The following is a 116,662-nucleotide window of genomic DNA, read 5'->3' on the forward strand; positions in this document are numbered from 1 at the left end:
CCTTTCCCTGACCCCTCTTCTGTACTCTCCCTGCCTCCGTACTATCGTTATGTGTTTTCCTTTCTGTTGCTCTGTAAGAAACCTGTCAGCTTGTGTGGGAGACTTACGGAAATGCGAAGAAGAGGCCACTGAAAACGACCAGCAGCACCACGTTGAAGGCGGCAAATAGGCTCGGGAGGATCCAGGGGAGTGGGGCCTGAGGCGGGCTATGGGGCTCCTTCAAGAGTGGCATGGCTGGACCTCCCATGGCCCCAGGGGAGATTAGGGCCCCCAGGCTCCCTCCCCACTGCTAGCTCCAGGAGCCCCATGGCCACAGCAGCCTCAGAAGCCACAGCCCAGGGTGGAAGGAAAGAACTCCCAGTGTGACATCACAGAGGCTGAGGAGAATGGGGGCTAGGGGCTCTTCAGCAGCACTGTCTGCCGCCTGTGACCGTCACTTCCAACAGCAAACCATACCCCTACTTGTGCTGAGGACTGAGAGGTCCTGCCCCTGCGAGGTTCGAGACTACATGAGATTAGAGCAACACGTGGGGAGAAGCTGATTGATGCTACTCACCCTTTCAGGCTCAGTGCTAATCAAAGCAAATGGTGTTCATCGTTCTATCTTCATTTTTTCCTTGTTGTTGTTACAAAATGGCACTTTCGGGGAGGAGGCAGCTAAATCTTCCCTTGTTTCCCGGGTTGGCTTCACAACACAATTCTGGTCAATGAGACATAAGTGGATGTCTGAGGGTTTCTAGAAAGGCTTTTGCTTTCCTGACAAAAGGGGGAAAAGACACAGTTGGTGCAGCTTTGCCCCTTTCTTCCTGTTTTGAACCTAGACGTGCTGGCTTGGTCCACCTCGACCCATTAGGCAATAAGTCAACATGGGACACGAACAGAATGACAATAATGACACTGAGTCACTGCCCCAGCCTTGAACTGCCTCCCTCTGAGCTGTTTATTATGTGAGAAAATAACTGGGTTTTCTGTTACATACAACTGATATTTGTCATTTATTTTAGTCACTGAGCATCTGAACCCCTCTGTGTTTGGAGGATCCCTGAACTTGTCTTGATGAAGGGCAAAGACTCTTTCTCCATCCCAACTGAACCTGAAAATGCCAGATACTTGCATTCGAAGCCTCTCTTGCAGCTAGCACACAGGCCTGTGACTTGGCCGCCACCAATTAGCCTCAGATCTGCTACCACCAACCAACTGAGGAGTCCACTGAGATGCAGCAACTGTCCTTTTAAAACTTAGATCATGGCCTCCGATTAGAACCTTCCAACTGCTTCCCTGCCCACTCAGAGTAAAGTTCAAAGTCCTTACCATGGCCTTCGAGGCCCTCCCTGATCTGGCCCCACTAACTTTCTGACCTCATTTCCCAACACTCAGCCCCGTACTCACTCCACACTCGCCAGGCACACTGGCCTCCATGCTGTTCCTCAGACACATGTGGTATAGTCCAGTCCTGGATTCTTCACACTGGCTCTTCTCTTTCCCTGGAATTCTCTGCCACATATATTCACAGAACTTGCTCCCTCATTTCATTGTATTCTTTGTTCCAGCGGTGCCTTCTGCCGTTATCCACATGCCTGCATCACCAACTGTTTCCTTATGATAGATTCCTAACAGTTGGATTTAGGGCCAATGAGTGAGAATATTGAAAACATATTTCAGAGTCGAGTCGTTGCCTTACCCGACTTGGACGTGTCTCTCACCTGCGTCCACTCTTCGCGTCCTGTCATTCCAGTCTTGCGCTGCCCAGTGCCCGCCCGCAGGATGGCCCGTGAGCAGATCTGCTACTCGGACAAGTACTTCGATGAGCACCACAACTACTGGCATGTCATGTTACCCAGAGAACTTTCCAAACAAGTACCCTAAACCCATCTGATGTCTACTGTATTCTTCACAGCAACAGAGCTCAGTTAAATGCAACTGCGGGTAGGTTAACTATAAGGTGGTTAAGATAAAATTTCTTCTAGCCAGTTTTTCTCTTAATATAAATGCCTGTTTGACTTTACTTGTTACTTTTGTTAAATAAAGTTTCTATGTCACATTTTAAAAAAATTTTAAATAAAACATATTTTACGTAATTTACAAATGCTTTCTAGAGAGTTTGTGCACGTTTATACTATTATGACCATACCCATATCATAATACTAACACTATAATTAGGTATTAATGTAAAATAATTTCTCCAATTTTATAGATGACAAATGATAACTTGATCTTTTAATTTATATCTCCTTAAATTACTTATAAAATTAAATATTTTTATATATCTATAGGTCATTTTATTGTAGTTGTTTTGTGAATTGCCTTTGTACATCGTTTGCTTGCTCACATTTCAAATGTAGAAGTATTTTTCTCTTTTTTTTATTGTGGTAAATATACATAACATAAAACTTATGTTATGTATAAACCATCACTCCTATCCATTCCAGAACTTTTTCATCATCCCAAGTGGAAGCTCTGTACCATTAAATGGTAACTCCTCATTCCCTCTCTCCCCAGTTCCTGGTAAACACTGTTTTACTTCCTATCTCTATGAATTTGACTATTCTAGGTACCTCGCAAAAGTGGAGTCATACCTCTGTCCTTTTGTATCTGCCTTATTCCACTTAGCATGATGTCCTCAAGATTCATCCTTGAGCTTCAGCAGTCTTGGAAGTTGGTATGTTGTAGCATGTATCAGAATATCCTGACTTTTTAAGACTGAACAATATTTAATTGTATGTATATGACACATTTTGTTTATTCATTCATCCTAAATGTTGATGGATGTTTAGGCTGTTTCCACCTTTTGGCCATTGTGAATAATGTTGCTATGAACATGGGTGCACAAATGTTTATTCAGGTTCCTGCTTTCTATCTTTGGGGTCATATGGTAATTCTGTGTTTAGTTTTTTGAGGGACTGCCATAGTATTTTCCGTAGCAGCTGCATTATTTTACATTCCTGCTAACAATGGACAAGGGCTCCAGTTTCTTTGCATCCTTGCTAACACTTTTTGTTTTCTTCTGTTTTTGTTTTTGTTTGTTTTTTACAATATCTATCCTAATGGGTATGAAATGGTATTTCATTGTGCTTTTGATGGGAGTGTTGGGTTTTTCTTTCTGATTTGCAAGAGCTCTCTTATATTAAAAATTTTGGTTGTGTTTATTGCAAATACGTTCCCAATTATTGTTTGCCTTTTAATTTTTCATGCAATATTTAGTGTATAAAGTTTTTGTTATTTTTATATAATCAAATCTATGGATCATTTCCTTAGCATCATCTTACCTTATTTCTATGTCTTTCCCCTCCTTCTATCTGATAAATATTTAACTATATTTCTTGTTTTCTTTTTCATTTAACTCTTTAACCTACCTGAAATTAATGTAAGGGTAAGATACAAGGTAAATTTCTATCTAATCGTGTATTTTCCCCATGTCATTATAATCAGTTGTTCCGGCATCATTTATCAAATAAGCTTTCCTTTCCCTCTTATGACAGATACTAAGTTCTTCATGTGCACTAAGATCTGCAGGTAGCACTATGAGGTGCCTCCCAGAACCCCCTTCAGGAATGAATCTTATCCCCCCAATGGCTAGAAAACAGCCTCAGCTTTGGGGATTGCCTCCCCTAAAGAAAATTGCCTCACCCAGGGTCCCACCTCCTTCCAGGTGCAGGTTGCATCCAAGGAGTGGTCCAACATGAGGTTATAAAGGCCCAGACACTTTGCCCCAGTGCAGAACAAATCCGAAGGGCCATCCTAGCCCCCATGTGACCTTGGAGTTGGCTGAGGCTTTTATTAGCCCCTTACCACGGATTGACTTCTCCCTTTGCTCAGCCCTGCTTCCTTCCCTTTCCTTTCTTCCCCTTGCCTTCCACAGGTGTTGGTCCCAAAATCATCCTCTAATAAACACCCTATGTGCTAATCTCTAGAGTTTGTTTGTGGACTTTTTCTTTCATTGATTTACTGAATTTATCACCCGGTATTTCAATGTTTGTAGTTTTAGAATCCAGGAGCCTTTTTGCGTTCTTAGTTGTCATCATCTGAATCCCTAAACTTATGATGTGTGTAGTAAGCAAAAACATCAGAACCCAAAAATATTCACTAATGAATGAGAAATGAGGCCCCACTCAAATATCACCTTTCCTTTAATACTAGCATCTTCCTTTTACATCTCAGCTGCAATGCAAAACAATGCCAAGTGCAGGCACGATGGCAACTTATTGCAAAGTGACATTTTAAATCTTGCAAAAGAAGCAGCATCTTATGATGTGATAGACATTATATTAGAATGCAATTTAAATTTTTTTAATTTAAAAAAAGTATTTTTATTGAGTTAACACTGGTTTTAACATTATATAGTTTTCATGTGTAGGACATTATATTTCCAATTCTGTATACACTTACAGCATGTTCACCACCAAAAGTTTCCATCCATCACCATGCAGTTGATTCCCTTTACGCATGTCATCTTCCCTCCCGCCCCTTACCCTCTGGTAACCTCTTGGTTACCAAACCAAAACTGTTTGGTTTTGGTTTGATTTGGTTTGTTTATTTATTCTGGGTTTTTTTTTTAAGAGAGAATATTATTTAAATGACCCCAAAAGTAATCAACCAATAAGGGGCTAGTCTAAAACAGCTTAGAATTGAAGAATGGGATATCAATAAGGTTGATAACATGGTAGACTCTTCAAAGAAGAATGCCTAAGGCTTCACTGGTAAATTATACCAAACGTTAAAGAATAATGAACACCAGCCCTTCTCAAACTCTTCCAAGAGACAGAAGAGAAAAGAAGAAAGAACACTTCCTAATTCATTATATGAAGTTAATATTACCATGATACCCAAGGCATATGAAGACATTACACACACACACTCACAAGATCCCACATGTCACAGGGCAAATAAGCCCAAGCGCCACAACTGCTGAGCTCGCACACCCCAACGAGAGCCTGAGTGCCACAAACTACAGAGCCCACGCTCTCTGGAGCCCATACGCCACAACCAGAGACAGAAAACCCGCACGCCACAACTAAGAGAGAAGCCCACATGCCTCAGTGAAGATCCCGTGTGCTGCAACTAAGACCGACACAGCCAAAGAAATAAAGAAAATAAATAAATTTTTTTAAAAAGAAGAAATACAGTATTTAAAAAAATAATAAATAAATATCAAATGATTGAGGAGCACTAGGGAAAACTGATGAAATTTTTGGTTGGTTGTTCTTTTATTTTTCAGAAATTACCCTTACACTGAGAAAGCCAAAACTGAAGTGATAGATGTCTTGTCATGTTACCATATGATTTTGTGGAGAAAATTAAACCAAAAAAAAGAAAAATGAAGTGAAGAATTCATTCTTTTTCTTTAATAGGTTATTACTTTTTAAATATTTATTTATTTATTTGGCTGTGCCGTGTCTTAGTTGCAACATGCAGGCTTTTTGTTGCTGCATGCGGGATCTAGTTCGAACCTGGGCCCCCTGCACTGGGAGCGTGGAGTCTTAACCACTGGACCACCAGGGAAGTCCAAAGAATTTGTTTTTCTTGATTCTAAAAATCAGCGTTTGACAGCTAGCAGTCCTAAATTAGCAAGAGAAGAACCTGATTGGCTGGTCCAGCTCATCTTCCTGATACGCCTTAGTTAAGGCCCGGCCTTAACTAATCCATGGGTCCCACTGTATAGAAGTCAGGGACTTTGGTTCGGGCAGAAGTACCACATCAGCACTAAAGCCCTCCCTCTCACCAACCCCTTGCCATTCTTCCTTCCATCATCATCCATCCTGAGGATTAGCCAGTCTCCCCTGGGCCTCCCAGCCCCTGCTGCCCGGCTGCGGAAACAAGAGTGTCAGCCCAGCAGCCTTCCCTTTCCAACTCCCTCCTGCTCTTCAAACCTGCTCTCCTGCCTCCACCACCCCCGACCCCCCATTTCTGTCCCAAAGAAGTTTCAGAGAACATCCTCAGCACCCTGTGTTCTCCTCTAGGGAAGTCTAAAGTTCAGGGCTCTGGGCGGTTAAGCTCAAGACCTCTCACCGGGCTAGAGGTGAATGACCCAGGGAGGATGGAGCACTCCTGTGGAAATGGTTGAGGAAGTTGAGTCAGCCTGTACCTTGCTGGGGCGGGGCCCAGGCGACTGACCCTCTGGAGGTTAGTGCCCTTGTCTTACGTGTTGTGCCCTTACCTCCACCTTAGGAGGTAATTGGCCCCTGAGACTCCTGGATCACTACATTGTCCTGTTCAGAGAACTGTACTTTAGGAGAAGGGTAAAAGAGGGAGAGGGCTCTTCTTGAACCTTAGGAGATATTTTGAGGTGCTGTGGGACAGGAGTAGGGAGTCTTCTTGGTGCCACATCAGTAACTTCTTCCTCTGATTGTATTTACTTACCAGCCCAGAGCAGGGGGATTTCTCTGCCTTCCCAGAACTGATTCTCTTGACCCTCTCATGGGCCTTTTTTCTTCTCTCTTGCTTTTTTTTTACTATCGAAAACTTCATCTGAGCCTCAACACAGCCCCTGACCCAGGTCCCTTCTGCCTCTTTCCACACCTCCGTGTCTTTCTATCCAACCTGGTGTCATAACCCCTCTGAGCCTCAGTTTCCTTATCTGTAACATGGGAGTAAAGATAGCATTTACCTCATAAGAGTAATTGTAAGGTTTAAATGAGATAAGGAACATGCAGCAATTCCTACAGCACCTGGTGCGTGAATGCTCGATATACATTAGCTACTGTTGCTATGATTTTATTATTTTATCAGTCACGCAACCAATTCTAAGGAGCACTTAGTATGTGTGAGGTCCTGTGCTGGGAACTTAGGGGTACTATGCTTGGCCTTAAATAGGTTTAAATCTACCTGGAGAGAGAAGAGAAATCACCAATCAATAAAATAGTTCAGAAGCATACGATTTGGCTGTTTTTCAGAATCTGTCAAAATGCCCAGAAATCTCACTCAGTAACTCTGCCTGTTAAATACACCCTCCCCCACTCCCCATTTGCTGCATCTTCCGGGGTGGCCTTTTGGCTGAATGAGCCTGACATCAGGATGCTGTGGGCTGGGCTTTGGGAAACCTACATGGGCCTTGTCTGGACTTCCCGGCTAGCCCTCCCTTCCACACTCCAGGCCAACAGCACCAACACAGTCAAGGCCTCAGGGGGACAGAGCCAGCGTTCCAGCCAGATTCTGAGGGAGAGGGGGTTGCTGACCAGGGTGTCTTGCCGGGAGGACCAAGGATTTTGTCTCTACCACAGCCCTAAAAGGCTCCTTAGGAGGGATGGAGGGTGAGGGCGGGCTGGGGGCAAGGGGCAGCCAAAGGCATTTGTGGGAGGGAGGAAGGAGGGGCCACACCTACCAACAGGGAGGAGTAGGAACCAGGGAACTCAGCCAGCCGAGGGGATCAAATTCCTCTGCGGTGAACTCTGAGATAGGAGCTTGTGGGCACGGAAGCCTGAGGAGGGAGAGAGCCAGAGGGGAAGACCCAGTCACTCCACCTACCCACAGCCCAGTCCCGCAGGCAGCAGAGCCGGCAGGAGCCACCTTCCCAGGGGCCCACACCTTCCTGTCCCTCCTGGGTCCTCAGTGCCTGCCGGGAAGGAAAGCCGGAGAGAAAAAGGAGACAATGGAGCCAGACGGGACTCAGATAAAGCTTGATCCCAGGTGAGTGAGGGACACAAGCCCCGAGCCAGGAGCCAGTTGCTAAGCAGCAGGGGCCCCTCTCACTCTGGCCTGTCCCTACCTCCCTCTCAGGGCTCTTTGGCTCCCAGCACACAGAATGACCCAGAACTAATAATGGTCTGGCCATCCCACAAGGTCCTCAGGGACACTGTGGGGTAGGGCGAGTGTATGACCCTTCAGAGCCTTGGCTTTGGCCCCCAACCAGGGAGAGAAAGATCCCAGAGGTGGGGGCAATGTGGGGCATGCACAGAGCCCTGACCAGCTGGAGATCCATTCCTGGTACTAAGGGTCCACTCTTTCTCTGGGACCCTGCTCTTTCTCCCTAGCCAACCTCTGGGCTTCTGCCCCAATGGAAGTGGAGAAAATGGACTATGGTTTTTTTGAGCACTGCAGCCAGACCTACCCATGGCCTAGGTGGCAGCCTGCCTTACACAGTGACCCAGGCCAATTCTCCATTCCCTCTAAGAGTCAGGGCCTTGAGGGGAGATGGACAAGCTCCCTGAGCCCAGGAGTATTTGAGGGAATGTCAGGTTGCTGGTGTCCCTTCTGCTACCCTCCCCGTTCCCAGGTCCCAATATTCTGAACACACGCTGGTGTCTCTCCAGGTACACGGCAGATCTTCTGGAGGTACTGAAAACCAATTACAGCATTCCCTCTGCCTGCTTCTCTCACCCTCCCACAGCAGCCCAACTTCTGAGAGGTGAGTCAGGGACCCTCTGTAGACGGAACTGAAAGGAGGGAAAAACTGAACATCCTGGGGGAAGTCAGAAGAGCTGAGAGGAGCTGAAGAGAGGTGGTCCTGAGCTAGCCAGCCTGGAGGGCCTGGGAGGATGACTGGCCCAGTGTCTGTCTGTCATGGTAAAAACCTGGGAGAAGAACAACTCCTGGAGGAAACAAAAGGCCAAAAGAGAGGCACAACAACATGGCCCACAGACAAAGCTGCATGTTGGGCCTCCCCAGCTCAAATTGGGGACAGTGGTCTGGAGCAGTTTTCAGACCCCAGGGCCACCCAGGGACTCAAGCTGGTACCCAAAGCCCCATAGAATGCCCTTGAGGTGTGCACAACATCCTCCCCAGAAGAGGGTCTGTACAATTCTAGTGGGGTGGTTATTATGAATAATGTTCTGAAAAGTTAGGTGAACCTGTAAAAGTATTCTGACAGTGTTGGCCAACTAGATCCCTTTGGACACGTAAAACAGGACAATCAAATGGCCCTAGCATCTTGAAAAGCAAATGTGGCTCCCATCCACATTTTATTTGGTTTCCCTACTGCATGACGAACTACCTCTTAGGCAGTGATGAATAGGAGTCTGTGTCTCTACGGTATCCTTAATGCCTTTCCCAGCCTCCTTCCTGATGTCTACCTCAAGGAGTAGACTCTTCCTGAACAGCAGGATGTGGTCAGTGTGAACTAGGAGGCAGACATGGGCATGTCCTCGGACAATGTTCAGCCTCATTTCAGATGCTTTGAACCAGAGTGAATACCAACTGCCAGAGGGTGTCCAGAGAGGCCTTGTAGCTGCTCTGTGGTTCGTGCCAGTAGGCAGATGCTAGATCCAGCTCCAGGGACCCCTTGTTCAGAGAGTGCAGCTGGTGGCACAAGTGACAACACACCAGTGTTGTCAACCAGAGGCAATTTTGTCCTACTGGAGACTTTTGACAATGTCTGGAGGCAGTTTCAGTTGCCACAGCTAGAGGGTGCTACCGGCATCTAGTGGGTAGAGGTCAGGGACGTTGCCCTGGAAACAAAGGAAAGTCCCCTGGGCTTCCCTGGTGGCGCAGTGGTTGAGAGTCCGCCTGCCGATGCAGGGGACATGGGTTTGTGCCCCGGTCCGGGAAGATCCCACGTGCCTTGGAGCGGCTGGGCCCGTGAGCCATGGCCGCTGAGCCTGTGCATCCGGAGCCTGTGCTCTGCAATGGGAGAGGCCACAACAGTGAGAGGCCTGCGTACAGCAAAAAAAAAAAAAAAGTGGAGGGAAAGTCCCCACAACAAGGAATTATCTGGGCCAATGTGTCAATAGTGCTGAGATTGGGAAATCCTTCCTTACACAATGCAAATGGATCTCACATTGCTTTGCTACAAAATGTGCAAATAGAAGCACCAAGGATGTTCAAAGCAGGGAGACCATTCTGAGTCTGGTAGTCTGGAGAGCTGCCTTGTCCCCAGGTGCAACTGTTGGAGTGGGTAGCAGTTGGAAAGTGGAGGTGATGGGCACCGCTGGGGTTGGGGTGGAGATAGAAGGTGCAGGCAGGTTCTCCAGACACTGAGGAGCTGGATCTGGCAAGATTCAAGGTTACTTGTGCAGAAGCAGGGGACAATTGAGAGGGCTGGGCAGGGTAAGGTGGGGCCTGAGGAGTGTCAGTCAGAGGATTTGTACTTTATCCCGCAGACAGAAGGAGCAGACAAGGGCTCTGAGATTGGGAGGGGCTGGATAGTGTTTCAGGGTCATTAATCGGCAATCAAGATAGACTTTGGGGAAGAAGAGCCTTGAGAATGAGGGGCATAAATTGGAGGTTATTGCCCCAGCCCAGCAGGAACCAGGTCAGTGTCAGGGAAAGGAAGGGAAGATTGGAAAATACAGGCAATCCAAAGAAAGAGCAGGCAATCTGGTAAATATTTAGACAAGGTAAGCGAAGGAAAAAGAAACTCTAATGATGACTCCGAGAATCTGGACAGTGGTGATGACACTGACAGAAATAGGAGAGTCAGGAAGAGGTGCCCATTGGAGGATGTGGTAAAACCCCTTCCTCCTTCATTTATAAACTCTGTTATTCCCTAAATTAAATGCCATTTAAGAAAGAACTATTATGGAAGAACTATTGAAACTTTCAATAATCTGTTTTTGAAATGCCTGTGATATGATTGCAATTATAATCCTTACACGATTATTTTTTTAATGAACTGATCCAAACATTTATTTGTGGGAGTGAAGGACCAAGGAAAGCCAAGACAATTTGGATAAAGAGTAAGGAAGGTATGTGCCCTACCAGATATTAAGGGTTATATATCAAGACTAGAGTAATTAAAGCAATAATGTAATAACTGCAACCACACAACTCAGATTGGGACTTGAACCCACTGTTTTGTTTTGTTTTTTCCTTTAAAAAAATATTTATTTTTGGCCGCACTGAGCGGCATGTCGCATCTTAGTTTCCTGACCAGAGGTCAAACCCGTGCACCCTGCAGTGGAAGCGAGGACTCTTAACCACTGGACCTCCAGGGAAGTTCCCCACTGTCTTTTCATTGAAATCACACACCTGGTCTCAGGACTTACTGAAGTCCAGGCTCTTTATGCTTCCGCACAGAAGAAATTCAGTGAAAGGCAAAGTGATAGGTAAGAAGTAGATTTATTTACAGAGCTACACACTCCATAGACAGAGTGTGACACATCTCAGAAGGCGAGAGGCCCTGAAATACGGGGTGATTAGTTTTTATGGGATGGGTAATTTCATAGGCTAACTAGTGGGAGGATTATTCCAACTATTTTGGGGAAGGGGCAGAGATTTCCAGGAATTGGGGCACCGCTCATTTTTTGTCCTTTTATGGTTGGCCTCCAAACTGTCATAGCACCTGTGGGTGTGTCATTTAGCATATGCTAATATATTACAATCTGTGTATAATGAGGCTCAAGGTCCACTGGAAGTTGAATCTTCCACCATCTTGGACCTAGTTGTTTCTAACCAGTTTATGTTGCATCCTCAAGAGCTATGGTTTTTAGAGGTTGTGCCCTGCCCCCTTCCCTCCTGTTTCACAAGGGGCCTGACAAGCAGAAAAATAAAATAAAATAGAGGGTCTAGAAATAGACCCATGACCACTTGGGGACTTGCTATATGAAAGGATGGTATACACATCAGTGGGACAGGATGGACTCTTTGAGGAGTGATGCTGGACAATTGCCTGTCCCTATGGCAAGTAAATAAACATGAAAATAACTCCAATATAGCTTTAAGCCAGATAGATTAAGTACCTAAATGTAAATGCAAACATTTTTACAAAAGAAAATATGGAAAGATATCCTTATGGTTGGAAGTAGAGAATAATTTCTAAAATAAAACACAAGAAAGCACAAATGATCTTGAAGATTGACTACATAAAGCAAATAAAATTCTGTACAGCTAAAAACACTATAAACAATGTTAAAAGCCAAACCAAAGACTGGGAGAAGGTATTTTCAAGCCTTATAACCAACAAAGGATGATTAGTCAGTTTAAGAAAAATTCCCCAATAAAAATTAGATAGAATAGATGATCATACAGTTCATACTAGAAGAGGAAACCCAAATGGCCAATAAAGGTACAAAAATATTATCTGTTTTGTTAGGAATTAGGGAAGCTCAAGTTAAACAATGAAATAACATTTCACTACTCTCTCAAAGATGAAAATTAAAAGTCCAATAATCCCAAGTCATGGTGAATTTAAGGTGAACTGTGAACTCTCATAGACTGCTGGTGGGAGTACAAATTGGTATAACCACTTTGAAGAGTAATTAGATATCTTTAACACTGAAGATTCTCATCTCCTACAACCCAGCAATTCTAATTCTAAGTGTTTGAATAGAGGAACTCTCCTGTACATGCCAAGGAGACACATTTAAGAATGCTTATGATAGCATTTGTTTGTCACAATGAAAATAATAACAACCATGAAAACAATGTTGAGTGGAAAAGCATTTCACAGGATAATACCATTTACATAGATTTTTTTAATGCAAAGCAATAATATGTTGAGTATGTACATATATTGTAAAAAATTAAAACATATAGGAAAAGATACACCTCAACTTCAGAATAGTAGTTAGCCCTGGGAGGTGAGGTAGGGAAGTGAAAAGGATCCAGGAGGTATATACAGGGGCCTTCAAGTACATCTGTAATGTTTTATTTTTCTAAGAATAACTTTTGAAGCAAAGTTGGCAATATCGTAACACTCTTTAAAATGGATTATGGATATACTAATATTTGCTCTATTACTATATTTATTTTTTAAATCTTTATAATTTAAAAAGTAATTATAAAAAATAATTTTTAACCGGCTGTGATGAAATGTTAGATGAAAAAAACAGAATGCAAAATTTTACAGTATGATTGCAGTAATACAATATGTATGAACTTTAACCAGGATGCTTTTTTTTTAAACATCTTTATTGGAGTATAATTACTTTACAATGGTGTGTTAGTTTCTGCTTTATAACAAAGTAAATCAGTTATACATATAACAGGATGCTTTTTTTTTTTTTTTTTTTTTTTTGCGGTACGCGGGCTTCTCACTGCTGTGGCCTCTCCCGTTGCGGAGCACAGGCTCCGGATGTGCAGGCTCAGCGGCCATGGCGCACGGACCCAGCCGCTCCGCGGCATGTGGGATCTTCCCAGAGTGGGGAACGAACCCGTGTCCCTTGCATGCGCAGGCGGACTCTCAACCACTGCGCCACCAGGGAAGCCCCAGGATGCTTTTTTAAAGCTAGTTTTTACTGAGCAAATACTACATTCCATGCTAAGAGGTTTAATTAGAGGATAAATAACCTGCCCAAGATTATAGAGCAAGGAGTAAATGGAATTTTACTTTGAATTCAGAGCCTATGCTCTTAACTTCCATGGAAATACATTATGCAAAAATGAAAATAATTTTTGGTTAGGAACTAGCTAGGATTATGGTGACACTCTTTTTTCAAAGTTTTAATGTTCTTATATTGTTTTCATTATTTAAAAAAGTAATCTTGGGCTTCCCTGGTGGCGCAGTGGTTGAGAGTCCACCTACCAATGCAGGGGACACGGGTTCGTGCCCCGGTCCGGGAGGATCCCACATGCTGCGGAACGGCTGGGCCCGTGAGCCATGGCCGCTGAGCCTGCGCTTCCGGAGCCTGTGCTCTGCAACGGGAAAGGCCACAACAGTGAGAGGCCCGCGTACCGCAAAAAAAAAAAAAAGTAATCTTCACTGTTACAGATACAGTGGGAAATTTGCTAGTTGCTAAAGGTATGATTGTATTCAAACAGGTGAGTTAGACAAGCATTTCCCAAAACGTGTTCCTTGGAATACTAATCCCAAGGAGTGCTCCATGAAAACAGAGCCTGTAGAAAAATAAGTTTTGCAAAAGCGATATTCTGTAAACTCCTTTTGGAAATTAACAATATAAATTAGATTTAAAACTTGGTATACTCCACAGGAAAGAAACATGTTTAACCTTGTTTAAAGTGTTTCCAAAGATCCTTGTGCCACTGGATACTTTTGTTCCATAATATCTATTAAGATGCAGGAAAAAAAAAGATAGAGGACAATCTTCCAAGAAGATAAATGAATTTGAAGTAGAATAGTGGTGTCGGGCTATGTATGCTAAGGAAGTTCTCTCTCTCATACTTTTGTGCTATGGAAGTGGATACAAGAGCCGGTAGATGCTGCAAGTATGAGAAAGAATAGAGCACCAAAGCCAGCAGATACAAGAAACTACAAAAGCACTTGCATATTGAACAGTTGGAATATGCCTCACCTCCACCTTCATCAACTTAAGCAACCTTTAGAGCTGCATTTGATTGTTTATATCACTCCACATTTCCTTCCATAGCTATGTGAACACACACCAAGAGTCAGCATGTGTAATGGTGAAGAGAATGGACTTAGGGTCAGGAGCCCCTGGCTTTAAATCCCAGCTCCGTCACTTCCAGGCTGTGTGACCATGGGTGAGGGGCTCAACTCCCTAAGCCTAGTTTCCTGAAAAAAAACTATAAAATGGAGATGACAATAAGAATTCTCATGGGGTCATTTCTTTCATTCAACAAATAGTCAGTTACTGTTCCATGCACTTGGAGATAGAACAGAAAACAAGCCTGACAAAATCCCTGCCTTCACAGAGTTTATACTACCATCACTCCGATGGGGATAGACAACAAACAAGTAAATAAATATGTAAATAACCTAACTGTTGCGGGCAGCTTGGGGAAGAGGAGGTAACACCACACTGGACGCTCAAGGGAGGCTGGCTGAGGAGGGGGATTTGAGCAGAGAGCTCAGTGATAGGAAGGAGCCCACCACAGGGAGCTCAGGGAGGAAAGACGAACAGACAGAAGCCAAGTACCATAAGGTTCTGGAGGTGGAAACAGCTCAGGTGGTTGTTGGGAGGCTGAGGAGTGGTAGGGAAATCCTAAACCTCAATAAACAGAAGAGGCGAGAGGCAGTGATTGAGTTTGGAGAACGCAGGGTGCGAGACAGGATGAGGAATCAGTAGAGGAGATCTAGGGTCAGAGACCAGGAGAGGAACCAGGAGAACTGTGGTTCTGGGGGTCAAGGGGAGGGAGATTTTCAAGGAGGGGGAACAGTCAAGGACAGTGAACGCTTGCTGGCTTCTGGAAGGGCTGTTTCCACTCTCAGCTCTCAGTGAGCTGATGAGGACAAGAGTCAAGTAGGGGATGGGGGAATACCACAAGGAGAGGCCTGCAGCGGTATGCCCCTTCCCAACAATGGATGTTGGTTTTTAGAAATCTACTGAATTAATTTTGGTTTCTGCCTATCTGAACTTTATATTTTGTCTGTATTTTTTTAACTAAACATTTCTACTGTAAAAATAATTCAATGAAGTCAGTTCGAAAATAGAGAAAAGTGAAAAGAGGAACAGTCATGTATGGTCCCACCACTCAAGACCAGCACTGCAAATATCGCAGCATAAGTTCTGTTTTCTAGGCTTTTATCTAACATTAGTGGAAATTATACCATACTACAATTTTATGTCCTGTTTTAATAAGTATGACATCACATGAATTTTTTCACGTCATTCTATGTTTGGCAAAGTATGTATTTAAAAAAAAACTTTTTTGTTATAAAATACGTATTCATTATAGAATAATTGGAAAAGAAAGAAGACAAAAACCACCCACAGTATCATCACTCAAAGACAGCACTGTTAATTAATTTCTAGGTTTTTTTCTAGGAAATGATTTTTTAATGTTTTTATTTTATCAAAGTAACACATGAACATGTGTTAAAAATTTAAATAGTACAAAAAGGCTGCTAAAGAAAATCAACTATCCCCTGCCCTATTTATTCTCATTTCTTTTTTCTTAAAAAAAATTTTTTTTTTGGCCATGCCATGCGGCCTGCAGGATCTTAGTTTCCTGACCAGGGATCAAACCCGCCCCCTCTGCAGTGGAAGCACAGAGTCTTAACCACTGGACCGCCAGGGAAGTCCTCTCGTTTCTAATCGTCATCCTCCTTTTTTAGCTGATGATTATTCTGATAGTTACCTTCAAATTACCATTATTTCCTGTGGTATCAATTTTGGACATTATCTGTAGCTGCCTCTATAATACATGAAAATTTAATTCACTTAGCACCAAACTTCTTCCACTCTTTCCACATAGTTATGTCAATATTTTTAGTTGGTTATCTGTATAGCTGTATATACTATACCTATATTTTATTTCTTATGCTGACAACTATGGACAGTACTTCTTCACTTTCCATTTTATATGATAAAGGTATTAGGGCCCCACTCTTTCCATCAACTCTTTTCTACCTTTCTCTCTCCAAATCCTTTAAACATGGTTATAATTTTACCACACTACTTATTTTTATTTTTTATTTTTATTTATTTATTTACTTATTGGCCACACCACGCAGCTTGCAGGATCTTAGTTCCCCTACCAGGGACTGAACCCAGGCCGCTGGCAGTGAAAGTACCAGGTCCTAACCACTGGACTGCCAGGGAAATTCCCTTTGCTAATTTTGCATTCTGCTTTGTTCACATAAAGATTTATTTGTTTTAGTCATAAATTACATACAGTAAAGGGCAATGATTTTTATTTTTATTATTTTTGGCTGCACTGGGGGGTCTTCTTTGCTGCGCGCGCGCTTTCTCTAGTTGCGGAGAGCGGGGGCTACTCTTCGTTGTGGTGCGCAGGCTTCTCATTGTGGTGGCTTGTCTTGTTGCGGAGCACGGGCTCTAGGCGCGCGGGCTTCAGTAGTTGTGGCTCGTGGGCTCTAGAGCGCAGGCTCAGTAGTTGTGGCGCACGGGCTTAGCTGCTCCGCGGCAATGCGGGATCTTCCTGGACCAGTGATCAAACTCATGTCCCCTGATTTGGCAGGCGGATTCTTAAACCACTGCACCACCAGAGAAGCCCATATCTGTATTCTTGTTGAAGAACATGTGGACTGTTTCCAGTTTTGGCCATTATGAACAATGCTGCTCTGAACATTCTTTTGGTGATTAAGGCACTCATTTCTATTAAATATGTTTCTGTGAGTGGAATTTTTGTGTCGCAGGGTAGGTGTATGTTAAGCTTTAATAGATACTACCAAACTGTTTTCCAAAGTGGTGGCACCACTCCCAATAGCAATGTGTGAGAGTTCCAATTGTTCCTCATCCTCACCAGCACTTAGAATCATCGGTCAAAGGACGATTAAAATTAAAAGCAATTCTAGCCCTTTTGGTGGGTATATAATGGCACCTCACATTTGTATTTCCCCAGTGACTATTAATATTTAGCACCTTTTTATGCTTCTTGAACATTCGGATATCTTCTTTCAAAAAGTCACTGTTTAGGTCTTTTTCACTTTTTCTTTCTGATAGGAATTCTTTATGTATTATGGATATGACTCTTTTTTTTTTTTTTTTTTTTTTTTTTTTTGCCGTATGCGGGCCTCTCACTGTTGTGGCCTCTCTTGTTGCGGAGCACAGGCTCCGAACGCGCAGGCTCAGCGGCCATGGCTCACGGGCCTAGCCACTCCGCGGCATGTGGGATCTTCCCGGACCGGGGCACGAACCTGTGTCCCCTACATCGGCAGGCAGACTCTCAACCACTGTGCCACCAGGGAAGCCCGGATGCAAGTCTTTTGTTGGGTATTTGTATTGCAAATATCTTCTCTCGGTCTGAGCATGCCCTTTCATTGTCTTAATGGTTTTCTTTGTCAAGTGGAAATTCTTAATTTTAAGGAAGTCCAGTTTATCAGTTTATTTTCTTTATGATTAGTGCTTTTGTGTCCTATTTTAAAAGGATCTTTGCCTATCTCAAAGTCATTAAGGTATACTTCTCTGTTTTCTTCTAGAAACTTTATTGTTTTAACTTTCACATTTAGGTATTTTTGTATGATGTGAGGGAGGGGTCAGTGTTCTTTTTTATCACTTTGCATATTAAATGAGATGCAATTAACCCAGCACTTTCTCAGAAAGAGTCCTTTCCCCCTGAATTGTAGTGAAGCCTTTGTCATGAATCAGATGACCATAAATGTGTGGATCTGTTAATAAGTTTTTCTGTTTTTTAAAACAGTGTTAACACGTTTTTTATAATATTAGTACATAGTCTTTGCAAAGTTTTTTTATGGTATGCACAAATTTTTCATGCCTGCATAATATTCTATTGTGTAGTTTACATAATAATTTCAGTATTGTTGGACAATTTAAGTTTTTTTAAATGTAGGGCTATTAATAATATTAGAAACATTATCTTTAAATAAAACAAAAAATAATATATTACTGTTATTTTGCAAAAAATAATATATTACTGTTATTTTGCTCTTTTCTGGCTGCTAGGCAGGTTGACTGTTTTCCCACTTCCTGAACTGTGTTAGTATCATTTTCCCATTTGCAAGAGCCTTCTGTTTTTGTTATTTTCTTTACATAATAAAAATTTTAAACTTGTGTACACATTTATTAAAAATGCTTTCCCCTAGTCTGTTTGCTGCCTATATATTTTTTTAACATTCAGAAGTTTAAACTCTTTATGTCAGATTTGACCATTGTTCTCTTTGTGATTTCTTGGATTACACCTAAGCTTAGGTAGGCCTTCCCTCTCCAAAGTCTTCATGCAGATACAATTCTCTCTTTTCTTTTCCTTCTCTCAATTTTCCCTGTTTGATTTTTAAAGGTTTATCTCTTTAATCTATCTGGAATTATTTTGATATATGGAAGGCTTTATGTGTATCTCATGATAAAACAATCATAATTGTTTTAAATCCACATTTTTATTGTATAAGGGTAAAATTGTGTCAGCCCCCAACCCCACCCCATGATGTTTATATTTTTAAAGTTTCAAGGAAGGAAGGTAAAGTCTCTTTTTAATAAAGGACTGCAACCAGGTGTTTTTTGGCTTTTGTTTATTTGTTTTGTTTTGTTTTCTTAATGTTTAAAATTTGCAGAGCCTACTGGAGCAATATCTGTAGAGGGAATTGAGAAAGAGGCAACAGAGTTAAACAGCAATGGCAATGCCAAGCCAGTAATTTGGTCACCCAGAGGGCTGTATCCTAATTAAGTGGAGGCGGGGTGGAGGCAGGAATGGGGAGGAGGGAAGAAAAATAGCACAGTCCTGTCTTTTGAGGCCTGTAATAGAAAGGAAAAGCTTACTACTGACTTCAGAAATACAACTTGGGATCTGGAATCCAAGGGTCACCTTCCCCATGGCAGGTCCTCTGGATTGATCACAGACCTAACTGTGGTCAGAGGTAAAGGGCCTATTGGATAAAGTAAACAGAAACAGAGAGAAAAACGTGTGCCCTGAAATAAGAACAACCAGGATCAACATATTTTTTGACAAATTCACCTTTGTCCTGGTTGCTCCTTGTGGTGCCGCCAGGTATGACTGACCCAGATGACAACTCAAGTCTTTCCTGTGGTATGGTCTCCTTCCTCCCTTCTCCTTTTGGTGTCAACAGTAATATCTCTGCCAGAGTTGCCCTCAGTCACCAAAACATAGGGCAGACCAGCCAATGCCTTCCTCATACCTTACTCCCAATGTAATAAGACAGTGGCCTGGACTCTGACAGTCTTCCCCCACTTCATCTGTCATCTAGCCAGTTAAGTGGCTGAAAGGAAAGAGTCTGCCAACTAGGGAAGAGACTTAGATAAATGAGGGTCCAGGCTTAGTCACTGAGGACACAGAACCCTTTGTTTAAAACTAATTGTTGCAGGGCTTCCCTGGTGGCACAGTGGTTGAGAGTCCGCCTGCCAATGCAGGGGACACGGCTTCGTGCCCCGGTCTGGGAAGATCCCACATGCCGCGGAGCGGCTGGGCCCGTGAGCCATGGCCGCTGAGCCTGCGCGTCCGGAGCCTGTGCTCCGCAACGGGAGAGGCCACAACAGTGAGAGGCCCGCGTACCGCAAAAAAAAAAAACAAAAACTAATTGTTGCAATGGTTAGAAAATGTTCAGAAACAAATATTGTGACTCTATTAATGTTTTCCTGTTAGCAATGGTGAGGCCAGAGGAGCTTCACTGGTGTTTGTTGAAAAATTGTTTGTTATCCTCTGACCATTATCAGGCGAGCTTGTTTAAAATGTGGATTACTGGGTCCATCCCAGATCTGTTCCAGATCTGTTGAAACAGCATCTATGCGGATAGGGCCTGGACAGCTACTTTTTAACAACTCCTCAAATGATTTCAATAAATACTAAAGAGAGCTACTGGGCCACATTTAATGTAAGATTAAGTGTGAGGCCAACGTGGGTCATATGTCCTTGGAGTCTTTACTCATACCCATTTCTTTTGTTAAAGTCCCTTCCTATGTCCCAGTTTTGTGACATAATTTTTGAAATCAAATTTAAACAGCTCTAAAGTAAATCAAGAGTTATATTCTGCTTTAATTATAATGTTAATTGCTCCCTGTTCTGCTAGCAAAACACCTGACACTGAAATAGAAAACTGAATAAGCCCTGCTGACCTCCTAATTTAGAATTTTTGCTAATTATGTACAAACTTGTTTGGTGTCTATATCCTGGTTCAGATAAGCCTTACCATACCTAGAATTATCTGGTCTAGTCTCTCATGAATGCAGAAGAATGACTATCTTAGTCACATGTTGGATACTCTAGATCTAAGAAAAAGCCCATCTTCTGCATGAGGGGGCCTAGACCAGGTAATTTTAGATATGGTAAAGCAATTTAGATCCACCTGAGGAAGCCCACATCTTCCGCTCCTCAGTCCTGATCTTCAGCTCACTGGGGTCTGCCCTCTCTTTCAACTCTAGCATTGGGCCCTGCGGAAATTTCTCTCATGGTCATCATGACCTTGCTTGCCCTGGGCTCAGTTGCCATCTTCCTGGAGGATGCTGTCTACCTATACAAGAACACTTACTGCCCCATCAAGAGGAAGACTCTGCTCTGGAGCAGCTCTGCACCCACGGTGAGGGCCCTGTAGCTGCCTTTTGGGAGGGACTGGAGGGGAGGCAGGGTCCATCTTGAGGATTCCTTTAAACTCAACAATTCAGGTTGCCTTCCTCTACCACCTTAGGGTGAGAGTTTTAGTCTGATATCTGCAGTCAGGACCCCATGCTTGGAAGGTCAACAGGCAGTGGGATGGAGCGTTTGAAATATCTTAGAGCCACAGAAACAGCTGAAGAACCCTCTCAGCCCACCGGCAGCCTCACTCGCTACTCCCCTGCTACAATATTGCAAGCCTCCTTCTTGGACACACCAACTTCCTGCTCCTCAGAGGGTAGGAGGAAAAGAACCTTTTCCCATGGGGTCATGCTCACTCTACCCTTACGTCACAGGTCTTTTTAACTCGCTCCCACAGCTATTAGATAGGTCTTTGGCATGTTCCCAGGTCATAAAATGGGACTTCTCTTTCCATGTGGTGAGCTCTGTGTCTGTTTGGGGGGAAGAACAAAGCCCTTGAGGTCCTTTCCTGCCAGATGACAACTGCCTGGGCCATCTCAAGACATCAGATGCGCTAATAACACCTTAAAGATGAACTGACCTACTCTTACCCCAGTGCTATAAGTTGAGATAGTCTTCAAAAGAGCCCCCTGACTCAAAGTCACTTTAACTAGTTATTTTTCCAGCTGGTCACTTTGAAGTAATGGTGCCTCGAATGTTTAGGTTTTGCTTCCTTGAGCCCTTGTTGTAAAAGGTGAGCACGAAGCCTCCTTCCTTGCCCTAACCAGCTCCTTGCTCTTCTCCAAGCAGATAGTGTCTGTGTTCTGCTGCTTTGGTCTCTGGATCCCTCGTGCCCTCATGCTCGTGGAAATGGCCATAACCTCGTAAGTGTCCTGCCCTGCCCGCAGCTGAACTGGATATCCTTCTGGAGTCCCCCACTCTGCTCCCCTCAACCCCAGGACTCCAGAGTCCGTGTCTTCTTTTATCCCCTATCCCTTCCTAAATCCGTGCAAACCAACTGATCACAAATAGAGCCCTTGAACTTCCAGTTCATCCTCAGGCACCATTTCATTCCCACAGCCTGAAATTGCCCTCTTCCCACCCTGTCCTCTCTGTCACTTCCTCTTGGGTCACGCACTCCAAACACCTAGCCCCCACCTGACCCCCTCAGGAAGCCCCACCTCTCCCTGCCCCCTTGGCAGTCTGTCTTTCCTTGGCAGGAAGGGCTGTCCTATCGGCTGCTGCCACCTCCCCTTCTGTGTACTCTCAGGCCCCCTCTCCCCCAACCCCAGGTTTTTTGCGATGTGCTTTTACCTGCTGATGCAGGCCATAGTGGAAGGCTTTGGTGGGAAGGAGGCCGTAGTAAGGACACTGAAGGACACCCCAGTGATGACCCACACAGGCCCCTGCTGCTGCTGCTGCCCCTGCTGCCCACAACTCATGCTCACCAGGTAAGGTGGGAGGGAGAGGCCGCCTGGAAGAACAGGGTAGCCTCTTCCTGCACTCGCCCAAGAGCCTCTGCTGGCTCTCTCGGCCCTGCTTCAAGCCTCATGGAATCAGGGTTTTATGGAACAAAGCCAGTGATGAACGGGTGGGCATCCCGCAGCCAGGGTCCACACACTGGGCAGCCACGCAGGGGTAAAGGGAGCAGAGGAAGGAGAACTCCAAAGTTCCCATCACTTAAGCTCACTGCCCCCTACAAACTACCACACAGAGAAAACTGGATTTTGGACTATTTACTTTCCCCTTCCGTCTATTTCGGTTAATGAGGTTGGGGTCAACACTCAGTTCTTGCTCAAAGGCTGCATTCTGGTCTGAGGGTGAGTGGGAGGCAAGAAGGAGGGTTCCCAACGCTCTCTCAACATTCTGGCTTCTTCCGAAGTCCCCATCCATTTGACCATGTTGATGTCTATGATGGCGGAGCCCAGTGAGGGAGCTGGAAGGTCTTCTTGGGGTGGGTGGTTTGTGGGTCCATGTTCCTAACCCTCTTCCCACTTCAGGAAAAATCTTCAGCTGCTGATGTTGGGCCCCTTCCAGTATGTCTTTTTCAAGATAACACTGAGCCTGGTGGGCCTGTTTCTCCTCCCTGATGGCATCTATGACCCAACAGATGTAAGTCAGGAGTAAGGGGCAGTGGAGGCCAAGATTCATTAAATACCTTTGAGCTCTAGAAGGAATAGCTGGAGCCAATATCCCCTAATTCAGGGCCCCAGGAATGGGGTAGCCCCAGGGACAGGGTGGCTGTGGAAAAGTAGTGGCTCAGGGACTCTGATGGGGAGAGAAGAAATGGGAAGGGGCCGAGGCTTTGGGGCTTTTTTACCTTTCCCACCATGGGAGAGGGGAAATAAAAGGAGAAAAGGGCTTGCTTCCTCACTGACTACTTTCTGGCCTGCCACCAGATGTCGGGGAAGAGCACAGCTCTATGGATCAACGTTTTCCTTGGTGTGTCCACCCTGGTAGCTCTGTGGACCCTGGGCATCCTTTATGGTCAAGCCAAGCTGCACCTGGGCGAGCAGAACATAGGAGCCAAATTTGTTCTGTTCCAGGTAACTATACCCTGGGAGAGAAAAGATGGTTAATAATAAGCCACAAGTAATAGGGGTTAGGAGCTGAGACTAACAAAGGATAAAAGTGGGTCTGGGAAACTTCTTAAGCCTTAGGTTTCCTGTGAGATTTGGAAAAGAATCCCTGCTCTTTCTCAGTTTTTGCTTTTCTGTGCTTTAATAGTTTCCAAGCGTTGCTGTAGCAAAATATCACAAACTGGGTGGTTTAAAGCAACAGAAATGTGTTGTCTCACAGTTCTGGAGGCCAGATGTCAGCGGCCCATGTTCCCTCTGAAAACCGTGGGGAGAACCCTTCCTTGACTATTCCTGGCTTCTGATGGTTTGCAACAATCCTTGGCATCCCTGGCATGTCACATGGCATTCTCCCCTCATGTGTCTGTGTCTTGTGTCTCTTTTCTTATAAGGACATCAGTCATATTGGAATAAGGAAGGACCCACCCTACTCCAGTATGACCACATCTTAACTAATTATGTCTCATTAGTTACCAAAACAATGATGCTTTTTCCAAATAAGGTCACATTCTGAGGTACTAAGGGTTAGGACTTCAATGTATCTTTTTGCGGGACACAATGCAACCCATAACACATGTATTATCAAACCTTAATTTCTTATACCTTTGCTTTTTTTTCTTTACTACCCATTACTTCTAAAAACCTGCAATTCATCACCACCAGAAACATCAGCATTATCACAGCTACAACTATGAAGTGTCTATACCACATACTAGGCACTTTTCATACATTAATCACATTTAAATTCACTATAATCCTCGGAGTCATTATTATTTGTTTTACAAATGAGGAAACTGGGATGTTATGGGGCTTGTTCAAAGGCTCATAAGCGATGGGACTGGAATTTAAACCTAGATCTGTCTACTCCGACCCACATCTCTTCTTATCACACTGCCTCTTCATCTTCACATCTTTTCTGACAGTTCTCTAAAACTCACGTTTGTTTACTTTTTACACTTTCCATTCTCTAAGCCCAGAGATAGCCCTTCCACTAAATGCAGTGACTTCTAGCCCAATATTGTTTCCCTTCTCATTTCATTCTTTCTGTCTCCTTGCTGGGCCCTTCTCCTATTCCCAAGGCACAATGACTCCTTTACAGTTAACAGAGTGATTTCACATAAATTCTCATTTGATCTAAGCAGGTGCCGCTTACAGGCACATAGTAGGTAGAATTGGAGGGTCCAGAGGAAGACAGAGGACAGAAGAACCTAAAATGGAGTAAGGGACTGAAGGGGCACAGAAAGGATCTGGGCCCCAGAAGCACTCAGGGTCAGGCTAGCGGGTAAAAGCCCTGTGATTGCCGAGCCTGCCCATGATTATTGTGGGGAAGCCTAGAAAAGCCAAGTCTGCCCTGAAGAGGCTGTGCTTCAGGAAGGTGTACTCAGAGAGGGCAAGTACAAGACACATCTCAAACACAGCAGTGGGCCAGCCGGCCTCAGTGCCGGGGATGCTGAGCCCCTGCCCTCACTTCTCTTTTCTCTTCTGCAGGTTCTCCTTATTCTGACTGCCCTGCAGCCATCCATCTTCTCGGTCTTGGCCAACGGTGGGCAGATTGCTTGTTCCCCTCCCTTTTCTTCTAAAATCAGGTCTCAAGGTGAGCACATAGGAGCTCCTATTCTATTCCAGGATGGGCAAGAGGGGGAGGTCAGGGAGGAGAGAAACTTAGAACGGAAGTTGAGCCAGCCAATCTCAGAATACTCAGAAAGTTCTGCTCCGAATACTGAGAAAGGAACCTGCAAGAAATCTAGCAGAAGCTCTAAGCAGACTATGACCTCTCTGATCACACAGAGGAGAGCTGCAATCCCACAGCTTGAGGCCAGCCCTGATGGCCAACCCAGGAAGCCATGGGTTCAACCCTCAGCTCCAGGAAGAGCAATTGGTGTAGTTAGGAAGCAGAAGTCATGCTGATGAAACATGCAAAAGAAATGTTTAGTGCTAGCCTCAAATTGCAGGAGGTAGAGGGCCAAGTTCTGGTTCTGGCGCTACTATTAACCTGCTATGTTACTTGTGACAACTTAATATCTCTAGGTCCTGGTTTGAGGACAAATTGGAGAAAGTGTTGTTCAACTCATATGCCAAGGCTGCTAGTGGTATACCACCTCTATAAGTTAGTATAACCTACATTATATTTTGCCCCATGCTGCAGTGATGAACTGCCACCTCCTCATCCTGGAGACTTTTCTGATGACTGTGCTGACACGAATATACTACCGAAGGAAAGACGACAAGGTTGGATATGAACCTTTCTCTTCTCCAAACCTGGATTTGAACCTCAAAGCTGGAGGTCGATTGCTTGGACAATGAAAGAGACACTGCACTCATTAGATGGGCATAAGATTTCTTTACCGTTCCTCAACCTTGGCCAAATGGGGATGGATTCCATTGTCAGAGCAAGCTGGCTGATGGTATACACTTGACTGTAGAGACGAATGTGAACTATGCAATAGGATGAAATTGTTTTGGATCTTGCCTGAGGAAGGCATTTTAAGTTTTATAATAAACAAACAGGATGGAGTTTGATGTTCTACAACTGGGCACATTGCCTCTGTGTGTGCCACTATTAGCCCATAAAGCTTGTATATTAAAAGGTTACTCTGAGGTTTCCCAAAGCAAATGAAAGGGAGAAGAGAATGTGATAGTTTTACTGGTATAATAACAGGAATAGAACTCAGCCAGGCAAAGTAGTATGAGCCCAAACTCTCGAAGAAACCAGGCTTCTGAAGAACAGATGAAAGGTGTTCTTTCCCTTACAGATGTGTCAGTAGGGCACTGATGACATTAGACCTGGGAGATCTGGATCAGCCTCCCTTTGTAGGACAATGGCTTTTTTAGTACCAAGCTGCAAAAGGAATCCCCATAATATGGTCATGGAGTTATTATGGAGAGACAAATTAAGATGCAAAAGCAAAGGAAATGATCATACAGGTAAAACCCCCAAATTAGGATGCAAAAGCAAAGGAATTGATAGTACAGGTAAAAGCCCCAAATACACAAAACATATCATACACATGTATACAAGGTCAAAAACACAGAAAATGGAACATTACATAAAATCACTTTTCCTTTATTTGGCTAATGACAAAAGCCAAAATAACTGAACAATTTAATAACACTCAGACAGGAAAACAATATACTGAACACCAATTGAGGAAAATGTCCTTGTGGACACCGGCACTGGTGATGGGGCCAACATTCATGCCAAGGCCAGAATTTTTTTCCAAGACTTTCTATTCAGGATCCTCAATATAAAACAACTCAACCAATCAAGTCTCTGTGTTCAAAACAGTCAGTGCCTCCCTAAGAAGGGTGGGAAAGCCCACTTGGAAGCTAAAAAAACCACAACTGGAGTCATCCTAATGTTAAACCAAGTACTTTTGTTCTCTACCCCAATCTGAATACTAACATTAAACTTTGGCAGAGTATCTTTCTCCTTTGTTTTAAAGAAAATTAACATTTAATAGTATAATCCCAAGAACATGTTCTACTTACTTGGAAAAATAATAGCTAGGGACCACTCTTTATCCCATGACAATCTATTCTGTGAGAGAAAACAAGAACAATCATTGCATGACCTTGAAAAATATAACTTTAAAAATACTTATATTGGTAAGGTTAAAAAAAAATACCATTAGTTAAAAACATTGTTAACGGAGCTCTTTTCCTACCTGTACTGATTCAACTTCTGGTGATAGTTGGTGCTGACAGAAAATGTAAAAGCTATGGCTTTTAGGGAATTCAACAAAAGCAGTGAAATATACTTGATTTGGAAAGATTTTAGATATAGGGTCTGGAACAGGATTAAAAAGGCAATGAGCTCCAGAAAAACAAAAGCTACCCATACATCAAGAAACAGAATAAAAATCACTGTGAAGAACCATTGTGGAGGGAATATTCAAAGACTGCCTGGACAGCTGTGTGGTCAAAAGTAAGAAAAATGTAACTCAGGTGCTGCCTAGGAAGTTATCAGTGATCAGAAAAGGTCAAAAGCTCTCTTGACCTCCCTCAAATTTTTTCTCTCATTCAAGATTTTCAACCTCCTCACATCCCCAACCTTCTTACCCAAGCCTCAGCAAGATAATGGTCTTTGGCTCTAGCTATCAGAAGCAGCTGCAGCAGTATAAATGATCCATTTTTATTCCTCTACAATTTCAACCTCTATCCTTCAGTGCTACTGAGTCTAGTGTATGAAAAAAGCAAACTTTTTGCCCAGCTCATCTCAGGGTAACTGCTGAAATGGCACCTCCTCAGCACCGGCTACAGGGCTTCTGTCTCCATTCTCTTTCTATCTTACAGCGAGAGGCTCTGAGGCCAACCAACTTTTTTTTTTTGGCTGCGTTGGGTCTTTGCTGCTGTGCGTGGGCTTTCAATAGTTGCGGCGAGCAGGGGCTACTCTTCGTTGTGGTGCGCGGGTTTCTCATTGAGGTGGCTTCTCTTGTTGCAGAGCACGGGCTCTAGGCGTGCGGGCTTCAGTAGCTGTGGCACGTGGGCTCAGTAGTTGCGGCACGCGGGCCCTAGAGCACGCGGGTTTCAGTAGTTGTGGCGCGTGGGCTCAGTAGTTGTGGTTCGCAGGCTCTAGAGCACAGGCTCAGTAGCTGTGGTGCATGGGCTTAGTTGCTCTGCAGCATGTGTGATCTTCCTGGACCAGGGATCGAACCTGTGTCCCCTGCATTGGCAGGTGGATTCTTAACCACTGGAGGCCAAGCAACTTTGAAGGCTCTCCCATTTCTGCCACATTTGATCTATTCAGGCTGACAGCTTTGTGTGTGGGATTCAGGGAAACAGCTAATTAAAATTAATGTTAGAAGTTAATATTAACAATAATATTTAAAGATTTACAGATCACATGCATGGTTATGGAATGCGAACCTCTAACCTCATTTGATTAGGCACAGATGATCAAACAATGCATCAGCCCAATAGCTTCTTCCACCCACCCACCCTTGTCTAGCATGTAGGATCACATTTATCCCAAAGTATCTAGCATGCCACGCCATAAAATTTTTTGCTTTCAGTCAAAATTATTTGAAGATGTACTAGTGTTAGGAGACTGAGGCCACAGAGGTTCACCAAAAGGGGTGAGAGTTTTCCAAGAACACGTGCACATGCTGGTGCTAGCAGTCTCATGGAGCTTGTCAGCCTAGAGGTCATATTCCAAGGGCAGGATATGCCAAAAGCAGCCCATTTACAGAGCGGAGGAGGAGGACCAAAAACTTGGGACCCAGACAATACACATGAGAAGAGTGACTGCAGGGAGGAAAATCATACTCTGGGCACCTCCTTTTCCAAATACACTTGGATAACATGTGTACTTTGAGAGAACACGTAAGTGGGCTTCAGTGGTGATTTCACTGCTTTTCTATTGACAGAAATGGGCAGAATTCCCAAAGAGGCAAGACTGAAGCAGCAAGTTAAAATATGTGACCATATCAGCTTGATCATATCAAGCTGAGTAATGTAGGAAAACATTAACTTCAACTGTTCCAAAAAAAGGATTCCAAGCCAAAGCTTGTGTAAACCAGATTTGATAGTAAAAATAGCACTTGATGAGAAGAGTTAGAAATGTAATTTTCATAGGCCATCAGGCCAAGAGGTTTCCCCCCCCTTTGTCCCTCTCCTCTGCTGTGCTCTGCCCCTCTGGATGATCTGAGGACCTAGGTAGTCCTGCTGTGCAGGCAGGCAGTGATTCTAGTCACCGACCCTCAGGCAGAAGAGCAAGTTTTAACAGAAGGTGTTTAGGGAGGGGACTATGAGATGCTCACAGCCCTAGCAGAGGGGCAAGGAAAGATAAGATGTGGTTTTCTTAGCTGAAAACACTAAAACTCCACCCCCACAAGGGGTATTTATGAGTGATGGGATGGTGCCTGGACATAAGCCATTTTTCACCCTAAACCCAGCTACAGGATTATGATAGATGATGATCTGCTAGGTCATGTACTGTAGGATGCTAGAGGTTTAAAAGGAGCTTATGCTCAACAGCAAGTGTTAAGCTTCAGCATTCTCTGACGTGAAATTTAAGCAGTGAATCCCCTGGGCAACATACCAGGGGAGGTGGAACCAGGCAGAGTGAGAGGGAGGGAACCTACAACACTCTTGTAAAGTGAGCCCTTGCTCGGTGACTTGCTGGAAGGGCAGCAGACGGGAGTCCCTGCCAGCTGCCAACTCTCAGGGGAAAATAAACACCTCATGGAGCACTGGTTCCAGTCAAGGACACTCTTAAGAGGGGAAGAGGTCAAGAAAAGGCTTTAGAAAGGGGTGTGTTTCCTTATGCTTTTGAGCCTATGTTCTGTGCAAATCTCTCTGAATATTCGATATGGCTATGAGCAACATGGATTAACAGGTCATGCTCAAACTGCAAACATTTACAAAGTATCCTTTGTAAAAAGCTAGGTAATAAGTATTAAAATAGGAGTCACAGGGCCAGGGACTTACTCTCAGAAAGAAAATTAATCAAAACTGACTTTGCATAACATTGCGTACTGTCTCATTTCCCCCCTCAATCAGACTAAACCTGGAAGTGTTCCTCCCTTTAAAGGTAGATTACAGGAAAGAGATTGACAAGAGCTCCCAAATAACTGGGCAACAGAGTTCTCTGAGAAGATGAACATAGCAGAAAAACCGTAGCAGATGCCATGTGGTCTGGTTCCATCCCTATCAGTGTCTTCATGGACCCCACTGGGTCCAACAAGAAACTCCTCAGGGAGCAAGAAAAGTTAGACTCAGATCTCCTTCTTCCCATAGCCACATTGACACATGTGCCAGCAGTACACTTAGGGGATTTGTGACTTTACTCAGCTTTTAGCTTTTTTTAAAGGAAACCAAAATTATGATATTTCCCCTCCAAATCACCCATCAGCATGGCTCATTGCCTGAAGGACCTGGCAAAACAGTTTGCCTCAGAACAGAAGGCAAATACTATAGTGTATCAGGAAGAAAAGGCCTCTGGGTATTACACCGCTTCCTTCTGCCCACTCCTTGGGGGCAAAAAATTAGTTCTATTTACTACATTTCAAAGACTAATTTTTTAAAAATTAATAAAAATGACAATTTCCCTGTCAAGATCGCATGAACATAAACAGTGAAGCAAAGTCCATGGGGAAGGTATATGGATACCAAACAGGCTTCTAAGATGTAGTTAGCCTCTTTCTTGGCGGGGGTGGGTGATGTCTCTCAGAGGATAGGCTGTCTAGTCCCCCCATCCTAAGTACTCTTGCCCCAGTTGTCTTTCCTTTGTAGCTGTCCTTGGGTTTAGTGTTGGGATCACAATTCAGAATTCAACAGAGAGCTTCTGACGGTGATGGGACAGAGGGAGGGGAGAGGAAAGGAGCAATGAAAAATTAGTCTTCTTCATCCTCACTGATATCATAGGCTGCAGACTTGTGTCTGGAGAGGTTTGCTGGGGAGGAAGGCGGGGAGGTCTTGCCAGAGAAGGGCCACCGGAAAGAGGGAGAGGGGGAGCGTTCACGAGTGGGACTGCTGCTGGGACTCTGCCTTGGACTGATGGCCTGCAGCATCCGGCCTTTCCCCTCTTTCAGCATATGTTTCTGGGGAGACCAAAAGAAAGAGTTAGAAGAAACCTATGGATCCTACTAAAGCACCACTGGAGGATATGAGACTTCAAATTATCATGAGTGCCCTCTGTAATGTCAAAAGTGATCAAGTCAGCCAGAGGAGGAACATAGCTATGATCCTAAGCAATTTCCTCTCCAAAGTGGTCTATGCTATACTATGTATCTAAGGGTTCCCACCTGCTATCCACTGTCACCCAATCCTTGACCTCTACGTCAAAGGAATTCTTAAAAGGCTACTTGGGTCTGTAGTCTAGGCTGTAGGCAAAAACAAAGGAATTAACTCAGACAAAAGGGTACCTATTCTAGCTTTGGAGTTCTCTGAAAAGAAAATTCTATACACTCCCAGAATAATCTATTCTGGCATCCAAACACCCTCACAGTCAGATCGTTCCTGATATCCTAGGGCTCATCTGCTCATAGCTACACAGGCACCTTTTATTTGGCTCGAAAAGACCTTGCTACTCCTCAAGGACAGAATTCCCACCGTACCCAATGGTCCTGCAGCAGCTGTGTGTAGTGCAGGCAGCTTTCTTTTTACTGCTCTTTGCTCTTTCCTTCCCTTCCACCTAAAACTATAATGTAGAAGCAAGCTGGGCAAGGCTACTCACTTATCTTGTCACCATATTTGGAGGTTGATAGAGAGCTTGCAAAATTATTTAGGAGAATGTATAACTTTTTTCTGTAAAGATTTTTTAAAACTTTCTGGGGATAGTGGAAATATAGTTCTGCCCAACAAGGGGAACAGATTAGATAACTTCTTAATGTCAATGTCCCTTTCTGCTCAAGGATTCTATAATTCCTTCCACAGCATGAGAATTCCCTAGATTTTCCTGAATTTCCCTAAATTGTCCAGCAAGAAAGAACATACCAGCGCTCCTTCTGGACCAAACATCTCCAGGAAGCTTCCGATGAATTCTCGGGATTTCTCCTCCCATTTCTGAATGAGGTCAATGCCTTTTTCTTCTACCTTCTGAACAAATTCTTTTGACTTTTCCTCCACATCTTTCACTTTCTTCTTGACTTTGTCAACTCGCTCCTGCAAGTGGTATTTCTTCTCCTGGATAAAGAAATAACTGAGAAATAATACTCACTCTGACCTTCCATACTAAGGGGAAGGAAAAGACTTGGTTTGGCACTCTATTGACACTCCTTTCAGTCTTGAGAATTTCACTTTAATCTATCCCATACTTCTCCAGCATAATAACAGATAAGATATGCTCTGGATGGTCATCTTATACAAAAGTGTAATAATTCTAAGATTGTAGAGCCCAGGACTAAACTAAATGTATAGTGTAAGACCAGTAACAGACAGGCACATACCAAACGAAGTCAGATGTTTTTAAGACGAAACATAAACTTGGAAGATAAACATGCCCAACAAAACCCAAACCCCATTCTAGATGGAGATGTATAGGGAGAGAGCAACAAGTTCACTGCACAATATTGCCAACAATAAGCCAACTGTAACAGGTTGAAAAAGGAAATAGTGGGCCTTTTACTTAAGTAATTCATCTATTGTACTGAATTTTTTTTCCTCCATCAGTGGCTTAGTCTATGATTATAGAGGAGTTTTTTTTTTTTTTTTTTTAATATTTGGAGGTCTGTTTGCTCATTCGCAAAATAAGGATGATACTCTTTGGTCCTACAGGCTTCCCTAAAGATAAAGGAAAATGGTATGAACCCTCCCAAAGGGAGGGGAGGGGAGGAGTCTTTAGCCAAATGAAAACTATTCTCATTTCCAGATCATAAAGGGGAAGGGGAAGGCGAGGATGTTTAGGATTTTTAAACATTTAAAGATAGATTCTGCAGTATAACAACAGCTAGAATGTTAACAACAGCTAGGGTTTACCTGAATAGATAAATCATATTTAAATGAAACCATTTCACCTATTCATAATTCACAGAGCTGGGAGCAAGTGAGGGAGCATGGTAAACTACTTATGTAGAAGATACAGTTAGCAGCTTTCTTCTTGTTTTTAAATCAACTTTACTGAGGTATAATTTATATACAAAATGTATAGCAGTTTGTTTCCAAAAGGCAGTATTAAGCTAAAATAAACTTGTTTTCATAAATCAAATTTTAAAAGTTAGGTTCATATGCCTTGAGAAATTGCATGCAAAATGTTGTGTGTTACTATGCACACAGGGAGAGGATCCACAGCTTTCATCAGATTTGCAAAGACCATCCAGTCAAAAAGAACAAAGGTTAAGAACCACCGTTTTAAATATATTTGATGTAAGTGCTGTACTTTGTAAGTTCCACATTCTTATTTATTTAATTGGCTGTATGTCCTTCTATCAACGTGTTGATACTAGCTCATAAAGGCAGAAAATGCCTCTAGATACATCCATATGCTCTTTGTAAAGAGCCTGGCATAGCGTTATGTGCAAAGAGGTATCCACTGAGCTTTTGGAGGTGATAATAACAGCAGACTGAAAAGTAAGTTTAACTTAGATGAAGTGAGAGGCAACATGTCCTATAGGACCAGGGAACTCTAGGATGAGGTTGGAACTCACATTGATAAAGCTGACATTGAGTTCCTTTGCCGTGTAGCCCCTCTGTAGGTTCCGTCTGGCATACACATCATAGTCGCGGACAATTCGGGTGATGATGTCTGATGTGGAGATACCTTCTGTCCTCTGTGTTGGAGCAAACATGCCTAACCCAAGAACACATACAAACACTGTGACATTCTGATTAGCTCAGGCAGTAGGACTAGATGGAAACTGGGAGCCACATTCCTTTTCTTTCCTCATAAAGCAGAGTCTGTTATTACTAAGTAAAGTCTGGAGATACTGACATATAGAAGGAACACTGAATCAAAGTTTAGGAGTAAGGAAAGGCCCTAATATTAAGAAAAACATGGGGCTGGAGAAGGGTTTCCTGAAATTAAGAGAGATATCAAAAGTAGATGTTTAGACTGAGAATTGGTGGATATGATGCTATGCTCACCTTAACCTCTTAACCAAAGTGTGACCTGAAACTGGATGTTAAAGTTCTCACTGTATAAATTTTCCTCTGTAAAGTAGTGATGGGGTGGAATCTCTGTCACTGCCCCTAAGACTCCATAAAATGAGGATGCACATCAACTTACTCACCTGCTTCCTTGATGTGCTTATAAACATCATCACTCCCAGCAGAAGAGTAAGGGATGTCATCATGGGCTACAAAATCAATCTGAAAGTAAGGAAACATCATTTAAAACCCAGCATAACTGCCATTCAGAAAGAACCAGTAAATACTCTCAGGCCCAGAAAAAGGACCACCAGGAGAGGCGAGGCCTCAAATGAACTTTCTCTTTATCTCTCTTTGCTTTGCTCATAAATCCCACGATTCATTCCCAAGCCACCCCACCTAATTATTCGTGGCTCATAAACATGAAGCTAGCCAGTTTCTGTTTTAGCTATTCCTCCTGGTCTGCTGGAAATGCTACCCTCGCACTGTATACCAGTCACCATGCTGTGGTAAATAGGCCCAGAGGGTTTTCTGGTATGCTAGTTAGTGGGTGGAATCAAGGAAAGAAGAAAGGAAATCTCCCCACCCTCCTGGGTCTACAAGGATGGGTCAAATAGGGTTTCTAAAAATACGAGAAAGAGGTCACTTCTTTGTTAACTGGTTTCTCTCTCAGTCCATGAGATGAGTGGGAATATAAAAATAGCAACCAAGAGCGCTTTTACTAGAATAGATACATCTGTACTCCTGAGAAATGCAAAGCCCAAGGCGATAAAAGACCTTTAAGTCTCAGATCTATTACTTTACTACTGTCAATACCTCTCACACTGGGATCAATAATCTTTCTAAACCTCACTCATTTACTCCTTCCTGAATAGGCCATATGCCCTTTGCTAATACCACCACACCCAGCTCCCAGAAGCCACTGTAATGTGAAGTACGCTCATCAGGACTATGTCAGGAACTCTCAGCTAACATCTCAATTACCCATGAACAACTTGTCAGGGATCCATAGGCAGCAAATTGAAAATAAGAATGGTGAGCAAGCAAGACTCATGGTTGAGGATACACTGCTAACAAGGAGAAAAGGGAATATTGGACGTTCCTCTAACCTCTTCTGCCTGGGCTTGCCTGGCTATGTTGCTGAGAATAATCTTGCTCGTCACCCTTGGTACCACTGGCTGCTAAATGTTGAAGCAGTAAAGCTAGAGAACTATAAAAGTTCTGTCCTAATCCTAAACAGTTATAACAAATATCCCTTAGCTTCAGGCCTACCCAAATACTGCTTTTGAAGCACTTTGGCTACTTTTGTTTTTTCCTGCCTCATTGAACAATTCACCTTCAACATTCTACACACCACTGTAAGAGAACTGACAATATGCTTGCTGGTTCCTCAAGCTCGAGCGCCTCCAACATGACCTGATAAATTCTTCTCAGCTATAAACCCCTCTTTTGTAGGAAACTTGTTGCTTTAATGTGGGAAAATAAAAAGGAGATAAGGGTTTTTTATAATACCAATTCACTGAGAAAAAGTGAGAAACCTCCCTGGTTTCTGATCCCACATAATTTCTAGCCTGAAATCAAAAGTCTTGAAACTAAATTTAAGTCAATACAAGAGAAGTCTATGTTTATATATCTTATTTCCTGGAATGTGAACTCCTTGAGAGCATGTCTGGGGCTGTGTATACTCTAAAAAGACCGGTATGCTGTGAGGATGGATACGCCTATAATGGGGGGGGGGGTGCGACAGACTCACATAACTGAAGAGTTCAGTTTCTTTTTTTTTATAAGATTTTTTTTAATCATTTATTTTTGGCTGCGTCTTCTTTGCTGCGTGCAGGCTTTCTCTAGTCTTGACGAGTGGGGACTACTCTTTGTTGCGCAGGCTTCTCATTGCAGTGGCTTCTCGTTGCAGAGCACAGGCTCTAGGCACGCGGGCTTCAGTAGTTATGGTGCGCAGGCTCAGTAGTTGTGGCGCACAGGTCCAGCTGCTCCGCAGCATGTGGGACCTTCCCGGACCAGGGCCCGAACCCATGACCCTGGCATTGGCAGGCGGATTCCCAACCACTGCGCCACCAGGGAAGCCCTGAAGAGTTCAATTTCTAGCCCTGCTAGAGTATGACCTGGTTATTTGGCCTCTCTGGCCCTGTTCTCATATGTAAAGTGGAAATAACTAATAACTACCCAATAGGACTTTTGTGGGGAACAAATGAAATATAATGGATGCAAAAGTGCTTGTAAACCATCAAACCCAAGAAAAATGTCAGGGATGACTATTATTAGAAGTAATAACACTGTTACCTCTTCTATGTGAAATTTACATAGAAGATAGAAGTAAAATAAGGCTAGTGGAAAACTAGCCACAGTACCAGAAGTCTTGAAAGTTGACGAAATTCCAGAACAGGGAATGGAAACATGCGCTCAGTTTCTTACCCGGTGTTCTGCCAGGAACTCTGGTGTCAGGGTCCAGGGGGCATTCCTCACCACCTCATCCACATAGCGGCAGTGCTGCACTGCATCATAGCGCTCATTTTCATTCATCACGGTGAAGCCTTTGAAGTTGTGTGTTAGCTCATCACTGCAAACTGAGTTCACCACAACATAAGGTTGTAAGTCAAAGTCCCCTCTTCTTAACCACTCCTCAATCATCAACCTCTCATTTCCCAACCTCTCATACCAATCTCCCCAGCCTGGATAAGAGTCTTCTGGATATAGCTCAGTCTGGATAACAATGCTTTTCCTAATCCAAGATACACCTTCAGGAGCAACATTCACTAAATATGTTCACACTTTGGAGAGGAGAGGATACAATGGAGGACTAAGATCTTTGGCTTTGAAATGAAACTACTGTGCATCTCTGTATCAATTAACAGTTTTAAAAAATGTTTTCCTATTATACTTTGATTAGACTGGGCTGGACCACATAACATTAGCTTAGCAGACTTTAGTACTTCAGTTGACTCAGAATGATAAACTGAAATCTAAAGCAAATGCTCTTCTTAAGTAGCATTTATTCTTAATGCTATTCTGATTACCCCTGCCCCCACTGGGGGTCAGACTGCAGAAACCCGGCCAAAACCAGTGAGATAAATCCTGGACGTCTCAAGTCAATGAGCTTAGAGCTTCTCTCTCCAGGTTTATACAGTTCAGGTTTTATATACTTCATGTTCTTCATATATTTCACATTTTAAAGAGGCTGCACTATATCTCTCATTTGAAAACCAACATAACAGGCAATGTACTCGGGTTATAAAGATAGGAGAAAAGAGGCTACCATAATTTTTTTCTGGACAGCACCTAAAGTCATCAGATGTTTTCTTACCTCCCACAATGAGATATGTATTAGGGAAAAGGTTCTTTGCTTGCATCAGAGCCCGGGCATGACCAGAATGAAATAAGTCAAATATTCCATCTGCATAAACTCTCACAGGCCGTTCACCTAAATCCAAAGGAAAGAATTTATCACAGAAATACATTGATTCAATACCTCATATTTAACAAATGGAAATGGCAGTGTGACTGTTCCACCCCTGCATAGCCCCCTTTTAAGGTGTTCTCTGGATATTCACCTTAATTTGGGGTACTTTGGGGTTGTGAGGAATAACATCACAGGCTTCCTTGACTACAAAGACACTCTTGGCATCATATCCACTAACTCTCTTTGTTAGCCTGGTTGTACCAAACTGCTCAGGTAATTGGATTTCATGATTGCTTTTTCTTAAAGTTATTTTAGAAGTGAAGGGAAGAGTTATACAAGAGCTATATCTGAAACTTCAAAATCTTCACCTTTGGTTTATGTTTAAACTTCAGTTATGTTTAAACAGAGTATAATTAAACTATGCTCTGGCTGCCTGCTCTCTCTTTTTCAAGCTGCCTTGATTACTAACAACTAATGCTTTGCTTTGAAAGTAAAGAGTGATGCAGAGGGATGAGATTGCTTCACAGTCCCAGATTCACCCTTAATAACTGCTCTGTGATAACAGATGGAGTTCCTTCAAGCATTTCTCCTTGACAGTGAGCATGTTACACTTTCTCAGTAGAGGGTGATATACCAGGTATTTGAAAACCAAATATAAATATTTTAGGACTTTATGTTAGAGCCTTTCCTCTTCCTCTGTCCATTAGTGAGAATAACAGACAACTGATTGTCAATTTATTTATTTTTAGTGGTAGTGGACTATGAAAGAAAAGGAGAAAATGATCTCTTGGGGTACAAGCCTAATTCCAAAGCCAAATAAACACACTGAGAATGAAACTGATATAATGGTTCATCATGCTTCAAATGATAAACCTAATGAGTCCTAGTAACTTATTTCCACTACTTGAATAAAGGAAGAGCTGTTTCACTGTAGCAGCAGAAAATAACAGTAGGAGCATCTACATCATTCTTCGAAAGAAGGGCCAGAGCCTCATCAAATACACCATACTGAAGGTAAGGATAAGATACATCTCCTTCCTGCCTTGAGGACAGTGAATCAAGGGGGAGGAAACCGGTTCTCAGGAGGTTTATGGACTTTTCTTTATAGATAGCTTTATCCATAAAAAAAGTCGCTTTTAAACTGAGAAATTATACACTGCTGATAGAAGTATATATTGGTACAACTCTTAAGGAAGGCAATTAGGCAATATCTGTGAAAAGACAAATGACAAATGTTTATACCTTTTGGCCCAGTTATTCCAATTCTAGGAATTTACCTCAAAGATATGTTTGTAAATATGTATGCAGATTGCATTATTGATTGCAGCACTGTTGGTAATAGCAAAAGTTTGGAAACAACCTGAATTTCAGTGGAAGACTGAATATGACATGATCCACCCACTAAAAGTGTGGGAAGATTTATATATTATTTGCTTAGATATCCACAAGAAATTGGTAATACTGGGCTTCCCTGGTGGCGCAGTGGTTAGGAATCAGCCTGCCAATGCAGGGGACATGGGTTCGAGCCCTGGTCAGGGAGGATCCCACATACCGTGGAACAACTAGGTCTATGCGCCACAACTACCGAGCCTGCCATCTAGAGCCCGCGAGCCACAACTACTGAAGCCCGTGCATCTAGAGCCCGTGATCCGTAACAAGAGAAGTCACCGCAATGAGAAGCCTGTGCACCACAATGAAGAGTAGCCCTCGCTCGCTGCAACTAGAGAAAGCCCGCCCACAGCAACAAAGACCCATTACCTGTAAAAGGGATACTAGGCGGCTGTGAGGCAGCAGTGAGAGGAAGTCATTTCACTCTGTGTCTTTTTTGTACTTTATGAATGTACGGTCATGAGAATGTGCTAATTTTATAATACAGGAAATAAAAAATTTTAAATAAAATAAATACACCAATACAATGAAAAACTGAGAAATAATATGACGGATTTAAAGAGTCAGAAAAATTATAGCCCAAGCTTGCCAACCAGCCTCATTTCTTTGTAATCTTAATCTCTTTAAGCCTCAGTTTCCTCATCTATAAAACAAAGCAAAACATAACAAAACCTGAGTAATATAATCTCTTTTCTACATCCTAGAAATCATGACCATGAAGTAACTAATATACTTCTATCTTTCCTAAACAAGTCCAGAGTGGCTATGATCTCACTTTATTTGATCCTAAATGACAAACGATAGAATATAATATTTGAGAATACTGTACTGTTGTTTCTACACCAAGGGCAAAGTGAGATGAGGGAGGTTTAGCTCAGTAAACACATTTCCTGGACAGTGGCAATAGCACAGATGCTGTTGATTAAGTGGCTATTTGCCAGCAGTTAAATGTCCCATATTAGGCCAAGCCACCTCTGAACCCTTTCTTGGACCAATCCCTGATGTGCCTCTTGCCCTCTTAGCATTTCCCCAGCTTCCCAACCTCTCAATTCCCCATGACTTAACTGCAAGTCTTTGACAAACCCAGGCTTGTATATTAACCAAATGACCAGAAGGGGCCACTGTTGAACTAAAAATCTGGGGAGAAAGCATGCGTTATCCATTCTTTTACCAAGTGGCTATTGGTCAGGATGACTATACCCTCTGATTTATATCTGTTGTTCCAGTACACTATCAAGAGCAACTGCTTTCATTCTCAAAAATAGTCTTGATTTGGGTTACAAATTATAGTCTTTTCACTACTGCTAGACTAAGTAACTAGATGTTCTCCTTTAAGCAGAAGAGACCTGGGTTTCAATTTATTATCTCTTTTGATATATTCTCTCAAATAGCTACCACTGAAACATTCATCTTTAACAGATTTCCACTGCCCTTCAGACTTTGCCTTTTTCTTCCTTTCTCCAAGAGACCATACTGCTGGGTTTTTTTCCATCTTCTAAAAAAGATGATCTTCTCATCTCTCAAGCCGTATTCCTTTTATCTCTAAGTAGTGAGTTTACTCCAAGATTACACAAACTTCCCTCTTGTACTCTCCCTTAACCTCCCTAAGTGAAAACCTGGGGGCAGGGGGAGGGATGCCCCTTGAACCAGTTATTGGTTTAAAATTCACTAACTATATGGCATGTGTAGATTCTTTATTTGTTTATTCCTTGTCTGGCACTGGCATGAAGACAGTCACTTACTTGGTTATTTAACATAAAACTGAACAGACAGAATAAGATAAAGGAAAAACCAGAGGTCAAGTTTGACTGGCACATTTTACAGGCCAATCTGTTCCACCCAAAATTCAATCAGCTTGCTGATAAGCCTTCTATTATTTATAACTAATGTCTATATAAAGAATAGCACCACTCCAGGATGAAAAGAGCACAAAGATGGAAAAACTTAGGTTTTTAGCTTCAATTCTATCACTAATTATTTGTTTTACTGTTTCACTTCTTAGTTTCTATGGACCTATATTCGTGTATATAATGAAGAGAGTATAAAGTATATAATCTCATAAATGACTTACTTAAATTCTATTCTAAAATTTAGAAAGTAATTTATTAGTGTTTGTTAATTATAAGTTGCAAAACTTGGAAACAGTATACATATACACACATACATTTTTCCTACCACAAATGGTATGTGGCTAGATTAGCAACAAGGTGGCTAATATAACTAATGTGATCAGATCTGAGTGAGGTACTGCATTCTGAATGTGTGTCATTAGAAAGTATATGAAAAGTTCTTGCCCTCAACAGGCTCTACTATCACATCTGAATGTGATACTTGAACTGTCTAGTGGCATTCTGAAGTCTGACCTGCCACCACTACACTGTTACATACAGCCTGTCTTTCCTTGTTGTCATTTTACTCTGCCCCACTAACCTGCCTATTACTGAAGTAAGAGGAGCCAAACCCAAAAAATCACATCATAAATTAGAAGGGTTGTGATCAACATGAGCTATATCTAAACACTTTTGCAAAAGGAAAGCATTCTCTGGAATTTTGAGGACCCCAAAACCATACTCCATACAGCCAAGATATAGCCAAGGGGTATTGGGACCCCTAGCCTAACATTGTCCAGCATTCATTTCTATTCATATTTCAGTACTCCTAAGTTACAAGAGAGAGTAAACATACTAACACAATTAAGAAGTAACTACAAATATCTTCTATAAACTGAAAATGTATAGATTTGTGGCTATAACTACCTCTTATTCCCTAGTGCTTGCCTGGGTTGAGTCCAGCCCTACATTCCAGCCCTTCATAAGAGTAAACACTTACCACAGTAATCAAAAGAAATGAAAAAGGATTGGGAAAAAAAGGAGAAATGGAGAATTTACAGAGAAGTAAGAACAGATGCTTACAGGACTTTGTAATCATAACAAATGCTCATGGAAGTTTCTATTTATGATGATCCCTAAAACCAACTGCCCAAAACTATCTGGAATACGTATTAATAATTTATGAGGCCAGAAATTGCTACTTAATAATGTAAAGTAAGTATACAAATAAAGAGTATGGGCTTTGAAAATAATAAAGCAAGTCTTTTTTTTAAAAAAACCTGGAAAACTATAATATCAATAAAGATAAAATTAAGTGATAAGCATCTCCCAACTTAGGATAGCTTTGTCCTCTATCAGTCAGCAGCATCATACTAGTGTACTGACTGATAGAAAGGAAAACTTAGTGGGAAATTCTGAAGGCTATTAAAAATGTGACAGTCTGACATATTATTTGGACCTTTGTAAAAACAGACAAGATTATAAACCAGCTCAGGCTAATATCTTATTGTCTCTGCTCCTCTATATCTCACCTCACAGCTGTGATGATAACAGCCCCCCAAAAAAGTGTGTACCACTGTATCTCATAGCTGTGACAAAATACTGGGAAATTAGTATACAATATAAATGAAATTTTATGGAGTACAGTTATCCTCCCAAATAGAACAGCAAGTGAGATGGGAGGAACCCCTCTCTCAAGTAGCTTTTACAGGTAAACTGAGGGAAGAATATAGTGAGTAGGTGTACATTTGATAAGTACAATTGAATGCTAAAAACAATAGTAAAACGACAAAATAATTCGTCATTTACTTACAAGGAGTTCCTCTGCTGGCTTCTTCCATGGTTACCCTGACATAGGGCTTACTAAAGTCTACTTCAATTTCATCAGAAAAAGGCGCTGGCTGCCGTAAGCCCTTAAGAAGAGGAAAGTGAAGGAAAAGAAAAATTCAATGGTATAAACTAAAACACTCAAAAAATGGCAGCTTTAAAGAATAATCAGTTATTCAACATGCTGTGATTAAAATTTTTCCTAAAAGTTCATAACCTTAAAAAGAAAAAAGATAAAAGCATTCCAAAATGACAAGTGAAAGTTGCAACCTTTTACCAAATGGGCAAATCATGGCATGAAAGATAAATGTCTTGATGGTGATTTCAGGATAGGACTGAGGAAGGTGGCTGAGAACCTAAGCATAGTCCCAACTAACTGGGTCCAGAATGACAGCTCCTCTGCCAGACGGCAGAACAGCCAACCCTGATCTATGTGATGAAATTGCCAAGGTTCACAAGTGCCTCTTCATACTACTTCAACTATGGGACTGGGAAGGCAAACAGCTGCCATGTGCTTTAAGTACGATCATCACTGTATAATGCTTTACACTGTAAATATGTTCTAATTCTCATTAACAGCCCTGTGAGGCAAGTAGTACAACAGTTAGTATCCTCAATTTAAAGATGAGGAAAATGAGGTTCAGAGAAGTTATATGAATTGCATGCAATTACTCAGAGGCAATGCTGAAATAAAAATGTAGGTATGCTCTTTCCTCAGAGGAAAGCCTTACTTAAGAGCTTTTGTTAAATCTATTCCTAAGTATTTTATTCTATTTGATGCTTCTGTAACTGTTTTCTTAATTTTGTTTTTGGATTGGTCCTTGCCAGTATATAGAAATGCAATTGATTTGTATGTATGTATGTGTATCAGTGTGAGTAATTTCAGTTGACTCATCTCCTGTGGCTTTGTTAAACTCAATTATCAGTTCTAGCAGTTTGTTTGGTAGATTCCTTAGGACTGTCTACATATGAGATCATGTTGCCTGTGAATAAAGACAGTTTAACTTATTCCTTTCCAATCTGGATGGCTTTAACTTCCTTTTATTACCCCTTATTGCACTAGTAAACCTCTAGTACAATGCTGAATGGAGGCGGCAAAGACAAATATCCTTGCCTTGTTCCCAGTCTTAGGGGAGAAGCATGCAATCTTTCAACACTAAGTATTATCTTAGCTGTAGGTTTTTCTTAGATGCCCTTTATCAGGTTGAGAAATCTCTCTTCATTTTGTAGTTCGTTGAGAATTGTTTTTTTTTTTTTTTGGCTGTGCCATGCGGCTTATGAGATCTTAGTTCCCCGACCAGGGATCAAACCCAGGCCACGGCAGTGAAAGTGTTGAGTCCTAACCACTGGACCGCCAGGGAATTCCCTGTTGAGAGTTTTTTAATGAACGAGTATTGGATTTTGTCACATGCTTTTTCTACATTATTAAAACAATCATATTTTGGTTTTGTCTTTTATTTTATTAATTATGGTGTATTAGATTAATTGATTTTAGAATGTTAAGCCAACCTTGCATTCCTGAGTGAAATTCTTCTTGGACACATTGTATAAATCTTTTTATATGTTCTTGGATTCAATCTGTTAATATATTGTTAAGGACTTTTGCATCTAAGTTTGTGAGAGATTTTGAACTATATAATATTCTTTTCTTGTGCTGTTTTTGCCTGTCTTTGCTATCTGGCCTCATAAAATTGGTTAGGAAATGTTCTCTCCTCTATTCTCTGAAAGTGGATAGGATTGATATTATTTCTTCCTTAAATGTCTGATAGAATTCACCAGTGAAGTCATTTGTGTCTGACTTTGTCTTTGTAGGAAGATTTTTTTAAAGACAATTCAATACTTTACTTGGCATAGGTCTATTCAGATTTTCTATTTTTTTCTTGGGTCAGTTTTGGTAATTTGTCTCTTTCTAGGAATATGTCTATTTCATCTAAATTGTCACATTTTTTGGCATGAAATTGTTCATAATATTCCCTTACAATTCTTTTAATGCCTGTTGGGCTATAGTGATGTTTACTTAGATTTTAAAATTACACATAGATCACATTGTGACTGGGCTAAATTCAGAAACTGGGAAGACATTGTTTTGTTTTGATTTCAAATAAGGATAGATTTTTAAAATAAGGTTTTAAAATTAAAATATATTTCTTTTAAAGAGCACTTATATAAGCTTAGTTTAAAATATGCTAAAGCTATAAGAAAAACATTTTTAGGAGATGTGTGTGTGTTATCCTTTTTTAGAACGTTTTTAAAAAAAGGTTAAGAATAGACCAAGGACACAAATGTGTGATTTTCTGAAGTTATTAGAAATTTACCTACAGATAAAATTAGAAAAAAACAATTTATCCTCTAGAAGTTAATATGCAAAGAGTTGCCTAACAGTAATTTGTGTTTCTAAAAGTATATGCTAGTCACCAAATAATAGACATTCTATGATTCTATCTATACGAAGGTCAAAAACAGGCAAAGCTAATCTATGGTTAATAGAAGTCAGAGAACAAAGAAAAAAAAATCTGGGGAAAAAGGATACTGACTAGCAGGAGCATGAGGGAGTCTTCTAGGTGTACCAGTGATTACATGGATGTATACATATATAAACATTTATTGAGCTGTACACTTAAGGTTTGTACACTCTACTGTATGTAAGTTATACCTCAAGAAACAAATGCCATTCAGCCATAAAAAAGAATGCAGTACTGGGCTTCCCTGGTGGCGCAGTGGTTGAGAGTCCGCCTGCCAATGCAGGGGACACAGGTTCGTGCCCCAGTCCGGGAAGATCCCACATGCCGTGGAGCGGCTGGGCCTGTGAGCCATGGCCGCTGAGCCTGTGCGTCCAGAGCCTGTGGTCCATAACGGGAAAGGCCACAACAGTGAGAGGCCTGCGTACCACAAAAAAAAAAAAAAGAATGCAGTACTGATACCTGCTACAACATGGATGAACCTTGAAAAAATTATGCTAAGTGAAAGAAGCCAGCCACAAAAGGCCACTTATTGTATGACTCCATTTATATGCAATGTCCAAGAATAGGAAAATTTACAGACAGAAAGTAGATGAGTGGTTACACTGGGATGGAAGGGTTGGGGAGAAACGGGGAGTGACTGCTGATGGGTACAGGGTTTCTCTCTGGAGTGATGAAAATGCTCTAAAATGTATCATGATGATGGTTGCGCAAGTCTGTGAATATTCTGAAAACCACTAAATTGAACACTCTACATGTGTAGGTGAATTATAATGGTATATGAACTATATCTCAATGAAGTTGTTTATATATAAATATATTTATACATAATATAAAATATATGAAACAAATAGAAAAAATTGTGCTTATTAACAATAGTACATGTAGATAAAAGACAGCCTTACTGTGTTCTCTGAAATTTATTATCAATGGTGTGCTGGAGTCAGTTTTTAAATATTCACATATTTTGAGGGCTGGTAGTTTGAAATCAGCCACAGAAATCAGTAAATGCTATATATCAGAGGTTTTTCCCCCCAGTTTATCAGGACACCACTGGTTATTCTGCATACTTAGAAAGAAATCAGTTCAGAGGTTATTACAGGGAGGAAGAAATGGATTTGTGGATTTTTCCGTTAGTGACAGTTAAAAGATTCTGTGAAGGAAGAATAGGTAGGATATGGTAAAGAGAAAATATACTGTCACTTGAGAGAGGAGTTTATAATAACTGAGCTTTTGAACTGAAGAAAATAAGACTGTGGTACCATCAGCAGGAATAGAGAAGTTTTTTAAAAAGGAGTGGAGATCAAAGAAAATGAGAACTGACAGTCTTTGAATCTGGAGATTCAAATGACTATTGGAGACCTCCTAGAATATATTAGTGAAAGTCAGAACACCAGTGCCTTTAAGAAAATTGAAAGACAAGGAAACAGATTAGTAATAATTTCTCATTAGAGATGTCTAGCCATAAAGGGAATGAGAAAAACAGAAAGGTACCTAGAGGGGACAGAAGGATCAGGTAGCAGGTGTTCTTAAAAGTTGAGGATATCAGGGCTTCCCTGGTGGCGCAGTGGTTGAGAGTCCGCCTGCCGATGCAGGGGACACGGGTTCGTGCCCCGGTCCGGGAAGATCCCACATGCCGCGGAGCGGCTAGGGCCCTGAGCCATGGCCACTGAGCCTGTGCTCCGCAACGGGAGAGGCCACAACAGTGAGAAGCCCGCGTACCGCAAAAAAACAAACAAACAAAAGTTGAGGATATCTGTACATGTCTAAGACAAAGGAAAAGGAGCCAAAGAGATTGAAAATATCAAGAGAAGGAAAAAAACAGATAATTAAGGAAGGAAGAGTCTAGAAGAATGACAGGGAATGGCCTCAAAGGAGAGCAGGGGGAAGCTGTTGGCCCTATAAGTAATTAGGATCACATTTTTCTGAAAGCAGAAGAAAGGAAAGGTGATAAAAGGATAATATTGGATGTAAAGGAGGAAGGATGTATATAAACTTATATTCTGATGCCCTCAATTTTCTCAGTAGAGCAAAGAAGAAAGTGAAGTTCCCTATAAAGAACAGGGACCTTGGAATGAGACTGAAAACTTGACGAAAGTACAAAATATTTGGAATAGCTGTTGTGGGAAATGTATATATTTGAGCATCAGCAAATGATTAATGGAACTTCTGAGCACTATATTCAGCCCAGATCAAGCTAGAAACTTTAATCTTTAGAAGGCCAAGTTAACAGGTCCAGGAAGAAAAACAAAGAATTAACAGAAACTGAAAGATCTAGGGTTAGGTCCTGGTGAATGGAAGGGAGGCAGAAGAGGGAAGAGAAGAGTTAAGGAAAAAGAGGTATCCAGACATTTCTCCAAAATGATATACTAATGGCCAAAAAACACATGAAAAGGTGCTCAACAATATTAGGCATTATGGAAATGCAAATCAAAACCACAATGAGACCCTGCTTCACATCCACTAGGATGGGTAAAAGCAAAAACACAGGCAACAACAGTGATGGCAAGGATGTGGAGAAACTGGAACCTCTGTACACTGCTGTGAACGTAAACTAGCACACAGCTTTGGAAAACAGTTCTTCAAAATGTTAAACAAAGGATATATATGACCTAGAAATTACACTCCTAGGTATATAAGCAAGAGAACTGAAAACATATCTTTAAAAACAACCTGGTACATGAATAACAGAACATTATTCACAATAGCCAAAAAGCGGAAATAATCCAAATGTCCAACAACTGATGAATGGATAAACAAAGTAGTATGTCTATAAGGATTCACCTATAAAAAGGAATGAAGTATTACTAAACACTACCACCTGGGTGGACCTTGAAAACATTGTGCTAAACAAAAGAAGCCAGAGACTTCCATGGTGGTCCAGTGGGTAAGACTCTGCGCTCCCAATGCAGGGGGCCCGGGTTCGATCCCTGGTCAGGAAACTATATCCCACATGCATGCCGCACCTAAGAGCCTGCATGGCGCACCTAAGAGCCAGCAACTAAAACATCCCGCGTTCTGCGGGATCCCACGTGCCACAACTAAGACCTTGCGCAGCCAAAATAAATAAATAAATACATATTTTAATAAATATTTAATAAATAAATAAGTAAATAAAAGCCAGACACAAAAGGCCACGCATTGTGTGATTATATGAAATGTCCAGAATAGGCAAATCCCTAGAGAGAGAAAGTAGATTAGCAGTTGCCAAGGAGTAGAGGGAAGGGGGGAATGACGGAATGACTGCTAATAGGTACAGGGTTTCTTTCTGTGGTGATAAAAATGTTCTAGAATTAGACAGTGGTGATGGTTGTACAACACTGTGAATTTTCAGTATTAAAACCACTGAATTGTACACTTTAAAATGATTAAAATGGTGAACTTTATGTATGTGAATTTTATCTCAATTTTAAGAGATACATTATGTATCCTATCTTTCATAACTCTGTTTCTTCAATCTTCCTTGTATACTGTGTACATTCCAAGGCAGAAGGCAAAGGCAACTGTCCCTCCTGGCTAGAATTTGTGCTGAATCGATTCCTCCTAAGTATAGAGAATGAAACCTAAGGTTCTTCAGCTAAAACAGATCAGCAAAATCTTTAACTCTCTAGAGCTGCCTCCAGTTAGAATGAGTAGTATTTTTTAAAACACCCTATTATTCTCTTCTCAGTTAGAGAACATCGTCTCTAAAAGCTGACGTTTATATAAAAGTAGGACTAAGTATTTCTATCTGTGTTCTCCTAAAACAAACCTCCTTCATTTTAACCTCAAAGGAATCCTATGGAATAATATTGCTTTCAAATCTTTTGACTCTCTGGTAGCAAAGTATAAATGAAAGGGCAAGGGTTTAGGACTTGAAAAAAACTTAGATCTAAATCCCAGCTCTATCACTTCATAGCTGTGAAATCACAGCAAGCTTCTACAGCTTTCATTTCACCTGCTATAAAATGGAAGATGAGACTTCCCTAGTGGCAGAGTGGTTAAGAATCCTCCTGCCAATGCAAGGGACACGGGCTCGAGCCCTGGTCTGGGAAGATACCACATGCTGCAGAGCAACTAGGCCCGTGTGCCACAACTACTGAGCCTGAGCTCTAGAGCCCGCGAGCCACAACTACTGATCTCGCGTGCCACAACTAGTGAAGCCCACGCGCCTAGAGCCCGTGCTCCGCAACAAGAGAAGCTACTGCAATGAGAAGCCCGCACACCACAACCAGAGAAAGCTGGCGCGCAGCAACGAAGACCCAATGCAGCCAAAAATAAATTAATTAAGTAATTTCTTTAAAAAATGGAAGATAGTAATACCTGCTCCATAAGGTTGCTATGAGGATTAAATAAAATAGCATATGCAAAGTAACTAGCACAATGTTACACATATGAGTAGGCACTCAACAAATCTACATTAGCTCATTTTCTCTTCCATTCTATGGAACACAGGTTTCATTATACCAACAAAATTAACTAAATTGTATTAATCTAAGAGGTTAGCTTCTAAATGCTATATAAAGTTTCTAAGTCTATGCAAATTATAACTAATACTGTTATAACTAAAACTTAAAACTTATAATGATCATCATCTCCCAAATTATAAATGAACTTCTGAATGCAATATTGCTTCCATAAAAACTTTCTCCTGATTATGTTCACATATATTAACTCACTACTCCTCAAAATTCTAGTGAAAGAGAAGAAGAGATTCTGGTGTCCTTACTAATAGGAAAGAGAAGGTAACTCAAATAATCTAATACTAGAACTTGATATTGGCTTCCCAGTATGTATTCTATTTCCAAGGATTCGTAAACATTTTTCAGCAAAAAGTTTCATAATGGCACAGAGAAACATTTCCCATTTACCCAAACATTCTGCACAAATGGTAACATGCCCTCCTGAGTTCCAAACTATTTCAATAATGCCAGGAAAAAGGCTCTAGATTCAAGAGGAATACCAGGTGGTGTGAGAAAGAAGGGATAAGGAACAGAGCAGAAAGAAAAAGAAAAACAATCATTCTCCCTGATTCCTGTTGCCATTTCAATGGATGTAAACAATGAGCTCACCTATTTAACTACTATTTGGATGCCTCATAGACCTTCTAAGTTGAACCTGTACTAAACTCATCGTCTTCCTCCTAAAACAGCTCTTCTTCCTGTATTTTTCATCTGAATGAGAAGCACCCCATCTACACAAACTACCTAAGGCTGAAACCTAGCAGTCATCCTTAACACCTCTCATCCTCTGCATCCTGATAATTTCCAAGAATTGTCTATTTCACTTCTTAAACACTTAAAATTTATCTTGTCCTCTCTGTATCTACTGCCTTAGTTTAATCCTTCATCATTTCTAACCTGGACCATTATAATAATCTCACAACTAGTCCTGTGGCTTCTGTCTATCCCTGTTTCAACTGTTCCTTTCCAAAGCAATCAGGATGATCTTCTAAACTGTATATCTGATCATATTACCTATAGGATAAAGTTCAAATTCCTTAGCACAGCATACAAGATCCTTCATGAGTAGGCCCTTGCTTTACCTTATCTATTGCAGATTCTTATTCTGAACTTTAAGCTCCAGTAATGTTACTTGTAGTTTGCTAAACATACTATTATTTCACACTTCTGAAGTTGTACTCTATCTCTTGTCCATTTCTTGAATTCCTACTTAGCCTTCAAAGTTCAACTCTGAAATAATCTCCTCAATGAAGCTTTTCCAAAACCACTGTCCCCACCCCTCAGTCAAAGTTAATCTGTTGCTCCTCTAGAGGGTCACTGTACCTCTAGCTTACTTCTATTTGGCCCTTTTCATACTGTATCTTAATTATTTATCTCTTTCCCCTATTTGTCTATGAGCTTCTTAAGGGCAAGGCCACCTTTGCATCTCTGCATCTCAATGTATAGCAAATGACACACAGAGGTTCTCAATATATGTAGTTTGAAATGAGATTGTAAGATCTATCTCCATAAGCAGAACTTAGGCCAATTAACCTCAGAGTTTAAGTACTCTGTGACTTATTCATACATATGACAAATATTAAGATAGGCTAAATGTCTGTTCTTTATAAATATTTCTGTGATCCTTTTGATTTTACCTCTAGAAACATCTGTTTCAGTAAATTCTTTATACTTATAGACAAACTAGCCACAAAGTTACCCTTAATTTTTCCTCCTTAACTCCTTTCTCTCCCTTCATCCATTTTATCCTGACCTACCAACCCAGCTACCAAATACTTGGGGAGGTTGGGAGGAAATGGGGAGTGACTGCTAATGGGTATGGGGCTTCTTTTGGGGACGATAAAAATATTCTAAAACTGGCTGTGGTGATGGTAGCACAACTCTGTGAATACATTAAAAACCATTGAATTGTACAGTTTAAATGGGTGGATTTATGATCTCAGTAAAGCTCTCATAAAAAAAAGAAAAAACCTTGTTCGCTTTTGCTACAGAGTTGAAAGGGATTCAGAGATAGAAAGCACATGTGTACAGTGGAGATGACACACAAGTTTATTTAGCAGACACTCTTTTTTTTGTTTTTTTTGTGGTATGCGGGCCTCTCACTGTTGTGGCCTCTCCCGTTGCAGAGCACAGGCTCCAGACGCGCAGGCTCAGCGGCCATGGCTCACGGGCCCAGCCGCTCTGCAGCATGTGGGATCTTCCTGGACTGGGGCACGAACCCGTGTCCCCTGAATCAGCAGGCAGACTCTCAACCACTGTGCCACCAGGGAAGCCCTAGCAGACACTCTTCATTAGAGTCAGTCCAGCCTGTTGGGTGAGTGAATCTTTGACCATTAGCCCATGTTAAATAGCCAGTGTGTACCAGAGAGGAATGTGAAATAGGTAGCAAGCCACTTAACTGATCTGTGACATGAATATATGAAGCAGAGTAACTTAAAGCATTGAAATTCCTCAGATTCTAAGAACCAAGAAATTTAAGTCTTCTCAGAGCCCATTCCACTAAGATTGGCCTTCTTTGGTCTATTCATGGCTATGGTGATTGGCTCAGAGTATTACCTACTTGGTTATAACTTGTCCCTACTCCAAATGAGAGTGCTGAATTGGTGCCCACCACCATCCCCTTAACCTGAATTCTCTAAGAAACATTCAGAAATTAAAAATGCCCTGTTAGGGACTTCCCTGTTGGCACACTGGTTAAGAATCCACCTGCCAATGCAGGGGACATGGGTTCAATCCCTGGTCCGGGAAGATCCCACATGCCGCGGAGCAACTAAGCCCATACACCACAACTAGAGCCTGCGCTCTAGAGCCCGTGAGCCACAGCTACTGAAGCCCGCGCGCCTAGAGCCTGTGCTCCGCAACAAGAAAAGCCACCACAATGAGAAGCCTATGCACCGCATCTAAGAGTAGCCCCCGCTCACTGCAACCAGAGAAAGCCCACGCGCAACAATAAAGACCCAAAGCAGCCAAAAAAAAAAAAAAAAAAAAAAAAAGCCCTGTTTTGTTGACTGCTGAGTCATTTTCTGAGTTTACTTGCTGTAAAGAATAATGGCCCCCTAAGGATGTCTACATCTTATTTTCTAGAACCTGTGACTATGTTACATGGCAAAAGGGGCTTTGCAAATGTGATTAAAGGATTTTGAGATAGACAGATTATCCTGGATTAGCCAAGTATGTCCAATGTAATTACAAGGGTCTTTACAAGCGAATGAAGGAGGCAGGAGATTCACAATCAGGAGATGTGATGACAGAAGCAGTGGTCAGAGTATAATGATTGCTGGCTGGCCCCCTGAGCAAAGCAATACGGGCAACTTCTAGAAGCTGGAAAAGGCAAGGAAACAGTTTTTCCCCTAGAACCTCCAGCCCTAACAACACTTGATTTTAGCCTTTTGAGACCCATTTCAGCCTTGTTTCCCCTAGAACTGTAAGATAATATATCTGTATTGTTTTAGCCCATTAAATTTGTGGTAATTTGTTACAACAGCAATAGAAAACTAATACACTTGCCCCCAACATAATCATCAATATCAGGCCTGAAGCATATACCTGCTATTTGTGGAGTCCAGTTGCTTTTATTGCTCAAGATAGAATATTGGTTTAGAACTAGTAATTGTGTCCGAGTAGAAATGTTTTTCCTTTTGGGTTACGAAGCTCCAAAAGTAACCAGTGGGAACTGCAGCTGGATCAATGGCTAATGGTCAATATAGGTACAAAACATACAGAAACATTTAATTCTGTCACTGGGATGTTAAAACATGGATTTCATAATAACACTGTATATCAATAATAACTCCAACTGTGTATAAATGTTCTTTGACATATTTTTTTTAGGGGAAGCTTCAGGAAGGGTACCAACCTGAGACAGCGTGAGCCGTTTGGAATGGGGTCTTTCATCAAAGGCTTGGAAGTGGTTAGGAAATACAAAGATAACATCCCAGAAATAAAGGAACATAAGGTAGGCAGTAATAGAAAAAGGTTCTCATCTAAGATATAACCAGTAATAGAGTGCAGGAGTGATATGAGAGAAAAGACAGTAAGACACAGAAAACTAAACACCATGAGATGATGCTAAGATCAGATCACTGCCTGGAGCTACAATTTCTCTATTTCATTAGTTTGAATTTGATCTTTTGCCTAATATATGTACAACCTCCAAATTTTCCTAACATTCTTTTTTCAATTCCAGTGTAAAGCTCTTACAACTGAGCTGTGAATTATAATCTGCATAAGAGTTCCAACAACTGGTGGAAAGTTACTATTCACACTTACTATTCATTCTTTCCATTATTTAAGAAGCCTTGTAATGTTGATATTGTCAGTGTTATATCAGTTTCTACCCTCCTCCCGCCAGGTTAAGTGTTCAACAAAGAAATCTCTTCCTTACTTACAATTGCACAGCGTGGCATTTTTGAAGGAATTCCATCATCCTCTGCTGCCCCATTGGGTCCAGGTATCTCTTTCCTCCTCTTCCTCATGTTGACTTTGGTTGAATTCTGTGCATCCATCTTCTTCTAACTGGTGATAGAAAGTGAAAAAGAATTTTTATCTCATTGGGGTGGGCCTGTCACCAATATTTCAGAGATGTTAATACGGAGGCACTTAGTATCAATTCCACAGCACACATTTCACAAAGATGAACCAATTGCATCCGGCAAAAACAGCAAAGCTTCACAAAACCCAGGCACTAGTAGAAACACTGAAATGCCTCTCTGTGGAACAATGGCACAATTAATCACCTGGACCTTGTAAATTATTTCCCAACCAATACAGTCTGTATACCAACTGCTAATTTCATATCCTGACTGCATGCAAAAACCTGGAAGAACGTGGCTGAGAAAGTTAGTTATACAGACTTTCCACTACTCTTACATCATACCTCTAGGACACCTAGAAGTATGACAGGTGCAAGGAAATGTGAAAGGTATGTCTTTGGTACAGATGGAGAAAAGAGCCTTTTTTTTAAAAAAAAGGATGGCCACCAGCGATTCCTGGTTTAACAAAGCATGGACTTCTTAACTCTAAATGCTCTGTGTATTTCAGAGACCACTCCTCCAGGATGAGAGCTATGAAAATTGTAGAGTAAGTGTACTTGTATCTTTTAAATGTCCTTCCTCTTCCTTTTTCAATTCATTTCCCCTCCCTCTTTCAGAGTCTTAGCACCTTAAGCTTGCTCAGAGTTCCCAACTACTAAAACCCCACCCAGGCTTCTCCTTCCCCCAAGGAAAAATTTATTATTGTCTCATTTAGCAGAAAGTGTCTAGCAACTAACTATTACAGAAAAGTTCTGAATATTTGATGTTTCATGTTTAGATGTTGGCTTGTGCTACACCTCCAATCCCCTACAAGGATACCTGCATTTTCCTTAGGTAACATAATTTGCACAAATAAATTAATTTATTGATAATGATGAAATTTTAGATATCAGCCAGAAATTGGAGATAGAGGAACTGCAATGATCAACTGCCATCTCTGCCCAAGATGTGGTACAGTGAAAGGTGGAAAAAAGATCCTTAGAGCAGAAGCAGAAAACAAAACAAAACAAAATACTAGACAGAATAAGGACTTTCTACCCTGCCTCACGGCCTCTAATAAGCCCTCCAGAATACATGTTTATCTAAACAATCGCAATTGTGCCTTTCTTTCTTTCCTCTGGTTAAATTCCAAGTGGCAATGTGATAAGATCTACAAGAAACCTAACCTAATTCTTAGAGACTGAAAGAAACACCCTATGAGTCATGGCTAAGTATTAGGCTGGTATGAAAAAATGTCAGAATCTAAAGTGAAAGAAGAACACCACCCCGAAACTTCCTTTCATCACATATTCAATTAAAATTAAAATGTCTTTTCATCACAGATTAAAATAAAATGAGAGTACTGTATATTTAACAAGTTTTTCCAGTGATGATGATCAGAGATTTTCTTCATTATTGTTATTAATTATTCTTTTGAAATATCCAGAGGTCAGATTTACTACTCCCATCTCACTGGTCTGAGAGGCCTGCTAAGAATGCCTCATCAGTTCAGTTAATGACCATTTCTAATTTGCATACAACAGGACTTTGCTGCAAATATCTGTTAAATTCTCAGAGTAGGTAGACAAAATCCATTATGAGAAATATAATCAGCAATCTGGTGTTAGGTAGCTCAAGGTCAGGCAGTCAATAATATTGAGTATTTATTGTACACAAGGTATTATAACATAATTTTTAAAGTAAAAGTTATTTTCTCAAGAAGCCTTCAATCAAGGTGAGGAAACCACATGTTTATGATAAAAAATGCTCCTTAAGATTGCAAAACCATTGGGGGAAAGTTTGTTTAGGAACAGTTTCAAAGTAAATATCTCCCCATCAATGACTTATTAATTACAAAGTAAAAAGAGCTACCTTTAAAGTGAAAAAAATCTGAATTGGGAGATTGGGATTGACATATATACATCAATATGTATAAAATGGATAACTAATAAGAACCTGCTGTATAAAATAAATAAATAAAATTTTAAAATGTACACTATTAATAATGTAAAAAAAAAGTGAAAAAAATCTCTCAGCTAAGTAATTAAAGCTAATTAACATCACCAATAATGCCTCCTGATGTAAGGCACTGAGGACACATCATCTGCCAAAAATGCATAACCTGTATGGATTTATGAGGAACAATCAGACAAACCTCAACTAAAGGACATTCTACAAAAGAAAAAGGCTGTATTCTTCAAAAAACTGTCTATCATGAAAAACAATGAAAGGCTGAGGGACTGTTCCAGGTTAAAAGAGACGAAAGAAATGAGAACTAAATGTAATGCATAATTCTAGATTGGGGGAGAAATTGTTATAAAGGGTAGTTATTAGGACAATCAGTAAAATTAAAATATGGATTCTGTATCAGATAATAATATATATCAATGTTAAAATAAACTTCCTGAAGTTGATCATTATACTGTTATGTAAAAGACTGTCATTGTTTTTTTTTTTTTTTTTTTTACAAAAGTTTACTCTTAAATGTACAATAGGTTCCAAGACAACACTTCATTCTAGCTATAGGTGGCAACAGATGTTATGGCAGGGAATCCAGATGTTTAAACAGGAATGGAACTAAGGATCATCATTGCCTCAGGCACAAGGAACAGCTTCCTTTTTGCCAGATTTCTTAATTCCACCTGTGGCCAGGGGGCCTTTCCCCGGCGGCCTTCTTCGCTTTTAGCTCCTAGAGTTTCTTTTGCTCCTCCTTCTGTTTCTGCTTGAATGCCTTATCTTCCTCATCCATCTCCCTGGCTTGCTTCTTGGGCTGCTTCAGGGGCTTCTTCCTGCCACCTTCGCGGCCCGACATGGCGCCTGCCGCCTGCCGCCCCTTCCCCAGACCCTGCCACTGGCTGCCTGTCATTGTTTTTTTATGCTGAAGTATCTAAGGATAAAGGGTTATGATCTCTGCAACTTAACCTCAGAAAAAAAAAAAGAAAGAAAAATGTGTATATTACATATAAAAAGGTAAAACAAATATGGCAAAATGTTATCAATGTATGAAGCTGAGTCAGGCATAAAGGAGTTCATTTTTTTTTTTTTTAAGTAAAAAGTTTACTTTTAAAAATGTTCAAGGGCTTCCCTGGTGGCGCAGTGGTTGAGAGTACGCCTGCCGATGCAAGGGACACGGGTTCGTGCCCCAGTCCGGGAAGATCCCACAAGCCGCGGAGCAGCTGGGCCCGTGAGCCATGGCCGCTGAGCCTGAGCGTCCGGAGCCTGTGCTCCGCAACGGGAGAGGCGACAACGGTGAGAGGCCCACGAACCGCAAAAAAAAAAAAGTTCAATAACCAGTTTCTACACAGATAGGCCCTCATCTAAGGTTGTCTTTTGGGGTCTCTAGAAACAGACTTCCTCTCCTTCCTAAATCTTTGAATCAGTGTAGATGATACATATATTCCAAGAAGTATGTTTTAGGAATCTAAATGTGTTGCAAGAAAGTAAGGTAATAGCAGCAAGTTCATAATAATGACTGTTTTTTTTTCAATATTACCAGTGCCAGGCACTGTGCTAGGTACTTTATATACATGATTCTCATTTAACCCATATAACCTGAGAAGCAGGTATTTTTAGTCCCAATTTACAAGTGAGAAGACTAAGGATCAGGGAGGTTAAGCAACCAATCCAGAAATCACGCAGCTAGTAAATGAGAAAGCCAGGATGCTGGCTCCCAGAAATTCACAGACTTTTTAAAGAAGCTGTCTCATCATTACTGCTGCTTCCCTCAGTCAAGAACAGTCTTTCCACGGCATGGGTTCCTTAAGTTTTTGCAAACTTAAGTCAGACCAGCCTACCTGAACAGTGGAATAAAAGGTCACAGTCACTTAAAGGTAAACAAGGTCCCAGCACCAATCAAACAGAACTGACATGGCTCTTGGCCTGATTCCAAAGCTGCCTGATTTGTCAGCTGTACAGGTCTTTCCTACTGGAAAAGTTTTGCTAGGATTTCCTGATAAGCCTTCAACGTAAGCAATAAAGAATTCTTTAATTCTCTGCTCGTCTCTCTTCTGACATTACAAATAGGTGATGCTTAAGTTACCTGTACTTTTCATTCATGACACAAAATAGTTTTAAGGATGCCAAAATAAATCAAGGGAATAAATGTCATGTCATATTCTCACCAGTTACTTTCCATGACTTCAAGTTAAAATTCCTTAAAGTTTAATAGAAAAATACTTAACACATCCAAAGACATGTTTATAGGAACTTCTCAGAAGTCTTTGCTGTGTGTGTGTGTGTGGGGGAGGATTATGTGTGCTATAATATTTTTACAGCTCTACTGAATGAACTATAATGGACATACAATAAACCATATATTTAACAAGTGTATAATTTAATGAGTGTTAACATTATATACCTGTGAAATCATCAAAATTAATAAACATATCCCTCACTCTCAAGTTTCCTCATACCACTTTATAATCCATCTCTCCCTCCCTACTCTGACTTTGCTTTGCTTTTCTGTTTTGTTTACATTGTGGTAAAATATACATAACATAAATTCTACTTTGCTTTTTAACTGTATAATTCTTTATTTATTTATTTTTTTTTTTTGCGGTACGCGGGCCTCTCACTGTTGTGGCCTCTCCCGTTGCGGAGCACAGACTCCGGACACGCAGGCTCAGCGGCCATGGCTCACGGGCCCAGCCGCTCCGCGGCTTGTGGGATCTTCCCAGACTGGGGCACGAACCCGTGTCCCCTGCATCGGCAGGCGGACTCTCAACCACTGCGCCACCAGGGAAGCCCTAACTGTTTAATTCTTGAAGTACTGAACCATCTTGCATAATTCAACTTAACCAGCCAAACACATGGTAGATATCATCATACTAGAAAGAAGCAAAGGCGCTAAATACTGCCCTTGTGGGGGGTTTTTTGTTTTTGTTTTTGTTTTTTTTAATCACAAATGAGGTCTTTTATTTGTCACCATTAAAAGTCTGATTTTTAAACAGATTCCTGGTCTGGTGGCTCATATCCATCAGCTCGTTCAACTTTAGCACCTGCCTCGTCCCCAGTAGCTTTTCCAGAACTACTACCTTCACCATGTAGCTCCATGAGTTTTCCCAATTCAAACCTGGGCTTCTTCAGCAGTTTTACTTTTCTAACAAAGACATAATGGAGTGGATAAATAGACTGGCAGGCCTTTTCTATGTCTTTTCCAATGCTGTCTGGAATCAATTTATTGACCACCTCTTTCAAGTCATTTGTCTGCACCTCTCGGGTCATGATTTTTCCATCATCTTCTTGCGGATCTGGCGGACCTGCTGGTGCTGGGCATAAGAGGTCTTCCGAATCTGATTGTTGCATTTTTTAGTAAAACCCACACAGAAGAGACGAAGCAAATAACCATCGGTAGTCTTGACATCAAGGTGAGCTTCAATCATGGTCTGCCATTTTTTGACTATGGAGCACATTTTGTCACGGGTTAAGATCCATGCCATGGAAATTAGTCAGGCAGTTTTTGCCCTGAACGTCCTCAGTAATAAGCTTGAATTTTCTAAATGCAACTTCATCATTCTGCAGATCAGCAAGGCTCACTTCAAACACATGACCCTTGAGGCCATCAGATGCGATTTTGGTTCCTTGAGTTCTCGTGACTAGTGTTTTCCCAATATTTCTTATATTGAACATAGCTGGTGCTTTCACATCATACCAATCTTTCTTAGAAAATGGGTCAACCACTTTCTTCTTGGCTCCCTTTTTACCACCTTTGGTAAGGCGCTTGTTCTTTCCGACCGCCATGGTGCTGCTCCGAGAACCAAAAGGCTGCCCTTGTGGTTTTAAAGATATTTTAAAGTCAAATTGATATCTGGAGTCACTAGATTTTGTGACACTGGATCTATTCCACTAGATTAAAAAAAATCATACAAAAAATATAAAATATCACAATGAGAACTCAAGGGAGGAGAAAGGAGGTATCTGACTAGCTATTTAAAGCTAATGTAAAATTCATGAACAAAGAATCAAGGCAACCATTATTATTAGTATTAGTACTGACACACTGCAAAGCCCATTGGTAAATAATAGTAATACTAACATATTTTACCTGAATTTCAGTTGAGTACGTACATTCTTCAACAAAATCTCTCCTTCTGTCTTATATAAATATCTCTAACCAAATATCTAAGGCAGTGTTTCTCAATATTTTTTATCCATGCTCCATTTTGAGAAAAGTAAAAATCTTTAACCTCACTCCGTTAGCATACTGTAGTGATTAAATAGAGGTCAGCCCCTAAATCATATTACCTAAATATGAATCCCATTTCTACCACTAACTAGCCATGAAAATTTGGACAAATTCCTTTATCTCTCCAAGTCTTAGTTTCATCATCTAACAAATGTGGTTTAAATGAAATAATCCATGTAAAGCGTTAGCTCAGCGTCTGGCACACAGTAGTATGTGCTTGTAAACATTAGCTACTATTATTATTTCATAGTAGTAGTAGTTGCCATCATCTGCCTTAAAGTCTATCTTCTGTTTATCCCCTATAGCCAAAAAGATTTTGTCAAATTTTCACCCATGATTACTACTATAAAAAATGTACTTTTAATGTAAAAGTATGATAAAACATGAAGTATGCTCCATCTCCCCATCTTATCCTTACCCCATTTAAGAATCACTGCTGTGGAACTTCCCTGCTGGTCCAGTGGTGAAGAATCCGCCTTCCAATGCAGGAGACGTGGATTCGATCCCTGGTCAGGGAACTAAGATCCCACATGCCGCGGGTCAACTAAGCCAGTGCATCCCAACGAGCTCCCGTGCCTCAACTAGACAGCCTGTGTGCTGCAAAGTACAGAGCCCACTAGCTCTGGAGCCTGCGCGCCACAACCAGAAAAGAGAAAACCCGCACGCCACAACTAGAGTGACGCCGGCGCACCGCAGCAAAAGGTCCCACCTGCCTCGACGAAGATCCCACATGCCGCAACTAAAACCCGACACAGCCAAAAGTAAAATAAATAAATAATAAACAAACCTTTTAAAAAATAATAATTTAACAATTGCACATCCTTGCCCAACAGACACTAATTCAACAAAAAATGACTATTGTAGCAAGAACTCTTCTGGAGTCTGATGTTAAGCTATGATGAGGAGACACCACTATTACTGCTACTGCTACTACGACTGTCAGCATTCATATAACACCCGTATGTCTAAAGCATTTAAAAATATTAAAACTCTTGGGGCTTCCCTGGTGGCGCAGTGGTTAAGAGTCTGCCTGCCAATGCAGGGCACACGGGTTCGAGCCCTGGTCCGGCAAGATCCCACATGCCACGGAGCAACTAAGCCCGTGCGCCACAACTACTGAGCCTGCGCTCTAGAGCCCGGAAGCCACAACTACTGAAGCCCATGCGCCTAGAACCTGTGCTCCGCAACAAGAGAAGCCAATGCAATGAGAAGCCCGCGCACCGCAACGAAGAGTAGCCCCCGCTCACCGTAACTAGAGAAAGCCCGTGCATGGCAACGAAGACCCAATGAAGCCAAAAATAAATAAATTTAATAAATTTAAAAATACAAAAAACTCTCTTAACATTCACAACCCTTTGACATAGATGTATTATTTTTATCATTATTGAAACTGAGGCACAGAAAATAAGATCACACAGCTAGTAAGTGGCGAAGCTAGGAATCAAATTCAGTCAGCCTGGCTGCAGACTACACACCCTTAACTACTGTGGTATACAATAAAATTTGACACTGTACTATACAAGAAGGTACCTAATAACTATCTGTAAATATTTGAATGCCTGTTATGTTGGATAGGGCAGACACTTATTCTGTGAAAGTCCAGATAATAGAAAATGAATCACTAGTTGGAAGATGCAGAGACACAAACTTTAACTAAACATAATAAAAACCTTTTTAGGAACGAGAGTTATCTGAAAAGGGGCTGAGTCACCTCGGGGGCATTTCATTTTGGCATACCAGGACATTCAAGGAGAGGTTGTGTAGAAATACCTTCACTCATTTCATTAGTCATAATCCTGTTAAAGTCCATCATGGCTGATCTTTTCGTTTGTTCTAATCTTAAAATACTTTCAAATCATGACTGCCATCTATCACATTAGCATTCACAATTTTATGTAACCTATAAACTTGGAAAGCATGGTTTTTATGTCTCCATCAATGTTAGTGCTGAAAGTATTGATCAGGATAGATATATGTCACCATATACCAATGTGACATACCACTAGACCCCTCTCTCCTCATTGAGATCCACTCTTAATGCTCTAGGTTAGTACAATATAAAACACAGGAGAGTTTATCTTTAGAAAACAGGATAGAAAAATATATTTAGAATTCTTAATGATTAGGGTATTCAATCAGATGTAAACCCGTTTCATTGTACTATCACATAATCCATATTTCTCTATCACAGTCCCAAAGATTATGATAATAGTGATGATAAAAATTATAGCTAACACTTACAGAGTACTTGCTTTGTGCCAGAAAGTTATAAACCTTTTGCATATATATATTTTTTTACAACTTTATTGGAGTATAATTGCTTCACAATGGTGTGTTAGTTTCTGCTTTATAACAAAGTGAATCAGTTATACATATACATCTGTTCCCATATCCCTTCCCTCTTGCGTCTCCCTCCCTCCCACCCTCCCTATCCCACCCCTCCAGGCGGTCACAACTTTTGCATATATTAAATAACTTAATTCTCACAACAATCTTATGTGGTAGATAATATTATTTGCTCTATTTTGCAGATGAGGAAATTGAGGCACAGCTGGGTTAAATGACTTGACTGAGGTCACACACCTAGGACAGGGCAAAACCAGGATTTGAACCAAGGCATTCTGGCTCTAGGATCTGTGTACTTAACAACAACACTGCCTAGTATTTATTTACTTATTATATGCTGCCTAGTATATAAAATGGTCATACATGAATTTAAACAAAACCACTTACTGCACTCTGGCCATGCACTACACTGTGCCAAGCAGGAAGTTAATTTGATCTTTCACAAAGACTGGGCTCCTTCTCACTGGGCATATCGCTGACAGACTACTTAGGAATTCCAGGGGCTTATTTTGGTTTGGGCCAGAGTAGAAGAGTAGAGGGTGCACTAGACCAGGAATCATATCATATAAACGGGGACTTCATTCTAGCTCCTCCCATGGAATTCCCTGGCAGTCCAGTGGTTAGGACTCGCACTTCCACTGCAGGGGGCATGGGTTCGATCCCTGGTCAGGGAACTAAGATCCCACAAGCCTCTCAGCCTGGACAAAAAAAAAAAAAAAAAAAAAAATCTAGCTCCTAGTACCTTAACTCTAAGTTATGGTGAGTGCAAATGAGAGATTAGAAAACAAACTCCCTGATGTTGCTCCTTTCCACTGTTCAATTCTCCTGCTCTGAAAAGAGCCCATTTTCATTCAGAGACTCAGTATCATTCGGTCTGTGTGATCTTCACCCTTAGCCATACCGTCAGATGCCACTGCCTAACCTCAACCAATCAGCACATCACTCTCTCAGGCCACAGACTGGGGGAGGAGGGAGGTGGGAAGGGCAGTGATTGGTGACCTAAGATAGTCCAATGAGAGTGAATCTCAGGACTCGCCAGATAGGAATTCATGGACAAAGATTATCACTTCTTTCTTTGTGAATTCAAGCCTGGAGACATGACTCTAGGAACCATCCTATAACAATCTAATGGTCATCCTATAACCGGAAGAGAGTCTTTCTCAAAACAGTCACACAGAGAAAGCAATGCTGATGATGGAGAGAAGCCAGATCCTGAACTGCCTAATTGTGTCAACCAATACATTCCCCTTTTTGCTTAAGCTCAGTTAAGCTTGGTTTTTTATCACTTAGAACCACAAAATCATGATTAATGCATTCAATACTTGGCAATGAGCCCTAGCACAAAGTAGGTGCTCAATAACTATTTGAACAAATGTAATAAGTGGAAAAACTCTTTTGAAATTTTGTAAAGCACTACTCACATTAGTATTTTGTTTTGATGGAAAGAGGTCAAGTACTTGTCAATTTATAAGTGTATCAAAGATGGCATAACAAAGCTCTCATCCTGTCAAAAGTATTTTTTTCTTATCTGCTTACAGTTCTTCTATTTTCCAAAGATGACTTTTGTGTCATATATTATATTTTATACTATACTTTTTTAAAATTAATTAATTAATTTATTGGCTGTGTTGGGTCTTCGCTGCTGTGCACGGGCTTTCTCTTTGTTGCGGTGCACGGGCTTCTCTTTGCGGTGGCTTCTCTTTGTTGTGGAGCACAGGCTCTAGGCGTGCAGGCTTCAGTAGCTGTGGCATGCAGGCTCAGTAGTTGTGGCGCTCGGGCTTAGCTGCTCTGCGGCATGTGGGGTCTTCCCGGACCAGGGCTCGAACCCGTATCCTCTGCATTGGCAGGAGGATTCTTAACCACTGTGCCACCAGGAAAGTCCCTTATACTATACTTTAAACTGAACATTACACATGAGACTTAAACTGAAGTCTTAAGATCCTCTGGATTTAGAACAAACACATCTAATACTTTTTGTTTTATAATGCAAAACACTTCTATATCTTCTCCACTTTCTTAGGAGATGGAAAACACCAAGATCACAGTCATTCCATAATAGTGACCCTAAAAGAATTCAGAAATTATAAAGAGATTAACCCTCACACCTTTCCTCTAGAACTATTACTAATTTTTAAACTTTGACTTTATAGGTCTCTCAAGTTTTTCATTTTTCACTGGCTCTCTTAGACCATCCCCATGTTCCTCACATCTACTAACTTATACACTATGAAAGTATATATAAAAATTTAATAATTAGTGCCTAAACTGATGAAAAAAATTACCCCCAGCTTCCCTAAAGTTCCAATAGATGTCTGCTAGGACACATCAAATTTGCTACTGAGAAAAGGTATGTGGGAGGATGAGGGCATAGTGAGAGTAGCAAATATATGTTGGGTTTTTAGTTCATTATACTGAGACTTAGCTTGACCTAAAATCACACGACCTTTACAATACTCACAATTGCCCAGTAAACACTGAATACCTCCAACAATGAGGAATAATACTTCCCAACTCTCCATTTATGATAACTGCCCCTTTGCAATCAACCAATACTATTCAAGTAAAAGTGAGTGATGACCCTAGAAAAGGAGACTTTAAATATCTACATTCCAGAGGGAACACATACACACACACACACAACCCAGGCTGCCTTAATATCTGTTTGTCCAGTGGGTAATAGGGTTGGGAAAAGATGACACCTCCTCGGAGCCAATACAGTACAAGATCAAAATGGGGATGGGGAGCAGGAGATTGCCCAATGACTTGCAGGTGGAGCCTGGCTTCCAGCCATAGCACCCACATTAATTAAGCTGGGATGAGTCAAAATGAAAGCAGTTGGAGATAGAATACACAGCCTCACTTATGAGCCCATTAGGGTGGGCCAAAACTTCCTATTTCCTTAGCAGTTTATCCTCCCCAAAAGTTTCTACGTCAAAAGAAGCTATAACAAAAGAGAAAAAGGGAGCTGGCAGCCAGAATGCAGCATTTGTAAGGCCTGATCTTTCCAACACTGCTACATATTCAGTCCCGAGATAAGTCACCTTATCTCAGTCAAATTCCCCATTCAAGCACAGATTCTAAATATGGACATAAATACCCACACCACCACCATCACTAACATAACCCTGCCTATTAAGTGCCTTAGCGTCTCCAAATTGCTTTCAAGATACAGAATGTGGTATCTGTTCCTGTGATTTTTACCCAGATTCACAAAATCTGGCTCCATTTCTGCTGACTAACCTCCCAGTATACACTGCTTGCCTTGTTCTTTAATGTTCCAATAGACGCCTGCTTGGATGGATTAACTTTGCTATTAAGGAAGTACACAGAAGTAGAAATGTGTGTCAGCAGGGAGGGGTGGCAGGGAGGAGATACTGAGGATATAAATCTAATCAAGTGTCTTTCCAACGTGAATATCTTGAAGGAGACAAAGTCTGGGCGCTGGTATGCATATGCTTGTGTTTTAAAGATGAAAGTCTCCAACAAGTGCAGTTTTAGAAACTCCCACCCAATCCCCTCTATTCTACTTTCTTCTTGTTGGTAGATTTAGTAAGCATCCCAGGGTGAAAGAGGAGGTGGACTCTGCTTCCTAAGCTGTGCAACAACCTAAATAGTAGAAGTTGCAATCATGTATACTCTTAAACCTAATTCAAATTTGACTGATTACTACAGGGAACTATCTGTAAAAAGAGGAACCATGAATTTTTCCTTTGCATTCTATTCCTGCTTCCCCTGTCTCTGGGCCTACAATTTTCTTCCTCAGTAAGACCCTATGCTCAGTCATTTTCTACTGGCATACCAATGTCCAGTTCCAAAGCTGAGTGAGCCAGCATACTTTGTACTTGGGATCTTTATCTGCGTCTACCTTTGTGGAGCGTAATAAAGTAGTGCTCTAAGAGGCAAGCTCTGTGAACTCCTAGGTTAAAGTGAATCAAATACTGTTGGCATTAATCATGTCACCTGCTGTACATTCAGGCCTTCCCACAGATAACAGTGCAGTCACGACACCCCTTGTGTAAAGACCTTTGAAGCTTGAGGGAGGATATGTCTAACCCATAGTGGGGAGGAGGGACTGGATTCAAGAACCAGCAGAACTCCTAGCGCAGCTCACAAGCCAAAAATGGCCCACTGCCTGTTTTTGTAATTAAGGTTTTGCTGGGACACAGCCACGCTCATTCACTGATGAATGAATGAAAAGTGGTCTATGGACACTTCTGTGCTACAACTGCAGAGTTGAGTAGTTGCAACAGAGACTGTATGACCTGCAAAGCTGAATATTTACTATCTGGCCCTTTACCTAAAAAGTTTGCCAACTCTGTTCTAGATGAAAACAGGATCAGTTTTATCAATAACTTGGTAGTGAATTCTACCTAGATTATGCAAACAGATTTAAAGTGGAGGACGGTGCTAGGAATAGAATTATCTCAAGAAACTGTACCATAACTTTCTGATACAGGATTTCTACAGTTTATGTCACTAACCTGTATATATCACCACACTGTACAGAATAAGTCAAAAGAATGCCTGATTTGGGAAGTTCTAAATGTAAAAGTGATTTCACAACATGATCTGCACAGATGATTAGTTTTAAATCAGAGCTCAATGTTATTCCTCAATATGTGGGACCTGTAAATTGCCACATCTAAGATCTTAGCTCTGAACTTGATCTCTTCCCTCTAATTTCTCCAGAGAAACCCTTATTCAACAAACACTGAGTGGGCACTTACTCTGTGCCAGACCCTGGGTTAGTCCTGGACCAAAATAAAGTTTCTTCTTGGGCCTGACCACACAGTAGGCTATTTCAGCAAAGAGATTATCCTAAAAACCACAAGGGACACTTGTAATAGCTCTTACAGGTGAATGATTTTGCTCTGCCAGTATTCTACGAGAAGAATCAGTGAGTAAACCCTGTGTTTAGATTTTGCTCTTCCTAGAGTGGGTTATGGAACTTGTAGCTCTAAGGCAGGGTCTATGACAGATTCAGGGAGTCTTGGATTTGGACCCAGAAAATTATATCTTTATTTTCACTAGCCTCTGGCAAATTCACCATTCCTTCAATTATGAACGTAAGCCACAATAGTAATAGTACACTTAGTAGAACAGACTTTGTCACCGATAGAAATCATAGATATTTTCATATAATATCACACTCGTACAAGTATCTTGAAATACTGTTTAAACACACGATCATTTAAAAATTATCATAGCTATAAGACCCACTGATAGACAGTAAACTTTATTTATTATGTTAATAAAAACTACATGTGCTATATCACACATTTTAAAAATATTCTGATAACTATATTTCAACATAATTTGTTTCCTTTATAATTCTATGTATTTTTTTGCAATAAAAACATTATTCAAAAAAAGGAGTCAAAAAGGTTTCACCATACTGACAAAGGGGTCCACGGCACAAAAAAGATTAAGACCTAGGGGCCAAAAAATAAACAAACAAACGTAATCACATCTGAGGTAATTCTATGCAGATAAAAAACTACCGTTTTCTGTTAAGTGCCATACACTCATTTTGTTCTCTAATATAAAGCAAAGACTATAAGTCTTTTTTTTTTTTTTTTTTTGTGGTACGCAGGCCTCTCGCTGTTGTGGCCTCTCCCGTTGCGGAGCACAGGCTCCGGACGCGCAGGCTCATGGGCCCAGCCACTCTGTGGCACGTGAGATCTTCCTGGACCAGGGCACGAACCCGTGTCCCCTGCATCGGCAGGTGGACTCTCAACCACTGAGCCACCAGGGAAGCCCTATAAGTCATTATTTTTAGCAGCCCTCACTTCAGACTGGTTTGCAAATAGTTGTGAATGTGATATATAACAGCCTAGCAGATCCATGGGTTCCCCTGGCAATCATTCTAGTCCAAACATAGAAAACTTCAAACTAACATAACTTTCAACAAGAGTTACCAAAAGAAAGGGAGAAAAAAGACTGAAAAAAGACAACAAACAAACAAAAAAACAAAACACAACCCTGCTATATATCTATCTACTAATCTGGTTTGCAAACAGTAAAATACAGGCAATACAATTATTTATATTAATGAGAATATGTACGTAAACAAACCTAACACAGTGCCAAATATATACTAGAGACTCACTCTTTTTTTTTCTTCTGGAATGGTGCTCTGGCATATACTGCAAAATAACGTATGTAAAAATGTATATTCCCTGAATTTACTGACTGAATTATAGAAGGGAGTTAGAATTTAAATTTTGCCACAAATCATTCATAAACAATTGACAAAACAAATCATACTTCATACACGTGTCCAGGTACCCATTTGACAGGAATATTGTGAAAAGGGAACTTTAGGACTAGAAACAGAAAGGTTTAAGCTTAGGAAAGAGAAAGTGCTAGAAGTTACCCTCTGGCATATAAGCAGGAGGGCTGAGCCCTGCTCTTACACTCTCCTTCCTATTGTTTTCTTTTTTCTTTCTTTTTTTGTTTTTTAATTGGGGTATAGTTGTTTTACAGTGCTGTGTTAGTTTCTACTGTACAGTGAAGTGGAGTTCCCTGTGCTATACAGCAGGTTCTCATTAGTTATCTATTTTATACATATTAGTGTATATATATATGTCAATCCCAATCTCCCAATTCATCCCAGCACACCCCCCTTTCCCCCCTTGGTGGAAGTCCATACGTTTGTTCTCTACATCTATGTCTCTATTTCTGCCTATTGTTTTCTAATGTGACTTATGTAGTGGTAACGTAGGTAAAAGTTGTAGAAGCAGCCACAATGTTGAGTAAAAAGGAACTCTCACAGTTCAGTGATGATTGGGAAGTACTCTGATTTCAGGGTTTCTCTAACATAAAAATTCCCCCCAAATCATGACTTTTAGAAAAATTTATTCTTTCCAATCTATTTTAGGGTAACACAAACGTTAGTGTTAGACAGACCTATTTCTGTTTGATTCAGTAGGAAGAATTACCTCTATTAGTAGAAAAGCCAGAAGATCTGGTTTCAGATGAGAGTTACACAAATACTTGGAAAGAAAAGCATAAGAAAATTACAATTATAACTAGATATTCTGTCTTTATTCATCATTAAAAATAATAGCAAATTATTATGCTTGCTTTTTCTATGAATATTTCATAAATTAATCCTCATGAGAGTTTATAACATGAAGAGGTTATTCAGCTCCCACAGGAAAATCATGAATGAGGTCAGGTGGTTTACAAACTCCATGAGATTGTACACTAAATTTGGTGAGTATGCATATGTTTCAGATTCTTAAAGGGTCATTTAACCAGAAGAACAGTTATCTCTGCCATAGAAAATCTAAAGCAAGAGAAAGCAATAATTCTTCCCAGAGACACAGAGTAAGTCAGTGTTAACATCAGATAAAGTAACCAGGGACTTCTGAATCCAAGGCTCTATCTGACTAGATCATTCTCCTTAAGGGATCACATATCCAAAGAGGAGATTCCCCAAGAAAAATAAAACCTCACCTGTTTATGGGAGAAGAAATCATAGGCTGAGGAAGGAATAAAAGTTCATTCTTTATCAATCAGGCCATTATACTGGTTTTCAAAGGGAGTTTGCAAAGCAGGGTAAGTCAGAAAGAATCATCTCATTCAGCAGACACAAATGACCCCAGAGGCAGTGCTGAAGTCCCCAAGTCTAAATGTCTTCCCTTCTGTGGTGAGTTACCTTTAAGCATTATATTCTGTTCTAGGAACAAATTCTTGAGTAGTTCCTTTTAGTTATGTTGAATGTAAGCCAAGTAAACATCTAATGTTCTAGAAAAAGCCATTTTTTAGCTAAACAAAGGTTATCCCTCACCATTCCCAACTCATTCCCATTCAAGAATCTTTCTGAACTCTCTTCCCCTATCACAAAATGTATGTGTGTGTAGAGGGTGGGGTGACTATTAGGTTATCAGATAAATACAGTGTCTGGTAAGTTGAAATTGCCTCAAGCTTCTTCTATTAGATATATTTTTTAAAACACTGAGTGACACAGTAAGTAGCACCTTCTACAAAGGGCTGTAAAAGGGGAGGAAGTAGTGAAACTCACTTTAGTTCATTTCATCTGCATCACTAACAGCCCTCATGAAAGGGAATTGGTAGGAAATAAAACCAGAGCTAAAACATCATTTGAATTATCCACAGCATGGTATCATTCCCAGTATGCCAGTCTTGGCCACCAGTGCACAAATCATTGAACTGGATAGCTAAAAACAGTAAAGCTTCTCCGCTGTGGCATTCTAGTCACCACTGTTGACCTTCCCAGATCACCCTGTCTTCTCCAAGATAATCATCTATCTGTTCACCACTGATTCCTGCACCAAATTCCATTCTCAACTAGTTTCTTTTTACTAGCAATTCTCTGTACTTGCAGAATCACTAAATATCAAGATTGAAAAGGACCCTGAAGGTTGTATCTCCCTACTCCCACTTTATTTCTTGGCAGAATCTTTTCTGTCTCTATCTTCAGTTCCCTTTCTAAGCTTTGTTCCTACCCTCCTCAAAGCTTCCCCCTTCCTCAATGTCTATTCCTAGCAGTTTTTCCTATCACAAACCCCTATATCCTCACTGCCTTTATAAATATCACTGTCCCTATTTCAATATATACCTGTTGGTTCTCCCAACTGAGAACCTGAGTTTCAGTCCCCAGTCATAACTGGTCACTTCGATTCTATTTGGGAAGCCTTCTCCAGTTAAGTCAATCTGATAGAGCCTGTGCCCCAGCCCCGGATCCAGTCTTCCTAATTGCATCTTTGTACTTCCAAACAGTCCCCTAATCGTAGAATCGTCGCATTTTAGACCAGAAAGAAAACTCAGAAATAATCTGGTCCAATGTTTTTCCAACTTTTTTTACTACATTTTAAGACACATGAAATCCATTTTACATCATAATCTCACACACACATAACTGAAACACGTTTCATGAAATAATACTCTTACTCTGCGAACACACTGAAAATTTCTAGTCTATTCCTTTTTTTTTTTTTTAATTTCAGGTTCCATCCACTAAATAGACTTCACAACCCAATCATAGGATGGAAGCCACAGTTTAGGAAACATTAATCTAGCCTAAACTTCCCATTCACGGAGGAAGAAACTGTAGCTCAGTGGTGAGGTGAGCCTCCCAGCCACAAGAAGTTTGTCCATAAAATTAAACTCGGGTCTGTCTGATAAGTCCCAAACCAGTGTTTCCCACTAAGACCTTCTCCACCAAGTCACCACACCCCGTACCCAAACACCATGCTACCGTACCCTGTCCAGTCACTGATCCCACACTCTTCTCCAACTCAGCCCCTCAAAGTTACTGCTCGTTGGTCGGAATCCCCCTGCAGCCGCCGCTTCATGTTCCCTTAGGTCAGAGTCATTTCACAGTTACTATCCATCGATCGGTCTCCTCCGAGTCGTTGGTCCTTGGTCACAGTTCCCTGCTGTCACTGCTTCATACTTCTTCGGTCATAGTCCCCTCGCAGCCTCTGCCTCGTGTTCTCCGAGGTCAGAGTCCCTTAGCATTCACTGCTGCGGGTCGCAGACCCCTCGCGAGCAGCTGCGTCTCAGTCACAGTCCCCTCGTTGTCAGTGCCCCAGGGTCACAGTAGCCTTGCAGCCCCAGCCTCACACTCCCCTCGCTGTCACTGACCCACTCTTCTTTCAGTCAGTCTCCCCACGGTCCCAGCGCCACAGTTTCTCCTCTCAAATAGAGCCGCAAGGATAGGCACACACCGAGTCCTCACCTGCAGCTCACGCTCCCCCGGTCCGTGTCCCGTCGAATTTCTCCTGGGCGCCGCGTCACGGACAAGGGAAGTTGAGAGGGTTGCGGGGAGACGCCCGGGAAAGGCAGCTGACGGAACCGTGGGCCGGAAGTCCCGCCTACTGCCCGCCCTCTTGTCACTCCGACCACGATTTCTCCCTGAAAACCATGACCCCTGACACAGTAGTTCCGCCTCCATAGAGGCCCCGGGGACGGAGTGACTGAACCGACATCCACAGAGACAGAAGACAAAATGGCAAAGGGTCAGTCTCCATGCGGAACTAGAGTATGCGGTGAAGATACGGATGTATCTTGTCATGAGACACGCTGTGACTTGTCACTCGTGCTCACTGTCAGTCCTTCAAGAAGCGTTAACGCGATGGCTCCCCTTTTGCCCAGCTCCGGGCTCGGTCCCTTCCAGGAGGACCTGTCAGTCTTGGTCCTTCCTACGCTACCCCAGCGCCTGGCGTGGTGCCAGGCACTCGTACCAGCCCATTCACAATGCAGATGGCCGCGACGCCTTCCACCCTTGATATCCCCTACCTCCACCCCATGGTCTGCGGCTGCTTCACACAGCGCCACCTTTTCCCTACTTGGTGATGTAAAGAGAATTCCAACCAAGTCCTGTGAAAAGCCCTCTTCCTGTTATTTCTAACCCAGGTTAGCTCAACAAAAGGTGATCCCTAGGCATAAACTGGGGGCTAGCTGAACAGGAACGGATTCAAGGGAGGCCACTGGTAGGAAATCACATGGCAGGGTGTCTGGTGAAGAGAAACTTTTTCCTTTGCTAGAATGAACCTTTGGAGGGGTCCCTTTTGATTCTATAGATGTAAGGCAAGTAAATACCCAATGTTATGGAAGAAGTATGTACAAGAACTTTTTAATGTATTTACTTCTTATTTTTGTCTACATGCTTGAAAGTGGCTGAGAAGAAATAGGGTGGGTAAAGTTAAGCATCTGCTAAGGAGCCTCCAGGGGAAAAAAAGAATTGCAACCATTCCCTTTCCAGTTTCAAATAGTTATTTGAACAGGGCAGATAGATTAAGGTGCTGCAGATGACAGCTAGCTGGAGAAGACAGGGACTCTAAGGGGAACATTACTACAAAGATAGTGGGAATTGGGATAGTAACCAACATAATCTCCGAGAGTCTTAAGGGAGAGCTAATTTCATATACAGGCTGGAAACTCTTAGACCCTGACACCGGGCAAACCCTGGAGAAAACAAATACATGTTTAAACTAACAAGCTGTGGAAAGTGTAGAGTGGCAAGAGCTGAGCAAAAACACTGGGTGAAAGATAAAAGCAGTAATTCAAAATGTAGGAAAAGCAGTGGGGCTAATGGCAGACTCCGGGAGGGTTCACGACAACGAGTACTTCCCAGAACTTCTGCTCCCAGTGTCCTTGTCCCCACAGTGAGCCACAGCCACCTCCTGCCTCTGCAGGAGACCCTCCAGCACTAGCAGGTTTCCAAAACTTGACTTCGTGGCTTAGAAAGATCAGTGCCTCTGCGTGGTCAGTGAACGGATGCCAGTTTGCATTTCCAGGAATGATATTCACGTTCAGAGCCAAAAAAAAGAGACTGTTTGGAACTTTGCACGTCAGCACTATATGGAGTGTAAGTGGTGAGACAGGACATCCTTCCCTTTTTCTTGATCTTAAAGGAAATGCTTCCAATAATTCACCATGAAGAATGATATACAGAGTTATTCAGATCTGCTTCTTGAAACAAGTTTGATCCTAAACATGGGCTAAGTGCTTGACCCAGACAACCAGGGCTCAGCAGGATCAACGTAGTCTCTGAACCTCTTGCTCTGATTCCAACAGTATGATCACATCGTCCTCCATACAGGGCCTTTCATGTTGTAGTTGATGGAGCAGCTGGTGTCCTACCTGAACTCCATGTGCATGTGTATGCACTGTACCTGCAAGAGCCTGTCCTACCCAGAACCTGGTAACCCTCACCAGCTTGATGGCCTACATACAACTCTGTCCATGATGGCGTCTTGGCAATGATTAGGTTGAAACCATCTGAGAGGATCTTAGGACACTGCATATTGACCTAAGGAGCATCTTGACATGTGGAGAGTAAACTCCAACCTTTTTTGACAAAACTGTCTTTAAGAAACTGGAGTTTTCCAATTTCCTTAAGCTCTTTTCCTATAATTGCTATAAGGTGATATTAATATTTCCTATATGGGAATTCACTGTAGTTATGTTTGATTAATAATGTATTATTTGCTATTCCTCATTTCCAAAAAAAATGTAGGATAAAAAACTTTATGCACAAATAAACTGATCTCAGTGTTATTTACAATAGTGAAAAATTAGAAATAATCAGTCCCTCAATAAGGACATGGCAAAAATAACCAATGGTGTATAACCTAATGGAATAAGTACAACTATTAAAGTATGCTAGTGAAAACTGCAATCAAATAAAATGGTAAAAAAACTGCACATGACATTATGAGAAGTGAAAAATCAGGTTACAAAATTATATACATGATTTTTTTAACCCTGCAAAAAAAAAAAACACACACCACTGGTTATGTTTGAACAATTGAATTATGATTTTTCCCTACTTTTTTCTCTACCTTCCAAATGTAATAACATGTTATAAAGAAATCAAAACATTAAAATATAAGGCCTAAAACTCAACAGACTCCGTTGCCAAACTGCCAACTTTATTTTATCAAGATATTTAACAATATAAAAAACTTCATATTTCTTCATGGTCATATCTTTTTCCAGCTTTCAAAGATTCAATAGTAGAAACAGCCAAATGCCGCTACAACACAGAATAAACTGTCCTAAAAAAACAAAGAAAACAGAAAACAAACACACAAATCCAGAATGTTAGTACTAATGAAGGACTAAAGGCAGCACGGACGTGAAATTAACATCTCAGACCTTTGCCAATTTTCAATCATGAAGACTCTTTCCCTTCTTTAAGAAACAGGTTTTCCAGAGTATATAGATTTGCTTGCCTCAGGGTAGCTACAAAATTGCTTGCTAAAACGGTAGAATGAGTAAAGAATTATATTTTTTGAATGAAGAAATAAAATGCAAACTAATGTACTTTATGTAATGTTTATTCATAAAACAAGTATTCCTGTTTTTCCTGATTTATCAAAGAAATAATATAATTAAAATGCTTTGAGTTTCTTGGAGTAAATGAATTACCCAACCCAAGGATATTATAGTTTCACAGATAACGAAAATACAGCACCTTGTCATAAATTCTGGATAAGGACAAATGATATCTGGTTGTTTGTTCTTTTTTTTTTTTGCGGTATGCGGGCCTCTCACTTTTGTGGCCTCTCCCATTGCGGAGCACAGGCTCTGGACGCGCAGGCTCAGCAGCCATGGCTCACGGGCCCAGCTGCTCCGCGGCATGTGGGATCCTCCCAGACCGGGGCACGAACCCGTGTCCCCTGCATCGGCAGGTGGACTCTCAACCACTGCGCCACCAGGGAAGCCCCTGGTTGTTTGTTCTTAATTGATAAAATTCATTTGTCCATCTTTTAACTCAGAATCTCAAAATGTGCTCCAGATCCTAGTTAAATTTGTTAAAACACTTTTTAGGTACTTATTACAGGAGTTCCACCTGCCTCATCAACTCCTAACTCACCAACCTCACCTCCAGCCTGGCAATGATGGGAGAAAATATGAGTTCAAGTACCTGATTATTAACCAAAAGCAAATTCTGTGGTTAGCCCAGTTCCCTGGCTTCTTGGATGGGATTACTGTGAGGTGTGTTCTCAAACAGTGCTATCTGTGGTGAGGGACCTATTTTTTTGTTTGTTTTAATTGCCAAGCCCTTATGAACTGATACTTTCATAAAATACAATAGAAATTAATAACTAAGAAAACGAAATGAAAAAAGAAACATACAAATATAACCAAAACTTCTTATTAGATTTAATGAACATAAAATTACTTTGTCAAATTCCATGAGCGTTTCTAAACCCTTACACATAATTTATGTACTTACCTTGTTGAGGACCTATAACAAACAGTTCATAGACTGGCACTGGTCTGCGGACCCCACTTTGACTGCCACTGTTCTTACAATGCCACCCAGAGTTCTCCATCAGGACTGAGCCCTGGTTATCCACAGCAATTATCAGCTCAATAGTATATGCTTTTCTCTCCCCTCTCTCATTTCCTCATCTTCTATTGGTCCTTCCTGGGATCTTCTCCCAAATAAAGTACTTTAAGTTCTAAAAAATTAAGCCTAAATAAACACTCAACAAACTGAACTAAAGATACAGTAGACTAAGTCAGCAACCTAGACCAGGCTTTCAAAAATTATTTTTAGACAGCGCCCCAACTAATCCTGTATGCTAAAACCTGATCCTGATAATCTTTAAAGCAGCCACAACTACTGAAGCCCGCACGCCTAGAGCCCATGCTCCACAACGAGAAGCCACCGCAATGAGAGGCCCACGCACTGCAACGAAGAGTAGCCCCCTCTCACCGCAACTAGAGAAAGCCCGTGCACAGCAACAAAGACCCAATGCAGCCAAAAATACAATAAATAAAAATATAAATAAATTTTTTAAAAAAATATATATATATAAGGCCACTACAGAAACTGGCACATAATAGGAGCTCAGAATCATTTGTTGAATGAATGAACTGTATTATATAAGGACTCAGAGAAATATGCAGTTTTAACTCCAAAAAGCAGGAAAAACCACCACCTGAGCTTTATTTACCCTTCCCCTAGAAAGCTGATAAATGAAGATTTACATAGTACTTCCCACTGTTCAGCCTTTGATCCCTAGGGCGGTTGAGCATAAAATAAAACTTTGGTAGGACCATAGAATTTTAGAGCTAAAAGGTACCTTAAGATCATCTACACAAGCAGCTTCCATACCTGGCAGTAAGTATAATCATGTGGAGAACTTCTTTAAAAATTCAGAGTCACTGATCCAACCCCTGGCTTGTTTGATCAGAATCTATTGAGCAAAGCCTTGGCATCTGTATTTTTTTAAATTCCTCAAATTATTCTTAGGCAGCCACAGCCAGTCTTTAGGAAAATCTAGTACAGCTTCCTAGTGTTACTGATACAGCCACAGAAAAGTTCAATGACTTACCTAAAGTCATTTAATTAGAAAGTTACAGAGCTAGAAATGGAACCTCTCTCCTAATTCACGCAATCTAGTTCTTTTCTACTCTACTGTACTTTAATTCTGACTCTACTAATTCACAACCTGGGAGCATTTGGATAGAAGATGGGAATATTTCTGGAAGCAAGTATAAAATAACAACATATGATTAAAATACATGACATTCATGTCAATAACATACCAATGTTTAAATGAAACCTCTTTTTAAAAATTCCTCTTTTGTTTAGTTTTGAGAAATAGCTTTAAGATAAAGTAATTAATTTTATTACTGAAAGAAAAATCACCTTTGCTCATGGAATCCCTGCCACCCAAATTTCTTTGCAGCTTAGCAAACTGCTATATGTCTGTTAGCACCAAATAAATAATATGCAATTTCCACATTCAAACTTGTGAAGAGTTACATCATAAAGTATCCTTGCCTGTAAGCAGCACTCTATGTTTCTGCTTTAATAACACAACGAACAGTAAAATCATCTTATCCAGAAGAAGTCTCAGACAAATGTCTAAAACTAAAGTGTCCTCAGGGACTTCCCTGGCGATCCACTACGGGAGGCACGGGGTTCAATCCCTGGTTGGGGAATTAAGATCCCACATGCCGTGTGGCACAGCCAAAATAAATAAATAAATAAAGTGTCCTCACATCTTAACAAATAGTAAGTGGTTTGATTTGGAATGCCCACATGACCTTAAGAAAGGAAAAAAAGGGTTCCAAATAGGCTTACATTCATGAAAACATCATGAGTACAGTTGTCAGCGTCAGCATCCCAGAAACAGCGAGCAGCCATGCTAAAAAGTCAAAGAATAGAGAATCATCAACAATATAACAAGGATCTGAACTATATATATCTGCCACAAGCAAACGTTTTCCTTGATACATTCTTATACATCAGTGCTTCCAAACCTTTTCACAGAATGAGATGACATACAGAAAATCATATTTGTACAGCAGAGTATACTGGGTAAACTAGAAGGGACTGGAGTCATAGATAAGGCTGCTTGCAGCTGGAGGTGACCAGCCCAGGGGTCTAGCAGCCTCAGACTCTGATGGCTGCCTGATGGCCTAAGTCACTGGTAGTCTGAGTGGGAAGCTCTGTTATAGATTATTTCAGGTAAGATATCTATGTATGACTTTTAGAGGAAATAATCCCTAAGACTTATGGCTAAAATGGGCTCAATTCCTGCACAATAATATGAGAAGGTAGGTGTGGAAACGACCCAACAAATTATTTAGTCCAACCTGATCATTTTATAGAGTCACAGAAAAGAAAGGGGCAAACTCTGAACTAGAATTCAATCTTCTAACTAATTCTAAATCCAGTATTATCTCTAGAGGATGCTATACTACCTCTAAATTCTAAAATTAGCCATTCTCCTCTCCCCAGTTCTTGGATAAGAAAAAATATCAGTAAAGATAAAAGCCTATTTAAAAGTGGAAACAACTTAAATACCCAGAAGTATTGGATTGGTAAACAAAATTAAGGTATTTCTTAGCAATGAAATTCTATGCAGCCATTAAAGGTATTTTTTACAAAAAAAAAACTTTAAGAACATGAAAAGATGTTCACAATATAATGTTAAGTTTAAAAAGTAATTTTAGGGCTCCCCTGGTGGCGCAGTGCTTGAGAGTCCGCCTGCCGATGCAGGGGATACGGGTTCGTGCCCCGGTCCGGGAGGATCCCACATGCCGCGGAGCGGCTGGGCCTGTGAGCCATGGCCGCTGAGCCTGTGCGTCCGGAGCCTGTGCTCCGCAATGGGAGAGGCCACAACAGTGAGAGGCCCGCGTACCGCAAAAAAAAAAATAATAATAAAATAAAAAGTAATTTTAAATGTTTTTTAATTAAATGTATGTATATGATTCATCATGAACATTTACTGAGCACTTACTTTGTGCCCCACTGGTCTAAGAGCTTTACATGTATTAACTCAATCCTATGAGATAGGCATTATTATTATATCTATTTAATAAACATGGAAACTGAGAGTCAGAGAAATTAAGTAAACTTGTCCAAGGTCATTTATATAGTAAGTGACAAAGCTTGGCTTTGAATCTAGGCGGTTCAGCCTCAAGTGTGTAGAGAAAGGTATATATACACCATGCTATATTGGTTTAATTTTAAAAGACTTTTTTTTTCAGTTTTCCATAGAAGAGCTCCCCCCAGCCTAATACTTCACACATTCTTAAATCAAAAAAGTTCCACCTATTTCCAAACTGTAACAGTATGAAATAAAATTAATCTACTTAACTGATCAATCAACAAGTATTTAGCAAGTACCATTTGTCCAGAAAGAATAAAATCCAGTTTGTCCTCAAACAATTCTCAGCTTAAATAGGTGAAAAAAATTAATACACACCAAAAGAATAAGATAATTTATTGTTGGTGCTGATTTATAGGTTATTGGGATTAAAAGGGATTATAATGTCTATCTAGATCAAGCCTTCAAGTCCAAGCTGCACAATAGTTGAATTAAATCTGTAGAAGTGCTAAAGAATTTTAGAGAATTTAGAGAGGAGAAAAAGCCAAAGAAGATTTCATGAAGGAAGTAGGGCTTAAGCTGAGCAGAACCAAGCGAAAGCATGAATATAAAAATGTATTTAATAAGTATTTGTTGAGTATTATATACGAGCAAAGTGCTAGGTGCAAATGATACAAAGATGCATGAAATACAATCTTTGCTTTCAAATTGTAGTCTCTTTACATAATTTCCTAATAAAAGGAACCAGAGCTCCTTGGAGAAATGGCCAATTCTAGGGCCATGGCTGTATATGTACAAGATAAACCTGGGACACTTGGGTCATATCAAAACCCTGGGCTATATCAAAAAGAATTTTATAGGGACTTCCCTGGTGGTGCAGTGGTTAAGACTCTGCACTCCCAATGCAGGGGGCCTGGGCTTGATCCCTGGTCGGGGAACTAGATCCCACATGCATGCTGCAACTAAGAGTTCACACGCCACAACTAAGGAGGCCACCTGCCATAAGTGAGACACAGCGAACCAAATAAATAAATAAATATTTTTTAAAAAAGAATGTTATATTTAAAAATATACATACACACATTTATGTATATATATATTTTACACATATGTGTATATATATTTATATTGATAAAGTTATGTCAAAAGACTTAGAAGAAATATGATGGAACACTTTGTAGCAGGCCAATGCTCCCACCAAGTCAATTAGAAAAACTGAATAAAATGAATCAGAGAGCTGCTGAAGCAAATAGGACTAGGGGAGCCAAAATTGCAGAGAAAGGTGAGCCACATGAGGTAAGTTGATATTCTGCAGCAAAGATCTCCCTGGGGCATTTTCCAGCTCTGGGCACAGAGCTAGAGGCTGAGAGCCTGGGCTTCACCCAGGTAGAGGACCAATTACTGAGGGAAAAAGAAACCAGCAGGACTGCTGGCAGTCTTGCAGGGCCAGGGGGGATAAAATTGGAGGCTTGAGGGACCAAGATCCGTGTGAAAAAGGAGAGAGTAGAACTGAGCCGGTCACATAGTAGGTTTCCTCTCAAGACATGTGCTGAATTCTGAAACTGCATAAGCAGGAACCTAAAAAGCTATGTGTGGTAGGCAAAATAACAGCCCCCCACCAAATATGTCTATGTCCTAAACCCCAGAACCTGTGAATATGTTATATTACATGGCAAAAATGGTTTTACAGATGTGTAACTAAGGATCTTGAGATGGGGAGATTATCCAGGTGGGCTCAATGTAATCACAAGGGTCCTTGTAAAAGAAAGAGGGAGGCAGGAGGGTCAGAATCAAGAGATATTTGAAGATGCAATGCTGTTGGCTTTGAAGATGGAGGAAGGGTTTATGAGCTGAGGAATGCAGATGGCCTCTAGAAGATGGAACAGGCAAGGGACTGGACTCTCCCCCAGAGCCTCCAGAAGGAATATAGTCCTGCCAACACCTTGATTTTAGCTCAACAAAACCCATTCTGAATTTATGATCTCCAGAACTGTAAAATAATATATTTTTGCTTTTTAAGGAAACTAATTCATTAAAAAAGAAGCCTTTGAAATGAAGAATAGTTTAATGCTGAGGAAAGGACTAAAAGTCAGTACCTGCTGAGGCTGGGGTTCCAATGAACACTCCAGGTTCTTGGTTGAAAGATCTGAAGGGCTATGTTCAAGACAGAAGGGTGAGCTAAAGATAGAGAGAGACTTATCAAATCAGCAACCCAACCTCAACTCAGCTCATTATCTGATTGGATTACGGTAAGTAGCCCATATTCTACCTGAATTACAAAGGAAAGGGTTAAACTTCTCTGGAGGAAAATAATATTATCCAGAAGTTTTACAGTTTTTTTTTAACACAATGTCCAGGACTCAAACTAGGCACGCCAAGAGACAGAGCCATATGAAAGATTAACAAGACAAAAAAATAATCAAAGGGAACAGACTCACATGTGATCCAGATACTAGGGTAAGCACTGTTATGACCAAAATGCAAAAAAGGAGGAGAGAGGGAGGATGGAGAACGTAGATAAAAAATAAAGAATTTCACGATACAATTAGAATATACAAAAAAAAATTTTACGAAAAAAGAATTAAATGGGAATTCTAGACCTAAAAAATATAATAACAAATTAGGAATTCAGTTGGTGGGTTTAATAGCAGATTAGACACAATGGAAAAGAGGATTAGTGAACTGAAGGACAGGTCAATAGAAAAATATCCAAACCGAAGCACTGAGAGAAAAAACAAAAATTCAGAAAAGAGCATCATAAATTACAGTAAGAAGATCTGAATACTTGATTGGAGTCCATAAAGGATAGCAGAGAGCAAATGAAGCACAGGTAATATTTTAAAAGATAATAGCCATATATATAGCACCCAGATCTTAGTTTCTAATGCCATTCTGCCATACAATGAACCAAGGCTCCTTAGAGAAATGGCTGATTCTAGGGCTGGGGCAGGGAATGGATAAGGTGGGGCATCTTATAGTGCCAGTAAATAAGGTTGTGCTCAAAAAACCCACAATAGTAGGGTATGTGAAAGGGACCCAGGAGTCAGCTGAAAGAGCTCTCAATGGCCAAAGCTGGAACAATTTGAGCAACAATATAAATAAAGTAGTACTGGATTATAATCCAAATTATAAAAATCCATAGTCCATACTGAAATAAATGACTGAATAAATAAATAAATGAGAGAGAACAGACAAATCTCTTATGCTGAAAAATTCCAAGTAATTTATGTAGACACTCTGCCCTCAAGGAGTTGGAGCATAACTCCTTGCTCCTTAAGTGTGGGCTGCACATAGTGATTTCTTTGTAAAAAGTACAGTATGGAAAGGGGAAGACCTGTGGAAAACCTGACAAATACTACTCAGGCAGGGATCAAGGTTAACATCAACAGTAATATGTAATGTTGACAGTATGTACCCTGAAATGATATAATTAGAACAGCACTTTACCTCTGTGATCTTCCTCCCCAAAACCTATAATCCCAAACTAATCATGAGCAGACAAATCCCATTTGAGGCATATTCTACAAAATACCTAACCAGTACTTCTCAAAACTGTCAAGGTCATCAAAACCAAGGAATGTCTGAGAAACTGTCATAGCCAAGAGAAGACTAAAGAGACATGTAATGTGGTATCCTAGATAGGCTCCTAGAACAGAAAAGGGACATTAGGTGAAAACTAAAGAAATCCAAATAAAGTATGAACTTTAGTTAATAATAATGCATCAATATTGGTTCATTAATTGTGACAAATGTACCATACTAATAGAAGATGTTAATAATAGAAGAAACTGGATGTGAAGTACTTAAGAACTCTCTGTGCTATCTCTGCAACTTTTCTGTAAATCTAAATTATTCTAAAAGATTTATTTTTAAAAAAGGAACAAAGATAATGGTTAAGACTTTTCCCAATCTGATACAAAACAGATTCAAGAGCCCACAAATTCAAAAGGCCCTGAGAACCCCAAGTAGAATAAATACAAAGAAAACCATATATCATCATAGTAAAAAGGCAATGAGAAAAACATTTTAAAGTAGCTAGGAAAAAAGACACATCACCTCCAAAGGAACAATAATAAGACTTAGAGCTGATTTCTCAACAGAACCAACTGAAATCAGAAGACAATGTAATCACATCTTTAAAGAACTGAAAATGTAAAGGCATATATGCTTTCCTTCTATCTCTTTCCCTTAAGGAATGTAAATAAATGTAGTATTGAGCCATCTTCAACCATGCAGATGAGGACACAGCAGAGCAAGACAGGAGGGCCTATATCCTTGACAGCAGGGAAGCACCTCACCAGGCTTGGACTCCTATCTGGTGTGTTTTGAGAAGAGAAATAAAGCGCCTGTGTTTTTTCAAAAAAAAAAAAAAACAAGGAAGGAAGGAAGGGAAGGAAAGAAAGGGAAGGGAGGGGAGGGGAGGGGAAGAAGAATCTACCAATGGCCAAAGATGGGACAGTTTGAGCTTCAGTGAAGATACTAACTGCAATTGATTTAAACACATCACATATATTTAAAACCATGGGTTCATGGATAGAAAAAAAACTCATTGGTAACCTTGGGAGGATGCTAGGGAACCAATTCATTACTCTGAAAATAGGTAAATTTATCCCTCCTTTCCTATACAAACTGTATCTCATTGTAATGAAACAAATGAAAGAAAAAAAGTCATTCTTAATAGAAGAATTCCAGCTTATAAATAAAGAACAATGATAGAAGATCACTATCTTGTAACCTGTGATGAATAATGGATCTAGGACAGATGCTAAAATCATTAATGGTAAAGCTGATAGGGAACTTTATAACAGATGGATCTATCCAACATCATCTGAACTCCATGATCAATCTTAACAATAAAAATAGGAACAGCCAGGGCTTCCCTGGTGGCGCAGTGGTTGAGAGTCTGCCTGCCAATGCAGGGGACGCGGGTTCGTGCCCCGGTCCAGGAGGATCCCACGTGCTGCGGAGCGGCTGGGCCCGTGAGCTATGGCCGCTGAGCCTGTGCGTCCGGAGCCTGTGCTCCACAACGGGAGAGGCCACAACAGTGAGAGGCCCTCGTACCGCAAAAAAAAAATAAAAATAAAAATAGGAACAGCCAGACATTTTTGTGCCTCCTGATAAGATGCAATAGAATGTATACTAAACACCTATGTACTATTCTTGCCCAAAACTCAAACCTATCACTGATTAAGACTAAATCTGGGCTTCCCTGGTGGCACAGTGGTTGAGAGTCCACCTGCCGATGCAGGGGACACGGGTTCATGCCCCGGTCCGGGAAGATCCCACATGCCACGGAGAGGCCACAACAGTGAGAGGCCCGCGTACCGGAAAAAAAAAAAAAAAAGACTAGATCTAACTACTTATTTACAAGAAATATAGGAGCTAGAAGACATACTAAACAATACCATGGGGATACAATCCTCAAATACCAGAATGTAGGAAACTCTACAAGACAAACAACCCAATTTCCTCAACAAATAAATGGCAAGGTTAAAAAAAAGGGGGAGGAGGGAGAAGAAGCAAAATGACAGACTAAAAGAAATTTAAGAGACATATCAACCAAATGCAATGCATGGACTTTGTCTGTATCCTGACTTGAACAAACTGTAAAAAAATACACATATACACATATATACGCACAAAAACACACATATACATACATGCACATGTATATATGAGACAACTGGGAATAATTAAAAGCTAACTGAATGTTTTATAATATTAAGGATTTTCAATATTTACATGTGATATTTTATTATGTTGAAAAGGGCACTTGTATTTTAGAAATATATACTGTTGTATTTACAGATTAAATGATATGATGACTAGAACTTGCTTCAAGATAATCTGGTGGGGTCAGGGAGAGTAGATGGAGGTATAAATGAAACAACATGGGTGTGTGTTAATAACCTTAAAGATAAGTAATAGACATATGGGAGTTCCTTAGTCCACGTACATTTTCATATGCCTAAAATGTTAGATGATAAAAGTTTTGAAAGGAAGTGGGGAAGGCCTTACATGCCATGCTTTAGAGTTTAACCTGATCACATTTAACAAAGTCAGTCAGGACAACTTTGAAGAGTTTATACAATACAGGATTTGAAATAAACGCTATAGAGTTTAAGAAAAGGAGGTGAGGGTGTACTTCTGGGAGACTGGTCTGCTGCGTGAATTGCAGAGGAGAGAGATCAGAGTCTGGAAGTGCTGATAAGGGGCTGTTAAGCAACCCTGGCATCCAGGTTACGGTGCGTGCAATGAGAGAGAGTAATGGTTACATAAGATAAAAGAGAGTTCCACGCTTTTAAGCCTGAGTCAGTGGAATCTTGGTAATAAGGCAGGAGACAGAGAAATGAAAAATGAGAGGCTTATTTGAGGAAGGGAAAAGAAATATGTAACTCTATTTGAACACGTTGACTCTGAGATGACAGAATAGTAAAGTATTTCTTAGTTTCTTTGTGGTGAAGAACTCTACTGAAGCCTTTTGACCGAATGGTAGAGGGCACCACTGTGAAGAGTACTGTGCGAGGAGTCAGAAGCCTGGGCTCTATCAGTGAGCCTGACGCCAGCCAGATCTAGAATTTTGGGCAAATCATGCTGAACCTCATAAGTGTCATCATAAAATAAGGGGACTGGACACCAGAAAGAATCTGCATTCTCTTCCCAAGCTAACATTCTATAGTGAAAATTCTCAGTGATAGTAACTACAAGGTATTTTTTTATTCATCCAGCAAATATTTTCATACTTTCTTATAAAATACTGGACTAGGCACTGTTTACAAAGGGAAACAGGAGATTAACACTTGGGCACAGGAAAAGACAGGAAATACAGACTTTGAACTTGCCAATACAGGAATGATGATTTGAGGTAATGAGAATGTATGAGCTCATTGAAAAAGCACACCGAAGAGCAGAAGAATAAGAACTGAGCCTTGAAGAAAGCTCATAGCTGGGGATGTAGGGGAGAAAGAGGAACCAGTTTAGGAGAGAATAATCAGTTAGAAAAACAGAAGAGAAACAAGTTATGCAAGTGACATCGGGGCCAAAAAAAACAGAGTGAATTTTAAAAAACAGAAGCCCAGGCCAATAACAATAGCTATGAAAATTGTCACTCCGACAACTTTAAAGATATTAATTTAGGAGAATGGTAGGACCAAAAACCAGGCAACAAGGAATATGGGAGGAAACATATATACATAATCCTACACTCTCTTTGGGAGCGTACATACATTAACCCTGAAAGATGTACTAGCCTACAGATACTATGAAAAGTGAGTTACCCCATGGAGCTCACCCAGACTGTCAACCTCGCTGCTCAGTGCCAGGATCGCTTCAGTTCACAGCTGCATTTTATTATACCGTCCATTCCTCTCACTCTTGCAAAGACACTCTCTTACTGGATTGTCGAGAAGATGAACACTCAATAAGAAATATATAAAAATAAAATCAAGAAGGAAAAACCAACTACTCACAATACACCTTCCCCTCTTTGTTCTCCAATCACTACTTGCACCACCATTTTATATCGGTCAAATCCCATTTCTGGAAAGAAAAAATAAGAAAGTTATCTATAAGCAAATATATGGTAAAATTACTTAATGAAGGCAAATTTGCCTAGAAATGAACATAAGCATTCAGTCTACAAGCACTTACTGAGTATGATTATAAGCTTGGGAGTCAGACTTAAGGACAAATTCTAACCATAAGCTTAGTAAGTGTGTAACTTTAGACGAGTTATTTAACTTTTTAGTTTAAATCTCCCTCAACTGTTAAATGGGAATATCACTACCTTCCTCCTGGGGGTGTTGTGAGGTTAGATGAGACAAGCTGCCTCCTTTCTCTACCCATTTCTCTTCCATAGTAGTCTCTCAGTAGGTCTTAGCTTCCTTCCTTTCTCCCCTACTCTAAGTCAGGTAATGAGCTAGGCCCTCAAGATACAGAGATAAATAAGATGCTCTTCTTGCCTTAAAGAACTCATAGTAGTTGGGAAAGCAAACATGGAAAATAAAATGAAAATGCAATATAGTAATAATTCAAAGAGAGGCATGTATAAGGTACATTAGGGGTACAGAGCTGGATGGCTCCTCCCTTTGACTGGGCAGTGGGGAAGGGATGACCAGAAAAGACTTCTTGGAGGATGTGATAAGTGAGCTGAGTCCTGAAAGACGAGTGAGAATTTACCAGATGGACAATGTTTCTCCATTCTATGGAGGGGGATAGCATATGCAAAGACATAGAGCATGGGATCTTTAGAAAACCACAAGCTGTTCAGTAAGATAGAAAATAAAACATAAGATTCTGGAGAATACTGGCATGGCCTAGGACAACTCAGCTGCTTCCCCCAAAACTATACTGCTAAAACAGCAAAATCCTGAAAATCCTCCCCAACACCAAATCTGGGGGTCAGAAAACTGAATGGGCATCTTTATCTTCCCTCCTTTCTGGCCAAGGAATAGGGGAAACAGTGAAGAAAAAAAGAGTGAAACAGGCAAAGTTGAGACAGAGCCAACCCCTTTTTTAAAAAAAATAATCTTTCTCTTAATTTAGTCTTATTTCATTTTTTTATATATATAAATTTATTTATTTTATTTATTTATTTTTGGCTGTGTTGGGTCTTCGTTGCTGTGCACGGCATTTCTTTAGTTGTGGTGAGTGGGGGCTACTCTTTGTTGTGGTGTGTGGGTTTCTCATTGCGGTGGCTTTTCTTGTTGCAGAGCACGGGCTCTAGGCGCGTGGGCTTCAGGAGTTGTGGCACGCGGGCTCAGTAGTTGTGGCTTGCGGGCTCTAGAGCGCAGGCTCAGTAGTTATGGTGCACGGGCTTAGTTGCTCTGCGGCATGTGGGAACTTCCCAGACCAGGGCTCGAACCCGTGTCCCCTGCATTGGCAGGCAGATTCCTAACCACTGTACCACCAGGGAAGTCCCAGAGCCAACTCTTTCTGATGAAAGTAAAAGCTCCAGGATTATACAGTAAATTAGGTAAACAATCTGAACACTTACAGGAACCCTTCCATTGTGGGACATGAACCCTAATGCAGTATACGTAATAAAATCTCAGAAGGAGACAGAGCCCAAGTCATTGTTAAAAAGCAGTGCACACAGCTCAGCTGAGCTTCCTCCTCTCTCTACGCATTTTTCTTCCTCCTTTTCTCATACCCATGCTTTAGAAATGTGGCTAGAATATTAAATGCCCATCACTTAAAACACAGTTCTGAGGGAAAAATAAAATAGTCTTAGACACCGTAAAACTCCTAGAAGAGAGCATAGGCAAAACATTCTCTGACAAAAATCATACCAATGTTTTCTTAGGTCAGTCTCCCAAGGCAATAGAAATAAAAACAAAAATAAACAAATGGGAGCTAATCAAACCTACAAGCTTTTGCATAGCAAAGGAAATCATAAAAAAACAAAAAGAAACATACGGAATGGGAGAAAATATTTGCAAACGATGTGACAGACTACTGCTTAATCTCCAAAAAACTCCAAAATATACAAACAGCTCATACAATTCAACAAAAAAAACCCCAAATAACCCAATTGAAAAATGGGCAGAAGACCTTAATACAGACGGACATACAGATGGCCAGTAGGCACATGAAAAGATGTTCAACATCACTAATTATTAGAGAAATGCAAGTCAAAGCTACAATGGGGTACCACCTCACACCCGTCAGAATGGCCATCATTAAAAAGTCTACAAATAACAAATGTTGGAGAGGGTGTGGAGAAAGGGGAACCCTCCTACACTGTTGGTGGGAATGTAAGTTGGTGCAGCCACTATGGAAAACGGTATGGAGGTTCCTCAGAAAACTAAAAATAGAATTACCATATGATGCAGCAACCCCACTCCTGGGAATATATCTGGATAAAACTATAATTCAAAAAGATGCATGCACCCCATGTTCATAGCAGCACTGTTCAGAATAGCCAAAACATGGAAACAACCTAAATGTCCATTAACAGATGAATGTATAAAGAAGATGTGGTACATATATACAATGGAATACTACTCAACCATAAAAAAGAAGGAAATAATGCCATTTACAGCAACATGGATGCAACTAGAAATTATCATACTAAGTGAAGTAAGTCAGAAAGAGAAAGGGAAATACCATATAATATCACTTATACGTGGAATCTAAAATATGGCACAAATGAACCTCTCTACAAAACAGAAAGAGACTCATAGACATAGAGAACAGACTTGTGGTTGCCAAGGGGGAGGGAGGGAGGGAGAGGGATGGACTGGGAATTTGGGGCTGGTAGATGCAAACTATTACATATAGAATGGGTAAACAACAAGGTCCCACTGTATAGCACTGGGAACTATGTTCAATATCCTGTGATAAAACCATAATGGAAAATAATATTTTTAAAAAGTATGTCTCTATGTGTATAACTGAGTCACTTTGCTGTACAGCAGAGATTGCCACAACACTGTAAATCAATTACACTTAAATAAAAATATTTAATAAAATAAAATAGTCTTAGATACAGTGGGAAGAGAGTAAAAAAAAAAAATTCACCCACACCACATCAGAACAAAATTAAAAGAAGCTGAATGGCAATATGCAAAGGTACAACAGCAAAAACAAACCAAAGAATAACAAGAAAAGGAACGTACTGCTTAAAAGACCAAAAAACTCAACCTAGGAGATAATATAAATCAAGGAACAAAGAGAAATTCCTCACAACTGATTCATAATATAGAAAAACATAAGCCCACAAATTCAGTAAAATAAGAACTCAATCAGATTACAAAACAACAGAAAGATGAAAGGGGGCCTAGGAAACAAACTGAATACTCACATAATATCAGTGCAGAACTAATCAATTAACAATGGTAAGAGAGGGGCTTCCCTGGTGGCACAGTGGTTAAGAATCTGCCTGCCAAAGCAGGGGACATGGGTTCGAGACCTAGTCCCGGAAGTTCCCACATGCCACGGAGCAACTAAGTCCGTGCGCCACAATTACTGAGCCTGTGCTCTAGACCTTGCGAGCCGCAACTACTGAAGCCCGCACGCCTAGAGCCCGTGCTCCGCAACAAGAGAAGCCACTACAATGAGAGGCCCATGCACCACAAAGAAGAGTAGCCCCCTCTCGCTGCAACTAGAGAAAAACCCACGCACAGCAATGAAGACCCAATGAAGCCAAAAAGTAAATAAATAAACAATTTTTTTAATGGCAAGAGACAAGACAGACACAAGTGAAAACAAATACTGACAAGGTGATCACAAGTATACGTCAAAGAAAAAGGAAGAGATTATGGCAAAGATAATAGATGTGGAAGACAGAGATGATTCAACACATCAATATTTGGTGTCCTAAAGTAGATAATCTAACAAATGGAACCGGAAATGTACTCAGAGATACAAGAAAATTTACTTGATATGGAAAAAATAAAATCCACAGATTAACAGACATAAAATGCTCAATACCAAGCCATACCCTAGAAAATCTACTGAGCGTCAAGGTTAGGGACAGGATTCTTTCTGCAGAGAACGTCAGACTGGCCTCAGATTTCTCCACAGTAACATTCAATGCAAGAAGACAGGGAAGCAACATCCATAAAATTCTCAAAAAATAATTAACTCAAAATATTATATTCATCCAAAATATATTCTCGTTTAAAGGCATTCTCAAACATAAAAGAATCCAGGGAATACAGCATTTCTGAGCCCTTCCTGAAAAAACTTACAATAAAATCTCATCAGGTAAGAATTGAACCAGAAAAAAAGAACTCAGCAATGGAAATAGCATGGTGAAAGAACTACATAGTGGGCAATCATTCCATTTAAATATAGAATGAATGCTATAACACTATGGGAAACAGTCTATAGTATACCATTGTTTTTCAAGTATTTATCTGTATATATACATAGAAAAGAGGACTGGTATGATGGTCACGTAATATTAATGATTCTTCTTGGGTGGGGCATTGGGAGTGATTTTTCTAATTTTAATTATTTTTCTACACTTCATTTTTTTATAACAAGCATGTATTTTTTACAATAATTTAATAGTGAATTTCATTAAAAATCTGAAAACAAAAATGCTAATATACTAACAGTTAATTTGGATGATGGAAAGAGAATTGCTATTTTCTTCTTAGTATTTTTCTATATTTTTTATTTCTAAAAATTAAAACGTATTAATAAAAATACATCAGAGTATTAAATAGTAACTACCATGGATAACAGACTTTTATATCATTTAAAAAAACACTTTATGGGCTTCCCTGGTGGTGCAGTGGTTGAGAGTCCGCCTGGCGATGCAGGGGACATGGGTTCATGCCCCGGTCTGGGAAGATCCCACATGCCGCGGAGCGGCTAGGCCCGTGAGCCATGGCCGCTGAGCCTGCGTGTCCGGAGCCTGTGCTCCGCAACGGGAGAGGTCACCACAGTGAGAGGCCCGCGAACCGCAAAAACAACCAAACAAACAACAACAACAAAAAACCACTTTATGTGTATTGTCCAGATTTATTACAATGAAAATGTATTATGATTACAAAGGCATTTCTTCCCTCCAAAAAATTTCTTTAAAAAGAGTAAATAGGGAGTTCCCTGGTGGCCTAGTGGTTAGGATTCTGGGCTTTCACTGACGTGCCCCAGGTTCAATCCCTGGTTGGGGAACTGAGATCCCACAAGCCGCGTGGTGCAGCCAAAAAAATTAAATTAAATTAAATTAAATTAAAATGTTAAAGGGTAGATAGAAAGGACTTTTCAGAGTGTATAACACTATTAACAAAAGAGACAGAGAGAGGTAGAAAGACAAAGAACAGGGAGGAAAAGCACAAGATCTGCTCTGCAGATGTAGAGTGAAGCAGGAGTGGAGTGCTGAGTAGGGCAAGTAGCTACGGATTTGGCAGGAGAGATGCACTGAGGTCAGACTGTGAGGGTACTGATGGGAGGCTGAGGACTTGATATCTTGGTAGAAAAAATACCAAAAATTATGGGGGAAAGGAGCCCCTGTATTTTCTGGTCTTTCTGCATACTGGGAATTCTTGGATAGTAGTTCGGTACAACTAGGTATTTCACACCTTTGCTCTTTCCCACCATCTACAAAAACCTACATGAGTAAAAGTTACCAAATAATTGAGATGGCTAGACAGTGAAGAAAAATTCGTGTTTAATAGAATCCACAGTTATGTCTCTTATTTAAAAATAAAGAAGGAGACAAATGAGTAAAATTGGATGTTTGAAGGGAACAAGTCATTTCCAATTACCACCACTGTTACCTTTTAATTTATCTTTAATATTTTCTGATAAACGTTTTGTGAGCTGAGGCATTTCTTCTGGAGAGTATTCAGCATTTGCCAGTTCCTCCTTGAGCACAGCATGGATACAGTCTTTAACCACAGAGGGTCTGAACCTAAATGAAACAGTTTGAAACATCCAGTTGGTAATTCCAAAACCCTAATTTACCTTTGCAGCTTAACTTCCCCCAGTTTTTTGTCATTACAACCATTTAATCCTTCTTTTTCATATTTTTTATTATAAAAGTAATAAAAACAAATTAAGAAAACAAGTCATAGTGCAAACCTGTATCTCCAGCCTCTCCCTTGAACTCCAGACCACATATTCCCACCCATATTCCATCCAGATGTCTAGTAGGCAACTTAAATTTAATACACCCAACACTGAGCTTCTGATCATCTCCTCTCCCCAAAACAAGGTCCTCATCTCAGTCAATGGTAACTCCATTCTTCCAGCTGCTCAAGCCAAAAACCCTGGTGTCAGTTTAGTTGCCTTTCTCTCTCACAGCCCTCATCCCATTCATGAGCAAATCTTATCAGTTCTACCTTCAAAATAATCTAAAATTCAATCACACTCACCACCCCACTACCACCACCTTGCTCCAAGCTAACATTACTTCTTTCCTGGATTACAATGGCCTCCTAACAAGTCTCTCTGTGTCTGCCTTTGCCCTTAAATCCTGTTCTCAACATAGCAACTAGACTGGTGCTACTAAATATGTGTCAGATCATGACTCTCCTCCATTCAAAATACCCCAAATATTTCCCACCTCACTCAGAGTAAAAGCAATATTCTGTTACTTGCAAGGTCCCATATGATCTACCCTACCAAACTCTCTGACTTTGTTTTCTACTACTTTGCCCCTAGTTCTCTCCACTCAGGCCACACTGGCCTTCCCTATGTTCTTTGACCACACCAGGCATGGAAACCTCAGTGCTTCTGCAGTTGCTGTTAACCTCTGCCTGAAGTTCAATTCCTCTCCTTATATGCATAGCTCCTTCCTTTCTTTCAAGTCTTTATTCAAAAGTCACTTTCCCTAGCCACCCTCTCTAAAACTTCAAACCACCTTCCTACCACTTTATATCTCCCTTCCCGGTACTTATTACTATCTGATACACTACATGGTTCACTTAGGCATTTATCTTGTTTGTTGTCCTTCTACCCAGCTAGAGTACAAGCTCCAAAGAGCAGAGATTTTTATCTGTTTTGTTCACTGTTATATCCCCATTCCTAGAACACTATCCAGCACATAGTAGACAATATTTTTTGGAGAAAATAATTACTGAATAAATGAAGACAGAGAAAAAAAGTCTCCCCTCATTTCACCACCCTAACAATACTATTGGCATTTAGTTGTATTTATTACATATTACAACACTAGGTTCCTTTATCTGGGCTATATATGTATATATATATATATATTTTTTTAATATTTATTTATTTAATTTGGCTGTGTGGGGTCTTAGTTGTGGCACATGGGATCTTTGTTGCTGCATACGGGATCTTTAGTTGTGGCATGCGGGATCTAGTTCCCTGACCAGGGATGGAACCTGGGTGCCCTGAATTTGGAGCGCAGAGTCTTAACCGCTGGATCACCAGGGAAGCCCCTGGGCTATATATTCTATCAGTTGATTTGTCTATCATGTGCCAAGTTACCAGAATGTTTTAAGTTTTGAGCTTATAATGTGGTTTAATATTTGGTAGTACTAGCGGCCCCTTATTTCTTTTTAACAGTATTCTCTTTAGTCTCTTGCTTGCTTATTCTCACAGGCGAACTTTAGAATCATGGAAAAATTTGTAGGATTTGATCTGTTCAAAATGTGGTCTTCCTATTAACAAACATACTATATATGGCTCTTCCCTTAAGCCTTTTCCACTCTCAGTAAAATGCTAAAAGTTTTCTTCAAACGAGTCACAAATAATCTCATAGAGCTATTCCTACATAACATATATTTATTGTTAATCTTGTTATGTTTTACAACAGAAACACAGGTGAATGGCATTCTATGTATTTAGAATCTTTTACCAAGATAACTGAACATATTTTTTTAATGTCCCTTCTACCCACCAGAAAACTGCTACATGAAATTTTTTATCACATTATAACTAAAGTTCCTGGGTTCTAGTATTTGCCAAGCATTTGATTCAGGAATCTAGTTTCAAAAAACAGAGGAAGGGCTTGGGAAAGTCATTTTTTAAATTATTTTTTTTAATCTTGTGAAAATGAAGTTAGTGATGGATCCTACAGCCCTAACCGACTGTCCTCTGCAGGAGACATTGTGCCTTAATTCTGGGAAGGTATTAGGGTGTTAGGCCAAAAGTCTCCAGATAGTACTTGGGTAAGACTGTACACATACAGGTCTCGCGCCCTGAAGAAGAGTAAGCGCTTTCTGGCACACGTATGCACACAGTAACCCTCGAAACAGGGCTGAATGGCATTCGATGCAAGCCGCTTGTTTTCTGCCATGCAACTATCTCAATTCCTCTGTGCCCACATTCTGGATCTCCTAGTCAACCATCCCTACTGTACTTGTCTAAGGGACTACCTCCCGGCGCGTTAACCCTGCAACCGCAGGTCTGGTCCTCTGCTGCCCCCTGCAGCTGGGAGCCCAAGGAGAACAGCGCCCCACCCTCTCCCGCCCAGTCCCTCCTTCCCCGGTCCTGTCCCTTCCTCCGTCGCCTGTTCCCCCGCAAAACCCGGCCTCCTCCCCGGCCCGCCCCTCTGTCTCTAGCCCCGGCCCGCCCCTCCTAGCCCCGCTCCTCTCTCCCGTCCCGCCCCGCCCCACCCCGCCCGTCACCCGCGGGTTCCTTCCGGACGCCCTGGCTATCAGGCAAGCTCTGCCTGCAGGAGGCAGCAGTCTCGCAGGTCGGCCACGCCACAACGTGTCTGCTACCCGCCTTTGCTGGAAAATGGGCCGCAGAATATAGGTATTCTCGGACTCCCCAGCGTTCTTCTCAGCCTCAGGCAACCCTTCGACCGCAGAGAAGGACGTGCGCATCGAGAAGGATGCGGCGACCGACATGGCCTAAGCTTCTTGGCCCCGTATTTCTCCCGAAGAAGGCTTAGCTCGCGGCGCCACGGAGCTGCGAAACGGTCGTCAGGGCGACAGCGCCGCCTTTGACCCTATGTGCGGCGGCTGCGCGCTGTGCGCTCTGCGACCCGCCCTTCTTGTCGTGCTCGCCCTGTGCGCGCCGGATGCTGGACCAGAACCGGCGGAGCTGCAGTGACCATAACTTCGGCAAAGACTGGTTTGTTTCTGTTCCGTTTACAAAGCACTTAAACATGCGTCAGCTCTTATTAACCGCGCTGCAATCTTAGAAAGTGACACAGAACCTGAGGCCCATAGAGGCCCAAGGATACACAGCTAGTAAACAGCCGGTGAAACTGAGCTGGACCCTGGGGTGAGGGGTGGGGGGCGTTCCAGTGACAGATCCTGTGTTCTTGGCTTCTTGCTTGTGAAAAAAGTTTTAGTCTCCTAGGCCTTTCCGAGTTCTAAAGAAAAGACTCTAGCAGTTAATGTTTCGAAAAATGGAAAATCAGTCAAGGCTTCCCTGGTGGCGCAGTGGTTGAGAGTCCGCCTGCTGATGTAGGGGACACGGGTTCGTGCCCCGGTCTGGGAAGATCCCACATGCCGCGGAGCAGCTGGGCTCGTGAGCCATGGCCGCTGAGCCTGCGCGTCCAGAGCCTGTGCTCCGCAACGCAAGAGGCCACAACAGTGAGTGGCCCGCATACCACACACACACACACACACACACAAATCAGTCAAGCAAGAAAAGTAATAATAAACAATAGGTCAGTCATAAAAAGAGTTACAGGATTCCTATCTTCTCCTTGAGGGATATAGGTAACCTTCTGATGCACATTCTTTTTTCTGATGGTTGTACAACATTATGATTGTATTTATACCCTTGAACTGTACACTTAAAAGTGGTTAAGATGAAAAGTTTTGTTACGTGTATTTTACCACAAATAAAATTGGGGGAAAAAGTACCTAAGGTGATTGATAACCTTTGACTCCTGCTCAGAAAACATTGCCCTCATCTACTGCTGATGCACATTCTTAAATTGTTTTCACAGAAACCAGGACCCCCACCAGATGGAAACTGCTGACCGCAAATGCTAGACCATAGACTGGCTGGAGCCAGAGATTCGATGGTTGAGATTCCTGAAACTTCACCCAGTTACCTCACCACTAACCAATCAGAAGAATGTCCAGGAGCTGATCACACACCCTGGGACCCTCACCCCTAATGTTGCACTGAAAGCCATTGGGGAATATGAGTCTTTTGAACACTAGCTCCCCATCCTCCTTGTTTGTCACCCTGCAATAAACACTGTACTTTCCTTCACTACAACCCAGCATCAGTAGATTAGCATTCTGCAATATTGGCAGAATTGAGTAGTTGCAAAAAGAGACCATATGGCTCTCAAAGTCTGAAATATTATCTGGCCAGGCAAAACTATATATAAAAAAAAAAGATAACTAAGTGAAAAAAATATATAATCTGGGCCTTTACAGAAAAAGTTTGCAGTGTCCTGATCTAATCCATAACTGCTAACCTGCAGTTCCCCCAGCCTCACCACACCCCTGCTCCAGGGCAAACGTCAGGAAGGAGCAGACTTAGGATGCCTTTCCTGCTTATGAGCACCAGTCTGGTCCTGTTTTAGAAAGCTGTATTATCCTGCCAGCTTCAAACACTAAGAAGAAATTCCCCCAATATGCATCCTGAACAAAGATCCCGAAACAGGAGAGAGGGGGGTGCTCTGCTTTCCACATTCCACATTGAGGAGCTGTGGCAACACAGTTCTCCACCCACACCATCCTGTGTCTCCCCTTTTGAGCTTCTATTTCCTCTGCTGGGAAAACGCTTCCTTCCCTCTTTGCTGGGCTAACCATTTCAAGAATCAGTTCAGACATGACTGATGCCTTCCTTCATCTCTCACAGACCCTCTCCTTAGAGGTTCCTGGTTCCTTCAAGCTCTCATTACATCCTGGGTTGACCTCTAACATGGTCCCTACCATATGACATTCAAATTATTAGTAGATGAGTTTCCCTAACATGACCATGAGCTCTTCAAGGACAGGGCAGGGCCCAAGGGCAAGGACCATGTCTCAGTCATTTTTGAATTCACAGCATGCATGGCAGTGCCGAGCACACAGTGGGCACTCAGTATATACCACTTATTGAACAGCACTGAACACTGGTCAGCTCAGGCTGCCATAACAAAATACCACAGACTGGGTGGCTTAAACAATGGAAATTTATTTTCTGGAGGCTGGAAATCGAAGATCGAGGTGCCAACAAGGTTGGTTTCTACTGAGGCCTCTCTCCTTGGCTTGCAGATGGCTACCTTCTGGCTGTGTCTTCACATGGCCTTTTCCTCTGGGCTCCCATGGAGAGACAGATCTGGTATATCATCCACTTTCTTTTTCCCCACATCTCTTTAGCATATACTCAATTCTCACAAATATTTAGTTCTATCTCTGGGCTCCCTAGTCTGATGCACAAATTTGTCCATTTAATATACCACACTTTTTGAATTATTGTAGTTTTATATTAGCTTTTAATATCTAGTAGAGTTAGTCCCACCTCACTGCCTTCTTCAGAAGTTTCCTGGCTGTCCAAGGTTGTTCATTTTTCTTGTGAACTTTAAAACCAGCTTATTGCATATGCTCTTCCACCAAATCTCAGTGATTTTATTCATCATGTTAAATTTATAGATTAGTTTAAGGGCATTTATATTTTACGATCCAAGTTCATGGCATGCCTTTATATTTGTTTATGTTTATTTTGTATCCTTTAGTAATATTTTACTTTTCTTCAATAAATATTTCACATTCTTGTTTTGTTGGTAACTAGGTTTTTTTTTTCCTTTTTTGTTTCTAATGTAAATGGGAGTTCCCCATCTCCATACCTGTTAACTGCTTGTTGTTTGTATACATGAAGATTTTTGATTCTGTATATTTATTTTGTACCCAGACATTGTATGAAATTCTCTTATTGCTTGTAATATAATTTATTTGGGTGCTCTAGATGTGTAATAATATTGTCTGAATATAATGATAACTTTACCTTCTTTCCTATTTTATATCTGTTAATTTCCTTTTGAATACTTGCTTGGGCTAATACCTCAAGAACAATATTAAATCATAGTGACAATAGTGAGTGTCATCATCTTATTTGCAACCTTAATGAGATTGTTTCTAGTATTCCTTCATTAAGCATGATGCTGACTTTTGAGTTGAGATAGATATGTTGTATTATGATAAGGAAGGACCTGTCTTTTCTCATTTTCTTAAGAGTTTTATTAAAAATATATGTTGGGGCTTCCCTGGTGGCGCAGTGGTTGAGAGTCCACCTGCCGATGCAGGGGACACGGGATCGTGACCTGGTCCGGGAATATCCCACATGCCGCGGAGCGGCTGGGCCCGTGAGCCATGGCCGCTGAGCCTGCGCGTCCGGAGCCTGTGCTCCGCAGCGGGAGAGGCCACAGCAGTGAGAGGCCTGCGTACCGCAAAAAAAAAATATATATATATATATATGTTGGGGGCTTCCCTGGTGGCGTAGTGGTTGGGAGTCTGCCTGCCGATGCAGGGGACACGGGTTTGTGCCCCGGTCCAGGAGGATCCCACATGCCGTGGAGCGGCTGGGCCCGTGAGCCATGGCTGCTGAGCCTGTGCATCCGGAGCCTGTGCTCAGCTACGGGAGAGGCCACAACAGTGAGAGACTCGCGTGCCGCAAAAAAAAAAGAATATATGTTGAATTTTATCAATGCCTTTTCAGCATTTATGAAGAAATCATTAGGATTTTTTCCTCCTTAAATCTATTAATATAGGTGAATAAACTTTCTGAAACTTAATCATGCTTTTATGCTGGAAATACAGTCTACAATGTCTTTTTTAGGTATAATTGACATATAACATTAGATTTATTTCAGGTGTACAGTATACTGATTTGATTTTTGTATATATTGCAAAATGATCAGCACAATAAGTCTCATTAACATCTGGCACCATACATTAGTTACAAAAAATTTTTTTTCTTGTGATAAGGACTTTTAAGATCTATTCTCTTAGCAACTTTTAAATATGCAATACAGTACTATTAACTATAGTCACCTTGTTGTACATTATATCCCCATGACTTAACTATTTTATAAGTAGAAGTTTGTACCTTTGACTCCCTTCACCCATTTCTCTCACGCCCCAGCCCCAGCTCTGGCAACCACTAGTCTGTCACTGCATCTGTGAACTTGGTTTTGTTGCTGTTGTTGTTTTAAATTCCACATGTAAGTGATATCATATGGTATTTCGCTTTCTCTGACTTATTTCACTTAGCATAATACCCTCTGGGTCCATCCATGTTGTCACAAATGGCAAGATTTCATTTTTCTTATGGCTGAAGAGTATTCCATTGTGTGTGTGTGTGTGTGTGAGTGTGTGTGTACCATATCTTCTTTATCCATTAATCCATTGGTGGACTCTTGGGTTGTTTCCGTGTCTTGGCTATTGAAAATAATGCTACAGTGAACATGAGGGTGCAGATCTTTTTGAACTAGGGTTTTTGTTTGCTTCAAATAAATACCCAGAAGTAGAATTGCTGGGTCACATGGTAGTTCTTTTTTAATGTTCTGAGGAACCTCCATACTGCTTGCCATACTGGTTGCACCAGTTTACATTCCCACCAACAGGGCACAAGGGTTCCTTTTTCTCCATATCCTCATCAACATTTGTTATTTCTTTCCTTTTTGATAATAGCCATTCTAACAAGTATAAGGTGATATCTCATTATGGTTTGGAGTTGCATTTCCCCGATGATTAGTGATATTAAGCATCTTTTCATGTACTTGTTGTCTCATAAGGATTCCAGTTTTATTCGATTAGTGTCCCACTCTTATGACCCCATCTAACCTAAATTAGCTTCTTAAAGGTCCTATCTCCAAAGTCACATTGAGGGTTAGGGCTTCAACCTATGAATTTTGGGAGCACATAATTCAGTCCATTAAGCTAGTGAACTTGAATTTAGAAAGTAGGGGGCCAGGTATTGACTTTACCTGAACCTAACTGACTGCTTTTGGGCAGCAAGTCCATTATCCTCTAGGAGCCTCAATTTCATCTGTAACGTGTGGCCAATTTTATGAGGCTTTTGAGAGGCTGAAATGAGATCATGGCTGGAGGACATTTTATGGACTATAAGTTCCTACACAATAATAATGATAATTATTTCTTCTACTAATATATCATCTTGCAGTTTACAATGTGATTTTTTAAAATTAATTTATTTATTTGGCTGCATCAGGTCTTAGTTGCGGCATGCGGGATCTTTTTGTTGCAGTGTGCCGGCTTTTCGTTGCAGCGCACGGTCTTCTCTAGTTGTGGTGCGTGGGCTCCAGAGTGCGCGGGGTCAGTAGTTGCAGCACGCAGGCTCTCTAGGTGTGGTGCGTAGGTTCTAGAGAGCGCAGCTTAGTTGCCCCATGGCATGTAGGATCTTAGTTCCCTGACCAGGGATCAAACCCTTGTCCCCTGCATTAGAAGGCAGATTCTTAACCACTGGAAGTCCCTACAATGTGATTTAAAATGCATTGTATCATTTGACATACATGCAAGGAATTATTATTGTTATTATTACTACATGACTACCTAAAAGGGAAATTTGTTTATAATTCATACCCACTCCTGCAGAAAAGATTCAAGGCAGCTCATGATGAAAACACTCATGTTTAAGAGGGAATTACCGGGACTTCCTTGGTGGCGCATCGGTTAAGAATCTGCTTGCCAATGCAGGGGACACGGGTTTGAGCCCTGGTCCAGGAAGATCCCACATGCCTCGCGACAGCTAAGCCCATGTGCCACAACTACTGAGCCTGAGCTCTAGAGCCCGCAAGCCACAACTACTGAAGCCTGTGCACCTAGAGCCCGTGCTCCACACCAAGAGAAGCCACCGCAGTGAGAAGGCCACGCACTGCAACTAAGAGTAGCCCCCACTCGCCACAACTAGAGAAAGCCCGCGCAGCAAGGAAGACCCAACTCAGCCAAAAACAAATAAATTAATTAATTAATCAAAAAAAAAAGAGGGCGTTACCTGTTACTTCTCACAGAGGCTGCAGAAAAGGCCCAGGAAGCTGTTGATGAAATGAATGACCACCAGGAGAATCTGGAGGAGGCTGATGCACAGGAGGGCGGAGAAAAAGCACACGTGCCAAATGACAGCTTTAGAAGGCTCCAGGCAGACAGAGTTCCAGAGTGAATGGTCATACAAATAATTCCTATCCCCAAAAATAAGGAGACCAGGGGTTGGAATAAGTAAGAAAATCCCAGCAACCTTGATAGAAACCTGGGTTCTCTCAGGTCGTAGGACTAGACTTTTGAGGGTGACTATTGTTGCATTTGCAATTTTCTGAGCATCAGAGAAGCAAGATGGTAGAACGCATGACTAAAAGGAGTTTGTAATCCCTTTCTGTGTCTTTCTTTCTCTGAAGAGACTGCAAATCCAAGTTTCCATCCATTTACCTGTTATGCAGGTCTTTGAATGGGTAACCATGTTTCCAAGCCTGTGTCTGATTGAAGGGCGAAACATCGAACATGCAAAAAGGACCATCTTTCAGGGCTACTCCAGAAGTGATAAAGCAGATCAAGGCTCCAAGAAAAGCCAGGCCACTTGACAACAGAGCAGTAAGCATCTGCAGAAGGAGAGAAGAAACAGTGAGCCTGAGAGGGGGTCGTGACTTGTGGGCTGATCTGGACAAATCTAACTTCTCTGGTGCTCAGGCCTTCCCCAGTCATGGGGATGATCCTACCCACAGCACCTCCTTTAAAGCATAGCCAAGGTAGGCTGGCTGATGAGGGGTCACTGGGTAGAGCCAGGAGGGGGTGGGAAAGAAGGAATGGAGAAGGGGGAAACACTGGCACCTGGTCCCAGCATCAGGTTCAGCCTGATTCAGCAGGCTCTTCAGAGCTTCTCAGCAGATGGTATCAAAAACTTTGTCACTCAGACTGCAGTCATTCAGTCTCTGGCTTAAAGGGTCAGATTGGTTATCGCAAGCCCCCCTCTGACCCTTTTAAAAGAAAGCTGTAGGGGCCTCCCTGGTGGCGCAGTGGTTGAGAGTCCGCCTGCCGATGCAGGGGATACGGGTTCGTGCCCCGGTCTGGGAGGATCCCATATGCCGCGGAGTGGCTGGGCCCGTGAGCCATGGCCGCTGGGCCTGCGCGTCCGGAGCCTGTGCTCCGCAACGGGAGAGGCCACAACAGTGAGAGGCCCGCATACCGCAAAAAGAAAAAAAAAAAAAGAAAGCTGTATTTTTTCAAAAGTTCCAAGCTGCCATCCCTGATTCCTCTCTTTCTCAGATAAAGCATGAAAGGAAGGAAGGGAGGAAGAGGGGAAAGAAGGAAGAAAAGGACGGAGGGAGGGAGGGAGGCAGAGACAGAGAGAAATTACAGTCAACTCTGAAATGACTCGGGTTCTGTCATTGTACTTTTCTAGTCTGTGCACCACTCATTTCCTTCCCAAAAGATAGCAATGTGTTTATTTCCTTGGCAGGATTCTAACTTCCAGATTGGTTTCTTTCTCAGGATACTAGATTTTTTTTTCTCCTTCCCAAAAAACACATATTTTAAATTTTTAAATAAAACATATATATGTGTGTGTGTGTGTGTGTGTGTGTGTGTGTGTAGTTTTTATACAGAATCAGAGTCGTTTTCCCACTGATGTCAAACTGGTTTAGAACTCGAGAGGGGCCGCAGAAAGCTGTGTAGTAAGTTTTGACTCTAAGTTACAAGATTCAAGATGAATTAGTCTGACATAAGCCTAGGACAGAGGTTCTCAAAATGTGGTCCCTGTCCCAGCAACAGCACATCACCTGGAAACTTGTTAGAAATGCAAATTTCCCCCCCTCCCCATCTTGCTCTACCCCAGACCTACAGAGTCAGAAACTCTGGGGGTGGGGCCCAGCAATCTGTGTTTTAACAAACGCTGCAGGGATTCTGATGCGCACATTCAAGTCCAAGAACCACTTGCCTAGGGGAAAACCAGACATGACTGAGAACAGATGGTGAATGAAATGTGTGGGTGTTTATATTTAATTCTTTAACATACAATTCTGAATCAGCAGGGTTCCCAACATGTGGGATGTAGATATCAAAGCAGGATGCAGAGTTACTGTAAAAAGGCCACAAATTCATGTGTCTGAGACTGAATGAGCAATATATCTTATACATTTATGTACTGAGATTTTTCAAATATATATAGATGTTGCTGTAATTAATAAAGTGCAAATTTATTCTGGGCCTCAGCTTCATTACCTGTAAAATGGAGAGGTTAGACTAGAATCTAGTCATCAGATGATCTCTGGAGAATCTTTCAACTCCAAGAAAAATTAAGAAAAATAGCCAGGAAATTTTCTATCAATGACACATGACTACAGTGTACATAACTCATGTCCATATTGTTCAATAGGCTAAAACTAGTAAGAACAGTTCATGTATAGCTGAATCGCTTTGCTATATAGCAGAAATTAACAGGACATTGTAAACTATACATCAATAAAATAAAAAAATAAAAAAGAACAGTTCCTCACATGTGTGTAGACATTTATGGTTCATTAAGCACTTCCTCCCTGGACTTGATCCTGTTACCTTCCATTTTACAGAAGGATCCGAGATTCAGAAAACTTGCCCAAAAGCTTAGGGTTTTTAGACCCTTAGAGAGGTACGGTCAGGACCTGACTTCAAACCCCAAGACTGAAACTGTCTCTTTTCACTCTGCCTCTAAAGTAATAGAATGTGGGGACATTCTAGGTATTAGAAGAGCGGAATCGGGTGCTTACACTTTGGCAGGGCCCACTCTTACTGAAGCAGCCATATCTCCAGCCCATCAAGGAGATGAGGGTAGCTGCAGTGAGAACCTAGGGGAAGAGGGAAGAGTGTTAAAAAGAGATTGGGTAATTTACATCTCTAGCTGCCACCTGTGGATGTTGAAATAGAGTGGTTAGACATCTCACATGGACTTAATTACCCTACCTTTCCCAGAGGGCTTGGCTTTTACTGTCAGGACCCAGTTTTAGATGACTAGCCTAATGTGACTATGAATAGCAGCATTCACACCAAGCCTGCCTAGTCCAAAATTCAGCGACATTTGACCAGTCTTCCTAGAGTCTTCTATCCCTTGGAGCTGCTATAGACCCCACAGTCAGCTTGTTAGTTCAAGCCTTTTTTCAAGGAATCAAAACACTCCCCCCACCCCCACCTCGCTGCTCCACCCCTAAGGGGCACTTTGGGAGTTCACACCCAGGGAACCCCAGACACTTACCATGAGGCCTCCTCCCCAGAGCCCAGAGCCCAGCATGGCATGCCTGCCAATGAGGCCCCTCAACAGGTAGGTCACATCCCAGTTAGGAAAGAGGAGCACTGTGTTGGCCGCAGCAGCAAACAGGGCTGTAGTCCCGAGGCTCAGCCCCAGTATTTGGGAGCAGGTCCGTGAGCATGCCATCACACAGAGAGAAGACACTGTCCTGGAACCAATGGAAAGAGGGTCATGGTAGCTCTGTTACTGGGAGCTGGTGGGTAGGGGAAACCCCAGGAGCATACGGTGGAGAAGGGGAAATAGACCAGAGGCACTGTCACCTCCTAGGGTCAGATCAAGAAGAGCCAAGGAACTTGCTTAAAAACTCTGCATCTTATAAATATTTCTCAATGGATAGAATTTAATTGTTCCATTTTCTGCCAGCTCCCACTCTCTCTCACACACACACACACACACGCTCCTCACCCCATCATAAGTTGCTTGTACCTCTATTAAAGCCAGTGATTATTTCTACTTGATACAGAAAAACAAAAAAAATTTTTTTTGAAGATGTTGGGTGTAGGAGTTTATTAATTAATTTATTTATTTTTGGCTGTGTTGGGTCTTCGTTTCTGTACGAGGGCTTTCTCTAGTTGTGGCAAGCATGGGCCACTCTTCATCGCGGTGCACGGGCATCTCACTATCGCGGCCTCTCTTGTTGCGGAGCACAGGCTCCAGACGCGCAGGCTCAGTAGCTGTGGCTCATGGGCCTAGTTGCTCCGCGGCATGTGGGGTCCTCACAGACCAGGGCTCGAACCCGTGTCCCCTGCATTAGCAGGCAGATTCTCAACCACTGCACCACCAGGGAAGCCCGAAAAACAAAATTTTAAAGGTGTCATCCTCTTGCTTTAAAAGACGTCATTTTAAAGATGTCCGCTGTTACCACTTCCATTCAACATTGTACAGGAGGTCCTTTCCAGTGCAATGAGAAAATAAAAAGCAGCAAAAGCCACAGGTATGAAAGAAAGAAGTAAGAATATCATTATTCACAGTAACATGATTATCTGTGTAGAAAATTGTAAGGAATCTATCAAAAAGTTAATAGGTGAGTTTAGCAAGGTTACCGAATAAAAAATTAAATATACAAAAATTCTATTGTATTTCTATATACAAGCAACGATAAATTATAAAAGTTAAAAAAACAACATCATTTACAATAACATAAAAATAGAAAATACTTATGGATAAATTTAACAAAATCTGTGCAAGACCTGTACACTAAAAATTATAAAACATTACTGAGATAAATAAAGAAGACCCAAATAAATGGAGAGATATACCATGTTCATGAATCAAAAGGCTCAATATCAGTGCAATCTCAGTCAAAATCCTAGCAGGGTTCTGTCGTAGAAACTGACAAGCTGAATCTAAATTTACATGGAAATGCAAAAGACCTAGATTTTTCAAAACAATGTGGAAAAGAAGACCAAAGTTGGAGGGCTTACATCATGTGATGTTAAGACATTATAAAGCTACAGTAATCAAGACAGCAAAGTAATGGTGTATACAGACATGCAGACCACTGGAACAGACTAGAGAATTCAGAAATAGAGCTATACAAATATGATCAAATGATTTTTGAAAAAGATGGTATTTTAGTGGGAAAAGGAGAGTCTCTTCAACAAATGATGCTGGAACAATCCATATGCAAAACAAAAATATATACTTTGCCTATTACTGCAAACCCTATTCAATAATTAACTTGAAATGGACCATGGATCTAAACCTAATAAAAATTTTACAAGAAAACAACAGAGAAAATCATTGGGATTTTCGGTTAGATAAAGATTTATTATATAGAACACAAAAAGTACAACCTACAAAAAGTGATAAATTAAACTACTTCAAGATTAAAATTTTGCTCTTCAAAAGACACCATTAAGGAAATGAAGAGACAAAACACAGGCTGGGAGTAATTATTCACAATACTTTTTTTTTTTTTTTTTTTTTTGCAGTATGCGGGCCTCTCACTGTTGTGGCCTCTCCCGTTGCGGAGCACAGGCTCCGGACGCGCAGGCTCAGCGGCCATGGCTCATGGGCCCAGCCGCTCCACGGCATGTGGAATCTTCCTGGACCGGGGCACGAACCCGTGTCCCCTGCATCACCAGGCGGACTCCAAACCACTGCGCCACCAGGGAAGCCCTCACAATACATATTTTGTAAATATGTATGTGAATGTGACCTCATATACATCTGACAAAGGATTTGTATCTAGAATACATAAAGAATTCTTAAGACTCTACCATAAGAAGACAAACAACTGAGGGACTTCACTGCTGGTGCAGTGGTTAAGACTCCACACTCCCAGTGCAGGGGGCCCAGGTTCAGTCCCTGGTCAGGGAACTAGATCTCACATGCATGCTGCAACTAAGGAGCCTGCGAGCTGTGACTAAGGAGCACGCCTGCCACAACTAAGACCCAGCGCAACCAAATAAATAAAATAATGTAAAAAAAAAAAGAAGGCAAACAATGGTTTTTAAAAATGGGAAAACGATGTGAACAGACACTTCATCTCACAAAAGAAAAGCTATATGGATGACAACCAGGAACATGAAAAGACACTCAACATCATTAACATAGGGGAGTGCAAATTAAAACCAAAATAAGATCCTACTACATACCCACTGGAATTTTTACAGTTAAAAAGTTGGACTATACCAAGTGTTGGTGAGGATGTGGAACAACTAGAACTCTCACAGATACGTGGTGAGAATGCAAATTGTACAGCCACTTTGGAAATAAGCTTGGCAGTTTCTTAAACAGTCACTTACCAAATGATCAAGTAATTCCACTTCTATATATTTATCCAAGAGACATGAAAACACATGCCCACACAAAGACTAGTACTTGAATGTCCATAGGAGTTTTATTCATAATAACTAAAAATTAGAAACATGGAAACAACCTAAGTGTCCACCAACAGATGAATGAATGAAAAAAAATATATATATATATATGTGCAATGGAATATTATTCAGCCATTAAAAGAATGAAGTTCTGTTACATGCTGCAACATGAATGAAGCACGAAAACATTATGCTAAATGAAATAAGCCAGACACTAAAGGACAAGTATGTATGATTCTACTTATATGAAATATCCAGAATAGGCAAATTCATAGAGACAGAAAGTAGATTAGAGGTTACTAGGGACTGAGGGGAAGGGGGAATGGGGAGTTATTGCTTAATGTTTACAGAGTTTCTGTTTGGGGGTAATGAAAAAGTTTTGGAAACAGGTAATGGTAATATATAGTTACACAACATTGTGAATGTAATTAATGCCACTGAGTTGTACACTTTAATATGGTTAAAATAACAAGCTTTAAGTTATATATATTTTACCACAATAAAAAATCAATTAAAAATGAGAAATACAAAAAAGTGAGAAATAATTCAAATGTTCATCAATAGGTGAACAGATAAACTGTGGTATATCCATACAATTAGTACTACTAAGCAATAAAAAACAATAAACTACTGATACATGCAACAACATGGATGAATCTCAAAATCATGCTAAATGAAAGAAGCCAGAAACAAAAGACTACTCACTGTATGATTCTGTTTATATGAAATTATAAACACTAGGAAAGGCAGAACTAGTGACAGGAAGCAGATCAGTGGTTGCCAGGGGCTGAGAATAGAAGAGGGGATTAATATATGTACATAAGGAAACTTTTTGAGGTGATAAAAATGTTCTATATCTAGATTCTTATGAATATACAACTATATATATATTGACAAAACTCATCAAACTACTTTTAAAATTGGTGAATTTTATTATATTTTAATTATATATCAATAAAATTGATTACAAATTAAAATGTCATGTCTAGATAGGTTGTAAAATGCCTCCTACACACCTTTACTTATAGCCGTTTCTCCCTTTTAAATTTTCACTGATCTGTGAACTTTTTTTTTTTATATGAATTAGAATAGGACTAGTAATATTTGGGTACACTCATGTCAATGTGGATCTGAAAAAAGTCAGTACCATGACATCCCCAAGAAGTGGGTTGTTGCCACTTTGCAATTCAGTTACATGTCTGGCTCAGCTTAAGGCTCTTGACACTCCCCTCCTAACACACAGCTTTGTCCATAACCAGAAAATATGTATAGATCAAAGCCTCCACCCCAATCTCTCTTTTACATATATACATACACCTACATATGTAATGAAATATTTCAGAGTTAAAGAATTAAGCATAATGTATATAATATATTTGCTCTTGCTAGTTGTGTGGAATAATTGAACAACACCTATGTAAACACAACTGGTTTACAAAATAGATTCTTACCACTAATACTATTGAAGCCCCAGGTGTGCCCTCTCTATCATCTTCCTGTACTCCTTCCTGGGAACGACTATCCTAAATTTCGATTTTATCATACATTTTTAAAAAGGGTTTTACAATTTATGAACTTAATTAAAAAAAAAAAAAACTTGATTAGCCTAGGGTTTTTTTTGTTTGTCCAGACTTCAGCTTATATAGAGACTCGTGTTAGACACAGCACTGAGCAGGCCATTTGGTTGGGGCAGGAAAGGGGGTGCTCTTGTCCTGCCCGCCCCTACCCCCATTCCCCAGCCTCCTCAGCCCTTGGTGACATTTGCTTCCCTAATCTCAGAGCCCAAACTCACCTCAGCTGCTCCTCCCAGCAGGGAATTTTCTGATGCAATTGCTAATATTTTAGTGGGATGAGTTGCCTTCACCATGTGCCCTCTCCACAGGGTATTTGCTCTCTAAGCCATGTTTCTCAAATGGTGAATAAAATAACTCATCCCTGATGAAAGGAAGTTCGGGTCTCTGTGGAGGGGGGCACACGCTGGAGGAGTTGGGGGTAGGATACGGAGGAACAGTGGCCCTTACTCCAAGGATACATGGGGCCTGGAGGGAAGAGGGGGCACCAGGAATCAGGAGGGATGGTCTGTCCCTTCCCCTGCCCCCTCCCCCAGGGGGCCACCACAGAGACCTCTTTTCCTGAAGTGTCCTCCAAGCCGGTATGGTACTGGCTGCTTCCTCCACAGGTCCTCAGGGTGAGGAGCCTGCTCCGCTGTCAGCGGGCAGGGCATCTGTATGATAACAACCCCCCCAAACAGTTTGTGAAGCAGCCTCCCTCCCCAGACCTTCCTGCCACTGAGAGCCGAGCTCTCAGTGTGTGTCCAGGGTGTTAACAAGTAACGACTTTGACCCACATGCCTCTCAGATGACTGACATTTTGTCAGGGGCCCAAGAAAGGACTGGTGTGTGGTTGGACACTGAGGCACACTCTAGACCACCAGCTGGAAGAACCTTTTGTTCAGGAATGCCTTCAGCCTCCTTTGAATCATTCCACCTATGAGTAAGGCCTGTCTAGACAATAGATCACCGACATGAACCTCCCCACCCCGACAATCTCTTCTTTGGAAATTTTTCTTATCAGGAAAGTTTTAGAAGGGAAGCTAAAAGATATGAACGTGCAGAGGGAAAACTAAGTTGAGTGTGGCCTTTGGGATGAGGGGGATTCAGAGAATCCTGGCTGTCCAACTAATCTGCTAAAAGCACTTGCTGGGCTGCTGCATCTAGGAGGGCTGTGGCTCAGTTGGAGTTTCACTTCCTCCCCTTGATTTGTTCCCCTAGAAATCACAACATTCTGAGAAATGCTTCCACAAATGTGAGCCAGGAGATTAGCAAAGAGTTTGGCTAATTTGATATCTGAAGAGACAAGCAGGATCATAAGGTAAAACCTTACACCCAGGCTTTAGAGGGGGTGCTGTTCTAACCTGAGATCCTGGCTGGGTGAACAAATCATTACCTAGATGTCTGGGCAACAGTTTAAGTGATCAGCTGAGTCACATAGAGGAAAAGACTTTAAATTCTGTGTGTCTCTCTACCTAACTCATCACCTAGCCAGACTTTTATCATTCTTTCACCAGTCAAATATTTATTGTGACCACTATCTGCCAGGCACTATTCACTCTGGTGAACCAGAGACAGACTCTTCTCTTGAGGAACTTAAAGTCTGGTGGGGACACGAACCAGGCAATGAGCAAGTGTGGAGCAGAACAATCCAGCTGTAGGTGTGATGGAAGCACTAGAGGATTGCCTAATCCTATCTGCAGAAGCAAGGCAGAGCCTCCTGGAAGGAGTGTTGTACGAGCTAAAACTTGACAACAAGGCATTAGACGGGCAAAGTTGGGAAGGGAAAAGTATTCTAAGCATGTGTAAAGGCCTGAAGTTGATAGACTGAGGCAAAGAGATGTTAAACAAATTGCCTGAAGTCACACAGCTGCTCAGTGGTTGAGCCAGATCTCCTTTGAGTTGGAAGTTTGTGCTCTTAACTGCTAGACCAAACTATTCCCTGGCCATCCCCTCACTGGGCCCTTCCATTTCTGCTTACCTGCATCCGGTGGCAAGAATTAGAATGGGAGAGAAAGAACCTGGAGAAGGGCTCCGTGTTCAGAGTGGGTCTGAACTCCTGTGGCCTCAGCTGGAACTCCTGCAGGTTTGGACTGGAGGCTCCTCTTTCAGGACTCCTACAGAGGGCCAGAGAGGTGCTATTTATATGTGGAAGTCACTCAGGCGTGTGTGTGTGTGTGGGCATGCATGCCCGCACACCGCTGCCCACAGGCCTGCAATAAAGGAGCTTTCCTCTTCCTGAAGAGCCCTCTCCTGATGATCCACCCTCTACTCATTTTCATGTGACCCTAAGAAAGGAACCAGGAGGCATGGCCTCGTGAGCTAAAATGCTTTAATGAGTCAGAGGATGCACCCATGAGAAATAACCTTATCCTCCTTTCTTTCCCAAGCAGCAACACTCTTTCACACACTACCGGCCCGTATCTGTTTCACTCACTGCAGAGTTTGGGCTCTTTGGAAAAACAGCACCAAGCAGGGCGGCCATCACTTTTTCCTTATCACCTTCCTTATTTTGCTCTTAGCTGTGGTTCCTTTAATAACTTTCTAGCTTTTTTGTTCAAGCTCTAGGCCACCATCATCTGTACCACCATTTTTTTTTTTTTTTTTTTTTTTGCTGTACGCGGGCCTCTCACTGCTGTGGCCTCTCCCGTTGCGGAGCACAGGCTCCGGACACACAGGCTCCGCGGCCATGGCTTGCGGGCCCAGCCGCTCCGCGGCATGTGGGATCTTCCGGGATCGGGGCACAAACCCGTGTCCCCTGCATCGGCAGGCGGACTCTCAACCACTGCGCCACCAGGGAAGCCCTGTACCACCATTTTAATGATACTGATATGAGAGTGTCTGCTGTTAGATAAGCCACTGAGTTGGGAACAGAAATACCTTCTAAAATCTGAGTGATATCTGGCATTCTGTCATCAAACCATTCTAATTGCCTAACTATGAAATGTCCTAACAGACAATGCAAATAAAATCCTTTTTGCTAAGCTGAGAAGAAAAAAAAGAGAGGACTAACCCAGGAGAGGCATCTTGCACCCTATTTAATTCTCAAAATAAACTTGTGAGGTAGGCATTATTTTATAAATGAGAAATCAAGGCCCAAGATTATTATTACTGAGGCTCAGTGAACTACCCAAGTTCACATAGCTAATAGGTATTTGTAGCAGAAATTGAGACCCAGGTCTCTTAGGTGCCAAAGCACCATAGTACTGCCTCCAAACATAGTTGGAATCTGGGCTGGGAAAAAAAATATCTCAAGCATCAATATGTGGGGCTGTATAGAGTGTAGAGTTAGATGACATAGGATCATTTTCCTTCAACCTCACTTTTACTCCGAGCAAGTCAAATTTCTCTGGGCTATAATCTCTTTATCTGCATGATGAAGCTAACCTAGTATTTATTTTACTTGCTTTAGGTCTGTTTTAAGGATCTAATGAGATAGTTTGTAAATGTGTTTTATAAGGTGAGTAAATGTTTCTTCTTAATATAAAGCTTGTGAGCCCTCGCCTAGTATCCTCTATCAAAATTCAATTCTCTGGGGAGATACAAGAATTCATTTGGGCTCTAAATGATTCCCTTTTATGATGAAAATGAAAACTGGATCCTTTTTTTTTTTGAATTTCATTTATTTTTTTATACAGCTGGTTCTTATTAGTCACCCATTTAATACACATCAGTGTATACACGTCAATCCCAATCTCCCAATTCATCACACCACCACCACCCCTCCTGCCACTTTCCCCCCTTGGTGTCCATACGTTTGTTCTCTACATCTGTGTCTCTATTTCTGCCCTGCAAACCAGTTCATCTGTACCATTTTTCTAGGTTCCACATATATACGTTAATATACGATATTTGTTTTTCTCTTTCTGACTTACTTCACACTGTATGGCAGTCTCTAGATCCATCCACGTCTCTACAAATGACCCAATTTCGTTCGTTTTTATGACTGAGTAACATTCCATTGTATATATGTACCACATCTTCTTTATCCATTTGTCTGTCAATGGGCATCTAGGTGGCTTCCATAACCTGGCTATTGTAAATAGTGCTGCAATGAACATTGGGGTGCATATGTCTTTTTGAATTACGGTTTTCTCCGGGTATATGCCCAGTAGTGGGTCATATGGTAATTCTATTTTTAGCTTTTTAAGGAATCTCCATACTGTTCTCCATAGTGGCTGTATCAATTTACATTCCCACCAACAGAGCAAGAGGGTTCCCTTTTCTCCACACCCTCTCCAGCATTTGCTGTTTGTAGATTTTCTGATGACGCCCATTCTAACTGGTGTGATGTAATACCTCATTGTACTGGATCCTATTTAATGAACTTTTCAATAGTGGTCTACCAGCTTTTGTGTCAGGCACATATACATCTGCATACATAGAAATTTCACACATAGAAAGCAGCACATACAGTTTAAAAGAATATTAATAACATAATTATTCCTCATATATATACATCAAGGGTTTTCTCAGTATTGTTTGCATCATTAGTAAAATCTCTGTGCACAGAGATGATGTGTGCTACTCCACCCAGTGTATGAATTAATTCATTAATCAAGTGATTCCTGAATTCCTACCATGTTCTAAGCTCTATGCTACATTCTGAGTCTACAGAGCAGAATAAGATACAGCAGCCTCTACCCTCCCTCAAGGATCTCACAGTTGTGGGGAAGAGGCATATAAATAGCACAGGTAAATAAAAATGCAGTGGGAAGTGGGCAAAGATTTTTTCAAACAGGACACAAAAAGCAGGGACCATAAAGAAAAAGATTGATAAATGCAACTTAAAATCAAGAACCACTCTTCATCAAAAGACATTAGAGAGTGAAAAAGCAAACTATAGACAGGAGAAAACATTCATAATACATATATCTGACAAGCGTCTCATGCCTGGAATTATGAAGAATGCCTACAAACCAGTGAAGAAGAAGACAAAGAACCAGTAAAAACTGGGCAAAACGACTTGAGCAGGCACTTCTCAAATGGCCAATAAGTATATGAAAAGCTCTAACTCATCATGAAAATGCAAATTAAAACCACAGTGAGATACTACCAAACACGTAACCGAATGGCTTAAGTTTAAAATGTTGATGAGAATGTAAAGCAATTGGAACATTGCTGGTGGGAGTGTAAATTAGTAGGACCCCTTTGGTTAAATGTTTGGCAATATCATTTACCAAAATTAAATATTCACCTACCCTATGCCCCAGCAATTCCAATCCGAGGTATAACCCAGCAAAGGAAAATGATGGAATTTGGCTTTAACACCTTAAAGTGCCAAACTTAGTTGGGGCTGGTGAGGGCAACTTTAAGTCCTTGTTCCTTAGGGTAAATTTGTGACAATTAATTCAATGATTAATCTGATGAACAAGAGCCTTCTTTTAGAAACTATATGCTTGCAATAAAGTTTTACTAAGTAAGGCCAGGTTAGGTCAAATTCTTCATTCCCCTGTGGTAAGCCCTCTATGGCCACAGAGGCCTGGTCACTGCCATGAAAGAACTAAATATTACCTTCTTACAGATATGTTAATAATATCAGAATTTGGCTCTATTGGAGACACAGCTACTAGTTATCACTTGGTGATATTTCTAGGGGAAAGTAAATGGGAGTCTAGGGTGGGCACAAATTAAGAATGGGGCCTGGGTGGGAAAACAATTTGCCTAATGCCATAAAAGGCTTCCCATGGCCGAAAGGCTTGCGAAAACAGGATAGACAGATGTCCTATTCTGGGGGATATTGAGAGGTTTGGAGGTGAGATTTGAGCAAGGAATAGAGGAAGTTGAGAAAATGGAATTCACTGGTAGAGGGAAAGGGAAAAGGTAACAACAATCAGGCCAGTGTCTCCCAAATAAGAGTGACGGACTAATCAGCTTCCTGGTGGGTGGGCTTCAACTTCGACTGACAGCTGACTAAACAAGAGTGCACATTTTCCTCAATTGGAGAGAGAAAAAAAGGAAGATAAGTGATGTTGAAAGAGTTGCCATTTATACCAGTCCACTGAAGAGGAAGTTTGGGATTTTTTCCTTTTTTCTTCATTAGTATAAAAATATTACAAACTTCAACCCACTCAAGTTAGGCTTCCATCTCCAACATCACACTGAAACTGTTCTTGGTCTCCAAGGATTTCTTGGGTCTAATGAACACTTGGCCCCTAGGAAGAATTAGATAGTTGGCCACTAGGATGCTTTTTGAACATTCTCACTCTTGGCTCCCTTGACAACCCACTCTGGTGTTTCTTCTCCCTCACTGGCCTCACCTCCTAGACGGGGCCTCTTCCTGTTGGTGATCTCCAGGCCTGGGTTCTGGGCCCTCTTCTTTAACTTTCTCCTGAGTGACCTCATTCTTTCTCATGGCACTGAACTCCATCTATAGCGCTGATGATTTCTCAAATCTCTAAGTCCAGTTCACCTCTCTTCCTAGCTTCAGAATCACGTGTTCAACTTGCTATACTACACCTGCACTTGGAAGTGCTGCAATTAACACATCCAAAATGATTTCTATCCCACCAAATCTGCTTGATCCCCCAGTCTTCCTGCCTCAGGAATGATACTACTACCTATCCATTGCATGAAACTTGAGTCATTCTTGATTTCTCCTTCCCTCATTGCCCCACATCTAATCCAACAGTTAAGTCTTTAAATTTCTACCTTAAAGTGCATCTCTGGGGGCTTCCCTGGTGGTGCAGTGGTTGAGAGTCTGCCTGCTAATGCAGGGGACATGGGTTCAAGCCCTGGTCTGGGACGATCCCACATGCCGCGGAGTAACTAGGCCCGTGAGCCACAACTACTGAGCCTGCGTGTCTGGAGCCTGTGCTCCGCAACAGGAGTGGCCGCGATAGTGAGAGGCCCGCGCACCGCGATGAAGAGTGGCCCCCGCTTGCCACAACTAGAGAAAGCCCTCGCACAGAAACGAAGACCCAACACAGCAAAAACAAATAAATAAATAAATAAACTCCTACCCCCAACATCTTAAAAAAAAAAAAAGCATCTCTGGGTTTCCCTGGTGACGCAGTGGTTGAGAGTCCGCCTGCCGTTGCAGGGGACATGGGTTTGTGCCCCCGTCCGGGAAGATCCCACATGCCGCGGAGCGGCTGGGCCCGTGAGCCATGGCCGCTGAGCCTGCGCGTCCGGAGCTCCGCAACGGGAGAGGCCACAACAGTGAGAGGCCCGCGTACAGCAAAAAAAAAAAAAAAAAAAAGCATCTCTAATCTCTATACTACTTCCCAGTTCCATTGCCATGACGCTGGTCCAGGCAATTTCCGTTTTGTACCCTGTTCATTGCAATAGTCTCTACTCTTGCTCTTTTGCAATCCACCCTCCACACAGTAATGGCTTCCTGTTATACTCTATATGAACACTATATGAACTCCTTACTGGGCCTAATAAGGTGTTGTATGATCTGGCTTTTACACATTTTATACCACTCCCTTTGCTCACTACATGCAAGACACATTGGCCTTCTCTCAATACCTCAGATACATCAAAAACTTTCCTGCTCCACAGCCTTTGCATTTGTTGTTCTCCTTGGAAGTTTTCCTCCTACTCTTAGCATGGGACACCTTCTTTTCATCCTTCAGGTGTCAGCCTAAATGTTAACTCCCCAACATCCTATTTAAAGCAGAATTCTCTA

General features: G+C 41.3%; 5 protein-coding genes and 2 pseudogenes across 12 annotated transcripts in view; 1 reads left to right on the forward strand and 6 right to left on the reverse strand.

Annotated features, from left to right (window-relative positions):
* The window catches only part of ZDHHC19 (zDHHC palmitoyltransferase 19), a gene marked incomplete at both ends in the record, with an annotated part of 10,338 nt that extends 10,091 nt beyond the window's left edge, over nucleotides 1–247 (reverse strand). The window contains one exon of the mRNA XM_082624311.1: nucleotides 108–247. Coding sequence (XP_082480437.1) covers nucleotides 108–247 — 140 coding nt within the window. The remainder of the gene's footprint in view (nucleotides 1–107) is intronic.
* Nucleotides 248–7,381: 7,134 nt separating this feature from the next.
* On the forward strand, nucleotides 7,382–26,317 carry SLC51A (solute carrier family 51 member A). Its single transcript, XM_082625964.1, has 10 exons — nucleotides 7,382–7,623; nucleotides 8,247–8,341; nucleotides 20,580–20,734; nucleotides 21,520–21,593; nucleotides 22,002–22,160; nucleotides 22,710–22,821; nucleotides 23,109–23,255; nucleotides 24,774–24,879; nucleotides 25,432–26,210; nucleotides 26,259–26,317. Exons 1-9 carry the CDS (start codon nucleotides 7,586–7,588, stop codon nucleotides 25,587–25,589), a joined length of 1,044 nt encoding a protein of 347 aa, XP_082482090.1. The 5' UTR covers nucleotides 7,382–7,585; the 3' UTR covers nucleotides 25,590–26,210; nucleotides 26,259–26,317.
* A 16-nt stretch (nucleotides 26,318–26,333) lies between these two features.
* On the reverse strand, nucleotides 26,334–72,035 carry PCYT1A (phosphate cytidylyltransferase 1A, choline). Of its 4 annotated transcripts, none has more exons than XM_082625959.1 (9): nucleotides 71,921–72,035; nucleotides 53,559–53,685; nucleotides 42,256–42,355; nucleotides 37,129–37,245; nucleotides 36,240–36,391; nucleotides 33,953–34,031; nucleotides 33,371–33,513; nucleotides 31,722–31,910; nucleotides 26,334–30,826 (listed from the first exon to the last, which is right to left on the reverse strand). In XM_082625959.1, the coding sequence occupies exons 2-9, from the start codon at nucleotides 53,673–53,675 to the stop codon at nucleotides 30,620–30,622; spliced, it is 1,104 nt and encodes a 367-aa protein (XP_082482085.1). In that variant the 5' UTR covers nucleotides 53,676–53,685; nucleotides 71,921–72,035; the 3' UTR covers nucleotides 26,334–30,619. The 4 variants fall into 4 exon arrangements, with proteins under 4 accessions (XP_082482085.1, XP_082482087.1, XP_082482086.1 ...); XM_082625961.1 differs by having other exon boundaries at nucleotides 71,910–72,035; XM_082625960.1 differs by lacking the exon at nucleotides 71,921–72,035 and adding an exon at nucleotides 71,443–71,900.
* Nucleotides 55,861–56,493, reverse strand: LOC309806608 (translation machinery-associated protein 7-like; annotated as a pseudogene). The gene has a single exon. The product of its transcript is annotated as a translation machinery-associated protein 7-like (transcript).
* On the reverse strand, nucleotides 58,569–59,438 carry LOC309806707 (small ribosomal subunit protein eS1-like; annotated as a pseudogene). Its single transcript has one exon. The product of its transcript is annotated as a small ribosomal subunit protein eS1-like (transcript).
* A 2,295-nt stretch (nucleotides 72,036–74,330) lies between the features above and the next one.
* Nucleotides 74,331–95,482, reverse strand: DYNLT2B (dynein light chain Tctex-type 2B). Of its 2 annotated transcripts, XM_082625576.1 has the most exons (6): nucleotides 95,193–95,482; nucleotides 92,276–92,409; nucleotides 86,513–86,582; nucleotides 81,140–81,221; nucleotides 77,792–77,855; nucleotides 74,656–74,744 (listed from the first exon to the last, which is right to left on the reverse strand). In XM_082625576.1, exons 1-5 carry the CDS (start codon nucleotides 95,315–95,317, stop codon nucleotides 77,826–77,828), a joined length of 441 nt encoding a protein of 146 aa, XP_082481702.1. In that variant the 5' UTR covers nucleotides 95,318–95,482; the 3' UTR covers nucleotides 74,656–74,744; nucleotides 77,792–77,825. The 2 variants fall into 2 exon arrangements, with proteins under 2 accessions (XP_082481701.1, XP_082481702.1); XM_082625575.1 differs by lacking the exon at nucleotides 81,140–81,221 and having other exon boundaries at nucleotides 74,331–74,744; nucleotides 95,193–95,475.
* Nucleotides 95,483–97,543: 2,061 nt separating this feature from the next.
* Nucleotides 97,544–111,313, reverse strand: TM4SF19 (transmembrane 4 L six family member 19). Of its 2 annotated transcripts, none has more exons than XM_082625573.1 (6): nucleotides 111,011–111,313; nucleotides 104,601–104,802; nucleotides 104,119–104,196; nucleotides 101,807–101,976; nucleotides 101,379–101,562; nucleotides 97,544–97,679 (listed from the first exon to the last, which is right to left on the reverse strand). In XM_082625573.1, the coding sequence occupies exons 2-5, from the start codon at nucleotides 104,778–104,780 to the stop codon at nucleotides 101,382–101,384; spliced, it is 609 nt and encodes a 202-aa protein (XP_082481699.1). In that variant the 5' UTR covers nucleotides 104,781–104,802; nucleotides 111,011–111,313; the 3' UTR covers nucleotides 97,544–97,679; nucleotides 101,379–101,381. The 2 variants fall into 2 exon arrangements, with proteins under 2 accessions (XP_082481699.1, XP_082481700.1); XM_082625574.1 differs by lacking the exon at nucleotides 97,544–97,679 and adding an exon at nucleotides 100,774–100,856.
* Between the last annotated feature and the right edge of the window lie 5,349 nt (nucleotides 111,314–116,662).

This window comes from Mesoplodon mirus (genome assembly GCF_964341445.2).
Source record: "Mesoplodon mirus genome assembly, chromosome: 6".
Lineage (NCBI taxonomy): Eukaryota > Metazoa > Chordata > Mammalia > Artiodactyla > Ziphiidae > Mesoplodon > Mesoplodon mirus.

What these genes read in the sequence shown, in the direction of transcription:
- SLC51A (XM_082625964.1), top strand. Translation starts at nt 7,586, where the DNA reads ATGGAGCCAGACGGGACTCAGATAAAGCTTGATCCCAG. An exon ending in AGCAGCCCAACTTCTGAGAG is followed by an intron (nt 8,342 to 20,579) that starts GTGAGTCAGGGA and finishes TTTCAACTCTAG; the next exon opens with CATTGGGCCCTGCGGAAATT. An exon ending in CCAAATTTGTTCTGTTCCAG is followed by an intron (nt 23,256 to 24,773) that starts GTAACTATACCC and finishes TCTCTTCTGCAG; the next exon opens with GTTCTCCTTATTCTGACTGC.
- PCYT1A (XM_082625959.1), bottom strand. Translation starts at nt 53,675, where the DNA reads ATGGATGCACAGAATTCAACCAAAGTCAACATGAGGAAGAGGAGGAAA. An exon ending in TACATATCTCATTGTGGGAG is followed by an intron (nt 36,392 to 37,128) that starts GTAAGAAAACAT and finishes TGGTGAACTCAG; the next exon opens with TTTGCAGTGATGAGCTAACA. An exon ending in TTGGTCCAGAAGGAGCGCTG is followed by an intron (nt 30,827 to 31,721) that starts GTATGTTCTTTC and finishes TGGTCTCCCCAG; the next exon opens with AAACATATGCTGAAAGAGGG.
- DYNLT2B (XM_082625575.1), bottom strand. Translation starts at nt 95,317, where the DNA reads ATGTCGGTCGCCGCATCCTTCTCGATGCGCACGTCCTTCTCTGCGGTC. An exon ending in CGGCCCATTTTCCAGCAAAG is followed by an intron (nt 92,410 to 95,192) that starts GCGGGTAGCAGA and finishes TGTTTCATTTAG; the next exon opens with GTTCAGACCCTCTGTGGTTA. An exon ending in TATTAAAGATAAATTAAAAG is followed by an intron (nt 86,583 to 92,275) that starts GTAACAGTGGTG and finishes TTTTCTTTCCAG; the next exon opens with AAATGGGATTTGACCGATAT.
- TM4SF19 (XM_082625573.1), bottom strand. Translation starts at nt 104,780, where the DNA reads ATGGCATGCTCACGGACCTGCTCCCAAATACTGGGGCTGAGCCTCGGG. An exon ending in TCTGGGGAGGAGGCCTCATG is followed by an intron (nt 104,197 to 104,600) that starts GTAAGTGTCTGG and finishes CTCTTCCCCTAG; the next exon opens with GTTCTCACTGCAGCTACCCT. An exon ending in TTCAAAGACCTGCATAACAG is followed by an intron (nt 101,563 to 101,806) that starts GTAAATGGATGG and finishes TTTTGGGGATAG; the next exon opens with GAATTATTTGTATGACCATT.